At 38.5% G+C, this 144179-nt stretch overlaps 1 protein-coding gene across 4 annotated transcripts; it reads left to right on the top strand.

Annotated features, from left to right (window-relative positions):
• The first annotated feature begins 1886 nt into the window (after positions 1-1886).
• On the top strand, positions 1887-79712 carry TMEM200A (transmembrane protein 200A). Of its 4 annotated transcripts, XM_003827646.6 has the most exons (3): positions 1887-2950; positions 21601-21664; positions 76689-79712. In XM_003827646.6, the coding sequence occupies exon 3, from the start codon at positions 76705-76707 to the stop codon at positions 78178-78180; it is 1476 nt and encodes a 491-aa protein (XP_003827694.4). In that variant the 5' UTR covers positions 1887-2950; positions 21601-21664; positions 76689-76704; the 3' UTR covers positions 78181-79712. The 4 variants fall into 4 exon arrangements, with proteins under 4 accessions (XP_003827694.4, XP_003827695.4, XP_034818746.3 ...); XM_003827647.6 differs by lacking the exon at positions 21601-21664 and having other exon boundaries at positions 1929-2950; XM_034962855.3 differs by lacking the exons at positions 1887-2950; positions 21601-21664 and adding an exon at positions 57256-57687.
• Positions 79713-144179: the final 64467 nt, after the last annotated feature.

Genomic DNA, 144179 nt, shown 5'->3' on the forward strand with positions numbered 1-144179 from the left:
TGACTTGTAGGAAGAATATTATACACATCATTTCATTCAATTTTCACAACACTTTGAAATAGATACTTTGTTCCTACTTAAGGGATGGGAGAAATGAGGTACAAAGTCCCTCTGTTAGTAGGTGGTGGAGCTTGGATTACAGGACACTTGGATTACTCTCTTTCTACTATGCACTCTTATAAGATGGGCTTGTTCTAGTGGAAATTTACATATCTCATATAGACACACCAAAAAATATTATGTGTGAAGTGCAGTGCTACTTGATGGCGAGAAGTAGAAAATAGTTGACTTCTACCCATTATTTCCAAAGCAGATGTGCTGCTGAATTCAAAATCCATTACTGGCATGGTATATTCACTGTCAGATGGGAAGATATTGGCCATTAGTAAGGATAAATAATTTACCTGAGATTCCCTTGAGCACTCAAGGTCAGAGAAAATTTGTAACTAATGTGTTGAGAGTTGCTCGGACTACTGAATTGCAAATAATCCTCTATTTACAGGCCATTTTACCTGCCTCTTCTGAGACTAATAGTAATTATTTTAAAAAGAAATCTAAATAATTCCCTTTTGGTGATTTTACTTAGTCTATCTTTCTTCTTTTTTGGTAAATCACTAAAATCTGAGTTCATAGTTCATAAATGAGGAAGCATCAATATCTGTGGCCTTAAGAATGTGCTTACTCCTTTTTTCATGGCTCTCATCAGTCTCTTTTTGAGGACGGCTCAGTCACTCAATGCTTAAAATGGCTAGATGACCATTTTAAACGTTTTACCATGGGTCTTAGAGAGGATGTCACCTCAAATGATCTATGGACTATGAGCCTATTCCTATTACTCACTCCTTAGATAGTGAGGGGAACCAGGAGGTGTTTCCTCTCAGGAGCTTTACAGACAATGTGGCTTCAGGGTGTTTCTTTATAAAATGTAGAGGTAACTAGGAAGAGGGCCCAATGGAAGCACACTCCTTTGATATGGTGCTTGACAAACACATTTAAGAAAACCTAAGAGAATTGAGCAGGTGGCTGTGGGCTAGAATACTAGATGCAGGTGGGGTAAAAATAAAACCACAGATGGTTTATAAAGGTGACTCATCCTTCTCCCACCTTAACTCCTTTAGTTTTCTTTTCTTTCTTTTTATAAAACATTTTGATTGTGACATCTCCACTAAAAGTGCCCAATCTCTAAATTCTTCTAGTCAAGGCAAGAAGGTTATACCACAGGAAATCCATTTCTACAGTCTCTTCTCATTGCCATATCTGATTTTAAAGACTTTTTTTCTAATGTGGAAATTTTTGCATGGCTCTCCCCCACCCCCCAAACACAGATTTTATACCCCCCTAGAAGCAAACTTTTCTTGAAAACAAGATAAACAGATCACACGCCGAAATAAACAAATACACTGCACCAGAATATCATACTTGCCTTCTATCACTTAAAACACATCCAGGGGACACAAGCATAGCACACACCTTGTGCATGCGGCTGGCCTGCACAGGGGGTGGTTGGAATATCTGGTAATTAGTTTTACACGAAACTTTACTTACGGAATTGGCCTGCATATATACAGTCATCACCGTCTTTGCCGAATTAGAGACGACATATTTTACTCTGTGAACAGGCCAGTCTCCACTCACTGGATGTTTGGGGTCAAGGAGGAGTAACCTGAACCTCTCGTTGGCTTTGATGTTTGGAGTTGAACATCCGCACTGCTCATCGAAGACCCCCGTGCTTCAGTTCCCTCTGTCTTCCATTCCCCCCGCCCATGGTTCTCGCCCCCCCAAGCCGTTCTCCGGAACCCCTTGCCGGGCCGGCGGGAAGCGTGGACGGAGCGGGCCTTGGCCGCGTCTTTTCCGGCCAGGTTTGGTTTAGCTCGCGCAGCGCCCGCGCAGCCCGCCAGGGGGACCCCGGCCCGCCGGGCGGCATCTGAGGAGAAAGCGTCCGAGGGGCGTGGAGCCAGGGTCCTGCGGTGCCTGCTCCGGGAATACTGCGAGTCGGCTGGAGCTCCCCAGCCGCTCCGGAGAACTGGGGGAGCCAGGTCCCTGGCTCGGTAACCGGTGGTCCCGCGGTAGCTAGAGGCGGGCCCCACGGGTGGGTGTGTCCGTTTCCACACGCCAGCCTTCCAGCCCGGGAAGAGCGCCTGCAAGCGGGTACTTTGTTCCCAAAGATGGGTTTTGTCTGCGGGTGATTTGGGCTGTCGAAGTGCAACTTTGTGGCCGGGACGCGGATCGGCCGGCCTGCGCTCCTGCAGAGCAGATCCTGTCTGCGTCCTCCAGGAGGAGTGGGTGGCAGGACTGGGGTTTCCCACAGGTTTTGGGGCGGCGGCGAGATTGGCACGGTCCGGGGTCGCAGGCGCGCAGCCACGCCCCTGGAAGTCCGCCCCGGCCCCCGCCCCCAACCCGCCTCTTCGGGGCTTTATGGCGTGAGGTTTGGGGCTGGGATCCATCTGGAGCCGAGCAGAAAACTTTTCCCCTCCCGTTCCCGGTCCCTTTTGTCTTTCTTGGCCGCGGTGGCGGCGCCGCCTGAGCGGCGACTCCCTCTCCCTTGCCCGGCTTGCTGCGCCCGGTGCCCTCCGAGGGCAGGCGCGCCTGGACTCTGCGCCCGGATGGCGGCGGCCCTCTGTGAGCACCGGCAGCGGCGCGTCCCCTGCCCCGAGGCCTCCGGTGCCCCCCCGGCGCGGGCATAGGGGCGCCCCCACCCTCCGTCCGCTTGCACCCCTTGCCACCCGCCCCCTCGCCTGACTCATCCGCCCGCGGTGGCCGCCCGAGCCCTGGGATGGGGAGGGAGACCGCGGCTGCCCGCGGCGGCCGAGATTCCCGCTGACGCCCCCGACCCTGCCGCCTTCTTCGTCCGCCTCCAGAGGCGCCCGACGTCCCGACAGCTCCTGGAGTGAGACCAGGACTGAGAACCGGGAGAGGCGACCCGACACCCAGGGCCCGGTGCTCAGGACAGGTGAGGGGAAGGAAAGCGTGCTGCCGGGAGTGGGGAGGTGGGTGGGCGGCCACCGCAGCCGAAACCCGGCACTTCTTCAGCCCCCTGCCCTCCCCTCCCCTCCGCTACAGCCTCCAGAGTTAGGTAAACGCTGTCTCTCCTAAAGTTTGGGGAATAAACCAAGTCCGCCATCAGGTCCAGACTCCCCAGTCCCGGGAGCGCGAGAGAAGCCGTGCGGGGCAGCCTCCAAGAACCCGGAGTACTGGAGCGCCTGGCTGGGTTTCTCCAAGCAACACCCTCCTTTGTCTCGGTTCCTGAGAGTCAGCATTCTCTGTAATGTCCACAGCGTTAATTCATGATTGAGCAAAGTATGGTCAGGGTTTCGTAAAGCAGTATCTGGATGGGGTAGAATCTACACAGGCAAAATGGAGAGGCAAAGCAATTATTTGCAAAATTCAGCAGTACTCTTCTCCCTGTAGTCTTGTCTGTAAGAGAAAGGACTGAGGGCTTCTAAGATTTGCTTCATTAATAATTCTTTTGCTATAAATTGTTCCAGCCAACACTTCACATTGTGTAGGCGCAAGCTCTCTGTGTGTATTTACCGCTGTTTGATTTAGAAAAATGTGTGTGTGTTGTTTGTGTGTTTTTTTAAAATAACAATTCATTGTTCAGTACCAGGCATTGCTAATGTCAGAGAGAAAGGCAGATGCAGCACATACAGGTAATTGACTAATTGGAATCAGCCTTAGTCCGGTCCACCTTAGTCTGGTGTATTTAAAAACTAAATATGTTGGACTAAAGTGTCTCTTGCCTTGTCTCTTCTGAATACCTTCAGAAGTAGTTATGGACAACTGCATAGAAAACATTTCAAGAATCGATGATTATTCTTGTTTATAAGAAAGAATATTGAACTCTCGGTTTTGCAATAAAACCAAGTTTGAGGCACACTTTCTATAGTGCTGTATGCATAAATATTACCAGAGCTTGTGAAAGCTATTTACTTTGTCGTTTCTTGAATTATGGAACACTTATAAAAAGACCTTCAATTTGTTATTTGGCTACTGATACTAGAAAGCATTATCATTTTGTGAAAAGTAGACTAAATTTTGAAACTTTTTAAACCTTACTTTATTTTCCCACTGTTTACCTACACAGAAGTATGTAGTTGTAGTTTCATTCTTTATAAACACCTCAAGTGAAGAATAGAAGTCCTTCTAAACAGAAAATAATGCTTCCATTAAGTGGAAACTATAGTTAAATGCTTTGACAATTTAACAGTATGATTTTTTTACTGTAAAAAACACACACTGAGGTGTTTAGAATGATTTTTTAACCAAGTCCTACTAGATAGCTCATAATTATGAGATAATGTAACTATAATTTGTAACCCTGGTTATAATTAGCTTTGTATCTGGGCTGGGAAAGCCTTCATTAGAGTTGTATGGGAAGTCCCTGTAGGTAAATTCCAGGCAGTTAGCACAGAAAGGCTTCACCTGTTGCCTTTGAGGCAGGTCTAGGTAAATGCTGTAGTGTCTGAAGACACCCGTAATCAGAAGGGATTCTTCAGGAAAGATCGTTGTAAAGAGGGATGGCTGTACTTGTTATTTTAACTTAGTGGAATTTTTAGTGAAGCTTTTGAATACTACAAGAGTTAGATTGCTATATTTGGACTTGTGTAGCTTCAGAATTTTGACAATAGCTCATTGGCCAGAAAAGGATAACTACTGACATATAGAGGGAGCGGATCTGAACTGATTGGTTAAATGCTGTACTTCTCATGATGACTCTTAGCATAAAGGAAAGAAATTCATATTTAGCTTAGGAAGATAGATAAGAACAAAGATAAAAGCAAATGTCAACTTTTACATTTCTTAAGCAAAATTAGTAGAGGATAAAAAATAAGCCCTTGTAGTCATACACATTACTTATCAAATAGAGGGTAGAATTTATAAGAGGAAAAATAACTTGTGCAGCAACAGAAATCCAAACCTGCAATGAGATGGACCTCATTTTATTAAGGAATGTATATCTGATTTACAGTTTTATCAAGCAGATCCACTTGTTCCTGGACTTACGCTATGTTTTGTCTGCTGAGATCTGATATGTGCTCAAACACTCAGAAAACATCAGTGAGTGCTTGTTGTGGTGTCATGCTAGCTACCCTTCCAGGCCTTTTCTATGGGCTTATAGGCTGATGGAGAGGGGACTGATAAATGTACCACAGATCACCTGGCAGCTGAGGTGGTCTGAGAGCAGCAGGGGACCAGTGCAGACTGGGAAGCAGCATAGTGGGTTGCAGAGAGACCTGGATGGGGAGTTGTCATCTTGACTGAGTCACTAATTAGGTGGCTGTGGGTAAGTGGCTAAGTTCCTCCGCCTTTCTGCTCCTTGGTGCCCTTATCTGCAGAATGAGGGCTTTGGACTGACAATCTTTATGGTCTCTCTTTAAAATGCTGCAAGGCAAATTCTGGCAGAATTAAAGAGAGACAGAAGTCAGTGTGTGTGTGTAGGAGGGTGGTTTGTAGGGTTTTGGTTGAAGGAAGCCAGGCTGGAGGGTCTTGCTAGTTGTATTGAATGGGAAATGCAAAGAGAAGTAAAAGATGTCTGGCCTGGGACTTCTGACCTAACATTGATTATGTGAATTGAAAATACATAATAAAATAATAAAAATACCAGCTTTCACTTAGTACTGGGTGGTTTTCCATGAATTTTCACAAATGATGCAATAGATTTTTGTAACAACCCTCGGAAGTAATTAGAGCAGAAAGGTGATGAAGCTGGGACTAATACTGCAAAGCACATCTGCACCAGTATGTGCCACTGCCTTTCTGCAGGATTTGTAGAGATAGGAGAAGCTAAAGCTCACTTTGGAAACCCTGAGTAAACAGGGGAGAGACATAAGGTTAGGGTCAGATTTTAGGTGAGGTTGAATTTCTGCGTAAGAATTTAGGTTACATTCTGGAACACAGAAGTCTCCAATTACGAGCTCAAGACTTCCTGAAATGCCTTGAATTCTGATTATTGATGTTTAATCTGACTGCTCCTGTTCTGTGCCTACTCCTCCCCTAAGGTCCCCCTTTCCCCAGCGGGAATTCTGGGGCTTTGACTATCACAGAGTAATTGATATGATTCTTCCAAGAGCGTTTAGTGATGCTGGAAAAAGGAAATCCATGCATTTCATATAAAGGCGAGGATTCTGGGGCCATTGTATCATTAATTGATAGGATGTGTTCTGCAAGTTGTGCTTTGGAAACTTTGTCACCAGAGGTGAAATTACACAGAAGGCATAGAAATCTAGCAAGGTGTAAGATGAGTGTCTGTACGTTCCTTCCTGTAGAGCCCTAATCACTCTGCTCTGAGCATGAAGTGCACCAAGGGGGGACAAGTCTCTGCTTACCACCCAACTCTGTGTTCACCACCCCACTTTGTGTTCATGTAGAAGGGAGTTACTCAGGATTCATTTGCTTGCATGTGTGAATATTTAACTAGGTAAAGCAAAAAAGGACTTACTGGCTCATTTGACCAGAAAGTCCAAAAGTGGTCCTTGCTTCAATCACGGCTGGAACTCAGAGACTTACACAACTTTGTCGAGGTTCTTTCTCTCTCTCCCCGTTTCTCAGTCCCACTTCTCTCTGGGTCAGCTGTATTCTGAGGCACTCTTTCTGGGTATGGAGAAAGATGACTGTGGGTATTTCTAAACCTGCATTCCTGGGCTTTTCATCTATGAGAAAAAGAGGTCCTTTCTCTTCCAGGTCCCATTTTTATAAAACTCCTTGAAGGGCTCTGATTGGCCCTGCTCAGTGGTAACTGAATTGGTCTCTGTGTCTAGCAGAGAGTGCTACTCTGATTGTATTGGACTAAATCATGTGCCCAACCCTGTGTATATGTGGTTCTGGTGCTGGGATGAGGAGGAGGAGGCTGGTAGGGCACTATGATAGGCAGTTCTGTCAAGATTACATAGAGTTGTGGTTCTCCCAAGAAAATAATGCTGCCAATCAAAAACAATAGTCTATTATTGGGAATAATTCCTTCCTTTTTTGGGACAGCCCTCTGCACAATGATCTGGAGTTTGCACATGGAAGCAACTCAGGTGCCCAAGACAATGCGTATCCCAAAAGTGGGACCTTTCTCCCAAGCAAGGTATAGCCCAGTGATGAAATAATGCCCTCATGTTTAAACTTTATTAAAAGGAGGATTGTTTCCAGAACGGGAAGCCACCATTTATTCATATCTATGTACTTCTAGCAAATATCCCTGTGCCTTATTTCCAGCCCAGAGATTTTGTTTCCAAAAGCCCTGCCCATCTAGTGATGATGAGATTGGAGACCCCCTACTTTGGCCATTGTAGAGCCAGTGAAAGTTTGAACAGGGAGCTGAAGTGATTAACACAGAACTATTGTTTATGCAAATTCACTGGGTTGTTGGAAATGCACAGAGGGGAGTGGCAGGCACAGATTAGGATTTTCATTTAGGAGGCATAAGATGATAGGTTTCTAATTAGAGTAATGGCAGCAAGAATTTGTGAGCAATATTATGAAGTTCTTATGAGGTTATATGTCAGGATGAAGGAGCATCTTTGTTGACAGAAGCATTTGTGGAATGAAATAGACCAGGAGGGAGTAGACTAGGAAGACATCCTGGGCCAGTAGGTGAAATGGCTATGCGTGGTAGATAGGTTAATAGCAAATAGATTGTGTAGACAGGAGGCCTGTGGTCACCATGAGTCCTAGGGGCATGTATAGAACTGACATTTACCAAGGATCTACTTAGTATGGTAGGTTCATGTTGCATACTTTAAAGTTATTATATTAATGCTTTATATAAAGTCAGGGAGGTAAATAACTTACTGAAGGTTATGAGGCCATTAAGCAGTACAGCTGGAATTCAAACCCTGGCAGTCGGACATCAAAGCCTTGCTTTAACCACTATGCAAAACTACCTCTCAACCTCAAAGTCAAATTCACTGTATCAGGCCAAACTGAAGGACCAGCTAAAGGTTGGCCCTTCTGATAGGAAATGAGAGTGCCAGAATTCCAGGTCAAATAGAAGGCACAGAACAGTGGTTATTAGGGTGAAAGTGGATAACATTCATGCTCAGAGCCAACCTGGACAAGAATGTCAAGGTGTAAGACATTCTTGGAAAGGAAAGAATATCACATGCATCCATTCTGGGTTTAGGGTTTGGGGTATAGCAAGGAAAGGGGATGGGAAAATTATCAGGCAGTCGAACAGATGGGCAGATCAATAGAACAACTGGAGTTTGATTGTTGACCTGAGAACAGGAACTCTACCATCTGCCATGGCTTTATATATCCTTCCTGGTGTAAGTTGATAAGAATATGGAATGGGCAGCTCCTCAGAGGGAGACAGGATTTTATTAGTTGTCAGGCACTATCAGGGAAGGAGCTAACGTTTGTAAGGCCATGTGCCTTAGATACGTAAGCTCACTAAATCTTCATTATAAGTTCCAGAAGGGTAAATATTATGCCTCCCCACCATCACCACTTTTCTTGAGCCAGGAAATGGAGGCTCAGAAGGTTAAGTGACTTGCCTGAGCTCCTGGAGCCAGACTGGAAAGTGAAAGAGCTGGCATGGAACCCAGATCTGTTGGAATCCAGACCTTTTCCTGGATCTTCAGGGAGTCATCCTGGTGCTAGCAGGACAAGGTCAATATAAAGTCTGAGAGATGGAAATGGGGAAATCAGGAGGGGCATATGGTTGTGAAGGAAGACAGTAAGCTAACTTTTAGACATCTGAGTGTGAGATAAGAGCAGACCGTCTGAAGAGAATTGTCCAGCAGGATTATATCTGGCTTTGGCAGAAAACTTAATAATCTAGTAGGTTTTTTCCCCTCAGTACAGGATCTCTATCATTATGCAGGGTAGATACGTCAGCAAGTCAGATGTTTGGAAGGCTTAATTTAAGTCACTGATTTCAGTTCAAGAGAAGGGACCTCTGCCAGCTGCCATGGCCTGAATTTACCTTTATACATACAGATACTCTGCCCTGAAATGTGAAAAAATGAGAAGTAGATACATATAGAGAAGGAGAGAGGACACTCACTAGCACATGCTGAATGTAGTAGGTTCATGAAACACTCTAGTTATAAAGGTGTGTACTTGAGGATGCTCTAAATAAAATGAGTTACTAATAGAATGTGAGTGACATCATATCGTTCCCCAACAAATACAAGGCCAAATTTGTATCTGCTTAGGTGTGTGACTGGATGTGTGCGCAATTGACTGTGTATGTATGTACAACAAGAGGAAGGGGAATGAGAAGGTGTATAAAAATAGAAGTATTTATTAGAACCTTGTAGCCTATTCGGAGAGGTAAAACAACCATGTGTAAAACTTTTAGAACAACTCAATAGAATAATATGTAAACAAATGGTTACAATGCTTTGAAATAAAGCTGGTAGAGATATGCAAAGAATATTAGAGGCCTGTGACACAAAAGCAATGGTGAATAGGAGTAGGCTCTTTCTTGTAAATAGTGAGCTAATCACAGAGGTGCTGATAGATTAGCAACTGCTAGGGAGAAAAAAAAGTATTTTCCTTTTGAGAATCAACATCTTTGGGCTTAAATGCAGGATGAATCCAAAGAATCTCAGTACTGTCTCTAAGCTGAGGTTGGCATAGAAGAGACACAAATTTTGTTTCCTTTGGCAAAGTAAGTCAGATCGGCTTAGTGAACATACATGTGCAAATATTTGCAATAAAATGGAGTTAGCATTTCTGAAGAGATGTTGTTATATTTTCTAATCATAAAGGTGATACACACTCCCAATAAAAACCTTGGAAAATACATTAAGAATAAAAAGTCAGGGAGAAAATTTGCCTGTAATCCTATGTCCCAAATGCACTCATAACATTTTGGCATTTTCGTTCTCCTTATTTTTAATGATTTTTTTCCATAATGCTTAATAGTGTATTACAACCTACTCTGTTTGCTTAATCTTATGTCTTAATATTTTCCAACTTCTAGGCAAGCTTTATTAATGTCAGTATAATATTGGATTATGTGGACATATCATAATTTATTAACTATTCCCTTAAAATTGGACTTTTAGGCCATTTCCAAATATTTGATATTATAAATGGCACTTTGATGAATCTTTCTTCAAATTTCAGATTCTGTTTTTTGTGCATAAGGGTTATAAATGCATTTATATTCCATTTTAGATATGTTTATCAGATTACTTCTTTTAAAAAGATTCGTGGAACGATAATTCCTGGGTCAAAGGGTATGAAAATTTCAGGCTCTTGATACTTAATGCCAAACTGATTTTCAAATAACTGAAGTTATGACTGACAGTGCATGGAACTACCCTTCACATGCTCTCACTAGGTGATTGTTTTTATTTTTAAATTTAAAAAAGCCACCATTTTGAAAAAAAGAATAGTTTATGCTAACTGCTGATTTTGTTCCTTTGTTACCCAAATCTCCCTTTTAGAATGTAGACTATGTAAGATATTGTGATTCATTTCACTTTTAAAAATTTACTTATAAGTGTTTCTGAACATGCAGATAGGGGCCCATGATAGAAAAAAGTAGCTTGTGAATGATTTTTTGAAAGCCAGTGTTATACACATCCTGTTTGGGGACTCTTCAGACTCTACTGTGGAACAGCCCGTGAGAGAAGTTGATTGATGTAGGATGAGAGCCCCTTTTTGCAGAGCTAAACCCCTGACAGCCCCGCCTCTGTAGCCTTGGATATTAGGTCCTAGTAGTCATGGAGTGTTCTAACTGCACTTTTCACTGGGGCTGTAACCCAAGTGAGAGCAGGCCTGTAACTATTTTGTCCATGGCTATGTCCCTAGCAGATGACCTTAGACCAAGTTTTGCTGGGAGGTGGGATCTGAAAATGCCTGAGTTTTTTTTTTTTTTTTTTTTTTTCAGACGGAGTCTTGCTCTGTCAGCAGTCAGGCTGGAGTGCAGTGGCATGATCTGAGCTCACTGTAATCTCCGCCTCTCAGGTTCAAGCGATTTTCCTCCCTCAGCCTCCCGAGTAGCTGGGATTACAGGGGCACACCACCATGCCGGGCTAATTTTTTGTTGTTGTTATTTTTAGTAGAGATGGAGTTTCACCATGTTGGCCAGGCTGGTCTTGAACTCCTGACCTCAGGTAATCCACCCACCTCAGCCTCCCAAAGTGCTGGGATTACAAGCGTGAGCAACCTCACCTGGCCATGAAAATGCTTGAGATTTTTCCCCTAGAAAACTTCTATAATGTTAGTCACTGATTGCCCAGAAACAAACTTCCTGAATTTTGAAACTTCTGGTTTTACTCTCTTTTCCAAAGAAAATCCAACCACATCACAGTACCTAGTTTTATGGCAATGAACTTTGACTTATTCCAGAAGAGGAATTTGGATCTTACACATACCTCTGCAGGGTATTTTATTGTCTAAAAACACTTACTGAGAGTAAAGGGAACTATTAAACTTACAGTAGCAGTCAATTTGAGGTGGTTTTTGAGTGCCAATTTCAATTTTTCCACAACTATTATATTCCTACAAAAATAATTTACAACTAAAATAAAAAATGTTTTGGTTTTCTTCTAAAAGTTGAAGGATATTATTCTATTGTAATAACTCTATTCTCCTTTATGGATCTCAGTCAGTAATTTTGAACAAAATTATTTTCGTTCATTTGTTCAACAAATGATTATTTAGAGAGATTCATTCAGCAGGTGCTGTTAAATTATATTATGACTCATTTTGTCAAATATGAGACAGATCTTCTTACACAACAATAACGCAGAACACTGTGTAGGAATTTATGCCTATACATTTATTTACTTACTTATAAGACACATAAAATCTCTTATAACATGCGTTAAAAAGTAAACTTGGCTCAGGAGAAGGTTTATTAATTAATAAAGAATTCATTAAATATTTGTGCTGCCAGCTGGGGATCCAGTAATGACCAAAACAAAAAGTTATGGAGGAGCTTACATTGTAAATGGAGGACACAAACAGGAAACATATAAATGAGCAAGGCAATTTCAGGCATTCAAAAAGTGCTGTAAGGGAAGTCAAGAAATCTGATGTCATAGAGAGTGCATGCGCTCATTTAGATCAGATGGTCAAGGAAGACCTCTCTGCATTTGAGGCATTTAAGCTACAACCTGCGAGAGAATGAGGAGCCAGCCTCACATATTTGGGGAGGGGGCATTGGAGTAGGTTTTATACTCAGTGCACTGGAAAGCCATTAGAAGGTTGCTCTTTTGGAGCATGATGTTTGAGGTCATTTATTAAAAATGAGTGTTGAGATGAAGAATGCAAAGTATTACCTCACTGTAATGATGATATTGGTATTGGGAGCAAAAACAATGCTCACATTAGAGACTATATGTAGTTATGGTCAAGATATGTCATATATCACTATATGGCTAAAGACGTTTCATATACAGTATGTCTACCTACAAAGGGGTTTTAATATAAATATAACATGTAAATATATTTAATAAATTTATAAATATAACTAAATATAAATAGCAATTTCAAAAGAATATATAGAGCTTAGTAAGTCCACCACAGAGTTTTTGTTATGTGAAGCTTGTATTCTTTAACTGAGCCTAGCATATTGACTTGTACATTATATACATTTGATAAATGTTGTGGAATTAACCATGTGGAATATTCTACTTGTAAGAAAAAAAATTAACCTCGGATATAAAATCACATTAATTATTTTCACATTTAATTGTTATCACATTAAATAATTATCACATTCAATTAATTAATTAATTATTTTTTGAGAGAGGGTCTCACTCTGTCACCCAGGCTGGAGTGCAGTGATGTGATTTTGGCTCACTGCTACCTCTGCCTCCCGGGTTCAAGCGATTCTTGTGCTGGGACTCCACAAGTAGCCTCCCAAGTAGCTGGAACTACAAGCACACGTCACCATGCCTGGCTAATTTTTGTATTTTTAGTAGAGATGAGGTTTCACCATGTTGGCCAGGCTGGTCTCGAACTCCTGATCTCACACAATCCATCTGTCCTTGGGACTCACAAAGTGCTGGGACTACAGGTATGAGCCACTGCACCCAGCAAAATCACACAAAGAACAGCATTTTTATGAAAATACTAAGCCTTTTCTTTGAAAAACAAAGAGATAATATGTTCCTTATACTCTAAGTATTAACAGTAATTTTAAATTGTATTCAAATGCTAAAATTGAAATATTGAAAAATAAAAAATACACAAGTATAATCATCATCTTCCTCACATACATTTTTTTTTTCTCCCTGGTTAAGTAGAAATCTCTGGCAAGTCCACATTTTAGATAAAGATTTTATTAATATCACTTGGTCTTATCACACTTTACTTGACTTGTGGAAATTCCTTATTTATTTTGTGAGTCTCCCAACTCTCAAACTAACCTCTATTCAGAACTTTTCATGCATAATTGAATATAAGACAATAATAACACAAAATTAATGATGCTTGTTAATGAATATTTAGCTCAGTGTCTTCTGGGAGATCTATTCAAATATACTTATTAAGTCATCAGACATTTATTGACGCATACTGAGTGCTGGCCATTGTGTTCCATGCTAAGAGCATAACAAGCTTTTCTCAAGAAACTCAGGCTAGAGAGCCATTGGGTAATACTTTAAGTACTTAGAGCAAGGGAAAGAGTTTTGCAATAAGATGATATATGGGACTCCCTGAGTCTACGTTGGGGTGGCAGTAATGAGGAGTGAAATTGTGAATTAATTCAGGAATTCCTTAAGTCTGGTATTTGGTTAAGTGATTTGAAAAGACAGGTTACAAAAAAGAAGTCAAAGTTAAAAAGGCAGCACATACCATCCATCTCCAGGTAACAAGGCCACCTGCATCCCAATTCTTATTTCTAGAGATACCACCCTAGGGATTCCCTGTTCTCCTGCCCCAACTGCCAGAATCTCATCTGTTTATTTGGCAGGAGACCCATCTAGCAGCAGGCCTCTGGGACTCATCCCTACCTAGAGCCCCATGAACCCAGCCCTCCCTTCTTTATCCTCCTGCATGTGGGGCTGCATATTGACTCATTGACTTCAGAGTACAGTGACCAAAGCTGCTCCTCCAAGTCCTCCTGCAGTTTTGGATTGAAGAGGCCTCAATCCTGCTGCTTTCATTTCCAGTAGAGCCTCACTCATTTATACTTTTATTTATTCATTCAATAAACATTTTCTGAGTACTTACCATGTACTATTTTAGGCACTGGAAATGTAATCAGAAACAAAACAAAGTTCCTGTCTTTATGAGCCTTATATTCCAGCTGTGGAAGACAGACAATACATGTATAATTTGTTGTGACAAATAAGAAGAAAAATAAAGCAGAGCCCAGGGACTAACAGCAGTTAGGATGGGTGTAGAGTAGCATGGCCAAGGAAGGCCTCTCTGATAAGGTCTGACATTTGAGCAGAGACCTGAATGATGCCAGGGAAGAAATCATTAGAATATCCTGTGAAGGAGTGTGCCGCAGGAGGAATAGAAAGTGCAAAGGCCATAAGGAGTCAGTGTGTGGGGTGGGAGTTGGCTTGGACTGTGTGAGTAGCATTAGCATAGAGGCCAGTGTGATTAGAACAAAGCAGGGGCTCACAGAGGGTGTTGGGGTCACAAGGAAACTTTGGACTTTACTCTGAGTTGTATGGGAAGTATCTGCTAGGAGGCTAACCTTTATCAATATCACTTTCATGTGACCACATGATTTCTAAGAATATTGAATTAGAGTTCAGGCACATAAGTGGGGGTTTTATTGGGCCTAACCCTTACTTTTATTGCTAGTCTCAGAAGGAAATATGCAGTGATTAAAATCCCAGGTGTCTGTGTCAGTTATAGGCCTGCCTGATAGGGCCTGAACTCAAATTCAATGTTCTTAGAAATCACATGGTCATGTGAAAGTGATATTGATAAAGATCTTGGCCGGGCATGGTGGCTCACACCTCTAATCCCAGTACTTTGGGAGGCTGAGGTGGGCTGATCACGAGGTCAGGAGATCGAGACCATCCTGGCTAACACGGTGAAACCCCATCTCTGCTAAAAAATGCAAAAAATTAGCCGGGCATGGTGGCTCATGCCTGTAATCCCAGCTACTTGGGAGGCTGAGGCAGAGAATCACTTGAACCCGAGAGGTGGATGTTGCAGTGAGCCAAGATCGTGCCACTGCACTCCAGCCTGGGTGACAGAGTGAGCCTCCGTCTCAAAAAAAAATAAAAAAGATCTTGAGTAAGAATAGCCCAGAGAATTCCCAAGCCTAATGAGAGATATTTTACTTTGGATGGTGTATTAGTTTATTTCATGCTGCTGTAACATGAATATCACAGACAGGGTAATTCAAAAAGAAAGGAAATATATTTATCAAGTTCTGGAGGCTGGATTATTAGAGTGCTGGCAATATCAGGGTGCTGGCAACGGGTGAAGGCCTTATTGCTGCATTATCTCATGGCAGAAGGACGAGAGCATATGGGGTTGAACTCATTCTTTTTATGAAGAAACCATTCCTATAATAACTAACCCACTCCTTCCATAATGGCATTACTCCATCCATGAGGGCAGAGGCCTCGTGGCCTAATCACTTCTCAGAGGTTCCACCTCTCAACACTCTTGAATTGGGGATTAAGTTTTTAACACACGAAGTTTGGGGGACACATTCAAACCATAGGAGGTGTGAACAAAATTTTGTTGTTGATTGAGAACTGTATGGAGAATTTTTCAGACAACACTGTGTTAAATTGGAAAAAATTACAATTTAGAAAAGGAGAAGAGGAGACTTTCTTTCTCATAAAGGGTTACAGCCTGCAGGGTGGCCATTCTGACAGGCTGGGAAGCATAGCCTCCAGCCAGAAGCCAGAAACAGATACTTAGAGGGAGGGACAAAGGGAACAGGAATTCATGCTGAATGTGGTGGCCAAATAAGCATATTCAATAGGCCATAGGAGGAGTCATAAATATTAATGAAGGGAGAAATGTGCACATGCGTGATTGAGCTTCATGCCTCTCCATGGGTCCCATCTACAAAAAATGGTGGGGTTAACACGATCTGTGGGTGGACTTTTCCACCCTCCAATGTCAAACGGTGAAGCAGAGGATACAAAAGCCCTTACTGCGCATTCTGCATAGACTGGCCAGAACCAGTTGGTGTGACTAGTTAGGGCATGAGTTCAGTATGGGGCACATTAAATTTGAGATGCCTGTGAGACATCTTAGGGGAAAGAGCACAGATGGGACAGATGGGGCAGGAGCTCAGATGGACAGATGGGGCTGGTGCTCAGAAGAGAAATATGGAATGGAAACTTAAATTTAAGGATCATTAGTATGTAGTTGATAAATAAAGCTATGGAGAGAATAGAGATTGAGAAAAGGAGGCTTAGGAACAAGCTTTGGGAATTTCTACATTTCAGGGTGGATAGAGAGCATACCGAGAAGTAGCAGCCCTAGTAGTAGGAGAAAAGCTGGGGTGTGCTACTGCTGATGAAAGCTACGTGATATTAGCAATAAAGCTTTGTTTGCACATGGTCCTTACTGAAGCCCTTTTTGAATATTTGGGTTCAGTTTCTTCAATTTAATCTATAAGTGCAACTCCAATGTAGTATAACCTTCAAATTTTTGAGTGAAATGGGATTAAAAGTTACTGAAAATCTTTTTTTTGAATTTCATGTCATAGTTGTTGATACTGTCAGAACAGAATAGATATAGTCGTACCTTCACAATAAAATAGTGATAGAATAGTGCATCTGAAGGTCAATTTCATGATCATGCTGATGACTAATATAATCTTACTGTCAACTCCATTGCTGCCTTCCAGTTTAGTAGGTCTTTATACTTTTTTAAAGCATCTGCAGGCTTACTGCTAAGTGATATATTATTTTTGTTATAGGTGTTTTTAAAGCCACAAATAAAAGTTTAAGCTATTTGCCAGGACACTATAAGGAAAGTATAAAATTTAAAAAAGAAGTGATTGAATAGCTAGCAGAAGACTCTGAGGGCTACCCTGGCTTTTATTATGAATGCATTTTAGCTCATTAAAGTTGATGAGAAAAGACAACTTTTATTGGAGGTTGCATTTAGCCTTTTCATTTGGGAGCTTATCTTGGCCCATTCTGTATGTGATGGTGGACCCTGAGGGAACATCACATCCTTGTTCTTATTTTCCTACAGTGAAATACATAGCAGAGAGTCACTGGTAGTACATGAAATGAATATGAAAAAATTCAAAATCAGCCTTGTGTGAGCATTGTCCTAAGGTGATTAACTACATTTATTTTATGTTTCTCTAATCTACCAACATAATCTTTTTATTTTTTACAATTTTTACACTATTAAAATATTAAGGCTGAGTATGATGGCTCATGCCTGTAATCCTAGCACTTTGGGAGGCTGAGGCAGGAGGAATGTTTGAGCCCAGGAATTCAAGGCTGCAGAAAGCTGTGATCGTGCCACTGCACTCCAGCCTGGGAAACAGAGTGAGACCCTGTCTCTAAAAAAATAAAAATTAAGTTTCAGAAGTAATTTTTAAAATTAAGTTATCAAAGCACCTAATAATGCTTAATATATCTATAGTACTCTCTTAAGTTATGACTTAGAAGTATAAAGTGAAAACTCTCCTAGACTTTGAGTCATCTGGGAGTTAACACAGTGCCATTCAGAGTCTCCTGTTTGATAAGAAGCCTCCAGTCAGTCCTTTGGCATCTTTCTCTTCTTATTTGAATGCTTAGAAGGGGAACTTATCAGTGGTCCTATCTGTCCTGGCATCTGTGTCTGTCAGTTATGGATGACCTTCATCAGCAATGGGTCATAAGAAGCAGTGCTAGATATTGCTGGCTGTATTTGATGATCCATCCTCTTGCCTGCCCCTAACAAAAAAATATAGTTTTGTTTTTTTCAAATCTGTGCCTTTGGGTGAACCATCTCTATAGATGGCCTGTGAGGGAAGTGGCACTGTTTTCCTGATGAGAGAGGGTATTTATATTTGTGGAAGTTGACTTCCCCTTGGACACATACATCAGTTGAGAAGTTGCAGAAAAACAAGTATCAGGCTCGGATTACAGTGCCAGAGACTAATTTTCCTCCCAGTACAGCAATCAGAGAATGTCCACCATGTTTCTGTGACAACTGCAGAACATTGAGGGCGGGCTCAAAGCTGCCTTGTGCTATGCCATACAGACAGGATGATATTGTACCTGGACAATGGGAGGCTACCTCTTTGTTGTTGTTGTTGTTGTTGAGATGTACAAATTAAAAGTTTATGGAAAGACCGTGTCATTTTAAAATTCAAGTCTAGGAAGCAGAAAGGTTTATTTGGTTTTTACCCTTTAGTTCCACAGGTTATCTAGTAGAATTTGAGAAATTGCTGACTGAAGGTTAACATTTGAAAGGATGGTTAACCGACCTGTCTGCAGCTTCTCTGATCTGTGGCTTCCTCTTCCGTTCACTCCAGAACACACTGCCATCTGGCTGCCTTGCTGAAGTGGCTCTCCTTCAAAGATAGTTTTAAAGATGTATTGTGAACGTTTTATGATCTGGGCTACTTATGATTCAGTTGAGATTTTTTTTTGGAAAAAAGAATCCCATTGCCAAGGATAATTTGAAAATCACAGGAGGATTAGAGCATTACTACCTAAGAGCTATGAAACCTTGGACAAATTACTTCACCTTGCAGAGCTCCAGTTTAGTGTAGGGCAGCATGACCACCTTAGGAGGTTGGTGGGGGGCAGTATGAAAGGTCATGTAAGTGAAGATCTGGCACAGTGTTTGGCACAAAGTGGACACTGCCCAGTGTTGTTCCCTTCCCTTTCGGCTCGCACTTGCCTCTCTCCATTCCGTCTCACCTGGTTACACTTGCCCTGTGCACATGTATGCTCTACATGAAACAGCAGTTAGCTCTGCCTGGATGTGAAATCCTTGCTGGGGAGGCATTTTTCATTCTTCTAGACCCACCTTGAATTAGTGCATCTCTTTCGTGGAGTCTTCTCTGGCCTTTCTCAGGAGAGTTGGTTGCACCTTCCAGCACCTTCAGGGTGCTTTGCTCATGCCAGCAGATAAGCTTGTATGAAATGATAGTGACTGGTCTATCTTCTGTCTCTATCCTAAACCCAGGGCTATAAGTAGTAGAAGTGGACTTAATCTCCTCAGGACAACAAAGAGAGTTGAGTGGAGAGTGGAACATGAAAGATTTTTTTTTCCTTTAGTGATTTTACCACTGGCAATGTTACCAAAAATTAGAGCCCATTTCAGCTCTGTTGATGGAGAATTGAGTGCTTGATTTTTGGAGACTACTGGATGGATTCAGGGTAATGACTGCAGCCCCACTAAAAGTATCCCCCTCCCTCTGGCCTTCAAGAACTTCTTCCATCTTCTTGGGGAAGGGGCGAGGTAGTGGCACAAAGCAGGAACATTTGTGTTATGTGTGAAGTCATTTGTCTGTGGCCCGGTTCCTCGAGGCACCTGCTTTGCCTCCCTAGTGACTCTAGATCAGGAAGCAAACCATCTCACCCAAGGGGCTGTGTGAGTTCCTTGAGGCCAGGCATGATGTTACACTGTGTTTGTGACTCCTCCTCATGGCCTACATCTATTTGCTCAGGCATTATTAAATTTGTCACATTCAATTGAATTAGGACGGAACTCCATGGGATTCATTAGTTGTCCGTGGCATCGGGCAAGACAGTTACACTCAACTGAGGAACACGTCATGTCAAGCCAAGGGCATTAACTAGCTCAGAAAAGGAGCCACCCTAGCCTTGGAATTTTTCTCTTCCCAATTGCTAGGAAGTCAGCAATGCCATCCTGAAGAGAATGAGACACTGTGAGGTGAGCAGCAAGTTCCAACATGCTGGCATTCCACAACAGCCAGATGGGAAGTATTTATGACAGGGGATAATCTGCTCCCATTCTTGGCCTTATTCACTTTGATGTTTTGAAACATTCATGATGCCGTCTTAATAAAGTTGAAGTTTGAATACTTGAATGTCTGGCGATGGCAAATAATCTGGTTCCCATAGCCATCTTCACTCAGCTGTGTATCCAGACATAGCTTTCTGGATCTCTGAAAATACTGATCAATAAATTATGAGCTGTTGTGATTTAAAACGCTAGTAAGTATTTTTAGTTTCCTTTTAATTTTTAGTGTTTTAACAAATCACAGGTGGCTGGCATCAAGGTAAAAATGAATATGAAGACATGGTGAATACTGTATTCATTATGAGTATAAAAGATTATTTTTTCCTTTTTAAAATGTTTTGAATAATTCTGACAAGTACTAAAACTTTGGAGGCCATGGGACCCATAGAACCTCGTAGGAATAATTTATTCAAATTATATGAGAAAAGAAGAGGCAGGGAGCGGTGGCTCATGCCTGTAATCCCAGCACTTTGGGAGGCTGAGATGGGGAGGATTCCTTGAGGTCAGAAGTTTGAGACCAGCCTGGCCAACATGATGAAACCCCATCTTTACTAAAAATACAAAAAATTAGCCAGGTGTGGTGGTGCACACCTGTGGTCCCAACTACTTGGGTGGCTGAGGCACGAGAATCGCCTGAACCCGGGAAATGGAGGTTGCAGTAAGCTGAGATGCCAACACTGCACTCCACCCTGAGTGACAAAGTGAGACTCTGTCTAAAAAAAAAAAAAAAAAAGAGAGAAAAGAAGAAATCACTTGTTAAGTACTTTCTCAATGTTGTCAGTTGTTGTTAGTCTTTTATAAGAAATAAGCTTACCGTTTGTGAATGCTTTTTGGTAGTTTATTATAAGCATTTATCATGTTACTGAATTTTTTGTAAGCATGCCTTTGTAAAGTCTGTATAATGTTCGTTACCTGTATTTTTATTTTTGTTTTATTTATTTATTTAAAGGTTTGCCCAGGCCAGAAAGTGGTAGCATGATCATAGCTCACTGTACCCTCAAATACTTGTGCTCAAGTAATCCTCCTGTCTCAGCCTCCCGAGTAGCTGAGACTGCAAGTGTATGCCATCACACCCGGTGAATTTTTTAATGTTTTGTAGAGATGGGGTCTTGCTATGTTGCCAAGGCTGGTCTTGAACTCCTGACCTCAAGTGATCCTCCTACCTTGGCCTTCCAAAGTGCTGCAATTATAGGTGTGATCCATCTTGCCTGGCCAGAAAATTATTGTTTTAATTAATAAAAAAGGAAATGTTGATTCTTGTGACACTTCAAACTTTCCTCTGTAGTTTCCTTGATTCAGAAAGGAATAGCATGTTTCTGATATGTATCATTAGATATTTTGTATTTTCTATCAAGCTTAACCTTTGAAGTGATGATCAAATTACATTACAATGAACTGGTCAATGGGTAGGTAACTCTCCTGTAAAATTTTCTGACAGATTTTTTTTTCATTTTCTTTAGAAGTTTGAGGATGTTAGACAGTTTGGGATTGTTTTTGCTTTTCTTCTTATATACAAAAATTTACATTTGGAGTACATTTATTTATTATCTTTTTGCAAATGGATTTATCTCTATCATAGCATCTCATCTGGTGGCAGAAAGAAACACATGACCATTCAGTCATTTCTAATATATTCTTTTGGATATAAATGTGGAAGAAAGTAGTCAGATAGAAAAAAGTAGAAAGAGGATTTGATTTGTTGACATTATGCTTCATGCATGTAAATTTGCGACATTGTCAGTTATGGAGCTCACATAATAAAAATTCTTAATTTCTTAGCACACAGAGCCACTGAAAAGGACTGAAGAGAGCAAGGGATTTCCTGGGACATCTGGCTCTGGAGGTGAGTGACAGCAGGGAATGACGTCAGGGACCTGGGAGACTGATCACCTGGATGGTGACTTTTTATGATGATTTTTTGTAATGGGTTTATTCTTCCAGTGAGCTAACAGAGTTTATTAGTGGGACTTTGTCAGGCAATTCTTTCCTTAGCTTGGTTAAATAAACCAGATGTCTTATTTGGACATTTCATAGTTCCTTGCAATAAGCATTTTTAAATTAAGATAGAGATAGGTCTCTGCTCTGGTGAAACACTCACTGTAAAAATAATTGTATAGGTCATTTTATGGAGTAGGCTGTTTTAGCAAGATGGCTCCTCATTCCTCTCATTCTTTTCTCTCCATTCAAATCCCCATGAGAAAAGGCCCTTAATTAGAAGCTCATTGACTACAGAAAAAAATAATTTTCTTTGCTCTTCTGTAATTTCAAAATTACATTTGTTCTGCTTGGAATAATAGGAGGTTTATACCTTGTAACCTGTAATCTTTCATGCTGTTTTTGTTTTTGAAAACCTCTAAGAGTCTGAGCATTAACCATTTCATGATTCTATGTAATCTCACATTATTTTACATAAACTACAGAAATAATTTGCAGATGAATTTTTAGGGATCACCTTTTGCCCTTTGGCAAAAGGTGCCTTGAAATGCAAAATGAACAGTTGAGAAAATGATCCTTAAGTTGAAGAAGAAAATCCCATGTTTCTGAAATAATGTTGATATCCTGAAGAAAATTGTTTTGTATATTGGTAAGGGGACTCCTAAACTTCAATTATCTAGAATTTTTCTCTATTCTTTATTTCACTTGTGTGTATGTATCTAGGTGTGTAACTTGGTTTATAAAACAACTAACATTCAGTTTTGGGAGAAAATAATCTATTGTACTGGGAGAGCTTTTTGGCTTTCATTCTCTGAGTAATCCCAGCCCCTCTAAGATACCTCTAAGATAAATGATCTCCAATACAGTAAATCCAGGAGCTTGAACAACCTCGTTCACTGAAGCTCAGAGGAAGGGTCGGGGTATGTGGGAGTGTTTTCTGTGTGCAGCACTTGAGTGTTTCAAAGTCTTCTTTGCTAAAAGGGGTAGCCACTGAGTTTGCTTAGAACGGGGCTGAAAACTGCTGTGGACCAAAATTCTGCTTGTCAGAGCCAACTGTGATTGCTCTAAAGATGCACCTTTTATAAGCTACTCTTAGAGTCACTAAAGGAAACTATGTTATTGTCAGCCAAAGACTGGCACCTGGGAATTGAAATTGATGATCTTTTTAGACCTTTAGAGAGAACCTAGGGAAGAGATTAGGAAAGTTTACCCTCTTCATCTTAGATGTCTGGTTTTTCCTTCCACATGGATGCAAAATTGTTCCAGTCCTTACCCTTTTCAAACATCAACTTCTAGTGCAGAAAGGAAACCATAGATCTTTAAAAGATACTCTAGGTGATTAGCGTTAAGATTTTGTTTTCACCAAAAAATTCCAACAAACAAACCAAAAAACCCCCCAAGAAATTGTAAGAATGTCGTTTCAACAGATAGGAGCTTGGAGCATTTTCAAATAAAACAAATTTGCCTTGCATGAACTTACTGTTACTTTAAAACTGTGCTCAAAGGCATATTCCTTTTTCTTCGCCAGCATCATTTGGAAGCCAGATCTTTTTATAAGGCACTCCTGCATTACTCCCAGGCACTCTTTCATGGAGAACCTATTTCTAAACCTGAAACCGTCCAGTTATGGTGAAGGCAGTCACACAGTTCATTCATCAGTAATCCTTTAATGCTGTTGAAGTGAGTGGGCAGAAGGGGCCTTTAATTATCAATGCTAAGAGGACTTGATCTTTAAGATTCTTTCTAATTGTGCCATTTTGTGACAATATGTGTTTCTTATATGAAGGTGGTAGTGCAAGACACTGAGATGCCTAAAAGGAAAGGATGTTTTTTACCTGTGTTTATAGTAAAAATAATATAACAGCATTAAAGTCTATTGCAAAATCTCCCATAATTTCTTTGTAGCAGAATGGATATTTTTATTTGGATAGAGTTGTGTTTGTTTGTTTGTTTTTTGACGGACTCTCGCTCTGTCACCCAGGCTGGAGTGCAATGGCGTGATCTCGGCTGACTGCAACACCTGCCTCCCAGATTCAAGTGATTCTCCCACCTCAGCCTCCTGAGTAGCTGGGATTACAGGCACCCTCCATCATGCCCGGCTAATTCTTGAATTTTTAGTTGAGATGGGGTTTCACCATGTTGGCCAGGCTGGTCTCAAACTCCTGATCTTAGGTGATCTGCCTGCCTCGGCCTCCCAAAGTGCTGGGATTACAGGCATGAGTCACCACACCCAGCCTGGATAGAGTTCTTAAAAGGGTAAACAACTCTTTTCTTTTCTGTTTGAATGCAATCATGTGGACTTGGCCACATGGCTTCTTAAGGCTTGTTTGCATTTGCTTAAGCCAACAGAACTCAAATATGTTAAGGGAATTCTAGATTGAAATTGTGACTTAGTTTCCACACTCTTAATTATGTTTCCCCAAAACAGTTATGCATGAGGCTCTTTGGCAACTAGACTTGAGAATATTTAGGTTTAAAATTTCTTACTTGAGTGGTTTAGAGCCCTATCCAACTTCTGGTGTCTTTTCTCTTAAAAAGCTTTTAAAATCCTGTTTGCCTTTTTCAAGGTAGGAAAGAATACAAAAGTGTAAGGGTAGGTATTCCTAAGTCTTAGAGAATTGATTTACGGTTAGTTTCTGATTCTCAAGATAATTTTCGTTTCACAGGTGGAAGTTTTCATGATGGGAGTTGAAGGTAGCATAGCAAGTGCCGCTCAGGAAAGGGGAGAATAACAGTTTAAAACTTAGTAAGTTTATTATACTCTGTACTAGTGGAGATCCCTTGGAGATTCCTGCATCGGTTTTAGAAATTAACCGAAAAGAAGGAAGTGAAGGAGTTGAAGTTCTAGGCAAGCAATAAGGCTTGATTAAGAAGTTGGAAAATGTGAAAGGAACTAGGATTATTCTGGAGAAGGGAAGGCTTATAATAATGGCTTTCAGATGCTGTAGGACTCAGATATCTACTTTCCTAGTGAATAACCAGTTAAAAAGAAAATAAACTACAACATTAGGATATTAGCTGTGTAGATGTTTCCCAAAGTGATAACCCCCTGGAATGAATTATCAAGACAGGAGTTATATCTGCCCTCAATAAGGAACATGAGGCATAGCCTCAGGGTGTGACAATTCATTGCTTAGATAAGTTCTGTTTCTGTAGATGTTAAATGTGGATTCTCGCTTGTACGTGTTTTCATTCATGCATAGTATTTCACAATCTAAATTCATATATCCTTATTTTTTTCTATTTCTAATAAGATGATTGGTTCTTTTGTTGAGTGGCATAAGTAGATACTCATATTTCTTAATCTTGTCATCAGAAATGATGGCTATTTGTTTTTATATTTGTAAATATATAGTTGATGTTTACATTAAATAGTTCATTACTCAATTGTAAATACTAAAATTGGCAAGAATGAAAAAATAAAACATTAGAATATCCTTACAGAAAGTATCATTGCCCCAGTTTGTGGGAATTGCATCAACCACTGCAGATAAGTGTGTTTATAAAATCCCCTAACTCATGACATTTGGCACATCAGCAAGTAGCAATAATTTTAACACCAATTAGTATATTTAAGAGAAATTACTTACAAAACCTAAATCATGTTTTGAACAATGATTTCTTGAATAGATATGAGATAAAATAAATTTTATAGAAAATATAAAATACATATAATATGAAAGTAGCACTACAGTCTAGCTCTATTATCTTTAGATAAGTCAAAGATATTGTCTTTGACTCTCAACAAAGTAGAACTGTAAAATACAGTTTTAGATTCGAACTGTAGATTGTTAGATTTGGATAGACTAGAAGATCTTGTAATGTAGTCCCCTGATTTTACAGATGAGCAAATGAAGATTTAGTATTGATAAAAATACTAAATGTTTTTGGTGAAATGACCACAGCTTTTTACCCAGTCACACAACAAGATATAAGTGGAAGCAGAAGCAGTTATGGGCTCTCCTGATTTCCAGCCCTGGGCACTCCCTCCTGTAGTGCACTGACCAGAAGGTCAAGTGTAGATTTTGAAACGGGCAGTCTCTTTTGACACTGTGTCGCGTCTTCCCTCAACTCACAACTCTATATCCTACGTAAAGAACAATGTGAGAGAAAGAAGAGGTTATAAGCTTGAAAGTGATAAAGTTAATATGTATTCTAGGACCCTCTACCAAAATATTTTGAATAGGAGGAAAGCAATAATATAGCTTGTTAGAATTTTGAGAAATCATTAATTTTAGATACATAATATCACAGGCCAGATTTTAACACCAGCAGTGGGTTCAGAGAGATCCACAGAACTTCAGATTTTCTCAGAAATTTCAAAACTACTCAGTAAAATTTCCAGCCCAGTTGTGCTAACTAAGGGACTTGGATTGAGATTCCCTGGTTTCATTTTATTACATGGGCTTCCATTATTAAAGTTCTAGGATCCCCATCCAGTTCTTTGTTAATATATTTTACTTTATGAGAACAATTAGCCGGGTAAAAATTGCTCATACTGATAATGAGGAGTTACTAATAAAAGTTATTTTGCTTACAGGTTCATTAGGCACTTGTCGAGAATGGCCAGAAACGTGTTTTGGTTTCTTAGATGTCCTATTTAACCATGAATTGCTGTAAATGCTTATCAGTTTTCAAAAAAAGTATAAAAAATGAAATGCCCAACAACCCCCAGATTATTTTTGAATATAATTTAACTGTCTTTTCACTTACTAAATCTCAGGATCTGATAGATATGATTATAAGTCATACAGTTTTGTTTAATTAATCTTTGTGGTTTGAATGTTGGAGAAATAAGATCTCATTATACCTCTGTGTCATCTATTATAGTTTTAACCTAGAAGCATTCCGAAGTTGTAAAACCATAGCTGTAGAGCAAATTCAAATGTGCTGTGTTTTGGTGAAATGACCATGGCTTTTTACCATATCATCTGAATGTAACACACGTTGTGTATCAGAGCAGCCCTATGTGGGCTACAGTATGTCATTTAATCTCAGTGAGCTCTTTCTGACTTTACAGAGTGAAACTAGTACTGCCTACTTGATAGGACTGCTGAGGATTAAATGGTAAAGTATGTTAAAAAGCTTGACAAACCTTAGTATTCTTTATACCCTTAAAGGTACAAATCCTGTCTTTTTCATGACTATTTCTCCTCCATAGCATAGAGGGGAATGTGTTGCATATAATAGTATTTCTTACTTAATACTGATAATGGAGTGAGACTATGAAAAGCAAATACTGCATAGCAAGGAGGAGATATCTGCTAGAATCAGATATTGACATATTAGCTTGGCAAATTGCTCCTTCTAAAGTCAGCTTCCATGTTGGTGAGGCTGCTTTGAATCTCCCAGGCACCTTTGAGTTTTTGTTCACTGCTCTGCTCTCTGTCAGCTCACCTTCATCACAATAGGGTTTCTCAACCTCTACACTATTGACAGTTTGGACTGAATAACTTTTATGCATTGTAGGGTGTTTAGCTCCATCTGTAACCTCTACCTACTGTGTGCTAGTAGTGCTCTACCCCAAGTTGTAGCAAAAAATTGTCTCCAGACATTGCCTAGTGTCCTCTGCGGGACAAAAATGCCTCGGAATGAGCACCACTGCATACATACAGCAGTCACTGCTTTGTGATGTAAATATCAGTTTACCTGTGCCCCTTCTCACCAGACTGCCAGCCCCTAGAGGGTAGTGCGATGTCTTTCTCTGGTGCCACAGCTCGGACACCCATAGAAGTGCAATAAATGTGGAAAGAGAAAAAGGTTTAAGAAATACTTAAAGAAGTTATCAGTTATAATACCTATGTTGATTCATTATATGCAGTGGATTTTTATTTTGTTCTGGACCAAAAAGACAAGGACTCACCGTAACCTCAGGTTTCTTTCCTGAAACCATTAATGCCACCACCTTCTCAGATCTTTCTCTTGCCCATGCCCCATCATTGATATAATTAGACAATGTGTTCACTCAAAGAAGAGGGTAATCTGGGATAGGATACCTGAGATGTTAGGCTTTAAGGACCAGGCAGAAATTAAAGGCATCTTTCTCTCTCTCTCCCCCTCTCTCTTAAACTCTGTAGCAATTCCCATACCCAGGCTCCAACAAATAACCGGAATATCCCCAAAGATATTATCTCTAGCTTAGAACCTACCTGTTAGCTCATAGTATTACTAGAGGTCTCCTCTTGTATATTTCACAAGGTCCAGAAACAGAGACCCAGTATGCATAAAACTAAACTCACCATCTTATTTCACTTCTTTTAAACCTCCTTCAAGATTCCTTTTTTTTTTTTTTTTTTGAGACGGAGTCTTTCTCTGTCGCCCAGGCTAGAGTGCAGTGGCACGATCTCGGCTCACTGCAAGCTCCACCTCCTGGGTTAACACCATTCTCCTGCCTCAGCCTCCCGAGTAGCTGGGATTACAGGTGCCCACCACCATGCCCGGCTAATTTTTTGTATTTTTTAGTAGAGACAAGGTTTCACCGCGTTAGCCAGGATGGTCTCGATCTCCTGACCTCGTGATCCTCCTGCCTTGGCCTCCCAAAGTGCTGGGATTACAGGCGTGAGCCAGCACCCCCAGCCAAGATTCTTTATCCCAGGGAATGGTGTAGGGGTTCTGGAGTGAGAATCTTGCTTTGCTATTTAATAACCCAGTGACCTTGTACAGATTACCTACCCTCTATCTCATTTTCCTTATCTGTCAAATTGATACTGATCTTCCAGTGTTATTGTGAAGATCAAATTAGGTGATGCATGTAAGTTACTTAATGAGGTAATGCATATAAATCACCTAGAAAACAATGCATAGCCTGTTGAATAAAAGTAGATGTTATTATCTCAAAACAAGCTTTAACCAAATACTTGAGAGCCGTTTCTTACTTTTGCCCTCACTATTTGCCTGTTCCCACCCATCAAGTTTCTACATTTTCTTTATCCTGCCTCCCATTTCAGTGCAGTATGCACAGTTCATTCTTGCCCATTTCATTTCCAGTGCAATAGCTTCAGTGCAGGCCTTGATCCTTTTTTACCCAAATCATTACAGCAGTAGCCTCTTAAGCCTTTCCGCCTCCGGTTTCACTGTCAGCCTATCTGTCCATTTTCTTGATGCCTGTACAGAGATATATTTTTAAGTGTCTCCCATCGCCTAGTAACTCAAATCCCAACATGCTTCTATGCCTTTGTGTTAGCTGTTCCCTCCTCTTTTTCTTCTCTTTTCTTTGTTGAGCTAACATGTACTCATTTTTAAGATACAGCTTAAGCATTTCTTCATCTTACAAGCAACACCTAACCACCCTTCCCTGAGATCACTGCTATACTTTGTGCCTGTCTTCTTACCACAATAGCACTTTGTGCACATGTACTTTCTAGCACTTACGATGCATAACTTGTGTTTCTTGATTTATTTCCCCCACTAAATTGTGAGTTTTTGACATCTCATTCATTTTGATTCCTCATTTATTTTGGTTTTTACAGTGAGTAGCACATTTCTTGACATGTAGTAGGTGTTTAATAACTATTTGTAGTTGAATACAGCTAGGATTCCATAAGATTGAATCAGACAGTATAGACTTACAAAATCATGGGAGCAAAACTGTTTAAGAATTCATTGATGGAATTAACCAGCCAAATTGTGAATGAAGAAACCATGCAGGCATCTCTGTTGGATAGAAGCGAGAGATCAGTAGATACCCAAAGAGAAGCTAAAAGCTGGGATCTTGTCAGAGGTCCTAGCTGAGTAAGTTAATTGGCAGTAGGTAGTAGAGAGAGGAAGACCAAGGGATCTGGGTATTAAGTCATGCTGTCTTCTTTAATTGTCCCTAATTTTAAGGAATTTGATCTTGTAAGGGAGAAATACCAGAAGAGAAAAAAAATGAATTCTGACAATAGAGTGCTATTTAAAAATATATACCTAGTGTTATGGCAATAGAAATGAAGTAATTTTTCAACAAATGTTGTCACATCGTTGCCTGTGGGCCAGAAATGACCAGTTAAAATATCAGAGGTGGGTGTGCAATGGGCAGATGTGTTACATCAGTTTTAAGTCCTCCAGTGTCAACACGGCTTCACATGCGAGCCTGAGCAAAGATCATGTTCATGGGGTCCGAATGGGTTGGGATCACGTTGCTTCAGCCGCCAATGGTGATAGTGTTTTGTCATTTTCTATGTAAGCATAATTTGTAGATTAGTTTGCTGCTAAAAACAATAGTCTGAAGAGTCCTTTTTTCAAGATTATTTTCCAGGCCCATCATGTAAAACGGGAAATGGTGTACAGTTTTCTCAGCACTGTAGAGATGACCAAAACACCATTTAGTAACATCACTAACCATTTTATGCCATGATGTCTGAAAAGAAGAAATCCTGATCCAGGAAACAATTGCTGCATTGTCCAAACACATCATCTTTAAAATTACATTTGAAACATCTCTAACCATGGTTTATTTATTGGAATCTCATCCCACCCTTTGAGTAAAGAGTTTTCTTCCTGTCTTAATCCTACAGATTGAATATCACATATGCCTCTTTGATTGGAATAATGAATGAGTTTCTGTTCCCATTATTTTACACTGCTGTTGAGTTGAAATAGCAACGAATCACATCCCTAGTTGTATTTAGTGATTCAATAAACTGTACTTGGGATTTCATTGTTAGGGTTTGAAGTCAGTATTTGTCCATTTCTCCAAACCTTATACCAACATCAGAAGATTTGGATCTTGATTGTTCTATATTGAGGGAGCCAACATCCTTCTCCTGAACCCAGCCTAGAGTCTGTAAGCCTGAGACTGCTTAAAGAGAAATGCTGAACTGCTATGCAAAAAAGAACCTTTATCAAGGCTTGATGTGATTTTTGCTGTTTCACAACTGTCATATTGAAATTCCCTTCCGCACCCACAGAAGGGAATACTTACCTCTGCCAGCAGGTTTCTGTTGGGAGCTGGAATGCATCCCCGTAAATACTCAGAGTGGCAGGGGTGGCAGAGCTTTCTTCTCTCCCCACGCTGCTTCTGCTTTTGGCAGAGGCTCGAATATTGGCAGGGGCACCCGCCTCTGCACAGTCTGCTCTGGGGAGGTGGGGGATTCCTCTTACTTCCAATTACCAGTTTCTTTATATGTGGGAGGACATTTTTTGGCAAAGATTATCCTCTTCTCTTCATGTCTGGCTGACAGAACCCTTGCTAATTTATATTTTGGCATCCCTTATGCATTTGTTAAGATGTCAAAAGGTACATACAAAGCACTGAATTGAAGACTGCGTTTACATTCTGGAGCTTCCAGTAGGCATGCATGAGATGTTAGAAGCTATCTCTCTGGAATAGAAGGTATGGTGCCGGGTAAACAGAGGATAGTGGGCATGGTTTACTTGCCTTCTTGCAAAAGCCCTAAGGCCCTTTAGTGAACAGTGAATCACAGAATCCTAAACTTGTACGAGGGTAAGGATATGAAAGTTCATGTGATTATTGCCCATTTCTCCTGGAAATTGAGGCCAGGGACAGTTACATGGCTTGCTCAAGTCCAGCCAGCTGACCAATCAGGAGCCTCCTGATAGAGCCTCCATCGGTATCCTAGTCTTCTTTCTTTGTCCTGTGTAATTTTCACTGTATTGCAATGTTTTGAAAGTAGTAGACACTCAGGAAATATGTATTAGGTCTACTCAATACCTATCTTCATAGCTCCTTCCTGCATATAGGATGGGAAAATTTCCACTCCCCCTTTCCCTCAGAAACACGCACACAGAAGATTCTGACAAGCTATCCAGCCATACTGGTTGGATTGCTTATAATTCTTCTAGCTAGATTGAGTTGCCTAGAAAAGAGGTCATTTTAGTAGTTTTTCCCTTTCCCAAGTGGGATGGAACCCTTAGTTGAAGAGCCCGTGTCAAAATCAATCTGTAATTTTGGAGGCTGTGGAAAAGCAGCTCCAATCGCCTGCCCTGGACAGTCTGTTCTATTAAACTTTCTGAAACATTAATAGCAGATTTGTGAAGTCATGCTAAGAAAGAACAGATCTCAAAAATGGTCTCTTCAGAGGGAATGATTATTCGAAACAACTAATTTGAGGTAAAGTAGCCCTGAAAATGTTTCGGGTATGGTTGAGAATCTTAAGTAGTCAGCTAAGTAATTTTTTTTAAAAAGCTTTCATTAAACCTGATATTAGGAAGTGATTTAAACAAATAAATTCTTAAAGAACGAAATTTCTGTTCATAACAATTGCTTTTAGATCACAGGTCAGATGGAGAAGGTTTTATTTGTTAATGACAGAACAGGATCATCCCACACACTTTCTTGAGGGGATTGCGTTATGTATCCAAGAAGGTAATTCAAGGTGGATCAAAGTCGTTGAATTTAAAGCAAGTGTTACGCTTAACAGCAGTTTAAAATACTGCACTAATAGTACTGTGGTCATGTAAGACAATCATTTTGTGATGGCAGTTCTAAAGAGGGCTTGGCTATCCAGTTGGTCATAGTGCCTTTAGTGGCTAAAACTTAACATTTAAACAGCTCCATCTTTCTCTCTGGAGTAAATATGAAAATAGTGAAAAGGGATACTTGATGTTGGAATCATTTTCAAAGAACAGTCTTAGACATACTTTAGTTATAAACTGTATGCAAAGCCAGTATGGTTTAATTATTTTTTCTTTTTGCCTAAAAATATCAACTAAAGCTTTTACAAATTTCTCTACTCTCAGATTTTTTATCTATTACATTAGTATTTCTAATGCTTATGAACATGGGGCCAGCAGTTGTTGCCTGTAATGGGTGCTCTGAAAATGCTAGTGATGATAGAGATTTAGAAAAACTTAAGAAAAACCTTCTGCACTAGTTTTTTATTTATGTATTTTTGTTTGTTTATATTTTTATTGGAGCCTCAAAAAATGACTCAGAACTTATTTTGGATTCTGACCAGTCTGTTTTTTTTTTTTTTAACTAAGAATATTTTCAATTGGTGAGATAAAGGTCGTAAAGAATAAAATATCTCAGGAGGAAAGGAGGGAATTTGTTCTTCTTGTCGTTAGCTTGGTTTTAGGAAGATAATACTTTTCTTTCTAAAAAATCAGATAATTTGGAAAAAATATAAAGAAGTAAATGTTGGCAGTAATCTATCCATATTTTGAGCATAGCCTTTAAAAAATATCAAAACCATATACATTATATATACACACATATTGTATATATATGCACACACATTTATACTTTGTATATTTTTAAAAAGTGAAATCACTCATACTTTTTAATATGCTAAGGTTTTATATTTAATAGTGAAATATTTCAGGTATACAAAAATATACAGAGGAGAGAAGGCACCTACCCATCATCCAGGTGAAATTTAACATTTTGTCATTAGAAAATACTGTAAAAATACTTTTTAATAAATAAAATGAGAGTCCAGAAGGTACTGTTGGAGGCTTCTTCCCCCGGCATTCCATGTTTCACCCTCCTCAGAACCAGTAGGATGTTGTGCAGCCTTCACCTCTGCTTCATACTTTTACTTTCTGTTTGTACTTACAATTATTTATAGCATTGTCTTATGTACGTTTAAGTTTACTTAAATGATTTCCTAGTTCACATGCTCTTTGCACATTTTGTCATTAAATATATTTTTTGAATTTAATCAGATTAATACTTGTAGCTCTAGCTGATTATTTAAACTGCTGTGTAGATTACATGGTTATATCATCCATCCCTTATTGATGGGCAACTATTAATAATTCATTTTCAGTTTTTCCTTATTACAAACAATATTGCAGAGGACCTCATATCTCCTTACACATGTAAGATTTCCTAAGATTTATATTTTCAAGTAAAATCATAGATTAAGGGCAGCTTTAAACTTAACTAATAATTGCAAATATGAAATTTAAAGTGATTGTACCAATTTGTATCCCCATTAACAAGGATCAGTTTTTTTTGTAACTTAGTCCATTTTTGCTTTCTATATTTTAAACTCATGTTGTTGGATAAACATAGATTTAAGATTACTTTATTTTAATGGCAAATTGTTCATTTTGCCATGATGTAAAAATCCTTTTCATCCTTAATAATGTTTTTCCCCCTCTTTGGAGTCTATTTTATATGTTAATGTTGTTATACAAGCTTTATTTTGGCTAGTATTTGCCTTTTTCCATTCTTTTACTTTGTGTCATTTATGTTTTAAATTTGTGGTTTTTTTGAAATCCAATCTGAAAATTTCTGGCTTTTATCTGGTAAATTTAGTATGTGTGGTTTTATTATGATTACTGAGGCATTTGGATTTATTTCCACCATCCTATTTTGTTTGTCTTTTCACCAGGCTTTTTATATGTTTATTTATTGCATTGATTACCCTTTCATAGGTTTTCATTTTTTTCCTTCTGTTGCTTTGGAAGGTATACATTTTTATAATAATCATATCCTTTGCAATAATAATAATTTCATAATAATGATAATTTAAAAATATAGTAATATTTTTATTTTAGTGGGTATTTCTAGATTTTTACATGAATTATTTTTCTTTATAAACGTTTCTTTTTTCTCTCTCAACTTTTATTTTAGGTTCGGGGGTACATTTGTAGGTTTGTTACATGGGTAAATTCCATGTTGCTAAGGTTTGGTGTACAAATGATTCTATCACCCAGGTAGTGATATAGTACCTGATAGGTAGTTTTCCAACCCATGTTTCCCTCCCACCCTTCTCCATCAAGTAGTCCCCAGTGCCTATTGTTCCCATATTTGTGTCCATGTGTATTCAATGTTTAGCTCCTGCTTAGAAGTAGGAACATGTGGTTGGTTTTCGATTCCTGTGTAGTTCTCTCAGGTTAATGGCCTCCAGCTGCATCCATGTTATTGCAAAGGACGTTATTTAATTTTTATATGGCTGCATAGTATTCCACGGTGTATATGTACCACATTTTCTTTATCCAGTCTACCACTGATGGGCAACTAGGTTGATTCCATGTCTTTGCTATTGTGAATAGTGCTGTAATGAACATATCAGTGCATGTGGATTTTTTTGATACAATGATTTCTTTTCCTTTGGGTATACACTCAGTAGAGTATACTCAGTATACTCAGATTGCTGGGTTGAATGGTAGTTCTAAGTTATTTGAGGAATCTCCACGCTGCTTTCCACAGTGGCTGAACTAATTTACACTACCACCAGTAGTGTATAACTGTTCCCTTTATTCCACAACCTCACCAACATCTGTTGTTTTAAGACTTTTTAGTAATGGCCATTCTGACTGGTGTGAGATGGTATCTCATTGTGGTTTTGATTCGAATTTCTGTAATGATTAGTGATGATGAGCATTTTTTCATGTATATATTTGTTGACTTCATGTGTGTCTTCTTTTGAGAACTGTCACCATCTAATGATATTATAATATTTTTATAGTAAATTCTTATTGCTATTTAGTGGTTAGTTTACCATTTTCTTAGTTCCCAATTGCCTCTCATGTCTCATTTTTTTCATTGTTCAATTTCCTTCTACTAAAGTATATCCTTTAGTAGTTATTTCATAGTAGTTATTTCATTGATGATCCATGAGTGTAAACACAATCTTAGTTTGTCTGAAAATATATTTATGTTTTTCTCCGACTTCAATGATAGTTTAGCTAGTTATGCAGGTATTGTTAATGGTTCCTTTTTCTCAACACCCTGAAGTTCCCACTCCCTTTAACTTCTGACTCTACAATTTCTTATAGAAAGTCTATACTTACTCACATTATTGTTCCTTTGTATTTAACCTTTTTTTGGTTGTTTTCAAGATTTTCTGTTTTTCTTGTGTAATGTTTTACTTCATTGTAAGTAAGTATGCATTTAAAAAAATTCTTCAGAACTTAGTATATTTCTTCAACCTGCTAATTCATGTTTTCCATCAGCTGTGGAAGTTTTCAACCACTATGTCTTTGAATTGCCTGTTTCCCATCCTTTCTATTGATTCCTTCAGGAATTCTTAATAGACCAATTTGGACTTTTTGATTTTAGCTACTGTGTTTTCTAATTCTTTATTCATGGCGTTTTCCTCAGAAGCATCTTTGTACACCACTTTTATCCCTAGCAGTGACTCATGTGTAGCTCAATCCAGCCATTGAGCTTTTAATTTATTATATTTTCATTCGACAAATTTTGTTTAAAAACACCATTTCTTTTTTCATAGTATACTATTTTCTACTTATGTTTTCTATTTTTATTTCTTCTTTTATTTATTCCCTATTTATATTCAAATTTATTTATTATTATTATTATTTATTTTTCCATAAGTTATTGGTGTACAGGTGGTATTTGGTTACATAAGTAAGTTCTTTATAGTGGTGATTTGTGAGATTTTGGTGCACCCACCACCCAAGCAATATACACTGCACCATATTTGTAGTGTTTTGTCCCTCGCCCCCCTCCTACTCTTCCCCTTAAGTCCCCAGAGTCCATTGTATCATTCTTATGCCTTTGCATCTTCATAGCTTAGCTCCCACATATCAGTGAGAACATACAATGTTTGGTTTTCCATTCCTGAGTTACATCACTTAGAATAATAGTTTCCAATCTCATCCAGGTCATCGCAAATGCTGTTAATGCATTCCTTTTTATGGCTGCATAGTATTCCATCATATATATATACATACACACACATATATATGTATATGTACAGATATACATATATATATACACACACACACACACCACAGTTTCTTTATCCACTCGTTGATTGATGGGCATTTGGGTTGGTTGCACGATTTTGCAGTTGTGAATTGTGCTGCTGTAAACATGCATGTGCAAGTATATTTTTCGAATAATGACTTCTTTTCCTCTGGGTAGATACCCACTAGTGGGATTGCTGGATCAAATGATAGTTCTACTTTTAGTTCTTGAAGGAATCCCTACACTACTTTCCATAGTGGCTGTACTAGTTTACATTCCCACCAGCAGTGTAGAACTGTTCCCTGTTCACCACATCCACAGCTCTCTTTTTAGTCACTTTCCTATTTTTTTAATTATCTCCAGTTCTTGCGGTTATGAGTCCTACTGTTTGGAGAATCTCCTGACTCTGTCATAGTGACAGTTTAGCTCCTATGATTTTTTTTTTAATTGTGAGCTTATCTTTAACTGGCACTGTTTTCATATGTAAGCCCTGAGTTACGGTTGTTTCAATGGACATGTTTATTTCTGCTGGGTTTTGAGGGGTTTCATTAGTCCAAGATTAGTTTTCTTCACTATAATTTTGTGACCTAAGATTTTTGTACTTCATGGAGAGTTTAACTTGGGTTCTGCCTAGCCACACACTTGGAGCTTTAGGCAAAGATAAGCTTCCTTGTTGTTTCACTGAGCCAGTGACTGAAGTTTTCTTGCCTCTTTTTGACATAATTGACTGTCCGGGGCACAGACTCTATTCTAGGGTTCCAAGTCCAACCCCTGCTTTGTGTGTCCTTTTCATCACACCACCTGAACCCACACAGTTGTTACAGAAGCAGACAAACAAATAAATAAACAAAATTTAGTCATTAAGTGATGGACCTTACATCTAGGTCTGAAATTTCCATGAGATGCCTTGACATCAGCTGAAATTTTTCATTCTGACTTTGGGTACCTCTTCATTTCTGGAAATAAATGGGGAGTGGGGATGTCTCTTTTCTTCATCAGAGCTCAGCTATGCATTAACCTTTTTTGTTTTTATAGTTTATTCAGCAATTCTGTGTCTTTCTAGCAAGGAGGTCTATCTTACCTCAGAGTGCCACCTCACTGTATTCAGGTGTCATGTTGATTAATATCTTGCCTTTTCACTTCTTATATGGAAGGCATCTTTTCACTTCTTATATGGAAGGCATCTTTTCACAGCAGTAAATTATTATTTTTATTAGCCTCATAGTATTACATTGTTCAGCTAGACCATAAATTATTAGACTAATCCCTATTACAGATAATTTAGATCCCTTCCTTTCTTCCTTCCTCCCTCCCCCCGCTTGCTTGCTTCTTTCTTTCTTTCTTTCTTTCTTTCTTTCTTTCTTTCTTTCTTTCTCTCTCTCTCTCTTTCTTTCTTTCTCTCTTTCCTTCCTTCCTTCTTTCTTTTTCTTGCTTTCTTTTTCTCTCTCTTCCTTTCTCTCTTTCTTTTTTCTTTACTTTTTTATCTTTTGTCTTTTTCACTGTATTAAACAGTGCTGCAACCAGGTATCCTTGTACATATATTTTTGTATACCTGTCAAATAATTTTGTATATTTAATGCCTTCATTGGGTCTATGGTTATATGCATTTTTAAAAATTAAGTATTGCAAGGTTGTTTTCCTGAAAGTTTGTACCCATTGTACTTCCACTTCACACTTTTTCCATACTTTGCCATTAGTAGGTCTTTTCAGTTGTTTTAAATGTGTAAATTTAATAGGTAAAAACAGTGGTATCTCACTTACTTAGTATTTCTTTTTTAATGTTTGTGTGTGTGTGTTTGTGAGCTTTTTTCAGTTTTTCTCTTTTGTAAATTGCCTGTTTATGTCCTATTTTTCCATTTTTCCTAAACCATTGATTTCTAAGAACTCTTTATATGATAGGGACAGTGTACCTTTGTCTGACATGCAGTTTATTTCTGTTTGCTGTTTGTGCCCTAATGTTGACTATCGTGGCTTTGCCTTACAGGAGTTTAAAATTTTGTATCTTCATAGCTGCCTTTCTTAAAAAAAAAAAAAACCTTAAGGCTTTTGGCTTTATTACTATGACTACAAAACTCAAAAGAATGAATTTCTGAATTGCTTTTATGGGAGAAATATCACAATTTGCCATAAGAATAGTTCATATAATAAACAAACAGAGTATTATGGAAAAAAGACATAAAAATGATGAAATGTTGAAAACTTTAAAGTGAAACACAACAAACAATTTCCAAGAAATAAAAATTGAAACACTGTGTCTGCAGGAGAGACAACACTGTTCATGGAAAATGGGAATCAGTTGAGCAAAAAATACAAAAGGTTGACACTCAGTAGATCTAAATTAAAAACCACAATCAATTTATCTATTTTTATTACTAACTGGATAAGACCCACAAAGGAACCTTTTATTATGCTTATGAGAATTACTTGGGGTCTCCATCTCAAGATTCCATAATTTGTCTTCTCTTCCAGAACTTGACTCTATCAATTATTCCTGTCTTTCTATACCTTTGATATTTCCCTTTCCTTTTGGTTTCCATTCTTCAGCATATATCATAGCCAAGACTTTTCTTTCTTGCTATCCACCTGTGGAATATACTGCAGACACAAAAGAAGAATATAATGTGTGCAGTTTAAACAACTCATAACAAACTCAAGGAATTTCTATAAATCCTTGGTTTTCAACTTATCTACTTTTACAGAAAGTTGATATACAAAGTTTATTTAAAGTATGTATGTTAGATAAAATGAAATATCCCTAACCTCTATTAGAAGTTTTATTTATAAATATCCCTATCCTCTATTAGAAATTATATCATGAATAACTTCTTGTCATTGTAAAAATGTAGCCTCTTTATGTTATCTACATGTATGCAAGAGTCCATCTCCGTCTCTTTTCTTTATGCCCCCATATCACTTTTAACTGCAATTTTTGCATCTTGCCTCCAGTTACCACTCTCCATCCTCCAAATCCTCAGTGGCATAATTTCATATTGTTTCCATCCCTGGCTGTCCTGCTTCTTTCTTTATATCTCTAAGTGCAGAAACACCAGGTAAAACCACTTGTTTTAGCAGGGAAAAGCATTTGGATAGTAGATGGTCCCTTCCATTCTGAGGGACACCTGTCATTTGACTACATTAATAATCACTAATTACTAAATTGAACTCTTTCGATAAATGTAGCAAGATATTCATAAGAAGCCATTTTATAATTAATTTTGATTACAGTAGATCACAGATTTTCTTTTCAGATGTTCAGACAGAATCTATGACCATAGAAGATAGCACTTTCATACCAAGTAGATTTTAGATACTGTAATAATGAATTCTTCTTAATTATTGTTATTATTTCGATAAACGATATCCAGAATTAGTTCTTTTTTAACTTTGAGGTATTTTTAACCTGCTGATTCACAATGGTGATTATTTATATAATCAGAACATTATTAGAAGAGGCAAATTATATGCTAAAAATTATAGAATTTTGAATGAAAAATTTATAATATTTGATAACATGTATTTTTACAGTGAAAAAGCCTGGATCATCTATAGTTTTTGAGTAAATCCTTCTTATTTCAGAAACTTTGTTTTCATTTTGCTATTTTTTTTTCAACATGACTTACAGCATTTTTAAAACTTTTATTTTAAGTTCAGGGGTACAAGTGCAGGCTTATTACCTAGATAAACTTGTGTCATGGGGGTTTGTTGTACAGATTATTTCATCACCCAGGTATTAAGTCTAGTACCCATTAGTTATTTTTCCTGATTCTCTCCCTTCTCCCACCCTTCAACCTCAAGTAGGCCCCAATGTGTGTTGTTCCTCTCTATGTGTCCATGTGTTCTCATCATTTAGCTCACACTTATAAGTGAGAAAATGCGGTATTTGGTTTTATGCTCCTATGTTAGTTTGCTGAGGATAATGGCCTCCAGCTCCACCCATTTCCCTGCAAAGGATGTGATCCTATTCTTTCTTATGACTGCATAGTATTCCATGGTGTAAATGTACCACATTTTCTTTATTCAGTCTATCATTGATGGGCATTTAGGTTGATTCTATGTCTCTGCTATTGTGAATACTGCTGCAATGAACATAATACATGTGCAAGTGTCTTTATAATAGAATGATGTATATTCCTTTGTGTATATAACCAGTAATGGGATTGCTGAGTCCAATGGTATTTCTGCCTTTATGTCTCTGAAGAATTGCCACACTGTCTTCCACAGAGGATGAACTAATTTACATTCCCACCAACAGTGTATAAGTGTTCCTTTTTCTCCACAATCTCTCCAGCATCTGTTATTTTTTGACTTTTTAATGATAGCCATTCTGACTAGTGTGAGATGGTATCTCACTGTGGCTCTGATTTGCATTTCTCTAATGATTAGTGATCATGAGTTTTACATATGCTTGTTGGCTGCATGTATGTCTTATTTTGAAAAATAATACCCTGTTTATGTCCTTTGCACACTTTTTAATGGGGTTTTTTTCTCTTGTAAATTTAAGTTCCTTATATTTGCTGGATATAAGACCTTTGTCAGATGCATAGTTTGCAAAAATTGTCTTCCATTCTGTAGGTTGCCTGTTCACTCTGATGATAGTTTCTTCTGCTGTGTAGAAGCTCTTTGGTTAAATTAAATACCATTTGTCAATTTTTACTTTAGTTGCAATTGCTTTTGGCGTCTTTGTCATGGAATCTTTGCCCTTACCTATGTCCTGAATGGTATTGCCTAGGTTGTCTTCCAGGGTTTTTATAGTTTTGGGTTTTACATTTAAGTCTTTAATCCATCTTGAGTTAATTTTTGTATATGGTGTAAGGAAGGGGTCCATTTTCAATCTTCTGCATATGACTAGCCGGTTACCCCAGCACCATTTATTGAATAGGGAATCCTTTCCCCATTGTTTTTGTCAGGTTTGTCAAAGATCAAATAGTTATAGTTGTGCGGTTATTTCTGGGATTTCTATTCTGTTCCATTGGTCTTTGTGTCTGTTTTGGTACCAGTACCATGCTGTTTTACTGTAGCCCTGTAGTATAGTTTGAAGTCAGGTAGGGTAGCATGACGCCTCCAGCTTTGCTCTTTTTGCTTAGGATTGCCTTGGCTATTGGAGCTCTTTTTGGTTCCATACGAATTTAAAAAATTTTTTTTCTAGTTCTGTGAAGAATCTCAATGGTAGTTTCATAGGAATAGCATTGAATCTGTAAATTGCTTTGGGCAGTGTGGCCATTTTAATGATATTGATTCTTTCTGTTCATGAGCATGGAATGTTTTTCATTTGTTTGTGTCATCTCTCATTTCTATGAGCAGTGGTTTGTAGTTCTCCTTGTAGAGATCTTTCACCTCCCTAGTTAGCCGTATTCCTAGGTATTTTATTTTTTTTGTGCAACTATGAATGGAAATTCATTTTCAGAAACTTTTAAGAATTTCTCTTATCACTTAAATTCGACTACTGCAGCAGTTTCGTTTTGGTCTCTTCTTACAGTTCACTTTCCATTAGTTGACTTTGCATCATGGTAGGAGAATCATTCTAACTGAGAATGAGGAATCATGCATTTTCATATTCCTGGGAACTCTCACTTTCCTCTGGGAACTGGGTTGCTCAGTGCTCCTGGAGAAACTCGTGCAATTTAGTGGGCTGTTGTCATTACACAGTCATGGTTTCCAGCTCCTATGTGCTTTCAGCACTGCTCAGCAGCCCTCTTGTGCACACCTGGTGTGTCCTCTCCCTATCTGGTTCTCATTGCCCTCCCCAGGCTTCCTGACCCACTGCTAGCTTGCGGTAGATGGGCTGCTTCCTAATCCAGATGATAGACACTGCACATGCTTAACACTTCACTGGCAGGTTGCTTCTTCATGTCTTGAGTGGACACATATGACCCTGCCCATGTTTGACTAGGTTTTGACTTGCAAAACCAGCAATTTTATCTACTTCAGACTAATGCAAGCTTATCCTCACCCTCTATCATTCCCTGGCTTCTGGGAATAGATGACCCTCTTCTCCAAAGTTAATGCATTCTTTAGGAAGGAGCTCATACATCATTTCTCCTCTAGGATTTGTCTCCATCAGATCCTTGTCTTTTCATATATTCAATATCTAACTTTTCCTCTTGGCTCCTTTCCGTTTACATATATAGCCGAGTTTTTTTCTGTCTAATTTCTATTTGATTTTTAAAAATATATAGAATATACTACATGCACAAAGGAGAAATATAAAATATATGTGCAGCTTAAAGAGTAATACTTAGAAAAACACTATCCAGCTTAAGACTAGACCCTTTTAAATATATCTGTAGCCCTTGTGTGCTCTGATCCCTCCTCCCACATTCCCCTAAACAATATCTTGGATTTTATGTTGATTCCCCCTTGCATTTCTTTATAGTTTAGTCACGTGTATGCATCCCTTAAAAACCTTGTTTAGTCTCACATATTTTTAAATATAAATGAAATCTAAATATATATAGTCTTCTGAAACTAGCTCTTCCACTCTCCGTTGTGTTTGTGAGATTAATCTATGTTATGTTAATACATGTGACAGTAGTTTTCTCTTATCCGGTTCCCATTTTCCAGGTGCATTGCTGTAGACTCTATACCTGATAAATAATGTCCTGAATTGCAAATGAAAGAACTTTACTTCTCAGTCTTACAGCCTGGAAATAGTTTGGTTTGACTTTGTCAGCCTTGTCAGAAGCAGTTCTTCTGTCTTAAACAGAAGCCCAGTCCTCTCTCCTTAATTTGTACCCATCTCTAACTAATGCTCTCTTTTCCTTTAAGACTCAAATCTTAGCGAGAGTAGTTCATACTCACTGTCTTTATGTCTTAGCCTCCCATCTGGGCCTTGTTTGATCTCTTGATGGCTGATCTCTCCATGTTTTTTAAACTTTCTCCTTTCGTTTCCTGAACAAAGCTCATGACAGGCTATTTTTTCCTCTCTGCTAAATGTTAAATGTAAACCTTAAAGAGTTTATAATCTAGTTTTCTTGGTTTTGAGCGCATTGTACCTGATTTTAGTGTAGTTTTCCTTTTATTTTCATACGGGGAGAGTGAAGCCTCCATTACATAATGTGAAAGGCGCTTGGAATTATAATTGTATTCTGGAAGTCTTGTGGTGCTGTATTAAGCCTATGTGAATGAGGGGGTGAGGGGAGGCAGAGAAGCTTGACTCTGCATCTGAAAATGCTTAAATGTATTTTAAGTACCATCTGAAATACAGTGACAGAAGCAAAATTAATTGGATGAAATCTAACCTAATGTTTTATTTAGGGATTTGGTTCATCTTGGAATGTGGTTTGGGCATCAAGATTGTGAAATATCACACTTGCATGACAACAGGGTTAGTAGTTTCTTCTCATTTGCACAAGGAGCTTGCTACAGTAGGATTGTTAATGGTCGGGAAGTATATTTTGTCTGCATTTACAGACTTTAGCAAGGAGATGATTTAAATAACCATCTAGATAATTCAAAACCAAAACCTTTGTTGCCTCAGTTAGCACTCTTTGGAGGAATTATCTCAATAATCATTTACTCATGTACTTTTACACAGGTGTGTCCACGGAGATACTTGATTTGGTCAATATCATAAATGCTTACTATGTTTAAAACACTGACAGGTGCTGCAAGACATGTAGAGATGAGTAAGAGCCAAGAAGCTCCAAGGTGCCTCTAATGTGGAGGGGAAAAAACTAAGCAGACAAATGATTTATATTGCAAATCAGACTACAAATAACATTTTAGAAACAGAAAAGTTATATAAAGGGTCATAGGAAGGGAGCCTGACTCTCACAAACTTTGAAATTTATTCTCCTTAGAAGTAGATTTAAGAGGCTACATCTCAGACCTGATCTCTGAATTTTATGTCTGCTATCCTTTTTATTTTTATGTAACAAGTATATTGATGTATTATTTACATATCATCTATATGGTTATATTTGTAGTAAATGCCATTCATTCATCAAACCTATTTTGAGCACTTACTATGCTCCACCTGCAAAATGTGGGGCATGCAAAGGTTGGTAAAGCACGGTCAAGGAGTTTGGAGCAGTCTGGAGGCAGATATGGAAACAGTATTCCCAGGATAGTACTAAAAGTGCCCCGTAGTGCACAATACTGTAGTGGCCCAAAGGAAGGAGTTATGAAACCTGATGGATTGGGCAGAGCAGACTGTAGAGGCTTCGAAACCCAATGAGGGTCTTGAAGGATGGATAGGAATTTACCAGAGGGATCAGGAGGGAGCATTCTGGGTTTTCTGCCCAGGTAGGCACTTTCCCAGATATTTTCCTCCAACTACACTTGAGGCCAGAGAAAGTCTATGATAAACCTCTTCCCAGACCCTCTGAGTATTTGAGACACTGCTTTTGTCTCTAGCCTCCATCCTCTGACCCTGACCTGTTCCTTATCTACTTTCCAAAATCTCTGGATGGCCCCAGAGGCCTGAATGGATTTGGCATGTGTTGCATCTTAGACAGGGTTGGGGAATCAGATATAGACAAAGAAAGGAGCATTTGAAAGGTCAAGGGAACAAAGAGGACATGAGACATGTGGGGTGGGCATGAGGAAATATCTGTGGGTAGTAGGGTGCTTATGGAGAAGAGGTAGGAAATGGAGTTGACCAGAAAAGCAGGGTCCAGATTCTGAAAGACCATGTGTTTTGTGGAGGGGTTTGGGTATTATGATGTGGGTCACAGAGAAGTTTGACAGGCTTTCAAGTAGTAGAATGATATGAAAAGACCTGTGTAGTATATGCATACTGTTTTTCTAGTTTGGTTGTTTCTGCATTGACACCATTGATGAGGGTGCCACTCAGATCTCCCTTTAGGGGAGACCTGCCGTAGGAGTAGTTGGCCAACAGCCTGCAGGTGCCACATCTGATCCACTGCAGCATTCACACAGGACCACCACCCGCTCCCTGACCCTGGGATATTCCCAGACAGTGACTGAGCATGGTGAGATATGAGCGCCAGGCCAGCTCTGTCTCACATGGCACTCCTCTAATGGGCAGTCCTTGTTTGATACTTTCTCAGAGCCACATGCATCTGAATCTCCTCCTACTCATTCCTGCTTTCTTTCCTTCCTTTCGTTGCTTCCAAGGCTTCATGGTGGTCTAAGGTTTTCTCTACCTTTTCCTGCACCCTCTTTTCTTTATCTGTCACAGGTGTTTTCCCCAATAATCATTTCTAATTCTCTCGACATCTGCTTCCCATTGGACATGAACTGACCCATGATACCTCAAAGCCTATTTTTAAATTTCATTATTTATCTTTAAGTGGTTATTTATGTTTTACCCTTTGAATGAGCATGCCTCCCTTTATATGAAATAAACTTTATAAAATGAAGTCAGAAATAATCTTAAATACCTGGTCTCAGGACAGATTGGACCTCTGGGCCATGCCAGGCTGCTCTACACAAGTTTGTCTCTGCAACTATGTGGGATCTGACAGGCTTCCAGGGACCAGTGAGGAGGTGCCAGCCTTTGCTTAATTCTGCTTAGTGATCTATTTCCCACATTCTATCTGTGACAGAATTGGCTCCAATTCAAAGATTTGATGGACAGGTAATGCTTCAGATAGATAGGATTTTTTTTCCTGACTGTCATTCTTATAATACAAAGTATTTTGATATCTCATGACTAGCAGGTGGTTAGACAAAAGAAGAGGATAATTCGGTGTCTTAAAAGCCAGTGACCTAGAATTTGGGAGGCCAGCATTAATTATAGTGAATCTCAGTATGATTTTTGAGGCAGTTATTCTCTATGGAATAATATGGCCTTATGTATGAAAGGCACTTCCTTTCTGTCTCTCAGTTTTTTTTTTTTTAATGAAAACTCACTGTTTAAGTAAAAACAATGAATCATGTTCTTGAAGTATGTTGCAATCTTTAAATATCAGAAAAGTATGAGAAGTTAATTTTTAGTTTTTAGAAGATCTATGGTATTTATTGCAGTTTGTATGACTCTAACAGCAAAATTGCACACTACTCTAACAGCAACATTGCACACTACATTTCTTTAAAATAAAATGCTGGATTGAATATCATATATTTTGAAACTAAAGTGAATGTGTTTAAGTTATGGAATTGAGCCTTAACTTATCTCCTAGGTAGACTTTTGGGTGTTCCTGTGATCAGAGTTTCTTTGTGAGTTTTCTGTGAGTGGGAATTCCCTGTGTGGTCTGGCTGATTTAGGAAGGGGCTGAAGACCAACCTCATCGCTTTGGCTTCACTGCTTTGCTCTCATCTTACATATTAGAAACTCTTCAGTAAGAGACAACTAAAGGGCCGATGAAATTCAGATGGACTCAAAATCTCTGGAGTGATACAAGAGCTTTTAACATTAACTTTTTCATTTTTAAATGAAATGTCCAAATCCAGATGATTTCATGGTAATTGTCGGCATTTTCTAGACAGTTTTTATTTTAAGGGAATATATAGCAGTTGCTTAAATGGAAAAAGAACCATGTAAAGAAAAACCTCATATTTCTCTGAAATTGTCCAGTAGTGCTACAAGTCTTTTTGGTGAAAAGATTTCATATGGTATCATAATTTTGTAGTATTTAGAACCCATGTACAAAAATGAGTTATTGCTCCTGTTGAGTGTGGCAGATCCCTTGTTTCAACAAAGCTAAGTGATAATCAGAAAACATGACAAGAATTAGCACTTCAAAAGCCCAAGTGAAATGTTAATGAACTTATGTCTTAATTCTGATAAGATTGGATTTAGGGGCATGACCTTCTTTATTTAATTAAGAATAAGTTGTCAGTGTTATCATAGCTCTAGGAAAGCCACAGTAGACTCTAGACTTGGCTATTGTAGGGAGACTGCAATGCCTTTAGTAGAAGTTTTGGAAAATCAGGCCAGGTGCAGTGGCTCACGCCTATAATCCCAGCACTTTGGGATGCCGAGGCAAGTGGATCACCTGAGGTCAGGAGTTTGAGACCAGCCAGGTCAACATGGTGAAACCCTGTCTCTACTAAAAATACAAAAATTAGCCAGGCATGGTGATGCATGCCTGTAATCCCATCTACTCGGAAGGCTGGGGCAGGGGAATTGCTTGAACCTGGGAGGCAGAGGTTGCAGTGAGCCGAGATTGTGCCATTGCATTCCAGCTTGGGCGAGGAGTGAAACTCCATCTCAAAAAAAAAAAAAAAAAAAAAAAAAAATCAATATGGCATCTTACATTGATGCTTGAGGTTTGTTTTAAACCAGTAGTTGACTGTGTTGGGATGAATGTCTTAGTTTACGGGGTGCTAAGACAAATAAATCCCATTTTTAAAAGAGTTTTTAGAAAATTTTACGATTACAGAAATTTTGCAAGTACAGTACAAAAAGCTGTTTTCCTAAAACACTTGAAAGTAACTTGCTCTCACCTCCAGGTACCTTAGTGTGCATTTCTTACAAAGACATTCTTTACATAACTACAACATAACCTTCAAATTCAAAGCACTAACATTGGTATATTACTACCACAGAATTCTCAGATCCCACTTCAGTTTTGCCAGTTTTCCAGTAATGCCTTTTATAGCAGAAGGATCCAATCCAAAATCATGTGTTGAATTTAGTGGTTGTATCTCTTTACTCTGCTTCAATCTGGAATGTTTCTTTGGTATTTGCTTGACTTTCATAAACTGGAAGGGCCAGTTATCTCATAGAGTGTCTCCTAAGGTTGGTTTGTTTGGTGCTTGCTTGTTGTTAGATTCAGGTTTGGCAGGATTATCACAGAAGTCGTGCTGTCTTCTCATTGTGTTGGTTACTGCATTTCAGTTTGTCCCATGATAATGATGTTCACTTTGGTCACTTGATTAGGCATGCCTGCCACTGTAAAACTGCATATTATTTTCCATTTTTAATTACTGTTTTTTGTAAGGGGGTACATCGAATGTATGTAAATATCTTGTTCCTTATAAAAGTATCAATGTATACGTTTGTTTGTTTATATTATTATGGTCTTGTAGTTTAGTAGGTTAAAATCTGACACTATCATTATTTCTTTTGATGCTCAATTATCCCATATTTGACCAGTGGAAGCTCATTCAAGCCTTTTTGACATACCCCATCATTCTTTGAACGTTTCCTTGCCTTTTTTTTTTTTTTTTTGGCACTAATCTTTGTGAGCTCATCTTGTCCTTTTCCTGCTCTAGTTCTGAAATTAGCTACTTCTCCCAGAAGCCTGAATTTTTTTTTTTTTTTTTTTTAGTGGAAAATGGTATTTAGAAACCAAGGTCTGAATGATGGGTGTGCTTATTGCTATCTGGGTATTGCCGCCACTCACAGGCCCTCTCTGTGTAAACAGTCTGTCATCCCTGCAGCCCTTGCCTCACTCTGCCCCACAGGGACTCCTGCCTCTCACTGTCAGTGCTGATTCCCTGCGTGGCTGTGCTCTGCATTGCCACTCCTCATCCACCTTGCCCCTCCCACAGGGAGTCCCATCTCAGCTCTCTCAGATTCTAACACCTTGTGCTGGCCCACAGCCCCATATGAAGTGCTCCTCTCTTGGCTTGGGCTCTGAAACTCTGTGCCTAGACACCCCCACTCCCCTTCCTGTGGAGACACCCTCTTTACCCAGCTCAGACTTGAATACCCCACTGGGGCTACCACCCCTTTGAGTGACTATCCTTCTCATGCTAGCCAAGCCTTAGCACCCCACTTTTGGTCACCAGGAATCCTCTGCTGTGCTGTGGATTCCTGCTGTCTTCACCCCCTTCGAATGCTTTAGGGATGAACTGTTGCTCAATGCTAGTTTGGAAGGTTGACTTAGGAGTTACCTAATGGTTTGCCAAACACAAAACATCTGTGGTCATATTCTGAAACCAAGATTCTGGAACACATAATTGAAGAGAAATTATTTCTTAAATGTCCTCATATCAATTTATTTTTTAATGTGAAGATTCATATTTTAATAAGGCAAAACTTTGATGTCTGATTAATTCTGCATTCAGTGAGAAATGAATGTATATTTATAACATATCTTCTGTAAAATATGTATGTACAATAAATTACTTAGGAGTAAGTTGTCTTCAGAGGATTTTGTGTCCAAAGTAATTCATGATGGAAACTTCAGAATCAAGTACCAGCAGTTTCTCATTTACCTTGCATCATATCTGTGGTCTTTTAAACGGAACAAAAGTGTAAGGTTGCTCTCATTCTACACATGGAATCTATACTGATAATCCCAAGTTTGTATTCTAGCCCAGATCTTGCCCCTGGAACTGGCTGTGAAGCCCTCTACTTTGGATTTCTCTTTTATCTCAATTGTGTTGTGTTAAAACTTTGTCATTGAGATGCCTGTGAGATATCAAAACAGATATCAAGTAGGCATCCCCGGGCTTCATGCACCTGTAGCCAGTGTCTGTGTGACATCTGCATTTTGATGTCTCACAGTCATTTCAGACTCGCATGCCCACTCCTGAACTCATGATTCCCAATACTGACTACTCTCCTCAGGCCAAATCTTCTTCCTACGCTCAGTCTTCCCTATGTCAATAAATGGCACAGCCATCCCCCCAGCTAGAGATCTGGAAATTCCCTTGATTCTTGTCCTTTCACCCACCATGTGGTGCGTCCTGTCTTCTGTTCCTTTCAGCATCTCCTATCACAACCCTAGTCCAAGCCACCAACATCCCTCACCTGGTCTACTTCTTGCTTCCATTCTTGCCACTTCGGGAATAATTATCCTCACAGCTGCCAAAGTGATATCTGCATATCAGATTGTGTCACAATCCAGCTTAAACACACTTAACAAACCACACACTTTTTATCTAGGCTGCATGACCAGCCCCTTGTCCATCTCTGCCTCAGCCACTTTGGCCCTCTTTCTGTTCCCAGAACATATCAAACTTTTTACTGCTTTAGAGCTTTTGAACATTATGTGCTTAGAATATCATTATCTTCCCTCTTCCAAATAGGAGTTTTAAATTCTCACACTAGAATTAAAAGCTAACTGATGTATATGATTTGGGGACTAATTTCTGTTAGAGTATTATTTATTTTTTTACTTGAAGGAGAATCTCTTTGGCAATATGGAATAATTGTTAAACTTAATTTACTATTAAGAAAACAACAAAACCTGCTTCTCACTGTTCTCAAAACAAAAGTCTTAATAAAAATGAATGTAATTATGACATTAAAAAATATAAAAAGAGGCCAGCCACGGTGGCTCACACCTGTAATCCCAGCACTTTGGGAGCCTGAAGTGTGTGGATCACTTGAGGTCAGGAGTTTGAGACCAGCCTGGCCAACATGGTGAAACCCCATCTCTACTAAAAATACAAAAATTAGCTGGGTGTGGTGTTGGGCGCCTGTAATCCCAGCTACTAGGGAGGCCGAGGCAGGAGAATCACTTGAACCCAGGAGGTGGAGGTTGCAGTAAGCTGAGATCACGCTGCTGCACTCCAGCCTGGGTGACAGAGCAAGACTCCATCTCAAAAAAAAAAAAAAAAGCTGCAATATCTAGAAAATATTAGGTATATGAAACACTTTAAAACCCTGGAAGAAGAGGGAACCTAAAGTGTTGTTACCACCAAATTATTACTAGTTTAATTTTCAAATGACTCATTCTAGTAAAGATGAATTTTCATTAAGAGTGCTTGTAAATACTGTAATAATTTGTCACATATCTATAATTCAGTACAAGAATATATGCATGGTCTCTCTTGAAATTCACAACCTCGTGAGCACAGAATGACTCCTGTAACATCATTTGGCCAAGTCCAGTTCTCTGGATTCCACCTTCATTCAATAAATGTCATTTGAAGCATACTATGTGTCAGGCACTATGCTAGGAACTTGTGAACAAAAATGTTCCCTTTATAATCTAGTGGAGGAGACACATCATAAAAAAGTAAACCAGCAAATACATATGTATGGTTTGAGGGCTGTTTTTCTTTGCTCTGCACAGACTGTTTTTATGGGGCCAGCACCATACTGAACTTCCAAACCCACCTTTGGATATGAAATATAAAGGAAAGGAAGAGTCAGAGGCTCCTTAGCATATTCATTCATAGGACGTCAAGTATTTGGTTCAGCATGAAATATTTTATTGTTTTGTAGATAATCTACCCCCTAGGGACTGAAAGCTCATCCCTACCACCCTATGTGGAATGCAATTCAATGGAATGGAAGGACTTGCAGAATTATCCTCAAGGGAAGCAGAAGGAAAGGGGTTACTCTGAGGAACAGAGGGCAACCCGGGAGTTAGGGACCATTAGGGGCTGGGAAGAAGAAAGGTTTGACCTCAAAGAGAGGGTTTTTCTTTTCCTAGTGAGCACATAATAAGGTACAAAGGACTGGAGGATTTGGGAGAATGAGCAGAAGGTTCCTGTGTACCCTGTGAGACTAAAAGATAAAATTCAAACCTGGAGGGATGCATCCTTTAATATGTTCTCCTCACTTTCGTGTGCTTGACTTGCCAATAACAAGCTTCATTATTAATGAATTGCACCATTCCTTGGTGAAGAAATCAGCTCTATATAATGAAAACAAAACTATTTACCAGTACTTAGAGAAAGAGCTGAAGTCTCCGTAACATGGCAGATCCTTACATTTTGAAAGGATGTGGGGGTCTCTTTGAGCCCTACTTTCGTCGTTTACTAAATTACGAGAAATCTATCCGCCCCTCCCATGCTCACGAGATATCCTTCCTCTACCCACATGTCATGAAACCCTCCTTTTCCTGCTGCCACTAGACAGTTATTGAAGGGTGTCTGAGGTTGCGCCCAAACCTAAAAGAAAAATCTGTGATATGATGTGTAGCTGAATTATTGTGCTATGTGTATGTAAGGAAGTGTCACAGTATGCAAGCATTATTAGTGAAAATTCATTATCTGTGTTGAAACAAGTCATTTGAAAATCAAACTAGTAATAATTTGGTAACAATGATACTTTGAATTCTTTCTTCTTTCAGGGTTTCAAAGTGTTTTATATACCAAATATTTTCTAAATATTGTGGCTTTTTTTCTTTTTATCATTAAAATGATAAATGTCATAATTACATTGATTTTTATTAAGATTTTTTATTTTGGAAGCATTTGGACGCAGGCTTTTTCTTGTTGTTTTCTTAATAGTATATTGAATTTAACAATTACTTTATACTAAATGCTACCACAGTTCTTCATTATCAAATAAATGATGCTGTAAGAGAACAGAAATTAGTACTAAATTATACTCATCAGCCAGCATTTGATTCTAGTGTGAAAATTCAGAGATTGTATTTCACTAAGAAAAACATTATTATGATTCATAGTCACTAAGCCTCATGCTTATTAGTGGATTAAATTTTTAGTTTTGCTTATAGGATTGATTTCTCTCTCTCTCTCTCTCTCACTGTGTGTGTGTGTGTGTCTATACATATAGTCAATTAACAGCAAGTCTCTAGGAATGTAAGAACCAATAACACATTCAAAACTAAACTCTTTCTTCAAACAGCTTCTTTTCATTTGTTCTTATTACAGTAAAAGGTGCCATCATCCATCCAATTGCTCAAGCCAGCAACTGGGCATCATCTTGATAGCTGCTCATCTTTACTGCCCACACCCAGTGTCAAGGTCTTTGTATTCTGTCTTCTAAATAGCTGTCTGTTCTGTCTACTCTGTTCACCCTAGTGACTGCCACCCTGGTTCAAGCTGCTACCATCTCTTTCCTGAGTTACTGTAGGGGCTTCTTAAATGGCCTTCCTACATCTATTTTTTGCCCCTTTCCATACAGCAGCATGAATATTATAAAAATGCAAATCTGATCCTGTTCTATCTCTGCTAGAAGAGATCATCATGGTGTCTCCTAAGATAGAGTTCAGACTCCTTAATATGATCTATGAAATCTCAGATGGTCTTGCCCTGCTGTCTTTTCACTCACCTGCCTGCCCAAGCCACATTGTTTTTCATTCATTTCTTTGAAACCAGGTACTCCAGTATTTGAGACTTGGCACATGCTAGTCTTCCCTTCCTTCCCTGCACTATCTCAGTTTCAAGTCACTTCCTCAAACTGCCTTCTAAAACCTTCCAGACTAAGATTGCCTACCTTGATATTCACTTCCATACCATGCTACATTTTCTCTTTTTAATACATATCATATGTATAATTGTTTGTTTAATTTCTACCTTTCCACTCAAGATTTAGATCTAAGAAGGTGAGGATCAAGTCTGAGTTGTTCATCATTTTATCCCTGGGCCCCTGGCAGAGTGATTGACACATAGTAGATGCTAATTAAATATTTGTTAGATGAATGAAAATAAATAAATGCAACAAATGAGTGAGTGTATGAAAGACTGATTTGAATGTCACTCAAACACTTTTGGTGTTGAATTATTCTGACAATCTGAGTTTGAAAAAAATAAAATTATGAAAATTTGAGCACAAATGGGTGGTGCTTTTTAAAAGTTAGTTTGAAAATATCAACAGCTTTATCTACCCAGGTTGAAGTTGATTTAGCAACATGTAAGTGTGTATAGAAAGAATCTTTTAGGTGGAGAAATTTAAATATACTGGCAAGCCCTGAACAAGTGGAAAGGATTCTTTATGAATTCTTTGTATTATATGGAAGGTAAAATCTAGAACAGATTTTTCCTCTACTCAAAGGCTACAACATATCTAACAACTCTTTAACCATTTAAAGGCTATCCAGTATCATAACTTTACACTTTATGGACCTTTGCTTATTAAGGATGAAGCAAAACCAGGAAGTAGACACACACACACAAAATTTTAAAAACTCCAAAGTCATTTCTCATTCTTGATCATATGTAGATGAACTTCTTAAGGAAAGACCTTGGCTTTTCGTTTTCAGAGTATTGCACAAAACCTTGTCCTGGTTGATATTCATAATCAAACAAGTCAAATAGTTGTCATAAACTCCAACGCATATGTATACTCAAAGTCTTCACTCCAACTTCGCTTGCTCTTAATTTGCACACATCCATAAGCCTGTTTACTTTGTTATCTCATTTCCAGGGCCACAGCAAATTAAAACCCTTGGTCATGAATTGGGCAGGAAAAGACAGTTGCAATATTGGCCTAGTGTCCATCTCTTCCTCCTCCAGACTCCTGCAGACCTTCACTAGTGTGAGCACACTAACCACATTCACCTCTTGGCATGATTATGCTTTAAAAAGTCATTTCTCATTCTTGATCATATATAGATAAGCTTCTTAAGGAAAGACTGGCTTTTCACACAGCTGTCAGAGGATTGCACAAAAGCATGTCCTGGTTGATATTCATAATCAAAACACACCAAAACAACTCTGAGTCATCAAAAGAAAATCGAATGATGTTTAATATTGTTTGAGGAGACAAGAATGAAGTAGTATTATTTCCATCACAAATAATGAAAGTAAAAAGCCTTTCTTCTAAAGAGATGAATACAAAATTATTGCTTTTTTCTAGAGCCACTCACAAACCAGAGAGTGTCCCAGAGCTCAAATTTTATGATTTACTACTTCTAATTCTTAGATGTATGATTTGCAAACCTTTAAAATTCAGTCTAGTTCATAGCAACCTGTGAGGAAGGGAGGATAAACATTCCCACTTTACGAATAAAAACCTGAAGTCATTGCTTAAATTATTACCTCAAGGTTATTGCTATTAAGGGTGGAGTTGAGATGAGAACTTTTAGTTGGCTTAGAGTACATTTAGTCATGACAGCAATGTAGCATTGTGATAAAATCACAGGCTTTAGAGTCAGAAAGATCTGGGTTTGGGTCCTTCCTTTGGTCACACACTGAGTCACAGTGGCCAATATGCTTAACTTCTTTAGATAAGGGCAATTTCTTTTTATAAAATTAATATATAATATTTTACATATTTCTGGGGTACATGTGATATTTTGTTATGCATAGAATGTGTAATGATCAACTCAGAATATTTAGGGTATCCACCACCTCAAATTTTTCTCATTTGTATGTATTGGGAACATATCGAATCCTCTCTTCTAGCTATTTTGAAATGTACGATACGTTGTTGTTAACTATAGCTGCCCTACTCTGCTATTGAACATGAGAACTTATTTCTTCTATCTAACTGTATGTTTATACCCATTAACCAACACTTCTACATACCACCACTCCCCCTCAGTCTCTTCCTAGCCTCTGGAATCCACCATCCTAGTCTCTACCTCTGTGAGATCCAATTTTTTAGCTCCCACATATGAGTGATAGCATGCAATATTTGTCTTTCTGTGCCAGACTTATTTCGCTTAACATAATGACCTCCAGTCCCATTCATGTTGCTGCAGATGACATGGTTTTACTATTTTTTGTGGCCAAATAGTATTCCATTGTGTGTGTATACCATGTTTTCCTTATCCATTCATCTGTTGATGGACAGTTAGGTGGATTCCATATCTTTGCTATTGTGAATAGTGCTGCAATAAACATGGGAGTACAGGCATCTTTTTGATATACTAATTTCTTTTCCTTTGGATCAATAACCAGTAGTGGGATTGCTGGATCATATGGTATTTCTATTTTTATGTTTTTGAGAAATGTCCATACTGTTTCGCATAGTGGATGTACTAATTTACATTCTTACTGACAGTGTATAGGACTTCCCTTTTCTGTGCAGCCTCTCCAGCATTCATTATTTTTTGTCTAGATGTGGGCAATTTCTGATCAATTATTAGTCATGTGATACAAACACATATCAATGTGGCAAAGTATGAACTAGAGCTGCAAGAGGGAATCTTTGTGGAATCAAGTAATTGAATTTACTTTGGCTCCTGACACCAGAGCATCAGGAATTAAACCAAAAACATTAACTCAGTGACACCACTTGTCTTAGTCTGTTCTTGCTCCTATAACAAAATACCACAGACTAATTTATGAACAACAGAAATTTATTTTTCTTAGCTCTGGAGGCTGGGAGACTCCAAGATCAAGGCCAGCAGTTTCAGTGTCTGGTGAAAGCTGCTCTCAGCTTCCAAGATGGTGCCACACATGGTGGAAGGTGGTGCTACACATGGTGGAAGGTAGAAAGGCAAAAGGGATGAAGGCTGTATGAAGCTTCTTTTAGAAGGACATTAATCCTCTCCATGAAAGTGGAGCCCTCATGATCTAATCACCTCCTAAAGGCCTCACTTCTTAGCATTATCACATTGGTCATTAACTTTCAACATATGAATTCGAATTTTGGTGGAGGGGACACATTCAGACTATAGCACCACCTCTCTGTATTTTAGTAAGTTGTTTTAATCTCTCTTTTATTTCTTTATATATAACATTGGAATAATACTAATACCTACTTGTATCAGTCAGAATAGGTTATGTGCAGTAAAAACAACCCCTAAATATCAGTATTTAAAAACAACAAAGGTGAATTTCTCACTTACTCATGTCCATTGTGATTTGGCCAGTCCCTCTTCCACATCATCCTTACCTGAGAACTTCAGTTGATTGACCCATTGCTATCTGGAAGGTTGTTGGTCACCATGGCAAGGGGAAGGGATCATGTCATGTCACACACTAGCTCTTAAAGTTTTTCACCAGGAAGAGAGGAACATCTCTCCACTCACATTTTTCTGACCAAAGTAAGTCACCTCTCTATGCCTAACTTCATGGAGTTGGGAAATTGCAGTTAAACAATGGACCTCCGGGAATATGTGACTTCAGTTGGCACTTTCATCTTAAATATATTATTCTGGCCTGTGAGCTCCTCTGGAGTAAAGATTCTGACATTCTTCAGCCTCGGGTCCTTAGCTCCCAGCAATGTCTTCAAGTAACAGTGAGTGAAGAACAGAGTGAGTGAACAACAAAAAACGTTGTCCCATTTAAAGGAATTCTAGATATAGGGAGAGCACAAGGGGACGTTTTCTCAGTGCAGGGCCCGCTGAAATCCCATGCTTGTTGTCTTTCCCTTCCTACTCATTTCTTCTTCCATCCTTCATGGCCAGGCTGTGACCACTGGGCAAGCACCAAGGAGTCTCCCTGATCCTAGAGGACATGCTGGAGACTGCTGCCTCAAGTCATGTTTCTCTAGTAACAGCATTCCTTTCCCCACCTCCTTCCACCTTCCAAAAAGAATCTTTCTTGTTTTAGAAAGTCCCCTCCCCTTCTGTTTCATCTGAGTAGAGGCTGCATCTGTGCCAGAAATTCTTTCAGCTCAGTAGCTCTCAAACCTCAGCAGGCATCAGAATCACCTGGAGGACTTATGAAACCAGTTTGCTGGGCCCGCTTGGTCCAGCGCTTCTGATTCAGTAGGGAGAAGTGGAACCATGAATTTGCATTCCCGACAAGCTCACAGGTTATACCAGTGTTGCTGGCCCGAGGATTGTATTTTGGGCAGCATTACTCCATCTGAACTCTTCTTGTTCTCTTACCTCCTTACGTCCCAAGACTCGCGGATGTTAGTTTATTCTCAGGTACTGGTTTTACTTAGATTTTTTTTGTTTGTTTTTTAAATTGAAATTGTATGTATTTAAGGTGCATAACATGATGTTTTGATATACATATACACAGTAAACTGATTACTATAGTCAAGCTAATTAACACATCCATTCCTTCACAGTTACCTTTGTGTGTGTGTGTGTGTGTGTGTGCATGCGTACATGTTAAGAACACTTAAGATCTACTCTTAGCAAATTTTAAATATGTAACATAGTATTTTTAACTATATGTAGTCCCTTGGTGTACATTACATCTCTAGAACTTACTCATCTTAACGTAACTAAGACTTTGTACCCTTTGACCATCTCCCATTCCTCCCTTCACCCCTGGTCACCACCATTCTACTCTCTGCTTCTATGAACTTGATGTTTTTAGATTCCATGTAAGTGAGATCATACAGTATTTTTCTTTTTGTCTGGCTTATTTCACTTAACATAATGTCTTCCAGATTGACTCATGTTGCCACAAATGGGAGGCTTGCTTTCTTTTTAAAAGCTAAGTAATGTTTTATTGTGTGGGTGTGTGTATATATGTATATATACATGTTTATCACATTTTCTTTATTCATGTGTCACTGGACATTTAGGTTGATTCTATATATCTTGGCTATTGTGAATAATGCAGCAATGAAAATGGGATTGCAGATATCTCTTCAACATACTGATTTTATTTCTTCGGATAAATACACAGAAGAGAGATTGCTGGATCGTATGGTAGTCCTGTTTTTGATTGTTTGAGGAACCTTCATACTTTTTAATAATGGCTGTACTAATGTACATCCCTACAGTGTACAAGGGTTCCCTTTTCTCCATATCCTTGCCAGCACTTATCTTTTGTCTTTTTGGTAATAACCTTCCTGAAAGGTGTGAGGAGGTATCTCATTATAGTTTTTTATTTTTTTTGAGATGGAGTGTCACTCTGTTGCCCAAGCTGGAAGGTAGTGGTGCGATATCGACTCACTGCAACTTCCGCCTCCTGGGTTCAAGTGATTCTACTGCATCAGCCTCCTAAGCAGCTGGGACTAAAAATGCATGCCACCACACCCAGCTAATTTTTGTATTTTTAGTAGAGGGGGTTTCACCATGTTGGCCAGGCTGGTCTTGAACTCCCTGCCTCAAGTGATCTGCCTGCCTCGGCCTCCCAAAGTGCTAGGATTACAGGCATGAGCCACCACACACAGCCTTATTGTACTTTTTAATGTTGCTTTTGAACTGTTGAAATGATCCTAATTATTTCTCCTTGGGATATCATAATACTCGTGTCTTTTATGTGTCTTCCTGAATGTTGTTTTGACTGTTACGGACTGCAAATTCCAAAACATGGGAACTGTTTTGTACCAGAAGGCCTTAGAGAGGGTTTCCCACTCAGCATTTAATGCAAGTTGCATGTGGCCAAAATAGTGAAGGCATTTGGACCCTTTCAACCAACTATTTAAAAAACTTATATGAGTGTTCTTATTATATTTCTGGTATCTTGCTAATTAGCCAGTTGGCATTTTTGAAATCATTAAAGAGAAGTATTGTAGAAGATAAGATTAATGTATCTATAATTTTGACATGGAATTTTATCATTTAGTTGACTAAGCTAGAAATTCATAGTTGTAGCTCTCAAATTGAACTTGGCATAACAACAAAGTAATTTGACTTTTTAGAATAAAGATGTATGTGACTTTGAAGAAATGAAAGGCTGTATTTTAAGTGGCCTTCTATCTGGGGTAATACTTAATAGATGAGGAAAATTAAAATTATATTTAGTTAGACCACGGAGTGAGCTCTTTTTCGAATGGCTTATCTGGGTATTTTCTCTATGTATATCTGTTCTCCATGTGCCCCTTGTTACTACAGGGACATTTGTGTTGCTGAGTCAGCAGCTGAATATAGACAGCTGTGTATATTTTGGTATCTATTATTCCAGCCATGTGTACATGTGAAAAAGTCTCAAATAAATGAGATCGCTTACCACATTGTCTTTATGTTCACTTAACATATTTACTGAACATTTCTTCCTGTCACTAAATGATTTCTTACATTTAAATGATTACATAGAATTCCTTTATTTGAATACACCCTAATTAGTTGGAAAATCGTTGCTTTAAAATAATTGAAAGAAAAAAAGTACATGTTGCCGAATTACCCCCTCGAAAGGGAGAAAAATATGTATATACAAATGTTGCTAACAAAAAACCTTTTGTTAATATTTCCATGTGGTACTTTAGGAAGAAAATGAAATTTTAAACCTGCTTAGGTTTAAAAACATCTGTCAGTTTGGGGTGATAGGGGTCATTTTTTAGTATTCTCTTAGCTTTGGAGACAGATGATCCAATCTATAGCAATAAAGAGAAAAAACACCAGAAATTATGCCTCCAAATAATAAGATACATAAGAAACTAAATAGATTAAATGTTGCCACCGTTACATGCTGTTTGGAATGTTTGAGCTTGATTTACGCGTTAGGTGGTATGTGTTTGTTTTCGCTTCTGTTTTGAGGTATTTGAATACTTCTCACATACAGTTTTGATAATTTTTTATAGAAGTGAGTTCCTATAAAGGTTATAAGTTGAACTTATTTGGTCCTCACCAACAGTTGCAAGTTATCAAAGGCAGGGCACTGTGCTATGCAATTCAGAGACCCATTTGATTTCTTTAAATAACGTATTTTTAAAATTTTTTCTTTAGCATATTTTTTCTAACTGCATTCTAAATTCATAAAGTCTTCTTTCTTTCTCATCTGTTTTCTCCAAAAATTTTCAATTATGCTTCCTTCTCCTAATCCTTTTTCTGTTAATTTGTGGCGTTATGAAGGGGAAATCGTGTGTTCTTTAAGCTAAACGGATCTGAATTTGAAAGCTTTCCTTCTGCTTCCTAGCTGTGTGACATTGAACAAATTACAGATGTTTTCTGAGCCTCAATGAAATGGAGCAATTTTTCCTCCTGCATTTTTCTGAAACTAAATACAATAATATACATTGAGTTGCTAAAAACTAAAATCAGGACTCAATAAATGCTAGTTCTCTTCTCATTTCTAATTTTCACTCTTTCTTCTCATTTTTCATACTTTCCCCCAAAGTCTCCAGATGAATAATTTAAAACTTCTTGGCAGTTCTTTTGGGAAAGATTTAGGATAAAACTTTTTTCTTTCTTTCTTTCTGGAGTTAATCATTATTAAAAATTCACCATTTAACTAATATTTACTTTGATCTAAGTAAGGCTGTAGACCTTAGTTAACTTTATTTAATTTCAATTTGAATGAGTCCTGAGATCACCTTTTAAGCAGTAGATAGTCCCCACATTATGGGAAGAAATTGTTATCCCAGGATCACCAAGGATGGGTGGGGGAGCCATGATGGTGACTGGTGTCTTCATCAAGTAAAACCTAGAGATGTTACCAGTGAATTCTGTCTTTTGCTTGGGAGTTGCTGATAGAAGATTATGCTTCTTAAGTCTAAACCCCAGCAAATCAATTCATGCTATGCTAGTAGCTGTCTTCCCTTGATTTTCCCAGCTGGGAATTCCTCTCTGCCTCTCTGCTTTTCCTCCTCCTTTCATTGAAAACAGCTTGAAGGTCACCTTCTTTGTGAAACCTCTCTTGCTCTCTTCCTCCCTCTTACTCCATCCCCAGAGTTCTTTTTCTGGCCTTTCTCTGTGCCCCATGAATACTCCCATCCTTGTGCCCAGTAATACTTGCTCGTCTCCCTGCTTCTAGGCCCTCAGCCCAGTAAGAGCACAGACGATGTTGGATTCAGTGACAGATTCTGGTCACGAGTCATGGCAGTGCTCAGCAAGTATCTATTGAATATTTCTGCAGAAATCAATGTTAAACATCACAAGAGTTTAAGATAAAAGTCATGGTTCCCTTGGATAAAGGAGCATAGAAGTTTGAAGTTATAATTGGTCTGGATTGAAAACAATATAAGCAGAGCTAAATAAAGTTGAGTTGGAGTCTGCTTTCTAATTATACTAAACTAGAAATCTGAACCAATTATCAATCAATATCGTTCTGGAAGAATTAAGAATGCTATTTGATTTACCTAATTACTTGATTTCATTATCTTATTCAGATTTAGGAAGAAAGGAGAGTCCTCTTCATCACTCAAAAAGTAATATAAAAATAATCCAGACACCCCATAAATATATTAAAGCAAAGGATATTGAAGCCTGAGAAAGCTGAGCAATTACTTCAGTTCTCTACAGCATTTTCATTTTGAAGACACAGCCAGTTCGGAAGTAATATAGTGGCTGCAAAAATTGTATAGTCAGAACTTGAGTTGGAAGAGCTGCTAAAACAGCCACTTACATACCAATTACATATCCTCTTGGACCTTAGCTCATCTGTCTAAGGGGATGTTGATAACTACTTTTCAGGGTTGTTACGAGGATTAAGTGAGCCAGTATGTGAATAAGCCAACAAACATTCCATTAATCTCCAAAAGACTACAAATAAATCTATGGTTTTACATGAAAGTATAGCAAAGCTAAAAAATAGTGTGTTACAGTAAGTTATGTTTGTCTATGGATCTGATACCATTGAGGATCAAGAAATGTAAACAAATGCTAATTATTTATTTAGAAAGCATACACATATCAAAAACTCATAACACTATTAGTTTTGATTTTGATGAAAAAAATCAAGAAAACTGCGGTTGAAGTAACTTGAATGTAGGGGACTGCTCTCCCTTGTCATAAACTCATTTTAAATAAGCCCCAGGGATTGTAATGCTTTGAAGAAAAGTCAAATATAAATATTCCTTCTGTAGGTTGAGAGTAGACAGGGAAAAGCCACCAGTAGGGTAACCCTTGAGGGCCAGGGACAGTGGCCTCTCACTACCTCGCCCAGCTCCAGCCTTAAGGCCTTGATGAAACAGACCCTCGCCCACTGGGATGACTCATGGTCTCTGTAGAAACAGGACTGTGCAGCACACAAAAGATGAAACAGGACAAACGGAGGGAGTGGAATAGAGATTTAATTTCAAGGCATGAAAATTAAATAAATAAAATTCAGTCTCACTTCATCATCTTTATGAGGAGATGAATGTAAATTAGGTTAAGGAGAAGAATCCTTTCTGGAGCCCCCCCCTCAGTTTCCCTTCATCACAAGGCTGAAGATCTCTGTCCAGCCTCTGTGGCTGCATGCTTTATGAGAGTAATCATTCTGAAGTCGCAGGATATTCTCAGAAAGAAGCCATTTCCATCTGTGAATCAAAGTTGTAAGGTTAGAGCAAGCAAAGATCACTGATGAGTTGGCATGAAGGTAGGTAGACATAAACACAATGGGGACTGAGCTTTGGGGAAGGAAAGAAAGAAAGCCATGTCCCTTTTGGAGCCCAGGAGGAAGCTATCAATAAGTCGGGATGACCCAGGTGCAGAGAAATTTCATTGATGCTGATTAAGGCTTACTTCTCATTTGCTTTACAATGCACAGCATTAGCCTTAAACAGATTCTTGAGTATAAACTTCATAAAGGCAGATAACAGTTCTAAATTCATCCTCTATTCTACTTTACACCCAGTAGATTCAGGTGTTGTCCAAGTGGGTAGAATTGTTTTCAGTGTTTCAAGATTATAATGTGTCATAAATAAGTCTTTCTTTCCTGAACTTCTCATTTAGTCTGGTTTGTGATTTTAGCTATTTTCTAGTTGCTCCAGTCCTGCATTTTTGCCTCGAAGGCTACACTCCACCTGCTTTAAATTAGCAAGCACAGCTAATTACTCTAATATGTACCAGATTGGTTTGCCTTTTACTCTTATGTTCCAGGCTTCAACATCCTTTTTTGCTCTGTACTTAGAGTTCCAAATTGGAAATGAGATAAAAGCAGTACATGTTCCTTGCATAGGTCAATAATACAGTTACATATAAGTGAGAGTTCTGTTACGTGTCACCAACAACATTCTGTATGTTTGCCATAAACAGAATTCTAACTAACTATTTCTGTTCTAAAAACTCAGAAATATCATGTGAACATTTTTCATTTTAGTATATATTAATCCTTTTAAATATCTGTATAATATTCTATTATATGGAGGCAGCATGATTGATTTAACCAATTTTCTGTTGCTGAGCATTTAAGTTGTTTCCAAGTTGTTGCCATTACTATCGTGCTGCAGTGAATATCCTTATACATAGTTTCATGTATTCTTTGGCAAATCTTTTGAAAGGAGAATTCATAGAAGGGAAATTGGCAGTCAGCAGGCAGGGGCTGGCAAAGGGAATGGACATTTCAATTTTTGAAAGTCTTTCTCATGTTACCCTCAAGAAAAGTACCAATTTGTTCTCTCATTGACAGCTTATTAGACCTTCTTCCCTTATACCTCACCAATAATGGTCATAATCAATCTTTTTGTCTTTTTTTTTTTCATTTTTGCCAATTACTAGTGAAGTTAATATTTTTACTTTTGAGATTACCTTAGTTTGCATTTCTTTGCTCATTCTTCTTTTCATTTGTTAACAGAACATTTATGTTTTTTTCTTCTGTGAATCAACTATCAAAGTTTTCTACCCACTTTTCTCTTGGCTTGCTATCTCTAACAGGACATTGCAGAGGAAACAAACCATTATAAGGTGTAGAAGATACTTGAAGCTAAAAATATCTGAGGCATGATTCCAAATTACACTATCCTTGTAGAAAGTGGTAGGGTGTATGTATGGTGTTTTTACAAACATGGTTTTATCCTGTTATTGTTATCTTAGGCATCCCTTGAACTCATTTTTACTGCTAGGCATTCTTTCTGATTTTTGTTATATTCCTGACATCTTAGGCAATTAATCATTCTTCTCAATTTTTTCCTTTCAGCTCATATATTCGGCAGATAATTCAGCAATCTCAAAAATCCCAGGCAGAAAATTTCTGTCCTTAGATACATGTGTTTTTTCAAAGAAGAGGTTGTTTTTAACAAGTAAGGACATTTTAAAAGGTATATGGGAATTCTTATTCACGCTTTCAGATATTTAATATTGTCATTAATCCATGATTTTCTTCCCCAATACAACTTTCTCCTTCTCTTCCTATACTTTATCCTCCACCTTTTCCTTTTTTCTTTATCCTCCACCTTTTTTCTTTCTTTCTTTTGCCCTTTCTCTGCCCCTTCATTTCACTTTCTCTGTTTTACTCTCTAGTAGAGAGCTTTCTCTCTGACAGCAACTCTGAACCAATTAATTTTGTCTCCTGGAATTTAGGTGAAAACTCTTAATAAAGCAGGCACTGATTGATTGATACTTCAGTGGTGAAACAATAGGTGTGCCCATTAAATTCAGGAGCGAAGCCAGGATGTACACCTTCATCCCAGTTGTGTTTACCTTTGCTCTGGAGGCACTAAGTGATACAGTTAGAAAATGGCAATTGTAGGTTTTAAAATTAGGAAAAGGAAGGCAAACAATACTATGTCAAGATGATATAATTGTATTTCTAGAACACCTGAGAGAATGAACTGGAAACTGTTTTTCTTAAACAGCTAGCAAGTTTAATAATGTGGTTTAGTACAAAATCAATGCACAAAAATCAGTAGCCTTCCTACATTCAAACAACTACTTGAAGATAGAAATGGGAGTAAAAGAAATATACAATACCAATTGTATTGTATACCAATATACAATAGAAACTCAATGACAGAATACCCAGGAAATAAAAAGTAACAAGAAATGAGAAAGGTCTATGTTAAAAAAACTATGGCATAAAACTTCTTATTTTTAGATAAAATGCTACAGCAGTGTAACAACACCGATTTTCCATATATTTATGTATAGATTTAGCATGATTCCATAAAAATTACTAACTGGATTTAAAAAAATCAAATTATAAAGTTCATGTGCAACATAAAATGTGTAAGAACAGACTAGAAACTTTTGACAAAGAAAAATAATGAGGCCAGGAGCAGTGGCTCATGCCTGTAATCCCAGCACTTTGGAAGGCTGAGGTGGGCGGATCACCTGAGGTCAGGAATTCGAGATCAGCCTGGCCAACATGGTGAAACCCCATCTCTGCTAAAAATACAAAAATTAGCCAGGCATGGTGTCGTGCGCCTGTAATCCCAGCTACTCCAGAGACTGAGGCAGGAGAATCACAGAATGACAACTCTTAATATTGACTCAAATACATACTGGATTTGGTATATAGTACAAATATATGAAATTGATATGTAATGTAGGTAGTATTTCAAACCAAGGGAAGAGAGATTGTTTACCTGTAAACAATAGTTAGATCCCTGCCTGATTCTTACACAAAAAGAGATCCCAGATGCATCAAAAAATTTAAATGCAAGGAATTAAACCATAAAATTACTGGAAAGAAACATGGGAGAATGTTTTAAATATAATCTTAGATTGCAGAAGGTCTTTTTAATGATGACTTGAAACCATCCATGAACATACTGATAGGTTTAACCATATACAATTGAAATTTTCTGTATGCTAAAAGATACAATCAAATAAAGTAAAAATGTAAATTAAACATGCTTCTCACACATATTACAACCAGAAACCTGATTTCCTCAATACGTAAAAAAAAGTGTATAAATCAGTTCTAGAAAACCAAATGAGAAAACATTCTTCTCTGGATATAGCTATAAGAAATCCAACACCATGCTTACATTGGGGAAGGAGGACCAGAGGCTGAAGCGACTCCCTCTTCATTTTGTACTGCTGGGTTTTTACCATGAGCATGTGGAGTGTCCTACTTTGTTCTGGCTGCTGTAACAAAAATATCATAGACTGTATGGCTTATAAACAACAGAAACTTATTTATCACAGTTCTGAAAGCTGGGAAGTCCAATATGCCAGCAGATTCAGTATCTAGTGTGGACCCACTACCTGGTTTATAAATACTGTCTTCTTACTGTGTCCTCACATGGTAGAAGGGGGAAGGGAGCTCTCTAGGATTCCACTTATATTAATCCCATCATGGACTCTACCCTCAGGATCTAATCACCCCCAAAGGCTCCGTCTCCTAATACCACCACCTTGGGGGCTAGGATTTCAACATAGGAATTTTGGAGAGGCATATTCAGCCTATAGCAAGTAGTTTCCAAAGAGAAATAGATGAAAGAAAAACAGACCGAGAAATACATTTTAAAAATTGAAAATCTATGTTTTCTTGAATTCATCTTGCTGCCACTAACCTGCACAAGTAGGAGAAGAGAGGGAAAAAGATGAAAACAGAAATAGTCCAGAAATAGTCCAGAAATAGTCGCAGGCTTCTCCACCATCTTCCTTTTTTTTCTAATACATTTACCATTAAGGTTTCATCCATGGGGTTTCTCTGAAAAACCCCTGGATGTCCCTTAAATGCTAAAAGAATTTTGCATTTACAAGTGGAATAGATCATTCTTTCTGTGAGTGGTGGGAAGTTTGGTCTTGCCATCCCCAAGGAAGTCTCCCTTCACACCTGTTTCTACCTTGCTTTAAGGATGATCCTACTTAGATTTTACTTATGAAAAATATGTAAAATTCTCTAGCAGAAATTATGTAATTTGAACAATTTTCTAATGTTTGTATAGAATTTTAAGAATGCTTTACTATTAATTGAGCTACCATCAATTGGAAAACTTCTTAAGAAATTTAATGTACAGTATATCAGTCTGTGGCTTAAAAGATGGCACAACTCACTGTTCATTTAGATGGTGATTTTATCTTGGTGAGAGATGGCTCCTTATTTAGAGCAGTTAAGAATGTAAGACCTTTAGTAGCCTTAACAATACGGACACGACTGTATTACTTGCCAAAGTGTAGACTTACGTATATAAGATATTTAATAGTACATGGAACGACTAGAATTGAAATTGCTGTTGTCCTCCAGCTTTCCCCCTTGCCCTGTAGGAAAGCCAACAGTGTGTGGGATTTTACAGGTATCTAAAATCACCGGAAATGATATTAATATTTAGTAGAGTCTCACTATTCAATGGTGTCTCCAAAAACAGCCACTATCTTGTAAGTGAAGTTAGTATATGTTTTCCAGCAGTGGAGGGGTCTCTATAAAAAGTCCAATTTGTGATTTTAAATGCTTCAGTTCTTCATCCAGGAATATCTTGGCTAATTTTCCGTGTCTTAGTAAGTTGGTGACATTTTTAGTGATAGTTTCTTTACACCAGTTTCAAGTCGCCTTCCTGTCAGGAAATGCAGAGAATGGGGAGTGTGACAGTGATTGTGTAAGAGCTTGTCCAGATTTGAGGAGTTGGGATGTGGGGTGGAAAGCATATTTCTACTTTGAGGGAAATGGCCTTCTAATTTCTTCTGTTCGTGCAGAAAATATCTCCCACAGGGTCTCAGCAGGGTGTTTTCTGAGCTCATTATGGATCTGTTACTTGGCCTCCTGGAGACTTCTGTATTCTACGGGCTTCTGGCTTTTAGTCTTTGGAGAGCACTTGTTCTATGTCATTGTTACACAGCTCATAATTGGTGTGGGCCCATATTTTACAGTTTGTCAGGCTGGCAGGTTTTGAAGGCATTACTAACAGAACAGGTGTAGATTTCTAAGGGCAGTCTCGTCTCTATTCCTAGCGTTTTCTGCAGGCTCAAGATGTACTTGACCATAAAGTAATATTTTACATTTAATGACTTGAATATCATTTTGCAAATTTTCTAAACATTTTGTACTTCCTTTTAGTTCCAGCATTTAAGTGAATGTAGAACTATACTGAATATTGAGAAACAATTCTCCCCAAGGTAGACCAGCAAAGATCTTCAGAATGTGTCCATAAAATCATAGCTTAAACTTGCCACAGAATTAACATTTTGCAGATTTTCACATTATATCACTCTTATGGCATCTTCTGTATTCCCCATATGCCCAGGCACCATATTCCTCTTCATTTTCAGTTAGTTTTATGCTTGGGTGTCCCAATGGAAACAGAATAGTGCTTGCAGAATTGATCAGATTACTCATGCATTCGATCCAGTTGCATCACGAAGATAACTAAAAACATCAGATGAACGGGTTTAGGTTTTCCTACCTTGTTTTTCTTATTGCTTTTATGTTTGTCACAAGACAAGTCTCCGAATCTGAAGAAATAGAATGAATTTAAAAGAAAGGCATGATTTATTCTTTCTGTATCTCCCAACTGTCTCTCTTACATAAATTCAACTGTTCTTTTTAACTTCCAAATTGTTAATGCTTTTGCCACTAAAATATACAGATTCCATTCAGATAGTTTTTGACTCTTAAGTCTCAGAACAAACTTGCAGTCATAACTACCTCTCCATGGACAGAAAGTCATCATTAATTACTTAGTATATTTTTAATTTGCCTAGCAGAGCAGTAAAAGAATAATGTGAGCTATGACGAGTTAGTAATAGCTATTGTTTGAGAACTTCTTATAATCAACACAAAAGTAAGCATTATATACATAACTTATCTTTGAAAATTCCTTGTAGTCAGACCCAGCTGATATCACTAATATCACTCATGTAGACCTTAATTGCCAGAACTGAACTGTGCTTTGCATTTATTATCCCCTCTTCACAACAATCCTACAGGTACTGTTACTATACCCATTTTACAAATGAAGGAACTGGGGCTCCAAGAGGTTGATTCATTGTTCAAATGTGGTTATTAAGTATTAAGGGCTGTGTAGGGATTCAAGCCTGCTAGGTCTTCTGCTTCAAGTGCACCATATACTGTGTATCAAAGAAGGCTTTGCCATTTTATAGATGGAGGAACTGAGATAAGAAAAGCCACTTGCATGGCATCAAATGAGGAAGCAAAGACATGGGCCCCTGTCTCTCTGATTCCAGTGTCCACGTGAAAAACAATTATGCTACATGCTAAAAGATGATCTTTTTTTTTTTTTTTTGAGACGGAGTTTCGCTCTTGTTGCCCAGGCTGGAGTGCAGTGGCAAGATCTCGGCTCACTGCAATCTCCACCTCTCAGGTTCAAGCGATTCTCCTGCCTCAGCCTCCTGAGTAGCTGGGATTACAGATGCCCACCACCATGCCCAACTAATTTTTTGTATCTTTAGTAGAGACAGGGTTTCACCGTGTTGGCCAGGCTGGTCTTGAACTCCTGACCTCAGGTGATCTGCCTGCCTCGGCCTCCCAAAGTTTTGGGATTATAGGCGTGAGCCACCACGCCCAGCCAAAAATGATTTTTATTCTATTTTTATTTTTTAAACTTTATGTGATTGAACTCTTAGTCACCCATATGAATTTTCTTTTTTCAATTCTGGTAAAGATATAGATTAAAAATCCTATTCTAAAAGTTTGAAATGTCTCAACTGGGAAGAAAGTCCTAAAATTGTTCTAGCTTGAACAGAAAATATTTCCATCTGTCACATTTGTGGATACCACATGGGGTTTTTATATAATGTTTTTGTTTGGTACTCAAGGCATAGATTAATTTTTACTTCCTTTGGGCAGACAGCCTCACATTCTGGTGAATTTTTAAACCTCCAGATAAAGATAAAAATTCAAACATATAAATAAGACAGTATCAAATATATTTAAAATAATAGTCACACTTCAACTAGGAAGATGATGAAAAATCGGAGGGCAGGGACCCTTATGAAATAGTCAGGAACAAGGATGAATTAGAATCTATCTGCATGGCATACCCTCATTTATGTGCCAAGCCTTCGTTAACTGCCACCACTTCTTGGAAGCCTGTCCTGACTCCTTCAGATAGTATGGAAGAGCATTCTGCAATGCTCCTGTAGCTCCATCATAGCAATTCTTTTATTTTAAATGTTTATTTCGACTGTTTTCCTACTGGACTCCATACTCCTTGAAATCAGGGATGAGGTTTTATTAACTTTGTGTCCCTAGTGCCTAGAACATTTCAACCATACTCAAACCTTCATCAACTCAGTTCACAGTCAACAGATACTTACTGAGCATTTAGTATATGCCAGGCACTCTGCCAAGGCACCGGGACAGCATGAAAAAACAATAGAAAAGGGAATATATAAACAAGAGTGAACACTGGACTGGGAGTCTGAAAACTTGTATTCCAGTTCTATTCTGTCTGCTAATTCAGTGTTTGATCTTCAGTAACATTCCTGGCCTTTAGATGGCTAAAAGGAATATCTGGATCCAAAGATGTCTAAAGTCTCTCAGCTCTGGAAGTCTATGTAATTATAATTATCTCAAATATAATTGAACCATGTCTAATGTATTATAGGCTCACAGTGTGGTCAGAATAGTGTAATGTAAATATATAGGAATAAACTTCTGTGAGTGTGAGAATACTAAAAACTGGTATGGATTAGTGCCATAAGAAGCAAATACCAGAATGTGCTTAAGCTTGTAAAAAGGGTAAAGGACAGCAATAAGGCTTTTAAGATTAGTATGAGAACAAAAATAGGAGAGGTAAGCCTGAAGATTAGAACGGACGGTATGTGGTATAGTATTACACATGACTCACAAAGCAGAAATCTTCTCTTCAAGAAGAGCTTTTGTCTGCAAAGGCAAATGGTTCAAAGGGAAGTGAACCCAAGAGAGGCAAGCAGACAGTGGGCTTGAGTGCGGGCAAGAGTACATCTCTCTGTAGTGAGAAAGGTGGAAAATAAGATTTTCTACAGATGATCTCCAAGACCCACAATGAATCTCAGATTTATGTAAGATGGGAAAGGCCTGGAGATAGCCCAACAGTATCCTAGTTTGCAAAGTAAAAGAAGGTGTGTTTTGTGAATTTCAAGCTGGTAATCTTGATGTCTATTGCTTAGCAAAATTGTGGCTGGTTTGTGAGCACTGGGAATGAAAAAAAAAAAGATGATCAATATGTAGCCAAAAGTTAGCCCAAACTAATTTTGTATTTTTGGTTGTCTGCAGGTATATACATATTTGTCTTTTTTTTTTCTTCAAATTAAGAGACAAGGTCTTAATGTGTTGCCCAGGATGGTCTCGAATTCCTGGGCTTAAGCAATTCACCCGCCTTGGCCTTCCGAAGTTGCTAGGATTACAGATGTGAGCCATCGCACCCAGCCCATATTTGTCTTTTAACTTGGCCTTTGACAAAATCATGATCTCTTTTTGAAGAATATGGAAACATTAAGTGTGGCTGGCCTTCTAGTTAGATTTATTTATAACCAGTTAAATGATGTCATCAAAATGACGGTTGCTGATCAATATAGTCTCAGGCCAGGAAACGTATTTTGAGCCCAGTGTCTACTTCAATGCCAGGTGTCCATTTTTATTGCAATTACATGAATATCTAAACAAATTAACAATGTCTACCTAGAAAGAGGTCTGTAGTGGAATATCACAGAGCTTTCTTTGCTCTATACTTTCTTCAATTTCCAAACACTTGGGTGAAGCTTTGGAAGTCAGATTTATAATATTTGCAAATGAACATAAACTGAGAGGGACAACAGGATTTTGGAAGCCAGGCTTAGGATCCAAAGAGACTGATAAGCAGAAATTTTGTTCCCAAGTTAACAAAATGAAATTCAGTGTAGTAAAATCCTTCACTTGAATCTTTGAGGGAATAAGTCCCGGCCCTGCCCTGTCAGGCATGCTGGAGAGCAAAGAGGAGGATGTGGAGGTAGAAAGTGGTCTCCTTTGAGTCTGCATCTTCATACACTGAAGGGGTATGGACAGGTGCAAGAGGCCAGATACTTACCCAAGGTGAGGCCTTCAAACTTATGTACTCCCCATGGCTTTTCACAGGCAATCATTGAGATTTGGAAAATGGGAGTTGATTGGTCCACAGGCCTAGTTTTAAAGGCAGAGCAGCATTCTTTTGCATTTGGTATTATGGAAACAGGAATCAGAATAAGAAAAAAGAAAACCTCAAATGAAAGCAAATCTGGAGGCCCCTCCCCATCTCAAATGGGAGGCTCTGGGGTAACCTGCTAGCTATGTGACTCTAGGCAAGTTACCTAAGCTCTCTTAGCCTCAGTAACCTGAAAAATAGATATTACAATTATTACTCCTCCAGAATTATTGTGAGAACAAATGTTTTTGTACAAAGCACTTAGAACATTGCCTGACCATAAGCAGTATGGGCTGTTATTACTATTATTATTAAAACTTAGATTCTGAGTATGGCTTGTTACAGTGAGGAGACTAGTTAACAGGATTCTTACACTTCCCATGCCTTAGAAAAACATGCAAAACAACAACAACAAAAAAACAGTCATAAAAGTGTAGGATGGAGGACATGTAGCTTTGCAGCATTGACCAAAAAAAAAAAAAGGTAGATTTAGGCTGTTTTTGCATATACTGAACACTTTGTACCAATTGGCATTACAGTTTGAAGATGCAGAGCCTGTAGATTCACTCACTCTAGATTTTATAGTTTCATTAAGCTTCGTTTTTCTTTATCTCTCTTTTTTTTTTTTTTTTCCCAGAGAGATAGGCTCTTGCTCTATCACCCAAGCTGAAGTAGTGGCATGATCATAACTCACTGCAGCCTCCAGCTCCTGGGCTCAATTAATCCTCCTGCCTCAACCTCCTGAGTAACTGAGACTACAGGCATCTGCCACCATGCCTGGCTAACTTGCTAAAAAAATGTTTTGTAGAGATGGAGTCTTGCTATGTTGCCAGTGCTGGTCTTGAACTGCTGGCCACAAGTGACACTAAAGCCTCGGCCTCCCAAAGCGCTGGAGTTACAGGTGTGAGCCACTGCACCCAGCCTTCACTAGGCTCCTTATTGTGCAACTGCCGTTAGCATCCCCATGCCATTTTCCGGTATTGGTCCCTAATTCCTGCTTTCATCTACAAGTTCAGATTAATTTTTTCTAAAATAACAACAGCAGTATTTATGTCTTACTCCAACTCCATGGCAGATGTGTGTAAATTGCAAGCATTTAAGAATAGCATTTGCCAACTCCCAAGACTTGGCTGTCCCTATCGCTCTGGCCTTACTTACCTAACTGACCTCCTGTAGTACTGAGTTGTGTGCTGGCCAAGTTCCTATTCCTGGCCTGCTTTCTTTCCCTTGACCTTCCTTGAAATGCTGCTAACCTGACTTTTGACTGTGATCTATGTGCTATCTCCTGTGTGAAGCCTAATGAAAGGTCCTTCTCTAATGGAAACTTTCATTCTAGGAGTTACCTCATTCTGTTTTATGTGGATCTGTTAGCTCCTTCATTAGGTTTCAAGCTGTTTGAAACAGTGATTGAATTTGCTCACCTTTGCTTTCCTCTCAGGGTCTACATTGGGTCCCTGAGTGATAGAGCCTTCTGTAGTATTGAATTGCTTTAAACAGAATTAAAGGACATTGGCACCAAATGTGATTTTGCTAACCCTTGGGAGTCTTGGTGCCTCTGTCTGGGCTTGACCAGGGTAGAATGGCTGAAGAAAATGTGATTCCTCCACCCATGATATTCTTTATTTCTCAACTACTCTGGAAGTTTTTGCCTCTTTTTGTTTCTATCCATTTTCATACTTTTAAGCTACCCTTGCTTTTTCTTCCTGTCTAACCTTTCTTTACATGCTCACATGCAAGCCCAGTCATCCATCTCTCTTTTTCACCTTCCTGTCCTCATATATTTTTCTTAAAATATCTTTTCTCATCTAATCTCCTTTCCTCTGTCAGCCTCCTGAGCAGAAAATGGTAGTGCTAATGTTTTAAAAAGTGGGGGAGGACTAGAAATCTGTATGGAATGTAATTCACTTTTATTGCTTTTAAATTAAATGAAAGGTTTTTGCCCTTGTTTCCATTCTACTCAGAAGGATTTCAGACTAAATCCTTAAGCCTGCCATATGGAAATAACTGGGCTAGAGGGCTGCTATCTAATCTAAGCATTTAATTCAAACATTTGAAATGGTTTTTGCTTCAAGAAAACATAGGTTGACACTAAGCTTTATTTTAGCAAAGGTTTGGGAAAGGTTCTAATCTGCAGTATGTACACTTTGATAAATTTCATAGACTAGAGCAACAGATTACAATTTAGTTTGTTCTTCAAACATAAAACTATTTTAATCCTAGTTATAATTTCACTGAAGGCTGGATTTACTCACTGGCTTGTTAAAACTGTAGATACCAACCACAACCCTGTTATTTAAACACAATTCAGAAATCATAAATAGAAATTCAAAAGGAGAGCTCAATGCTGCAAGATGAGATTTGATGCCCTGAAGAAACTCTCTCTGAAATTTGCCAAAGACCTTGTGGAACTTAAAATATCTTCTTGTTTCCTACCAGCTAGATATGGCAGCTTGAGAACTATTTATTATGAATCAAGATAGATATTTTACCAACTCAGAAAATGTTGCTTTTTGTTTGGATATTAATCTTGTTTGTTCATATTTTTAACTAGGAAAGTTAGTACAGTAATATGGTGGTCATCCAACAGACCACAAGAAGAGAATTTGTCCCTCATTCAGCATTTTAGCAAATATTTCTTGAACACTAGCCATGTGCAAGGTATTACAGTGAATGTTTCTGCTAATAAAAATATGAATTAAATTTGATGTTTGATCATAAGAAGTAGAAGAACTGTGATACTATAATATTGTAAGTGCCATAGAAAACTTGCTATTATAAAATGCTCTAAGGAGTTAATGCTTGCATAGGGTGCAGTGGTTCAGCTAGAGAAGGCTTTATAAGGAAAGTGGAATATGAGCTTTGATGCCTAGCCAGATGTGGGTGTGTGAAGAACAGGGCAGGGCAGTGGGGAGTGGATGGATTCTGGACAGCTGAAACATTGTTAACAAAATCTCAGAAATGGTACAAAATGGAATATGAATGAGGAATACAGAACATTTGTTAGGTTTTATTTTTATGCAAATTAAAGAGTTAGAGACAAAGTTAAAGTCAATGGGTCTAGAATTTCAGCTAAAACTTTGGTAGGTAGTGGAGAATATTTTATCATTATTCTGCTCTTTAAACAACTTCAGAGATGATTGATTAATCTTGATTGTAAAGGAAGAGAAATTGTTTGGAAGACCAGTTAGGGGGTTATCATATGGTCTAGTAAAAGTTAATAAGATCTGCACAAGGCTGGGAAGAGTAGGATTAGAACAGAGGGGTGGAATTAAAGGACATCATATATTGGAAATTTCTAGGATTTAGAACCTGATTGGAAGAGGAAGAAGAAAGGGAGGAGTTAAAAATAACTGTAAAGAGCCAAATCTGAGAACTGACCCTGCTAAAAAAGTCAGACAAGTCAAGTGGTGCAGCTGGTGTGTGCTAGAAGGTAAGTTCAGCTTTACTAGCAGTACATGAATGTGTATATGTTCCCTAACGGGCAGTGGAAAGTGTGAAATTGAAACTCAGGATATGACCTGAAATACAGACTTGGGACTCATTAGCATCAAGGAAATAGTGAAGATGTAGGAACTGATATGAATGCCAAGGGAGAGTATGGAAGAGAAGATGGCCAAGAACAAGACTCTAGGGAGAAGTTCTACTTTTAGGTGAGTCTGTTGAAATAGTCAGTGAGGTCAGAGTAGAAGTAGGAGAACTTAACATCATAAAAGACTGGGGAAGAGAGAGTGTGGAGAAAGGAGGGGCAGTAATATCCATGGAAGCAGAGAGGTAAGGAAGATGAAAATTGAGGGGGAAATTAAATGTGGCAGCTAAGAATTCATTGACGACTTTCACAAGAGAGGTCTTAGAACCATGAATTGCTGGAATGTATCCTCTTTGTCAGTCTGGAGTGTTTGTTTTTGACCTATTAAGTATTCTAGATTTGTCCAATGATTTAAAATAGCACAGATAACTCTGTGTGTGTGTGTGTGTATGTGTGTGTGTGAGAGAGAGAAGAGAAAGAGTGAGCATCAGTCTTGTGGCCAGGGGACTATTTTATATTAATAAGTGATAAAATTATTTAAATATTCCTTGAGCTCACATTTCATCAATAACAGAAATGTAACTGAAAAAATAATAGAAATGTTTACTTAGCCAAAAAGGAAACTCTGGAAATTTACATTAGTCAATAAATAAAATTTGTACCCAAACTATGTCAATTAAAAAAATATTCTGCCCCATTTAATCACATGAAACTGCAACAGCAACAAAAATTCTGTGTAAACAGTTGTTTAATTGAATTGATGCTTATACCCCAGGAACATAGTTACATCATCTTTTTCCTTTTTTTTTCTTCTTCAGAGTAAAAGGCCAAGCTATGATAGCAACTGGTGGAGTGATAACTGGCCTGGCCGCCTTGAAAAGGCAAGACTCTGCCAGATCACAGCAGCATGTCAACCTCAGCCCGTCTCCTGCTACCCAAGAGAAGAAGCCCATCAGGCGCCGGCCCCGGGCAGATGTTGTGGTTGTTCGTGGCAAAATCCGGCTTTATTCCCCATCTGGTTTTTTTCTTATTTTAGGAGTGCTCATCTCCATTATAGGAATTGCCATGGCCGTTCTTGGATATTGGCCCCAAAAAGAACATTTTATTGATGCTGAAACAACACTGTCAACAAATGAAACTCAGGTCATTCGGAATGAAGGCGGTGTGGTGGTTCGCTTCTTTGAGCAGCATTTGCATTCTGATAAGATGAAAATGCTTGGCCCATTCACCATGGGGATTGGCATTTTCATTTTCATTTGTGCTAATGCCATTCTTCATGAAAACCGTGACAAAGAGACCAAAATCATACACATGAGGGATATCTATTCCACAGTCATTGACATTCACACGCTAAGAATCAAGGAGCAAAGGCAAATGAACGGCATGTACACTGGTTTGATGGGAGAAACAGAAGTAAAACAGAATGGGAGCTCCTGTGCCTCGAGATTGGCAGCAAATACAATCGCCTCTTTCTCGGGTTTTCGGAGCAGTTTTCGAATGGACAGCTCCGTGGAGGAGGATGAACTTATGTTAAATGAAAGTAAGAGTTCTGGGCATCTTATGCCCCCTTTGCTCTCTGACAGCTCTGCGTCTGTCTTTGGCCTCTATCCACCTCCTTCCAAGACAACTGATGATAAGACCAGCAGCTCTAAGAAATGTGAAACCAAGTCAATTGTGTCATCGTCCATCAGTGCTTTTACATTGCCTGTGATCAAACTTAATAACTGTGTTATTGATGAGCCCAGTATAGATAACATCACTGAAGATGCTGACAACCTCAAAAGTAGGTCAAGGAATTTGTCAATGGATTCCCTTGTGGTTCCTTTGCCCAACACCAGTGAATCCTTCCAGCCCGTCAGCACAGTGCTACCAAGGAATAATTCCATTGGGGAGTCGTTGTCGAGTCAGTACAAGTCATCTATGGCTCTCGGACCTGGGGCTGGACAGCTCTTGTCTCCTGGGGCTGCCAGAAGACAGTTTGGGTCCAATACATCCTTGCATTTGCTCTCGTCACACTCAAAGTCCTTAGACTTAGACCGGGGTCCCTCCACTCTAACTGTTCAGGCAGAACAACGGAAACATCCAAGTTGGCCTAGGTTGGATCGGAACAACAGCAAGGGATATATGAAACTAGAGAACAAAGAAGACCCGATGGATAGGTTGCTTGTGCCCCAAGTTGCCATCAAAAAGGACTTTACCAATAAGGAGAAGCTTCTTATGATTTCAAGATCTCACAATAATTTGAGTTTTGAACATGATGAGTTTTTGAGTAACAACCTAAAGCGGGGAACTTCTGAAACAAGGTTTTAATGTTAAAAGAATATATCATTTTACAAGGGTATATATTTTAAAACGATTTTCACTGGTGTTTCCTTCTTAAAGTAAAGTATTGGCTGTAAGCCTTTTTAATCAAATGGTTTGTAGTGTATTAGAATTGGCTGCTTAGTTCTGTAATGAAGATGGTTGTATGTTTGGGTTACTTGTGACTGCAGTACTCTATGTTATGACACATGATTTTATTTTTCTCTTCCTTTGAAAGCATGATCTCTTTTATTAATATGAATGCAAAATGCTTGCATCCAAATTAAAGCTTATTTTCTTTACTTTTAAGTTCTTTGATTGCCCTATTCATAAAATGAAATGTCCAGTATGGAAAACATAGGGTACCAAAGTGTGGACCAGGAGTACAAATTCAGTCCCAATACTCAATACGTATTATAGATGACTATGAGTGCAAACCTTAGGATGTGATTTTCTGAATAATTGTTCTTTGTAGGATTTGGTTAAATTATTTAAAATGAAAAAGATCTAGTTTTAGTGTGAGCTCAGTAATGTTAATTGGTTAAGTTCATTGTGAATCTTGAGTTTTAGATAAGTAGTTTTTTTTCAATATCACTTCTGTTTTTAGTGATATTATATCAAGAAACAACGTATTCAAGAGCCATGGCTGACAGTGCCAGATATACTTAGCGATAAACATCAAAATGCAATTATAGTTGCTGTAACGTTAGATATTCGGAATCAAAATGTATTTGCCAGCTGACTTGATAAACTAAATGAACCAATATAATTTGTAGAAATGCTATCCTGAAATAATTATATACATGAAGACAATGTTGACTAATGAATGAAGATACATTATATACTAGTTAATGCTAACTAGTCTCAGTACCTTTCTTTAGCCATCTGTTACCATCCAATAGCACCTCATTCCCACATTCTATTTTCCCCCGGTATTCTTTAGATCCTAGTATTTAGAAAACAATCGGCTAACCTTGACATTTCTTTTTACCTTCATATGCCACTATCTCGGTAGTTCAAAAAAATTTAGTTCTTGATAAATTGCCTTGAAGTTTACCTTGTGCTGGAGAGCCTTATGATAACTCCAAAGACTTTCTTACGGTATAATACATGTTGTTTAGGATTGTGTTTCTTAGTCACTGAAGATAATAAATATTAAAATGGATGTTTTCATCAGAAAATTTTCATGTTTTCCTTTAAGGTAACATAATTGTAAGAATTGTTTAATAAAATACTCAGGAAATTCTAAAGGTTTCTCCCAATACCTAAACATTTCTGAACATCAGTATTGCAGTTGTGGAAGAGCAGAAGGAGGATACATTTGTTTGTGTTGCTCCCCAAAATTCCACCTGGCGTTTGCATCACAAACTTCCCTCAATTGAGGCAGTTTTATTTGTTAGAACATTAAGTCTGTGTATTGTAATAGAGTGGGCTCAATATTTTACTATAAAGCATTTAATAAACTTCTGTTATTAATAGAAGTTTGTGTTCTTCACACCTTTGCTATTGCTTTTTAAATAAAATGTACATTTCTGCTTAAAGTACTGTTTTTCATACTTTCAGATATATTCTACTGAGGGCACTTGATACCCTAGTACATGTACTGAGTATCTCGGCTTTTAAATTTTGCTTCTATTCGGTTAAAAAGCTAGGTCTATCCACCTATTTAATTAGACTGTTTTTAAATTTTCTTATCTTGGGATCGTTTTCACTTAAAGTTTCATTGACTCTCAGGAAAATAACCAAATACAGCAAAAGTCAGCGGCACTCAGATTTGAAAACAGTGGCTGTCAACACCCCTGATGTGACAGATGACTGGAGCCATATAATTTGTTCAGTTCATCCCTGAAAGAGCTCTAGAAATTTGAAGAGGATTAAACAGCATGGGTCTTAGATGATCCAAATAAAGGAATTGGGGGCTTAAAATAGTGGTTCCTGCTCAATCTTCTCTTCATCAAAAAGCCTGAGTTTTTCACTTATTAAGCAAATCAACTTTGTTAAATTATAAATAATTTTCTCATTTTAAATTAATGAAAGACATCGATTACTAATTAAAGTTTCAGATTCATATGAGATAGCTGGTGTCACCACATTGGTATAATTCTACCTAAAAGCAATGAAACCTGGAATTCTAGTTAGACCATATTTTGTGCATTTCCTTTAGGCTTTTATGAATATTGAAAATTATTTTGAAAATACACCTGCCATATTAGATTAGAACTGTACTCTAGATGCCTTGTTTAATCTTAATCACCTTAATTGCCTTTTTAAATCTCCAAATATGGGTATTCTGAGGGGCAGGGGTTTGGGACTTCAGCATATGAATTTCAGGGGGACACAATTCAGCCCGTAACATGGGGTGTGGAGAGGTGAGTAAGGGTTCTTAGTCTAGACTAGGTGAGAAGAGTGCAATATGCCCTTAATGACATTGCCACACTGGCTATGTAGCCTTGAGCCAATCACTTAATGCCTCCATTTCAATTACTTTCTTAATGTCATGCCTTTGAATTCCTCACCTGTGAAGTGAGATGAGTAAGAACAGAAACTATCACCTTCTTTCTAACTCTAAAGGTCCAGGGTTCTTGATGCCCTCAGATGAAGATCTACTGCCTGTCCCTATCTCTTTGTAGCAGATTACTTCTCAAAGGATAAGGGCAGGACTTCCAGGAGAGCAGAGCAGTGGGAGGTGTGGATGGTGGAGCCAGAAAACCCGGCATCCATCAGTTGTGAAGCTTTCAGGCTTAAATACATGTTTCCATCTGTATAATCTTCGAAGAAACAATGGCAATATAAGTAAAAAGAAAAACATTGTTTAGCACAAGTTTGTATCAAAATGGGTATTATAGTAGCTCTTGACAATTTACTAAAGACAAATTTTGAGTTACTTGTTTGGCGGTTCAAATTTAGCTTTTTTTTTTTTTTTTTTTTTTTTTTGAGACAGAGTTTTGCTCTTGTCGCCCAGGCTGGAGTACAATGGTGCGATCTCAGCTCACTGCAACCTCCTCTTCCCAGATTTAAGCAATTCTTCTGCCTCAGCCTCCCGAGTAACTGGGATTACAGGAGCCCACCACCACGCCAAGCTAATTTTTTGTATTTTTAGTAGAGACATGGTTTCACCATGTTGACCAGGCTGGTCTCGAACTCCTACCTCAGGTGATCCACCCACCTCGGCCTCCCAAAGTGCTGGGATTACAGGCATGAGCCACTGTGCCCGGCTCCACATTTAGCTCTTAAATTCACCACAGATAACTAAAAGAAGTAAAATATAGCATAAAAAAGAAAAAGATCCATCAGTTTATCAATAATTTTCCTATAACGTTTTAAATATTAGAGTGGGGGCCCACCACTGACATACATCCACCTACTGTGGTGTTCAGGTTGTTCAGAGATCTTAATCACTTATTCTCTAAGTAGGAACTGTGAAAGTGGTGCTTTGGTTATCCTGTCTCTTACTTTCAGCAAATTGCTCTGTCACCCTTCCCTGACCCTATATATAATCATATGTTAGACCTTATATCAAGGTTTTAGTGTGTATAACCTTGATGTTGGATTATTGAAGGACTTTGTCTTTAATCTCCCATTTGGTGATTAAAGTCCTTTGTGAGGTGTTTTCACACTGAAGTAACTCATTGATTTCTCTCTGCATGCTGTTTTTTCCAGGATGATGGCGTAAGAGAAAAAAGGCCCACTTCATTGAAGTACCTTTTACTTAATAGTTGATGCTGTCTTAAGATAACAGGTTAGTTTTCTAGGGCTGGTATAATAAAATACCACAAACTGGGTGGCTTAAGCAATAAAATTTATTTTCTCATAGTTCTGGAGGCTGCAAGTCTAGGAACAAGGTGTTGGTTGCTTTGATTTCTCTTGAGGCTCCTCTCCTTGGCTTGCCAATGTGTTCTCACATGGTTTTGTGCATCCCTGGTGTCTGTGTATCCAAATTTCCTGTTCTTATTAGGATACCAGTAAGATTGCATTAAGGCCCATCATGACAGCCTTATTTTAACTTAATATCCTCATTAAAGGCCCTATCTCTGAATACAGTCACATTCTTAAGTACTGGGGGTTAGTTCAAATAGCAGTTGGAGGTGGGGAAACACTTCAGTTCATAACAGATAATAATTTTAAAATAATGCCTGCACAAGAACAGGGCTCATTAAAGTAACAAAATGAAGTGAATCAACCCTCATATATCAGCAGATCATTTCCTCTTCTTGAGGTACATTTTATGTAAACTAATTTACATTTATATTTCCTCTCTTACTGTCAGTGTATAAGATGAAAGAAGTAATAAAGAGGATATAAGAAACTTCTGCTGGGCACAGTGGCTCACACCTGTAATCCCAGCACTTTGGGACCCAAGGCAGGTGGATTACTTGAGGTCAGGAGTCCAAGACCAGCCTGACCAACATAGTGAAACCCGTCTCTACTAAAGATACAAAAACTAGCCGGACATCCTTGCTTGAACTCAGGAGGTGGAGGTTGCAGTGAGCCAAGATCGTGCCACTGCACTCCAGCCTGGGTGACAGAGTGAGACTCTGTCTCAAAAAAAAAAAAAAGAAAGAAAGAAACCTCTACACATAGTATCTTGCTATTCTCACATTCAAGGTGGTTTTCAGCAAACTGGGCAGAATCTTCAGCTTGGGCTATTCCCTTCTTATTGCCATCCTTTATTCTTGGTTGGTTCATTAGTTGCTTTAATACAAAAATAACAGAGAAAAATTACTTTTATTTTGGTCTTCTCCCTTATTAATTCACAATTTAAAAGTTTGAGACTTATGATAATTTTTTAGTTCTTTCTCATTACCAAATAGTATATATCCTGTCCCCAGGAGCATGTGTACTCTACAATTTAAGTGTAGAGATATATGTACATTTCAGTTGTTTGTAATGTAGACAAGGCCACAGTATTTATAGTACAAAAGATGGAATAATTTGCTAACAGAAACATAAACACCTGGAATTTTGAAGACAGTGGACATTAGAGCTGACACCCAGTGCAACACCGAAGTTAGCAGAGTCAAGAACTGAATTCGGGACTGTTGATTCCTAGTATTTCCATCAATTAGAATCAAATCAAGTTTTTAAAAACACATATGTGCAAAATCTGGTGATTAGATTTTGGGTTTCTTAGGGCTGGTAAAGAGAGACGCATCTATAATTTCTGGAGGAAAACCTAGTGTTGAAATGTCCAACACATCTCATTGGGTTGGGGTTAAGGTGGTATACTTGGGACCTATATTGCAGACAGCACCAAGCTTAGAATGGGAATTTTTAGTATTTAACTTTGATTTCCCATGTTTTAAAGTATTAACTATCTAGCACTGCTATTGAAAATTATGCCATTAAGCCCTTCCACATCATAATATTGTCTTTCAGCAAGATGTACGGAACTAAAATAAGACGTTTGTATCCATATTCAATAAACCACATGTACAAGAAGGAAGGCAAAAAGACAAGGGGGAAGGAAGGAAGGAGTGTGGTATTTGGGAGATAAGAGAGGAGGAGAGAATGCCATATGTTTTTCCTACTTATTAAAAACACATGCATAGGAAAGGCATTCCATTTATGCTTAATTTTGGAATAAAACCAAGCTTATAATTTTTAATCACTGAGGCAGTGAGAAAATATTCTTAGTTGATTTTAAAATACATTTTAGTAGGCATTAAGAGTGCTTATTATCTGGCTCATTTGAGTCAGTCACCCTAAGGGTTAGTGAATTAATCATTCATTTGAAGTCATCAGCTAATGAGTCATCAATAGCTCAAAGCTGTTAAGAAATTATTATTTTTAAAAAATAAAATCACTTTTTTCTATACTCAGATATTTTCTATGTTCATTAGGTGTGTATTTTTCCCTAAAGCATTTCCAAATTCCAAGTGTGTTACCTTGTGTTATCATTTACAATGTTAATAACCTGAAAAGTCAAATTAACTTTCCAGCCAGTTAGTTGAACAGTTAAGGAATTATCTTTCAAAGACTCTTGCATTTTATGAGTCTGTTATTAAAGTCTATTACTGTTTTAAGGCCTGAAGAGGATCAAATAAAATACATATGAGCAAAAAATATGAAGGACATTTAGAATCTGGATCAAACTGAATATAGGATATAATTATTCCTTACTCTGTAACATGCTCACTATACTTTAAGTGATAGGAAAAATTTCTCTTCTGAAGTAATGTAAGTGAAATATATTCCCTTTGGCATGTGAATACCACATTCTGTTTTATATTGGTTACCAAGATGTTTAGCAACTTAAGAAGGACATTTAATATAAGCCAGTCTTTTCTTACTCAGGTTTCTTCTGGCAATGACATACACTAAGAAATTCTGACACAAAAGTATTGGATGTTTATGAAATTCCACCAAAAGGGTCTAGTTCTAAAAATATTGCCTGCTCTCAAATATTTAAATATTTAATATTTAATCTGTGGTTCCTTCAGGCCCTTCTCTTTCAACTTTTTATTTATTTATTTACTTTTGTTAACCCAATTTTATGGCTGTGTTCTCTGGTTGGTAGGTTAAAAGAGAGGTAAAATCAAGTGTTGACCATTTTGCAATGTAATGGTGACACTGGCCATGGGCTTCCAATGGAAGAAAAGGGAGAAAATGTGAAAAAGTCCAATGGGCTGAGGAGGTATAACTAAATATATCTTTTATATGTGCTGTTTTCAGTCACCCCTTCTATTGCCATAGTCAATCAAGAGTTGGCTCATTGGTCAAAGGAGATTACTGTCAATCCAGATATGTCTCTGAATTTGTATACCAAAAAGTCCAGAAAATTCTGAAATTAATTTTAACATATCGGGGGCTTACACAGTGCTGGTACATATTGGGTTCCCAATGAATGTTAGTGGAATTAATTTACTTTTTAGTTCATTGTGGAAAATAAAAGGAATAATCAATTTTATTGTGCTATACTTAGGGGTCAGTTTGCCAAAGACTCTATGTCAGGAAAGGGAGAACATATGTGGCTGGTTATAAAATTTTATGTTTTACAGTGATATAAGGCAGTAACTGGGTTATACACCAATTGCAGGGAGTTAGAGGAGGCATGAATACAATGGTACTCTGGTTCATTTGAACCTAGAATGAATGAGGAAAGTAATTTCAGTGGCTGTGTATATGTTTTCAAAAATGTAGAAAATATAAAAGCTAATTCTGAAATGCAAAAGGAATTCAATACTTATAAAATTGGCCAAAGGCCTTTTTGACACGTTAGCTTTGTATTATCTTTTTGTCCCATGTATTTGCAGTTTAACCTTAAGACCCAACCCCTATTTGAAATAAAGGAACTATCTCTATTTTATCAATGAAACAATTACTCGGGTGTACATAACATTTCAATTTCATGATTTTATAAGTCAAAATGATCATTTTCAGTTAGTTTCATGAGAATTGCAGATTATGTTTCATTTACCAAGGTCTTATCATTGGTACAGCACATTTTTCTCATTCTCTAGTCTCCCAGAAATTCCAACATTTACCTGTGCATGCAAATTACCTTCATTTCCTAGATGTAAACCTGAAAATAGAAACCTACTCTTTATGAAATTTTACACATTTACACGTTCTGGTAACAGATACCAGAAGAGTAGGAAAATACATTTTAGATGCAAATATTCCCTCTTTCAATTGGGGTAGAAAAAATATTTTGACATTATTAATTTTATTAAACAGGTAAAGAACAGATTTTTAAAAAGACTTTCAAGTGCCTTATGCACACTCACGTGACTTCTATGTATGGCATTGGGAACCAGCTATGAGACTTGTACTATCCTTGACATCCTGAAGGAATATTAAAAAGAAAGTGATGCTGTCTGGATGGAGCAACTTGAGGTAGACCTTGAAGGATTTATATGAACCAAGGAAATATTTCAAGGACAATCTTATAGATGATAATAGCAGGCAAGGTTAAGACCTAGCATTGGGAAGAAGCAAAGCCTTATGCAGGACACATGGCCTTCCTGGAGTATTGACTTTAAATTGGAGAGGAAAAGAAGATAAGTTTGGAAAGGTACTTGGAGTTCAGATTAGTAATAACTTTAAAAGCCAGGCCAAGTAACTAGGTTTTGTGGTAGTGGTAAGACTTTCTAAGCATAAGAGAAATATATTAGGAGAGGTTCTCAAGAATATAAACTTGGTCATGATCTGAAGAGTGGTTTGGAAAATATTGGAAGGAGAGAGAAAAATAAAGTATAGTTGGGACATGGACCAAAGTAGTAGCAAGGAAAATGGGAACATTTTTGATTCTCAGATTCTCAGTCATCTCAATCTACTAGCTACCTTTCTTCACGTTTCTCTCTCTCAATCTTGATTTTCAGGACACCACATCTTCCCAGATTTTTTTTCCTACTTAGCTAATCCTTTCTTCCCAGTCTCCATCGCTGGTTTTTCCCTGTCTTCACTAGCACTTAACATTGGAGTGCTCTAGAGCTCAGTCTTTGTTTCTTTTCTGAATCTGCCCTCATTCACTGCTGATGTAATGGCTTTAAAAACTATTTAATGCCCACAACTCCCAAACTCTCCTTTATTTCAGTCTCTTGTTTTTTCTACTTGGATGTCTGATAGACAATGAAATTTATCATAGCAAAAACTGGACTCTATACCTTTCCTTCTAAATTTAGTCCATTTATAGTTTTTCTCTTCTCAGTGATGACATCACTCCATCATTCAAATTGTTTAGCTCAAAACCCTTTGCGTCATCATTGACTAAATTTTATTTCATGCCCCACACCCAATCTTTCCATTAACTGTTCCCTATCTATTTAGTCTCTCAACAATGTGTAGGTTTTTCCTCTTGATTTGACACAGGAAGCTATTCACCTTTGCTTTAAAAACTTTAATTATTATCCATATACTTAAAATTATTTGCATAATTTCTCTGGTTATGGAAATAATGTGTGGTCACTATATAAAAACACATTCAAATAAAATGGAACTGTGTGACTTAGAAAATGAAATGTCCCCCACGATCCCACCCTCAGATAGCCACTGTCACAATCGCTTTTTGAGAACCCATTATACATCAGGCATTGTGTAAGGTGTTGTGAAAACAAAGCCAAATAAGACATTACCCCATCCTTCAAGGAGCTTACAAGACTTCGATAACCAAATCATCCACTAGTACATGGATATGGCCACGTGCTATGACCTTTAGCTCACTCCCTGCGCTGGACACTAACCACTCCCTCTGGCCTGGATTATCCTCCTGCCTTGGGGCTTGTGCTGGCCTCATGGATGCAGAGAACACTCTGCTGACAGCATGAGGGATGAAGAAAAGGAAACAAAGAATTCAGAATGAAGATGCTGGATAAGGCCAGGAAGACCAAAGGCAAACAATTTTGAAAAGACTGTTTCTGAGATGATCCAGAAACTCAAAGATTATTAAGTCATGTCACCTGTAAATGAATGGCTTTGAGTATTTTCTGGAGTTTTTTGCCTTCTCAGTGAAAGATCTTCTGAGAACTAAAATCATTATTTGAAAAAAAAAAAAAAAGAAAAGAAAAGAAAGAAAAAGTCCCTTAGGCTAAAATAATCTTCTCATAACTTCAGAAGCAAGGTAGCACATATTCTTAGCTACACTTTGTAAAAGCACCCAGGTCAGGAGGTGTACTTGACCCAGCCTGGAGGAGGCCCTAGGGGAATTTTTAATATATGTGTGTTTGCTCTACAGCCTTCACTACTCTCCCTTTCCTATCTCTGTCATGAGAGTAACATCCTTCATCACCTAAGCTCCCAAGAGAAAAAGATCTAAGATGACCATTGATGCTTGTTAATGAATTGCTTCCATTTTGATTTGGAGCCTTTTATCTCTAACTGTGAAATGAATATATTTGTTCTTCAGTAGCTTTATGTTACTGATTCTTTAGTAACTTATGCTTTGCAAGCATACACAAAATCTCTTATACTTGCCAGATCTTTGAAAGTACCAATTCTTGTCTTCAGTACTATTTGTAATATTATTATATTCTACTATTAGCAAAGTCTTCGCTGTTAATGAGATTCTTTTTTTTTAAGTGAAGGTCTCACCCCACTATACACTGAATTATTTTGGAACTAATCCAAGATATTATATTTCATCTGTAAATATCTCAGTATCCCCAAAGGAGTCTCCTCTCATTGTAATTGAATCACAGTACTATTGTCCCACTAAATAATTAACATTATTTTTTATTATCAAACACTTGGTATTAAAATTTCCCCAGTAGTTTTATAAGTCTTTTTTTTTCCTGTTGGTTTCTTTATATCAGGATGCAAATAAGGTCCACACACATCATAGTTGGTTAACTGTATCTCTTTAACTTATATCTCGTTTAGTTCTTTCCTCGTCTTTAATTTTCTTTGTGATTTCTTTGTTAAAGAAACCAGGCCAATTTGTCCTGTGTCATTTTGCACATTCTGGACTTAACTGATTTAAGTGTTGTTCGACCAAGTTTCTCTGCCCCATATATTCTGCATATGGGTCATTTGAGCAGGTAGGTTTTTTTGGCAAGAATATTTTATATAGGGTATTGTGTACTTCTTATTGGATCTCCTTAGGAAGCATATGATATCTGTGGTCTCTTTCTCTGATATCAAGATGAATATTAAATTGGATATTGTTGGATTTGAGAAATACTCTTTATTGAATTAAGCCTCCAAGATTTCCATGATTTTCTGTGACAACAGCCAAGTTACTCATCATTACTAATATACCTATAATAACATTACTTTGTCAAGGAAGAAGTATCGCAAATTAAATTACAGGCATCAAAATAATCATCTTTGACATTATTCAATTTTTAATAATATTTTCATAATGGAACCCCCTTTGCCTTAAAAGCATAACTATTTTTATCATTATTTCTCCCTCTGATATGGAGATTTCTAAGAGAAGTATGAGATTGGAAGAGTATCCTTGTTAATGATTTTATTGTCTTTCAAAACCAAGACAGCCTAATCTCTACCCAGCCACACCAGATAACAAATATTTTTTAAATTGTCTCTACATTCCATTAAGAACTCTTTTGTTTAAGCAATAACAATTTCTTCGTGTCCAATAATAAACTTTTTTGATAACAGCATCATGTATTTGATGGTTTGGCAAAGGTCTCTGAAGCAAGACAATCTCTGTAAAAGCCACAAGCATTTAAAACTTTAAAGACCGTGATCTAGAGTCACAAGATTCTCAAAAGAACCAAAGAAAAGACAACAGAGAAGGGGAAGGTGCTTGTAAGTTTACAAAGTAGATTTTCATTATCAAACCTTCTCTACTGCACCCTGAAAAAGACGTTCAAGACCCTAAAATTGATCTGGTAAAAAGTTGTTTGGCAATTGAAAATCTATCCATTTAGTACGAGACTTTCTACTCACATAGAACAAATCTTGGTAATAATTCTTAAAGGGTCTGAAAAAGAGACTTTGGCTCTTATGACTTTATAAAAATGTTTGCTGTCCTTCATGTGGTCATGATTAATGCGGCCGGAAATGATGTGATTGCAACCTCCACTGTTAGCCCTACCGGTATTAATCATCTCCAAGGTGATCTCAGTTTCCGTGGCAACTCTAATATTTATTTTTGCACTATAGCACTGTCTGGTCTCTGATGGTTGGGATGACAGAGTAATGCTGCAATGTTTAGTCTCAGTCACAAATTTCTCACATCCCTGATGTTAGAAAACCATTTCACCACATTCAAGTGTTATTACTAACCCGTACTCAGACAATTGCATTACAAAGGTGTTCTGAGCCAACCCTGTTGCTTGATTTCAGGTTACCAGGCTTTAAGGTCCAAAGGATTTCCACTGACTAAAGAAGCTCTTGGTATTTGCATCCAAATTTTCATAATAACAATTTTAAACATACATAATGCATCACTATCACATTCATATGGAAATAGACTGAGCAGTTCTAGGTATAACTCCTACAAGAAAAAGAAAATATATGTTAAGTAGAGCTTTATATATTCTTCCAGCCAAAGATATCAATCAAACCCAAGAAATTAAGCTACAATTTCTGAATTTTATTACAATTAATAAAATTCAAGAGTGAATCATAAATGAGGAAAAGTCACTGATCTTTCCTGTCTTCATCAGAAATAATCAAATTATACTAGATATCAAGATTTTCCTAGAAAGAGTCTCTGGAACAAAGGAATAGAGCAGGTTGCCTCACACTTAGATGGACAGAAAGGTGACAGAAAGCTGTTTTTGAAAGATGGCTTAGGGCAAAATTCTGGATTCTTGCCCCCTTGAATTAACACTGTTTCTATTCCTGTCACTTTGCTTCAAGTTCCTTTCATCCTGCATGTCTTTTTAGATACCTGCTAAACCCCTTGGACTGATAAACCTTAATGTGCCAGCTCTCCTGGCTTTCAAAAAAAAATCATGGCATGTAGGCATCTTTCATTCTGCCTGTGCTCAAAATTGGCTCCATCTTTTTCTCTTGCCAAGGATGAGAATGGTAGCACAGAATGACATATGGCCCTGTTAGAAACCTATTCTTATAATCCCGGATACAAGAGCAGGGAAAGGTTTGAGTAGAGATAAAGAGGGGGAAGCATGAGAACACTGGGTGAAGTCACCAATGCCAGAATGGCCACTTCCTAGGGTCACACAGCTGTGGGCACTGGGACCTCTAGCCTGTCCCTCTAATGAGAGTCCCCATCCTACCCCACCTTCACCAAATTCCTAAGTGTTCATATCTGGTGCTGTCGTGGTTGTAGAGGATAAGAGCTTCAGGGAGGCTGAGCAAACAGGAGTCTTTACCTACCAGGTGCCCAGAGGATACACTGTAAGAAGTTGGAAGAAAAACCTAGCAAAGCAAAGGGCACAGCTTCAAACAAAGAGGAATCTCTCAGTTTTCACATATCCAGACTTTTGGATTTTTTCTATTACATTCCTTAATTCAGAGACAGTGAGTATCTCCAGGCATGAAAACATGCCCAAACAGAATGAATCCCATCCTGAGTCCCTGCTACTTCCCCCAAAAGTTGAAACACTATGATTAAGTTGTCCTATTTATTTCTTTTAATGCTTCCAACATAAAGGGAGTGAGGGGCAGCATTTGGACACAGAAATTAGGTCTGCTTCTCTGTCATGTTTTTATGCTCCTGTCTAGGAAAATCCCCATAGAATCTTAGGCAGATTTCAAAGTCCACTGTCATCATGATAAAAGAAATGACTTGAATAAGACATAAATATAATTAGCTTCGTTCTTTTAAAGGGAGCACTTTATCTTTGAGGTGGCTATTCAGAGAGTGGACACTCCCACGGGAAGCCTTTAAAATAGGCAAGATGATGTGATACAGAATCTGGGTTCCTGGTGGTGTCTGCTCTCTCCTTGGTGAATGGAAATATGGATTTCCTGACATGACTTTCAATTTTGTCTTCCCCCCACCCCAGAAAATGAGTCCTTTGGGGTATGTGAACCCAAAATATCTGAGAAGGTCTCAATTGATTTACAAAGTCTATTTTGTCAAGGTTAAAGATGCCCCACTGACACAGTCTCAGGAGGTCCTGACGATATGTACGCAAGGTGGTCTGGGTACAGCTTGCTTTTAGACATTTTAGGGAGACATGAGACATCAATAAATTTGTGTAAGATGAAGTGGTGGGGGTGAGTGCTTCCAGGTCATAGGTAGATAGAGACAAAATGTTGCATTCTTTTGAGTCCTTGATCGGCCTTACACTAAATACACAATTTAGCTGGGCCCAGTAAACCTGCATTTTTACATAAATAATGGAAGCCATCAGATATGCATTTGTCTCAGGTGAGAAGAGCCGTGATGACTTTCTGTCCTGCACCTGTGATGATAAGCTATCAGTTTGCATTGCCAGGGTGAAATTCAACAGAACTGTTTTAGGGTAAATATTTTGAGGCTCAAAAGCAATTTCCTTGTGTGCAAATTGTGAGGGAGGTATGTAGCTTTTTTGTCTTTATAGCTATTTTATTTAGGAATAAAATAGGAGGCAAGTTTGCCTGATAGAGTTCCCAGCTTGACTTTTCCTTGGCTTAGTAAGGTTGAGGTCCCAAGATTTATTTTCCTTTCACAGGTAGAAACAAAGGGCAGTCGGCTTCCTTTATTTCCCTTCAACTTTGAGCATTTTTCTTGTTGTGTAGTGGATATTTCTCTGCCACTAATACAGGGACAGTCACCACAAAACACTTCACAGTTGTTGAAGTGGAGTGCTTACAAAGTACAGATAGGATGGCCTTGGAATGAAAGCCTCCCTGCTGACTCTTCCCCCCCCCAGCGCGGATGCTAAGTGGCTCACTTAGAGCCAAAAATTCTACCCCAAGTATAAGTACATTAACCTGAAACAGCAAGACATCTTGAAGCAACTACATGAAAAGCCCTGAACTGCAGCATTTAGGATTTGCAGGTGTCTTACAGGATGACCTTGTCAGAAAGAAAGAAAGGAGAAGCAGCCACAGGACCCTGTCCTCTGACAGCTCTACCGGCAGCCAAGCCTTAGGCCAAGCACTGGCCCTCTTGGGGTAAGCATGCTGCTGTAGGTGCATGATACATTTTGAAGACCAGTGATTGCTTGATTTTATGTTCTGACTGACACTTTCTATGAGACTTGGAGAACTTGAATTTTGGAGACCACAAGCAGGACACCCTGTAATACAGTGTACTGGCAAGTGTAAAAGATACATTGCCGGCCAGGCACGGTGGCTCACACCTGTAATCCTGGCACTTTGGGAAGCCGGTGAAGCCGAGGCAGATGGATCACTTGAGGTCAGGAGTTCGAGACCAGCCTGGCCAACATGGTGAAACCCCATCTCTACTAAAAATACAAAAAATTAGCCGGGCATGGTGGCGGACACCTGTAATCTCAGTGACTCAGGAGGCTGAGGCAGGAGAATCACTTGAACCCAGCAGGCGGAGGTTGCAGTGAGCTGAGATCGTGCCACTGCACTCCAGCCTGAGTGACAGAGCAAGACTCTATCTCAAAAAAAAAAAAAAAGTCACATTGCCATGACTTTATGTCCCTGTCTTGGGAGGCATGGTGTTTTCCAGACCAGGTGAGCAGGGCAAGCAAAACCAAAAGAAGTGAAAGATTCAAAGATGAAAAAAATCATGAAAGCACTGACTAAACCAACACAAGTAAATTCTAATACTAATATACTTAATTGGATATTAAAATTATATGATCTGATCAGAATACAATGTCTTCTTTCTTTCTCTCTCCCTCCCTTTCTCTTTCTCCCTCTTCCTTTAAATAAAGCAAGCTTGCTGCCTCTTTTCTGAAGACACTCAGCTCTGACAGCCACCTTCCTTGCAGGCCTGACCTCTCTCTCCTTTATGGTGACTGATGGATTCCCCTAGGGTCCCTTAGGGCCCTAGAGCCTTGGCCTTCCATGAGGGGATGCAGAGCAGGAAGAATTACTTTGAATGGTCTTCCTCTTATCCTTATTATTATTATTATTATTATTATTTTGAGATGGGGTCTAGTTCTGTCACCCAGGCTGGAGTGCATTGGCGCGATCTCGGCTCACTGCAACCTCCATCTCCTGGGTTCCAGCAATTCTCCTGTCTCAGCCTCCCGAGTAGCTGGGACTACAGGTGCCTGCTACCACACCTGGCTAATTTTTGTATTTTTAGTAGAGACGGGGTTTAACCTTGTTGGTCAGGCTGGTCTCGAACTCCTGACCTCAGGTGATCCACCCACCTCGGCCTCCCAAAGTGCTGGGATTACAGGTGTGAGCCACTGTGCCCGGCTGTCCCTTTTAAGTGAATGAATTCAGATGAAAGAGAATGTCTTAGAGGGAGACAGGAAGACAGGAAGGGGAGTATGCTGCAGGAGACAGAGTGTAGAGAAAGCAATCAGGTTGCTATGAACTGGTGGAAGGGCTCCAGCCTATATTTGCACCAGATGGGATAACTGCCTCCTCCTTCCCCAATCCCTGTGGTGCCAGGCCCTTGCTCTCCTCCTGCTGGACTCCTGGAGCATGGGCCCAGTGACTCCAGCCACAGTCTTCACCCAGTCCTGAGGAGCTCCTTCTTCTCAGTCCCTACTTCCCTCAGGACTGCTCCACTTCTTCAAGACCACGGTAGGCAGATAATGAGGCTGATATAGTAGGAGCTCAAATTGTGAACTATATCAAAAGCCATTTTCATATAACAGATTAACAGCTACATCCATGGAAGCCTGTGTGAACCTTTGTCCCCTAGAGGAGGTTTTGCAAGTTGAATTATTTGGAATCTAGGCAGCCCATAGTGGTGTGGTTAAGAACATGGGTTAGAAAGAGAGACCTACATTCAGATCATAGCTTTGCCTCTAAACTTGAGTTTTCCTAACCGCAATGGCAAATAATAAGAGTGCCTTCCTCCTAGTGCTGTTGAGAGGATTAAATGAGATAATGCCCAGCAAACACATAGTAAATGTGTTAGCAATATTAGTTGTAGTCATTGAGTCAGCCTGAAGAAAAATGTTAAGGCAGGCTCTGCTAATTTTTAAAGTCGTTTTGCTCTTCTTTCAGTTCTTCTACTTCTTATTGGACAACTTTAATTCCCCAGTTCCTAGGGTTCTGTTGCCTATGTACTACAGTCCCCATAACCATCACTACCCAGCCGTCCAATAACATCTAAACCCCTTCCCCAAATTAATCAAGCACATAGTACCCATGAATCATACACTCCATTTATCAAAGAATGTTAAGACTGAAGTTTTCTCCACAGAAATATCTTGAGGTTGGCTAGTTAAAAATAACTTACTTTATATTCAAAATTCAAAAACCATCTCATCCCTCATCTAGATTTAAATGTCTATTTACGATTCTTCCATGCACTATGCTGGGACTAACCTTAAAACTAAGTGATACTAAGTTGTAAAGAGTTTTCTCTACCAGTTAATGTTTGTATAATAATGGCTTTCCTTGACCAGACTTCTATGAACATCCAATGGTGGGACTTGCAAGCTGTGCTGGCCAACTAGAGTAGAAGGGGCATTGATTGGTGCAGGAAGGAGTGTCAGTGCCACGTAGATGGCCACACTTTATTTTGGAAAATACTATATTAAGCAGCTGTACAAGGGTTACTTATGATATCAACAAGCCCTGTCTTTCAGGACACAGAAATAGATTTCATAAACAAAATCCTACATTTAAAGGAAATTCACTAAAATAGAATTTTCCTTGCAGATGTGATGAACATATATTATTGGACTATCAAAAACAAAAATCCCTGCTTCAAATAGTAGTGAAGACTATGGGTTGCAAACTTCACATATATAAGAATTTCTTCAGATGCTCATCAAAAATACAAATGCTGGGATCCCAGTGATTCTGGGATGGCCCCTAGGACTCTGCATTTTAATGAGTACACTACATGTTTCTCTTGCAGGTGGTTTAAGAATGGTGTTTTGAGAAAAACTATTGTAGACTCATTCTCTATAGCCGTAGTTCTCAACTGGGGGCGAATTTGCTACCAGGGAACGTGTGGCAATGTCTGGAGATATTTTTGGCTGTCACAGCTTGAGGGGAGAAGGATGCTGCCAGCATCTAGTGGGGAGAGGCCAAGGAGACTGATAGCCATGCAACAATGCACAGTACTATAATCACCCACAACAAAGAATTATCTGATCGAAAATGTCAGTGGTGCTGAGGTTGAGAAGACCTACCCTATAGCCACAATGACCTAGTTAGACCTCGGTCTATGACTCAGAACATTCTGCTTTTCATCTGCCATTCCCCCGTTGGTCAAGCCTGTGAATGGTGCCCAATCACCAGTTTCCCCAATCCATGCTGGCTTAGTCCCAGGGATTACTATAGAACATTCTGACAACCTTGCTTCAAAGATTTAGGTTGGAAAATGCTGTCTCATTTCTGAGCCTTTGGTGGCAATTATGCTACTGGGCTTGAAGGACCATCAGCTCCTCTGAGGCCACTCCTGAAACATCACTGCATTTGGCAGATCTGCTGATGCTGGAGAGATTTCTCTGTGGATTTCCATTCTGCGTGCAGTTCTGAAACAGTGGAGTTGGAATCAACGTAGATGATAGAAAAGCATGGTTAAACTAGAAAGCTGTGGAGGCTTTGCTGACCAATTCTGTCTGTCTCATTTCAACTCAACAATTCAACAAACTGTTCTGTGCCAGGCAAAGTGGAAGGCATGGGGAAGGATTCAATATTGGACCAGACAGTCATTTCCTCAAGGAATCCAGCGTTAGCTTCCTTCACCTGTCTTCTCTCTGCTGTGTACTTCTTCTTAACCCCCACTAACATGCCCTTCCTTGTGATTTACTTCTATTTGTTGCTTCCTTAGGATCAACAAGGCTAAAAGGACCCAAAGAGACCAATCTAGAAGTCCTAGAAAAGGTAACAAAAAAAGCCCCTCTTTATAGGAAAGTTCCACTAACTTATCATTTGCAAAGTAACAGCCTTCAATGGAGCTATTAAATACCAAATTTCCACACAGGAGAATGATCTCAGTTAATGCCTCTAATTCGGAGAATGTGCCCAGTCAAGAGGTTACTCTGCTAGTTTGAGTGTAGTCATAAGACTCTTGTTCTTTAATGCCAAAAGCATTGAATTGTAACATACAGGAGTCAGAGTAAAAACAGTGACCCCTACCAGCCCCTCCTGCACACCCTATCTATACGCCCAGGATCACCCAAGTGATCTCGCAGCACTAAGAGGCTAGGTTATGGTCAGTGTAGACAGAAACTCCATGCAGGTTTTCTTGAGGAAGAAAAATTACTCAACAAAACCCCATCCACTCTCTTCTCACCCACACCATGCACTCTCCTTTGCCTCCTTTGTAAAAGCAGCTGCGAACTTCTGGACTCTGAATTCAGGATAGGAGAAGTAGTAAACAGGAGAGAAGAGGAGAAAGGGACAAGCTGAGAGGGGCATCCAGGGAGCTTCAGCTCCCTGTTCATTTTCTTAAGGTGGGTTGTGGGTCTGTTAGTATTTGATGTGTGATAATATACTAGCCTTTAAATATATGCTACATATATTCCTTGGAAAATATAAAATATTTCATAGTAATGAAATGAAAAAAAAGTTTCCCAGGTTAATTCTTATGGTCGGCCAGATTGTACCTGAACTGTTGGTTCATTAGTCTGCTCTTTTTCCAAACCCCTATGCCCCTATTACCTATCTTCTGAACTTACACACTCTTACTCTCTCTCTCTCCCTCCCTCCCTCCCTTTCTTTCTCTCTCTCCCTCCCTTTCCCTCTCTCTCTCCCCTGTATCTCCACCTGCCACTTCCTCCCACTGCCTCCCTTTCCCTTCTGGCTGGGCGTCCCATTTCTGCAAAACCTCCTACTCTTTCCTCCCACAGCCTGGGCATCTGTGAGGAGGGAAGGGCTAGTATGAGCAGACCATCAGGTTAATTCTAGACCAAAGTTTCACTTTAAGATTGTCCACATGGTCCCTAAATCCTCAGATATTTTTATAATGATACGTCTTTAAAAGTGTCCATTACCTAACTTACTGCACCAAGTATTTGAGACTATTCACAAAGGTGCATAGAATATAGAAGGAGCAGATAACAGTTGAGAGAATCAGAATATAGTTCTCACCACTTTGCTCAGTTGTGTTTGTATTAAATTGCTCTGTTATCAACTTAAACTGGAACTATATTTCCTAGAATCCCTATCCTTGAGGTGCTGCCTTTACTTGACTAGCTCTGGGTAAGAACTGGGTTAAAAGAAACCTTGTGCAAGAATTGTGAGACTGAAGTAAGCAGCAGCCTCCTTTTCTGAAGGTCATATGGTCAGAGGTGCCAGCAGGCTCTAGCTTCAACTTACTCTCCTCTGCTTCCATTCCAGCCATTCTTCCTGACTTCTGACCCTCTGACCAGCAGCGGCCCCAAGCCTTTCCTTAGACTCTTGGCTGTGGATCCATAGATGTTTTTCCTGTAGGTTTTTCCACAATCTCCCTCTTGGCAACCCACTTAGGGGCTGGACATATTTGGCTTCTTGAAATGACTGGCTAAGGACTCTTGATCATCACTCCCCTATCAGACCATCCATCCCCCAGCACCCTCCTCCTCCCCACAATTGTGAAAGGTTTAATTCCTGTATAAATCCATTGTCTCATAATTCTTGGTAGTTCAGCTTCCTGGATTGATACCGTGATAGATAACAGTGTTCAGGACCAAAGAGAGACAGCACAAATCTGACATTCTCTTTGAAGCATTGACTGCAAGTACCGTAGAGAACATCTAATCCACCAGTTTCATTTTATAGATGATGAACCTGAAGTGCAGGGACATTCAGTTCAGATCATTATCAAGATCACCCAGCTACACTGGCAAGTATAGGAATGGGACCCAGCTTACTGACTTGAATGGTTTTAAAATTTTATTTAACAATAACTATAGCAATGTTTTAAGTTACTTTTAAATATGTTTACTTTTCAAAAAAATATGTCAAAGCAGTAATTAACACTTTGATGTTGCCTAGAGGCTTATTTTAGAAGATAGATAACTGTTATGATTATTTTGTTTAGTATCTGACAGAAAGCTGGATGGTGTATCAGACAGGTTCTAAATTTCACTATCTTTAATGAAAATCAATAATGAAGGCTATTAGAATGAAAGAAAATACGGCCATATAAGAACCTCAAAGTTGATCCTGAATCTAAAGTGACTATGGCAGCATTACTACCAAAATTGTATATATTAATTTTGTGGTTCACTAAAGATATTAGCATCTTCAGTATTTAAAATAAACATTAGATTCAAGATGTTCCTATTTATATTTTTAACAAGCAGATATGTAGACCAGGGAGTATATTTTAGCTGTCATTAAGAATAGACACACAAATGCTGAAATTTCCTCACTTCTAACTCAGAATTTTCCCCCTTACAATCACATTTGCATTTATAACAATATAAATAGGATGTGTGCTGATTGAAACAGCAGTAATTGCATGAAATTATTTTTTGGGTGTGAAAGGACAGAAAGACTGAGATTGTGCAAACTACTGTTTATGTGGTTCCTGGGCAGGGCCCTGGGTAAGATCTGAGCCTGGCTGTCCCAGTGCTGGGTCCCGGGACTGGTCCTCAGGCTGTCCTGGGTAGAGCAAAGCACTCTGAATCCCATCCCTGTGTTGTCGTTCCCTAACTGTATAACCCTGAGTCAATCATGTCACCTGTCGTTGCTTCATCTATGCAATATGAGAGTAAATCTGGGTAAGCTCTGAAGTATCCTTCTGTTCTTCAATCCCTTCTTTGTCGTAGTGTCAGGCTATATAATAATGGTATTAATGAAATTTGTTAGAGATATCATACTATATAGATGTATCCTACTTTTCCCTAACTCATTATAATTCTGACAAATTTTCAATTACTATGGCAATCACTAACAAAAAGTAACTTTTGAGGGGAACTTATAATCCAGGCATGATTCACCATCAGAGCTTTTTTTCATAAGGTAAACTGAGCCCCATCTCAGATAAGAGTGAGTTTTGTCAGCTCACGCACCCGAAGTTCTGTGTCAAGCAGTCCTGGAGCACGGTGATGTGGGTGCTATGTCACAACCACCTCTTCCTTTGTCTTCCTCTACCCTGAGAGTCCAAAATGCTAAAACACTCAGCTCCCCAGGCAGTCTCGTTTCTAGAGTGGCACTATGGCCCAGTTCTAGCCAATGGAATCTAAGCCGAAGTGACTGAGAAGGGCTTTGGGAACATGCTATGGAAGAGACAGGCGAGCTGCCATTCCTCTCCATGAGATGTGGACGTGAAGCCAAGAGGTACAGCATGCTCTTGATTGCATGAGACCAAGGCCACACACTAAGGAAGGGGCCCACCTGATGGGTTTGAGCTTTGGCCGTTCTATTCCTTGTAACCAAACACAGTTTTAACTCAGACATATGGACTCTGTAAACAGTGTTCAAACAGGGCTGTAACTCACATGGCTTAAAGTAGGGAAAGGGGACAACCATGTTTAGAACACTATGCCTCAGTGCCATTATTCACAACTACAGATTTCATAACACACATAGCAAACACAAGAACAGTTCCAAACAGAACTGCAGAATGGATGCCACTACTTTGTAGAGAAGGAACAAAGCCATGGAAAAAGGGAGTGAAACAGTGAGAAGGATCCTCCTGGGAGAGGTGGGAGAGTAAATCCCTCCTCTTCCTTCCCTTCCGTATGAACTGTACCTAAAATAGCAGAACAGTTGGAGAAACATGTGCTTTAAAAATTGTTGGTTAAAAGCAAACACAAGTTTTAAAACTTTGATCATAATAATTCCTCCCAAGCTGGCAGAGCCAAGTTATGCCCAGGGCCAACCTCAGACAATTTTTAAAGTAATAATCAGGCAGGCTTGTTTCAGAACCTTCCTTTGGCTATAGGGGACCTTACTCTCTGCAGAGGCCCAGACCTCCCTACCCTGCCTCCCTCACTCTCCCCGGTCCCAGCCTTTTCATCCTTTCACTTTTGGTACAGGGTCTCTCTCCTATTTCCTTAGTAATATGGTCTGCTTCTCATGCATCCTAGTTCATAAATGAACTCCTCAGTATAAAGTAATGTTCAAGAGTCCAGGCTTTGGAGTTAGACTGATAAGATTTGGCTAATTACTATTCATGTGGTCTTATGCAAATTAACCTTGGCAAAATAGTAAGTTTCCTCATTTGGGAAATAGGGATAATAGCAAATACCTTATAGGGATAGAACTGAGATTTAAATATTTGCAAAGTATTTAGCATAGAAACATAGTAACCTTAGTAAACATTAATAATAAGTGCTGATGACTTGGTGTTATTTCACTCAAGTCATCTGGAGTTTAAAAAGAACTCTCTCAAAATGCCACATTAACACAAATTAGTTTGGGTGATATTGGGGCCAGGAAGATCTTCCTTGGCCTATCAGATGAATTGGTCAATCTATATGCATTAGGCATCTTCAATATGCTCAGTGATGCAGTAAGCCCTGGGGCAGAGTGTGGATGTTTGTGTGTTGTATTAGTCCATTTGGCATTGCTATAAATAAATACCTAAGACTGGATAACTTATAAAGAAAACAGGTTTATTTTGGTTCACGGTTCTGTAGACTGTGCAAGAAGCATAGTGTCAGCACCTGCTTTTGATGAGGCCTCAGGGAGCTTACAATCATGGCAGAAGGTAAAGGGAGAGCAGGCAAGTCTCATCTCAAGAGAGGGAACAAGAGAGAGAAAGGAGAAGGTTCCAGGTTCTTTTTTAAACAACCAGTTATTACATGAGCAAACAGAGTGATGAGAACTCACTCATCACTGCAGGGAAGGCTCTGTCCCCATGACCCAAACACCTTCCAGGAGGCCCCACCTCCAACTTTGGGGCTCACATTTCAACAGAAGATTTGGAGGGGACAAATATCCAAACTATATCATGTATATGTGGAGAGGGGGTTGTGTGGTGTGTGTGTGTGTGTGTGTGTGTGTGTGTGTGTGTGGTGAGGGGGCACAGATGAATGAGGAGTGTTTTCTCCCCTTAGGATTTCACCTTGCCACAAGCCATCTGGGCTTCTCCCTCCAGGGTCAGCCCACCCAAATAGACCACCTAGTGCCTTGGGTGGAGTTGAGTACTTGCAGGTGTTTTGAGTAGGTTGGGAAATGATACTTTGGGCTTCTGTGAGGCTGCTGGAGGACATAACCGGCTGCATTTGGGGACTAGATGGCAGGAATGGAACAGGCTGTTCAGCACCAGTCAACTTTATTGTCTACCTACTGTTGGACCACAGAAGGATACTTCAATGCTCTTAGGTGGCCACTTCCTGCAAAAGGCGATACTTTTCTGAAGTCTAATTTGTGTTCTTAGCCTGTGATGCTCTTTCCACTATGAAAGTGATTTTCCTTTACTAAAATCCTAGATTTTAGTCCAACAAATTGAACTAGAGGATAGGGGGTAAGTTGGGGTTAGAACTAAAGACTATGAATCAAAAGTAGGACTATTTCCACTGACATCAAACAGGAGTGACAAACAGGTAATTAAGGCTAGCATGTTTCTAATTAAAACTCTAATCACGTCAAGCTTTTCTGACCCAAATAGCAAGCCACAATTCCTACTGCTTAATGAAAGCAAAATTCCTAGCAATCGATGCTCCACTCTAATGCTCATTCATTTATATAAAGGTCAATTGCCACATAATATCCACAGCTGATTGCCACCCACAGGAAAAGTGGTGGGAGGGAAAAAATGCATGTGATGATAGTTATTCTTGCCCAGCTTTCCAGCTTTTAAAAATACCTGCATCTGCGTGATGACTACACCGGGAGGCCTTGATTGCAGCCTGTTTTTATATAATGGATTCGAGGCAAGTTTGCTTTTTAACTGTTATACTATGATATTGGCCTATAGCAACAGGACAGTAAGTCCTTAGGTTTGTTGTCCTCATCATCACAGTCATACATAAAGAGTACCTAAACACGTGCAGCTCGATTTCTTTAAATGCCTCTGTTGCTCATTGGAAAAGCATTGTCAGATCCGATTCATGTTCCCACCTGACAAATATTCAGTCTTATTTTCAAACACTTGTGGAGCAAGATAAGATACCATAACCAAATCAGAAGAAAATAAAGATCTTAAAGGAGCTGGCTGCCAAATCACGAAGCAGAATGCTCTCTTCTGTATGCTTACCTAATTTTTATGCTAGAAATTGTACCTGCTCTGTTACTTAGCTGACCATGAACAGAAAAGAAATACCCCAGAACCCAGTAGAGAATAGCAAAATCTTATAGAGTATAATACAAGGAGCCAATTTCTTTTCATCAGAGAAAAACAAATTTGTTGATGAAGCAAGTTTAGCCGTAAGATCACATACTTGTATTTTGAAGCAAATTCCAAACATAAGAAGAAAATTTATTTGAAAGTGCTCTTCTGAAAAGCAGAAGGGAACCTATGTGAATAAATATATTTGTCCCTGCAAACAAGAATGAAGTCATAGTCTGGGATGGAGTGAGCTGATTCAGAGGTTTCTCTGAGATACTACAGTTGCTGATCCGATCAGACACATAAGGGCATGCCACCTGTGGATTCCTAGCCAGCAGATCGTCTGAGTGTTATACTTTCCATCTGGTTCTTTGCAGACTCTGATTTCCTTTCCTAGCCAGAGCGCATTGTCAGGGTAACCAGCTCGCACTTCGAGTCCCTGCCCTTCTCTTCCCATCCTTAACCTGTACACCGTTTCACAAAATGGAACATGTAGACCTTTCTTTAACCAAGAGTTACTTTTTCTGTTTTATTTTTCTCAGCAGATGCTCTTACACTGTTAACCTCAACAAACCCATTTTGCCTGAGGCGTTTATGGTCCTAAATGGCTTCACTGTGTTATAACACCCCACCCTTATTCCCACTACCACCAGGTTTGTATGTAAAGTTAAAAAGGAGCTTTCTCAAAATAATATCAAAATGTCACCACATCTTAAAAATAAAGCCCAGGTTATGAATTGTACTTTGAGCAAGCACTGTGCCTCTGGAGCCCCACACCTTTCTCAAGCAGGGCTGCTAGAATGACCACAAAACCCCAAAGCACCCACAGTAAACAGGAGGATTTGGTAGCTAGGATGGTCATAGCCAGTCACTGTTAATATCTTATAGCTGCAGGAGGACTGAGGTTGGGGAGCATGGAATCGAAGGGCACTAATAGCTGTGGGCTGACAAAGATTGCAAATCCCTGCTCTAATTCAGCCTCAGCCTCTTGTGGGGCACATTTGCATATGTATAAGTGAACTCAATTTTTCTTTCATGTCACTTTACGTATTGTACAAGATTTTAAAAACAGTATTATTGTTGCTCTTTGCTAAAGGCCGGAAAGGTCTTTCAAAGATGAAAATCTGATCATGTCACTAAGTGGCTCAGAACTCTTCAATGCCCTCCTGTTCTCTTTTAATCAAGGCCACAGTCTTTAAGGTAGCCTAGGAGCTTCTGTCTGGTGGGGCCTGGCCTGCCTCCCCTGACTCTGTTCTGTCTTTTTCCTCCTCCCTCCCTCTGCTCACTCTGCTATTGTGAAAACTGTAAAGAAGGCAGGTCTTGTTCAGGGCTGCTACAATAGACGTCAAAACTATCACAACAGGGGAGAGAGACGGAGCTCAATTCCAAGTACAATAAGGACAGCTGGGGATTTACAGCCAACAAGCAGAGCAAGGGGGTCAGTGGATGGAAAATTAAAGAGGAGACAGCAAGGGTAGGGAGATTCTTGCCAAAGGCAGGCCAGGGGAATCAGGTATCAAGAGTGGAGGGTACTTTCTAAACTGACTTGACAGGATTCTTCCTGAAACTGGGTTTGCCAGTCAAAAAGAGGACATGGCCAAGGTCAGAGCCTAGTAAAGAAAAGGATCCAGAAGAGCCTAAGGGTGGTCAGGGAGATATTCTTTGTCACTCTCCAGCCTCTACACCAGCCTCCTTCCAGGCCCTCTGCTCCGGTGGCCCCTCATCGGAGGGAACATTCTTCAATGCTTCTGCTCTCACTTTAAATTGTTTAACCATAATCACCAACGTATGATTTCAAGGCTTGGTTAGGAAATATGCCGTATGATTCAAAGAACCTGTTAAACCCATACAAAAGAAAACATTTCAATATTTCCAAATCAATTATCTTAAATGAGGGTTATGTAACAAAAGGACAAAGTAAGGATATCAAACACCCACTTTAACTTAGTAAGAAAATCATCCATGGTAAAATATTTATGTGCTTAGAATCATCACCCAAAACAGGACTTTTCTGAAGTTTTCAGTTACTGTTAAGAAGGCTCAGAAATCGAGCCAACCTCAGAAGGAAGACAAAGTTGGAGACTAAATGGTCATGCCTCCTCATCACTTAGATCTCAGCCCCCAGGTTCCCTCCCTTTAGAAGCCTTTCTTGACCCTGAAGACCCTAGGCTAGGTCTTCCTAGCTAAGGATCACCGGGAAACCATCAGAGTCTGTCCTCTATTAGCAGAGGACAGAAGCTCTTTATTATGAGCTCAGCTCATTTTCATGTCATCCTTCCCTGGAAGCAGTGTGGGCAGAGCATAAATACAGAAAACACATCGTGAGATTCCTGGAAGCCTTCTTGGGTATTTGTTTAAAAGGCTTAATCAAGTTAATGAAAATTATGTGTCATACTACTTTGCAATTTAAAGAAGTAAAAAATGATGTAGAGAACTCAGTTTTTTGATAAGATTCAAATCAAAGTTAATGTATTGCTTTGAACTCCTAGTTTTTTATCTAGCTCTTACCCATGCCAATATCTGCATTAGTTTAAATAGTATCTGTGGATGGTTACTATCATTTTATGATAATAAAATTAACTGTAGGAGGCAACGTCATGTTTTCTGCAGTGTTTGATAGCATTTTCATCAGCGTTTCATGATATACTGTGGTATGAGCATGCTTTTCTGATGTGATATCCTTCTAAGCTGCCTGACAAGACAATGCTCATAGTGTTTTTTAAAAACACAAGTGATGTAACTTAGTCTCCAACTTTGTCTTCTGATGTTGGCTCAACTTCTGAGCCTTCTTAGCTAATAATTGTAACTGAAAACTTCAGAAAAGTCCTGTTTTGGGTGATGATTCTAAGCACATAAATATTTTACCATAGATGATTTTTTACTAAGTTAAAGTGGGTGTTTGACATCCTTACTTTGTCCTCTTGTTACATAACCCTCATTTAAGATAATTGATTTGGAAACATTGAAATGTATTCTCTTGTGTGAGTTTAACGGTTATTTGAATCATAAGACATATTTCCTATCCAATCCCTAAAATTATACATTGGTGATTATGGTTAAACAATTTAAAGTTCTGAAATGGCTATTTACCTGATTTGCTGAACTATTGGTCAAAGTATCTTGTACATCTCTTTCTATGTGAAAACAATGCAATTCTGAACCCACAGCCATGCCCAGAAATGCCCAGTGTTCACTTAACCAGTATTTTGCTACCCACGTAGCACTAACTTACATTGTCCCCTCTTGGCCACTGTTTCATTTATTCAAGCCCATAGCCCCATGTCATAAAAAATGTGCTTTGTTACTATTGATTATCATTATCAAGAAGACATGATCTTGAATTTGTCATAAAGCTAAAATTGTATAATTTAACGGATCAGCCAGTTGTGAATATTGCAACCAACAGTTGACAGTCCTGCTGTTGAGGAGCTAATCACAATCATAAAAACAGCTAAAATGTATTGAGCACCTGCCATGTGCCAAGTACTGTGCTAAGCATTTTATATACATTTTCAGCATCATCAGTTAGGGTTTTAATTACCAGCTGATAAGGAGATTCTCAGTAATCACTACAGTCTTAAAAAGCATAATTAATTCTATACTTTGATTTATTACCCTTAATATTTCTTTTGAAATCCCAAAATGTTACGAGAGTGTTGGATTTTTTTTCCCAAAAAAAAAGGAGCAGGGATGAAGAGGTTTGAGAAACATTGAGTGAATAAAATAAATACACAAATAATTATAATAAAAAGCAGAAAAAGATAAATGCCACAAAAGATATATGAGTAGAAGTTCTCATCTGGCTCAAGAAGGGGAGAAAGGTGGTCAAAAAAATACTCATGAAAGAGGTCACAGTGGAGAAAAGCTTTGTATGGCCAGTGGCATTTTGTTTGTTTGTTTGTTTGTTTTACAGACAACATTTGGCACACCTCAAGAAGGTAGAACAACTGATGTAGCAGAAGCAGCACAATTATGGGGGCAAGAAATGAATGGGGGTTTCAATGAACATGAAGATCTAGTCTGGTTGACAGCTAGAGGAAAGGTAAAGGAGAACAGAGGAAAAATTCTGGAAGAGGAGGCTGGGCCGGTGCTTCGAAGGGCCCTCAAAGCAGCAGACCAGGAGCTGGGGTTGAGCTTGATAAGTAGGGGGGTACTTGAAAGCTTCCAAGCAGGGACATGACGGCATCACCCCAGCACTTAAGGAAAATGAACCCTGCAGGGATATTTCGAAGGCGCAGGTTCAGAAGGGGACTGACTTGGAGGAAATCAGCTAGAAGCCTATTAAGATGGCTCAGGTGAGAGATAATGAGGGCCTGGGCCAGGGCGGTGGTGGTGATAATGAGAAGTAGGGAAAGAACCAGCGGCATGAGGCTGAAACCCTGATCTCTGCAGCACGTCAGCAGCCCTTCAATTAATGGGTAAACGACATGGAATGCCCTCCCAAGCTGGGAAAACACCTCATGATTTCATGTTTAATTCAGCAGATCACTTCCCATTTTCAGTGCAGGGTAAAGCTTTTCTTTGTTGTTTACTTTTAATGGAAGCAATAGGAAATTTTCCAAGAGTAACTTTAAAAATAGAAATCGGAATTTGAAAAAAAGACCCCCAATTTTTTAGTTTGTCTCTGAGGATTAACAAGAGAATGAGCCAAGTGTATGGAGTCCAAGGTTAAATGAATGCTGTGGGCAAAAAAGCCTGTTTTACAATGTGTATGTGTGACTGTGTGTGGCCTATATAATAGAGAGTTGTGCTATATTTAACTTTCTGAGAAAAGCATAGTTAAGAGGAGACAATTCTTACAAGACTGTCCTTTTGTTCAACATCACAACTGATTTTGAGTTGTCAAAATGCACAAAGAAAGAAAATTGAAGTTTCTGACCATGCCTATAACAGAAGGAAAGGCCAGTACCTGCAACATGATTAATTCATATTATAATTATGTTTTTAATTAAGTTACACTCAGTTTCTATTCTGATTCTTAAATATGTATTAAATATGTCATGCTTTATAGGCCCAGTGATCAACATTGATAACCTCTGGTTTGGAAAAGGTTGAATTCGACCATTGCCATTAATTCCTTAGTTCAGAGGAACTCTCTGATGGGTAATAGCAGCAGAATTTTACAGTTGCTTTTAAATTTTCTAATTCTCTTACAAATGGCTCATACTGTGTAGCTTGTCGCTAAATCTTATCGCCCAGTTTCCATTTTTCTTTATAAGTGACATCCTGGATACCAGAAAACAAAAAATGAGGATCATAAAACTGGGGTGATTGTGTGGTATAGGAAGGAGAATGCCTCCATGTTTTTATATATCAACTTCCTTTTTTCTCTCCTTTAACCTCCATTACCCATATACTTAAGTTGTGAGCAGGTGGACATTATCTGTGAGCAGCAGAAGGCTGAACACAGCAGAACAGAGTTTAATATTATAATCAGATGAAATTTGCATTGAAAAATTTCTGAAACTTCTGATTAAGCATAATTGATCACTAAGCGTTAGCTAGTAATCTGTATGAGATTTATATAAACTAATTTGACAAGATATTTTGTTGTTGTTGTTTGTATGTTTATTTTCAAATAGCTATAGTTTTTCAGTGGTATAATGAATCTGCTCCTTTGCTCTTTCTAAACTGTTACCCTACCACCATGTAAAAAAAGAAAAGAAAAAAAAACCACCACACACATATACACACAGGGAGAGAGGTATTTTCCTCATAATGTCAAGTGAAGCTCTTTGTCCAAAATAGAAACTCTCATTTCCTCCCCACCCTCTCCAAGATCTGCCTGCTTCCCTGAGTCTCATGTCTTCGTACCACCAGCACACTCTTTGCTTCCTTCAGCCAGAAACTTAGAAATTCTCTCTCAGAACACTTTTTCTCCTTTACCCTCAGCATCCAAGTCCCAGAAATTTTACTGTCTAGATACCTCTGGAATTCATAGATTTTTGTTAGTTTCTACCATCACTCTCATAGCTCAGGCTCATCTTATCCTTGACCTATGGTAAGACTCCAGCCTTCTTTGCAGCCAGAAATTCAACTAAATCACAAACCTGAACTCCCTACTGGAACCTACTTGATTACTTATAAATTAAAGGCACTCTTCCATAGCATGGCATATGAATCTGCCTATGACCTGGTCCTGCTCTTTCTCTCTGCAGTCTCTAATACCTTAAGCTTTAAAATTACCAAATAGGAGTGGGCTTCATGGTAGATGAATTCTAAATATGTTCCCCCAAGATTCCCATCACCTGGTTATTCAGTCAAATACTAATCTAGATATTGCTGTGGTGGTAGACCCTGCAGATGTAATTAAGGTTACTAATCAGCTGTCCTGAAGATACAGAGAGTAGCCTGGGTTATTCAGGTGGGCCCAGTGTAATCACACAAGGCCTCAAAAGCACAGAACTTTCTTCAGCTGGAGGAAGGCCAGATGAGGTATACAGATTTGAAGACTAAGAAAGACTCAACCTACAGTTGCTGGCTTTGAAGATAAATGGGGCCATTAACCAGGGAATGCAGACTGAGAACTGCCTCATCCAATAGTCCAGAAGGAACCAGGGACCACAGGCAGAACTGAATTCTACCAACAACCCAAAGGAGAGCTAGAAGCAATGTCTCCTCCAGAGCCTCCAGATAAGAGCCCAGGCTGCCTGATAACTTCATTTCAGCCTTGTGAGGCCTGGAGCACAGAAACCAGCCAAGCCCATCAGACTTCTGACTTGAAGAGCTGCAGGATAATAAATTTGTATTAAGATGTTGAGTATGTTCATACAAACCATCTTTTTAATTCTATTCAATGTTCTAAGTTCAACATACATGTTTGAGTCCCTATAACTTGCTGAGTGTTATGCTAAATGCTGCTGTGTGTGTGTATGTGTGTGTGTGTGTGCATACACACTTAGGCATCACTTAATGACAGGGATATATTCTGAGAAATGCATCATTAGGTGATTTCATCATTGTGCAAACATCAAAGAGCATACTTATATGAACCTAGATGGTATGGCCTCCTACACACCTGGGCTGTATGCTATAATGTATTGCCGCTAGGCTGCAAATCTGTACAGCATGTTACTATACTATTATAGGGTATCATAACACGATGATAAATATTTGTGTGTCTAAACATATCTAACATAGAAAAAATAAAGATACAGCATAAAAGATAAAAAAAAAATGGTATACCTGTGTAGGGTAGCTCCATTGTAATCTCATGGGGCCACCATTGTATATGCAGTTTGTCATTGACAGAAATGTCATTATGTGGCACATGGCTGTATATATGACCACTAGGTGTGTGTGATCTCATGGTCATATATACATTTGACCTTACACAATTATGACAGCTGGTTAAACAGTCTAGGTAAAGATCTTGCATCTGTGCTGAAGCTTGAAGTCAGTAGGGCAAGCAACTGGGAGGAGAAAAATAACGTGTGAAGTGACAGGAACAGAGAAGGCCAACTGGAACCCAGAAGCACAAACTGGAACTCATGACACACTGGAACCCACAGTGATTACTCACCACCCTCAGGCCTCCTAGAGGATGATGAGGTGTTTTTTTATGGCAAAACTAAACACATATCTGGCTGAGAAGTCCGAGAAGCTGAAGGAGGATCTGGTGGAAGCCGGAGCAGCTCCATGCCCATTGTTGCCCGATGCTAACAAGGTGAGCTAGCAGCTGGATAAACAGCAACACCAACGTGGATAAGCTGCAGCAGCACCTGGTGCCTCTGCACCTACTTTCTGAGCATTAAAAGAATATCATTGCCTCTTCTGCCTTCCAGATCTTGCCCAAAATGTCTCTTGTGACCCATGTTAACATGAAACTATGGAGGGAATGAAATTTTGGGAGATGTAGTTTCGGCTTAGCTAAGTTGACACAGTATAAATTCTCTATATTCCACTGTCAACTTGCCATTGATATCTACCTCCTTTTACCATGTTTAACTTACAAATATGACAAGATCATGCTTCTGCCTAACTGAAAACATAGTGACCCTCTATCCCAACAATACTGAGTATATTTACCCATCTTTAGGTGATGTGCATTCCTCTTCTAGCTGACAACTGAGATACGGGGTTAACTACTATTAACACATGTCACGTGGTAGAAGAATAGGACAGAGGAAGAAAAGACATTTTTTACATCAAAATAAGAAATAATCGAGCTATTACAGTCTTTGTTTCTATAACTCACTATGTGGTCATAGCTGTAAATGAAACTACCACCTTCCACTACCCATTTCCTATTCCCTTTGCCCTCAGCAAGCACTTCAGATAGTCATGGTTCCTTGCCTGAGGGAGTCACCTTAGCCTTCATTCCTGAAGAGTCTGGGCCATTAGCAGTCCTGCCTAAATTAGGTTGATACAGTTTTTTGATTGACTTAGTCCAGAACATAGGAAAAATGAAGAAAAGCCCTATGAGGTCTCCTGCCTTCCAGACATGTTCCTCCTTACCTCATTAAGTAACAGCCCCATTTCCTCTTGATAATCAGGATCGATCTTCCCAGCCACCACTGTAGCTCCCTTCTTTGCCTGACAATTTGCTGGCATGAGTTGTATAAAGAGGCAGGTGGCAGCCTCAACTTTCAGTTTTGTGAACCCACTGCTGTGTCTCCTGGTGGAAGCATTCCTCACTTGGAATGTAATATATCTAAGATGATCAGAGTCATAAGTCATGAGTACAAGAAGCAAAAATTTCACTAGTTGATTGCTAATGAGAAGCGCTACTCCATTTCTAGCCCTTTGAGTCCTAGGTGTGTGAATTCTAGCTATAGGAGAAATAGCCACTACTTATTGGTCCCTGATATAAAGCATATACCATATTCTGGAGGACATTACTCCAGCCCTCGTGTTGCTATCCATAATCGAGTCTTCAAAAAGCCATTGTTGCATTCCATCAGGCAAGCTGCTTCACAATGATAAAGAATATAATCAGAATTGGTGGAGCCAAGATGACAGGATAGGAACAGCTCTGGTCTACAGCTCCCAGCGTAAGCGACACAGAAGACGGGAGATTTCTGCATTTCCATCTGAGGTACCGGGTTCATCTCACTAGGGAGTGCCAGACAGTGGGCACAGGACAGTGGGTGCAGCGCATCGTGTGCAAGCCGAAGCAGGGTGAGGCATTGCCTCACTTGGGAAGTGCAAGGGATCAGGGAGTTCTCTTCCCTAGTCAAAGAAAGGGGTGACAGATGGCACCTGGAAAATCGGGTCACTCCCACCCCAATACTGTGCGTTTCCAATGGGCTTAAAAAACAGTGCACCAGGAGATTATATCCCACACCTGGCTTGGAGGGTCCCACGCCCACAGAGTCTCACTGATTGCTAGCACAGCAGCCTGAGATCAAACTGCAAGGTGGCAGCGAGGCTGGGGGAGGGGTGCCCACCATTGCCAGGCTTGCTTAGGAAAACAAAGCAGCCCAGAAGCTCGAACTGGGTGGAGCCCACCACAGCTCAAGGAGGCCTGCCTGTCTCTGTAGGCTCCACCTCTGGGGGCAGGGCACAGACAAACAAAAAGACAGCAGTAACCTCTGCAGACTTAAATGTCCCTGTCTGACAGCTTTGAAGAGAGCAGTGGTTCTCCCAGCATGCAGCTAGAGATCTGAGAACGGGCAGACTGCCTCCTCAAGTAGGTCCCTGACCCCTGACCCCCGAGCAGCCTAACTGGGAGGCACCCCCCAGTAGGGGCAGACTGACACCTCACACGGCCGGGTACTCCTCTGAGACAAAACTTCCAGAGGAACGATCAGACAGCAGCATTTGCGGTTCATGAAAATCCACTGTTCCGCAGCCACTGCTGCTGGTACCCAGGCAAACAGGGTCGGGAGTGGACCTCTAGCAAACTCCACAGACCTGCAGTTGAGGGTCCTGTCTGTTGGAAGGAAAACTAACAAACAGAAAGGACATCCACACCAAAAACCCATCTGTACATCACCATCATCAAAGACCAAAAGTAGATAAAACCACAAAGATGGGGAAAAAACAGAGCAGAAAAATTGGAAACTCTAAAAAGCAGAGCGCCTCTCCTCCTCCAAAGGAACGCAGCTCACCAGCAATGGAACAAAGCTGGACAGAGAATGACTTTGACGAGTTGAGAGAAGAAGGCTTCAGATGATCAAGCTACTCCGAGCTACAGGAGGAAATTCAAACCAAGGCAAAGAAGTTGAAAACTTTGAAAAAAATTTAGATGAATGTATAACTAGAATAACCAATACAGAGAAGTGCTTAAAGGAGCTGATGGACCTGAGAGCCAAGGTTCGAGAACTATGTGAAGAATGCAGAAGCCTCAGGAGCCGATGCAATCAACTGGAAGAAAGGGTATCAGTGATGGAAGATCAAATGAATGAAATGAGGCGAGAAGGGAAGTTTAGAGAAAAAAGAATAAAAAGAAATGAACAAAGCCTCCAAGAAATATGGGACTATGTGAAAAGACCAAATCCATGTCTGATTGGTGTACCTGAAAGTGACGGGGAGAATGGAACCAAGTTGGAACACACTCTGCAGGATATTATCCAGGAGAACTTCCCCAATCTAGCAAGGCAGGCCAACATTCAGATTCAGGAAATACAGAGAACGCCACAAAGATACTCCTCGAGAAGAGCAACTCCAAGACACATAATTGTCAGATTCACCAAAGTTGAAATGAAGGAAAAAATATTAAGGGCAGCCAGAGAGAAAGCTCGGGTTACCCACAAAGGGCAGCCCATCAGACTAACAGCTGATCTCTCAGCAGAAACTCTACAAGCCAGAAGACAGTGGGGGCCAATATTCAACATTCTTAAAGAAACGAATTTTCAACCCAGAATTTCCTATCCAGCCAAACTAAGCTTCATAAGTGAAGGAGAAATAAAATACTTTACAGGCAAGCAAATGCTGAGAGATTTTGACACCACCAGGCCTGCCCTAAAAGAGCTCCTGAAGGAAGCACTAAACATGGAAAGGAACAACCGGTACCAGCCACTGCAAAAACATGCCAAATTGTAAAGACTGTCAAGGCTAGGAAGAAACTGCATCAACTAACAAGCAAAATAACCAGCTAACATCATAATGACAGGATCAAATTCGCACATAACAATACTAACCTTAAATGTAAATGGGCTAAATGCTCCAATTAAAAGGCACAGACAGGCAAATTGGATAAAGAGTCAAGACCCATCAGTGTGCTGTATTCAGGAAACCCATATCGCATGCAGAGACACATATAGGCTCAAAATAAAGGGATGGAGGAAGATCTACCAAGCAAATGGAAAACAAAAAAAGGCAGGGGTTGCAATCCTAGTCTCGGATAAAACAGATTTTAAACCAACAAAGATCAAAAGAGACAAAGAAGGCCATTACATAATGGTAACGGGATCAATTCAACAAGAAGAACTAACTATCCTAAATATATATGCACCCAATATGGGAGCACCCAGATTCATAAAGCAAGTCCTTAGTGTTGTACAGAGAGACTTAGACTCCCACACAATAATAATGGGAGACTTTAACACCCCACTGTCAACATTAGACAAATCAACGAGACAGAAAGTTAACAAGGATATCCAGGAATTGAACTCAGCTCTGCACCAAGCGGACCTAATAGACATCTACAGAACTCTCCACCCCAAATCAACAGAATATACATTCTTTTCAGCACCACACCACACCTATTCCAAAATTGACCACATAGTTGGAAGTAAAGCACTCCTCAGCAAATGTAAAAGAACAGAAATTATAACAAACTGTCTCTCAGACCACAGTGCAATCAAACTAGAACTCAGGTTTAAGAAACTCACTCAAAACCACTCAACTACATGGAAACTGAACAACCTGCTCCTGAATGACTACTGGGTACATAACGAAATGAAGGCAGAAATAAAGATGTTCTTTGAAACCAACGAGAACAAAGACACAATATACCAGAATCTCTGGGACACATGCAAAGCAGTGTGTAGAGGGAAATTTATAGCACTAAATGCCCACAAGAGAAAGCAGGAAACATCTAAAATGGACACCCTAACATCACAATTAAAAGAACTAGAGAAGCAAGAGGAAACACATTCAAAAGCCAGCAGAAGGCAAGAAATAACTAAGATCAGAGCAGAACTGAAGGAATTAAAGACACAAAAAACCCTTCAAAAAATCGATGAATCCAGGGGCTGGTTTTTTGAAAAGATCAACAAAATTGATAGACCACTAGCAAGACTAATAAAGAAGAAAGGAGAGAAGAATCAAATAGACGCAATCAAAAATGACAAAGGGGATATCACCATCGATCCCACAGAAATACAAACTACCATCAGAGAATACTATAAACACCTCTATGCAAATAAACTAGAAAATCTCGAAGAAATGGATAAATTCCTTGACACATACACCCTCCCAAGACTAAACCAGGAAGAAGTTGAATCTCTGAATAGACTAATAACAGGCTCTGAAATTGTGGCAATAATCCATAGCTTACCAACCAAAAAGAGTCCAGGACCAGATGGATTCACAGCCGAATTCCACCAGAGGTACAAGGAGGAACTGGTACCATTCCTTCTGAAACTATTCCAATCAATAGAAAAAGAGGGAATCCTCCCTAACTCATGTTATGAGGCCAGCATCATCCTGATACCAAAGCCGGGCAGAGACACAACCAAAAAAGAGAATTTTAGACCAATATCCTTGATGAACATTGATGCAAAAATCCTCAATAAAATACTGGCAAACCGAATCCAGCAGCACATCAAAAAGCTTATCCACCATGATCAAGTGGGCTTCATCCCTGGGATGAAAGGCTGGTTCAACATATGCAAATCAATAAATGTAATCCAGCATATAAACAGAACCAAAGACCAAAACCACATGATTATCTCAATAGATGCAGAAAAGGCCTTTGACAAAATTCAACAACCCTTCATGCTAAAAACTCTCAGTAAATTAGGTATTGATGGGACATATCTCAAAATATAAGAGCTATCTATGACAAACCCACAGCCAATATCATACTGAATGGACAAAAACTGGAAGCATTCCCTTTGAAAACTGGCACAAGACAGGGATGCCCTCTCTCACCACTCCTATTCAACATAGTGTTGGAAGTTCTGGGCAGGGCCATCAGGCAGGAGAAGGAAATAAAGGGCATTCAATTAGGAAAAGAGAAAGTCAAATTGTCCCTGTTTGCAGATGACATGATTGTATATCTAGAAAACCCCATCGTCTCAGCCCAAAATCTCCTTAAGCTGATAAGCAACTTCAGCAAAGTCTCAGGATACAAAATCAATGTGCAAAAATCACAAGCATTCTTATACACCAATAACAGACAAACAGAGAGCCAAATCATGAGTGAACTCCCATTCACAATTGCTTCAAAGAGAATAAAATACCTAGGAATCCAACTTACAAGGGATGTGAAGGACCTCTTCAAGGAGAACTACAAACCACTGCTCAATGAAATAAAAGAGGATACAAACAAATGGAAGAGCATTCCATGCTCATAGGTAGGAAGAATCAATATGGTGAAAATGGCCATACTGCCCAAGGTAATTTATAGATTCAATGCCATCCCCATCAAGCTACCAATGACTTTCTTCACAGAATTGGAAAAAACTACTTTAAAGTGCATATGGAACCAAAAAAGAGCCCGCATCGCCAAGTCAATCCTGAGCCAAAAGAACAAAGCCAGAGGCATCTCGCTACCTGACTTCAAACTATACTACAAGGCTACAGTAACCAAAACAGCATAGTACTGGTACCAAAACAGAGATATAGACCAATGGAACAGAAGAGAGCCCTCAGAAATAATGCCGCATATCTACAACTATCTGATCTTTGACAAACCTGACAAAAACAAGCAATGGGGAAAGGATTCCCTATTTAATAAATGGTGCTGGGAAAACTGGCTGGCCATATGTAGAAAGCTGAAACTGGATCCCTTCCTTACACCTTACACAAAAATTAATTCAAGATGGATTAAAGACTTACATGTTAGACCTAAAACCATAAAAACCCTAGAAGAAAACCTAGGCATTACCATTCAGGACATAGGCATGGGCAAGGACTTCATGTCTAAAACACCAAAAGCAATGGCAACGAAAGCCAAAATTGACAAATGGGATCTAATTAAACTAAAGAGCTTCTGCACAGCAAAAGAAACTACCATCAGAGTGAACAGACAACCTACAGAATGGGAGAAAATTTTCGCAACCTACTCATCTGACAAAGGGCTAATATCCAGAATCTACGATGAACTCAAACAAATTTACAAGAAAAAAACAACCCCATCAAAAAGTGGGTGAAGGATATGAACAGACACTTCTCAAAAGAAGACATTTATGCAGCCAGCAGACACGTGAAAAAATGCTCATCATCACTGGCCATCAGAGAAATGCAAATCAAAACCACAATGAGATACCATCTCACAGCAGTTAGAATGGCGATCATTAAAAAGTCAGGAAACGACAGGTGCTGGAGAGGATGTGGAGAAATAGGAACACTTTTACACTGTTGGTGGGACTGTAAACTAGTTCAACCATTGTGGAAGTCGGTGTGGCGATTCCTCGGGGATCTAGAACTAGAAATACCATTTGACCCACCCATCCCATTACTGGGTATATACCCAAAGGACTTTAAATCATGCTGCTATAAAGACACATGCACACGTATGTTTATTGTGGCACTATTCACAATAGCAAAGACTTGGAACCAACCCAAATGTCCATCAATGATAAACTGGATTAAGAAAATGTGGCACACATACACCATGGAATACTATGTGCCATAAAAAACGATAAGTTCATGTCCTTTGTAGGGACATGGATGAAGCTGGAAACCATCATTCTCAGCAAACTATCACAAGGACAAAAAACCAAACTCCGCATGTTCTCACTCATAGGTGGGAGTTGAACAATGAGAACACATGGACACAGGAAGGGGAACATCACACACCAGGGACAGTTGTGGGGTGGGGGGAAGGGGGAGGGATAGCATTAGGAGATATACCTAATGCTAAATGACGAGTTAATGGGTGCAGCACACCAGCATGGCACATGTATACATATGTAACTAACCTGCACGTTGTGCACATGTACCCTAAAACTTAAATAATAAAATAAAATAAAATAAAATAAAATAAAATAAAATAAAATAAAATAAAAAGAAGAAGAAGAACTGACCAGGCGCAGTGGCTCACGATTGTAATCCCAGCACTTTGGGAGGCCAACGCAGGCAGATCACAAGGACAGGAGATAGAGACCACCCTGGCCAACATGAAGAAACCCTGTCTCTACTAAAAATACGAAAATTAGCTCGGCGTGTTGGTGCGTGCCTGTAACCCCATCTACTCGGGAGGCTGAGGCAGGAGAATCACTTGAACCAGTGAGTCAGAGGTGGCAATGAGTCAAGATCGGACCACTGCACTCCAGGCTGGTGACAGACTGAGACTCTGTCTCAAAAATAAATAAATAAAATAAAAAAATAAAAAATTTAAAAAAACAACTTGAAACAGAATTACCATTCAACCTAGCAATCCCAATATTGGGTATATGCCCAAAGGAATATAAATCATTCTACCATAAAGACACATGCATGAGTATATTCATTGCAACACTATTTACAATAGTAAAGACATGAATTCAACCTAAATGCCTATCAATGGTAGACTGGATAATGAAAACGTGGTACATATACACCATGGAATACTATATGGCCATAAAAAGAACAAGATCATGTCCTTTGCAGCAATATGGGTGGAGCTGGAGGCCATTATCCTAAGCAAACTAATGCAGGAACAGAAAACCAAATACCATGTATTCTTACTTATAACTGGGAGCTAAACAATGAGAACACATGGACACACAGAGAAGAATAATAGGCACTGGGGCATATTGATGGTGGAGGATGGGAGGAGGGAGAGGATCAGAGAAAAATACCTATTGGATACTATGCTTACTACTAAGGTGACAAAATAATTGATTACTATGCTCATTACCTGGATGAAAAAATACAGCTGTTTGGTGTAATCTTTACACCAACCCCCTGCAACATGCAGTTTACTTATATAACAAACCTGCACATGTACCCTTGAACCTAAAATAAAAGTTAAAAAAATTCTGTTGAAGAAAAAAAAATAATATATCAGTGAATTCCATGAGTTTGAACTCATCACCATAATTCATTAGCTGTTATCACCAGGAACAAGGTTATTAATGACTCAATCCAGTCACATTGGAGAATCCGTTTTGATAACACAAAACCATTTCCAAGAATCTACTCTTAAAATCCTGTTGTGAAACCACTTCCAGTATCAAAACCACTTCCTGTAGCAGTCAGGGTTCAATCAGAGAAACAGAACCACTGGGATTTATTAAAAGAATTTGACTTTACATATTTGTGGGAACTTCTTAAACAATCTATGTAGCATTATTATCTTTATATCCAGGGTGGGGATTTGAGGCCACTGGAAAGGGAAATTGAATGTGAAGATGGGAGAGAGAGGAAAACCTGAAACCCACAAGGATGGGCTAGAAACCATGTTGTTCTCTCCTTGGCTCCAAGCCTCCAATTTTGATGACCTGGGTGTCCTATATAAGGTACAGATGCATTTGGCCCAGAAGTCAGACAAGCTGATGGAGCATCTGGTAGGAGCTAGAGTAGCTGCGTGCACAGCACTGCCTGCTACATACCAACGAGGTGAGCCAGCACATAAGCGATAATATGTGAGACCTGCATCAGTGCTTCGTTCACCAACTACCATGTGTAAAAGGATATGGCTCCTGCTTCTGCCTTCCAAATGTCATGCAAAATATCTCTTGTGGCCCATGCTACAGGGAACTATCCAGAGAAGGGGATAGTGGGAAATATAGTTCATCATCACTGAGTTGGAATAATACAAATCCACCAGAATATGTAACCTTTGAGGGAATATGATGAACTGAAACAGATCTCACTAATGAGATAGCAGTCTTTCAGATTAGTTTCAGATAGCCGTGGTGTGCCAGTTTCAACTTTTTCTGTCGTAAGTGTTGTGAACACTTTTTCTGTCTTATAGATATTCAGTGAAGTATACCAGCTATCCTGATTATTTTTAGAATTGTTGTTGCTAGCAGTCAAAACCCACATTAAATAACCCAATCTCTGCAGTTTATAGTATATTATGTTGAATAGACAGAGAGAGTATGCTGTTTTGAACAGAACATGGAGGTATAATTGGACTGTGGCCAGATGGCTTTCTATCTAAATATAGTTCAATGCAGATAAGATCTGTTTCTTGTTAAAAGTATTTACATCTGCTCTCTAAACAGACTTTTTTTTCTCTGTTTTCAAAGGGAATTTGTTTGTGTATTTACCTTTCCAGATACACTTTTCCATTGTGAAGATCGAGCATCAGTAAAGGGGTAAAAGTGATGCCTACTTGAGGACAATGTTGATTCCTATGTTATAGATATTGCTAGAAGTTGAGGCGGGATACTGGGGCATGAAGAAACATCCTTATTCCTTCCCAGATTCTAACAAAATAGAGAACAGGCCCACAAACTATCAGCTTCATTAGTTGTTAATCACCCCTGGACTTAGAGGCTTCTGTAAACTATGGTGGTCATATAGCTTAGACTAAGCCAATGGGACCTTCTTCCCCCTGATTCTTGGGGATTGGCTGTGAACACCAAATATACAGTGCAGCTATCACTGTATCACTTGTCTATTCTAACCTCCTGCAAGATGAGCATGCTGGCCTCATGTACCCACTCATTGTTGAAAACCATAATGTTCTGAGTCAGGGTCCCTATTTTGTCAGAGAACTCATGGTTGACCTGGCCAAGCTCCTCATTAAGGGTGGTGGCACGAGCCTGTGCTGGTATGTTCTTTGCTTCATAAAACATCTTCCAGGACAGGGAGAGAGTGACCAAGAATAGGCCTATCCATGATGGGGGAACAGATGGGCTTCTGGTAAGAGAGTAGCAGGAAGTTAAAATGAGGGCTTGAATGAATAACCATGCCCCTCATCTGATTTCATGGAGGTTCATGGGGGCAAAAGGGCCTGCCACGCATGAACCATGTACACTACCCACCAAAAACCTGGGACATTCTGCTTCCTGGGGGCAGGAAGTATAAGAGGTCAGAATAGGTCTCCCTGATCTTCACCCCTTGTGGATAGAGGAACAGAAGTCTTTAGTTATGCGAATGTTAGATGGAAGGAAAAATAACTAACAGATACTGATTAGTATAGATCTAAGTTACAAACTGCTTTCATATAAATATCTAGTCAATCCTTGCAATCATTTTGTGAAGAAAACTGTTTTTCCTATGAAAACAGCAAATACATTTTATTCTCCTTTACTAAAAAGAAAGCCAAGGTCCAAGGAGGCTACATGGCTAGCCCAAGGTCACCACAGTATCATTGTTATTATAAAACCAGGACATAAACTAGGCCTTCAAACTGCAATTCACTCTCTTTGTACCAAGAGTGTTTTCAGGAAGAAATCTTGGAGATCATCCTGCCCAAGCTCCAGAAGACAAACCTCAGGCAATGGTGAATCTTCTGTGATTTTTATTAGGGCCTGCAATCCCAGGGAAAAGGGAAGTTGGACAGGAGAGGAGTGAGAACCAAAGTGCATGTGACTGAGTCAGCCACTGCTTTGTAGCAAGCTAAGACAGCATTTGAGGGTATACTCTTTGTCAAGCACTGTTATAGGATTTTACATGTAATAACTCTTAACCCTTGCAACAACCCTATAAGCTATGTAATTATTCTCATTTTATACAAATAAGGAACCAAGGTGCAGAGAGGTTACACACCTTGCTCATGATCACTCTGCTAGCAAGTGCCAAGCTGGAGCTTAAAGACTGCTGTATGATGCTAGACACTGTACACTTAACCCCTCTGCTCCCCTGGCTCTCTAGTACTGGAGCTTTCACACAGATGGTAAGCAGAAGAGGCAGGGGTTGGCCCATCCTCCCATGGCAAATCTGAAGCATTGATTAGTATGTATATACATTATATACCACCCAACCCTGAATGAAAGCTGCTTTAGGGCAGAAAATGTTCCATTCAAATCTACCATATGAAATCTACCTAATCACTAGTAGAAGCATACTTAGATACAATAGAATACATACTTTAATATGTACTTTAATAATTTAATGGAATACTTCTATTGTATTACAGATTGTTTTAAAGTTTTATTTGGGCAGAAGTTGAGGAGCAGAGAGCAAGGGCTGCTTTCATATTTAGGATATATTCTTTTGCAAGTGGCATTCTGATCAAAATTCTTAGATAATCAAAAGAATATTGATTTTCAGGCATCAGACCACTTATTTCTCCTGGTATAAGTAACAAAATCCTAGAATAAAAAGTAAACAAGACAGAATCAGGGCCATGGAGTCCTCTTAGTGATGAGAGGATAACAGTGCCACACAAAACCCCAAGATCACCTGGTATTAATTTATAGACATGTCTATGAAGTAATTCAGTTGAGTAGGTATATTTTCATTGACATTAATCACTGTAAAGTCTGTTGTGAAAGGCGTAATCACAAAAGCTAGTTGACAACCAATCCCTAGTCTCCGAGGAACACACAGCACTCAAAATAGATGACATTTGTTGTACAGGTGTAACAAAGGCTACAGTGTCTTGCTTACAAGTCTTCTTCAGAGATTTAGTGAATCTTCTAAGAATTTAATGTCTTCTAAGAGGAGCTTCAGGGACATTCAGAAATGTCACAAGATAAAAATTGTCTAAGAACTACTAGTTTTTACAGGAAGCATTCTTAGTGTTCAACCATTGATTTACCTTATGTAGGTGACTCCAGAGACGACAGCATGCTTTCCAGAGACTTTTGAAGTATGGGATTTGTGGAGAATAGCATTATATAAAATCCATTTATAAAAACAACTCTGTTGGCATCTCTAAAGCTGTAACTAAGTCAACGTTTTAATTTCCTTGGTTTTGACATTTTAAAAACACTCACTCCATTAAAAGCAGGGACTTTAAATATTTAGTGTATTCCCAGTGCAAAGAACAGTCAGGCCAGTAGAAATGTACAATATATATAACTGGCTCAAGTCTGGCTGCTCACCACTCAGAGGCAGAAAATAGGAGAAGGGAGGTGTGGTGAAAGGAAAGCAACTTTATTCAAATGCCAGCAGTTGAGGAGTGGCCCAGCTTATGCACTTTAAAAACCATTCCAAATCTTAGGCCGAGGGAAGGGGCTTTCAAAAGGGAGGCGTGGCACGGGAAATATGCCGGAGTAATGCTGGATGCAGGTCTGCGTGTCTTGCTTCAAGGGCTACCTTGAACTATTGTCTACTTGCAGTGCTGGCTGCTGCCATCTCAGTTGCAACCAGGTTGTAGATTACTCGTCTTGAGGGTAAACTCCAAGGTGGGGAGAATTGCACAGCTGGGCCTCCTTACCTGACTTGTTATAAAATTAGCCCCTGGAGAGAAGGGCGTGAACCTGGAAGGCGGAGCTTGCAGTGAGCCGAGATCGCGCCACTGCACTCCAGCCTGGGGGACAGTGCGAGAGACTCCGTCTCACAAACAAACAAAACAAAACAAAAAAAGGCCAAGCGTGGTGGCTCACGCCTGTAATCCCAGCACTTTGGGAGGCCGAGGCGGGAGGATCACAAGGTCAGGAGATCGAGACCATCCTGGCCAACACAGGGAAACCCTGTCTCTACTAAAAATACAAAAAATTAGCCGGGCGTGGTGGTGGGCGCCTGTAGTCCCAGCTACTCAGGAGGCTGAGGCAGGAGAATGGCGTGAACCCGGGAGGCGGAGCTTGCAGTGAGCTGAAATCTCGCCACTGCACTCCAGGCTGGGCAACAGAGCAAGACTCCGTCTCAGAACAAAAACCAAAAAAATTAGCCCCTGGAATTTCTCAACAAGCATGCAGTTAGATAAGTATGTATGGTGCAAGGGAATGTCTGGTGGGAAAGGGAAAGAAGCAGAGTTGAAAATTACTTTTTAAGGCTGCGTTTTAAGACTAAGAAAAAAGTGTCTACTCACTTCTCAAAAGAAGACATTTATGCAGCCAAAAAACACGTGAAAAAATGCTCATCATCACTGGCCATCAGAGAAATGCAAATCAAAACCACAATGAGATGCCATCTCACAGCAGTTAGAATGGCGATCACTAAAGAGTCAGGAAACAACAGGTGCTGGAGAGGATGTGGAGAAATAGGAACACTTTTACACTGTTGGTGGGACTGTAAAGTAGTTCAACCATTGTGGAAGTCAGTGTAGCCATTCCTCAGGGATCTAGAACTAGAAATACCATTTGACCCAGCCATCCCATTACTGGGTATATACCCAAAGGATTATAAATCATGCTGCTATAAAGACACATGCACACATATGTTTATTGTGGCACTATTCACAATAGCAAAGACTTGGAACCAACCCAAATGTCCAACAACGATAGACTGGATTAAGAAAATGTGGCACATATACACCATGGAATACTATGCAGCCATAAAAATTGAAGAGTTCATGTCCTTTGTAGGGACGTGGATGAAACTGGAAACCATCATTCTCAGCAAACTATTGCAAGGACAAAAAACCAAACACCACATATTCTCACTCATAGGTGGGAATTGAACAATGAGAACACATGGACACAGGAAGGGGAACATCACACACCGGGGACGGTTGTGGGGTGGGGGGAGGGATAGCATTTGGAGATATACCTAATGCTAAATGACGAGTTAATGGGTGCAGCACACCAACATGGCACATGTATACATATGTAACTTGTGCACATGTACCCTAAAACTTAAAGTATAATAATAATAAAATTAAATTAAATTATATTAAAAAAAGAAAAAAGTGTCTACAGTCTGTTTCATGGTTACTTTTTTTTTGGTGAAATGATCTTTAATAATATATTTTATATAACACAGTGTATCCAAAATGCTATCATTTCAACATGTAATCAATATACAAATATTAATAATGTATTTTATATTTTTTTATTATACTTTAAGTTCTGGGTTACATGTGCAGAACGTGCAGTTTTGTTACATATGTATACACGTGCCATGGTGGTTTGCTGCATCCACCAACCCATCGTCTACATTAGGTGTTTCTCCTAATGCTATCCCTCCCCTAGCCCCCCACCCCCATACAGGCCCCAGTGTGTGATGTTCCCCTCCCTGTGTCCATGTGTTCTCATTGTTCAACTCCCACTTATGAGTGTTTGGGTTTCTGATCTTGTGATAGTTTTCTGAGAATGATGGTTTCTAGCTTCATCCATGTCCCTGCAAAGGACATGAACTCATTCAAGGTTACATCTTAAGACTAGAGAGAAAGGAGGGGGAAAAAGGTTTTAAAATGCATTTTGAAGCTAAAGCTACTCAGTTACATAATGAATGAAAGAATGTGGATAATTCTGAAAGAGAAGCATTTTCATGTGCAGTATGGTGATGCTAGTTGCATTATAAGTAATGGCCAAAACGGTAATTCTTTTTGCATCACCCTAATACTTAGCACTGTCCTTGGAAAGTGAGCTCTGGACCCAGGAACATCACCAGTAGCAACCTATTCACAAGTGAGGAAGACAGCCTCAATCTCTCTTAATGGAGGCACTTTATACTATAGATCACTCCAGTTCCTTTTGTTTCTGATTTATACTGACCAAGCAATATTTTGAATAGAATTTAGCTTTCTGGGTAACTCTTGAATTTAGTAAGAGACTGTGCTAAATTATTGATTCAAGCGCTCTAGTCTTTGTCAGTTTTATTTCTCATTGTATATTTATAAATTATAACTCTTTTAATGAATCAGTCTCCTGTGAATTTGATGAGCATGAATCTCGTATCCATAAATGTCTTACCAATTTTTGATGTACTGAGAAAAATGACCTTTTAGCCTTGCAAAGTTGTAGGAAAAAAACATCGTTTTTGGAGGGAGACAGATCTGAGTTTAATTCTTAACGCTAATGACTGAACGTGTGAGCTTAAGGAGGTGGCAATTTTTCTGAGCTTCGGTTTCATGATTTCCTATTTCAAAAATGTGGGCAATAAGTGGGGATAAGATGAGATATCACAAGCAAAGTGCCTATAGAGGGTTTGTTGTAAATGCAGTGCATTTTCCTTTTCTCTTTCTCCAAAAAGATAAAAGAACAGATACACTAGTACTTGCTCACCCAGAAATGCTGCTGCCTGCCAGCATGTGAACAGAAGAGCCTGCAGGTATTCCAGATAACATTGGTTCTCTGTCTTCAAGCTGGGATAGCCTAGATGTCATAGCAGAGTTCATATGACTTCAGATGTAAGCTCCTGCTTGATCTCATTGATCTTATTAGATATTGAAAAGTCCCTCACAACCTACGGTCAATCCTGTCTGGCTTCTGTCAGTTCTATTCCTACCAGCAGGTGAATCTGGAAATACTCTTTGCCCTAAGCCTATTTTAGACCCTAGGATGCTTAATGCTTACCAAGCTGCACTATCCAAGTTTACCATTGTTTTGAAGCCTGGCCCTTGGGTGGCACCTGCTTAGTCATGACCCTCATCCTACCCACTTCTCACTGATTACTTTTGTCCATGAGGTCTCAGACCACCTTAAATGTGGTCCCATAAGAATATTTCTGACTATGTGACTATATTTCACTTTAATTTTTGATATATTTAGTGGGCCAAAAAGTCTTTTTATGATACAGCAACTTTGCTTTTTAAGATTTGAGTAGGAGAGAAAACAGATGGTTTGTATATACTGAGACATACAAATATAAAGATTAGCTTTATGTGTTTATTTATTTTTACCCTTTAGCCATGGATATTTATTTCTGTGAACTTATTTACATATAATTAAAATACCTACAGTTTTTAAGGGCAGAATACATTCTTATTCCAAACTATAGAAATATAATGTTGCAGGCTTTTCAGGTAATAAGGAAGGATAAAATGGGAGAAAAGTATCAGAGTTCAATTTTTTAAAAATAATTTACCAATATTTTCAACGCTTTCAAATAGATTTTTTTCTCCCAATTTTTAAGTTCAGGGGTACATATACAGGATGTGCAGGTGTATTAGATAGGTAAAGGTGTGCCATGGTGGTTTGCTATATGGAACATCCCATCACCTAGGTATTAAGCCCAGCATCCATTAGCTATTCTTCCTGATGCTCTCCTTCCTTCCACCCCCTACCCTCTGACAGGCCCCAGTGTATGTTGTTCCTTGCCATGTGTCTATGTGTTCTCATCCTTCAGCTCCCACTTATAAGTGAGAACATGCAGTGTTTCGTTTTCTGTTCCTGTGCTAGTTTGCTGAGGATAATGGCCTCCAGCTCCATCCATGTCCCTGCAAAAGACATGATCTTGTTTCTTCTTATGACTGCGTAGTATTCCATGTGTATACGTACCACATTTTCTTTATCCAGTCTATCATTGATGAGCATTTAATTTGATTCTATGTCTTTGTTTTTGTGAATAGTGCTGCAATGAACATATGCATGCATGTATCTTTATAGTAGAATGATTTATATCCTTTTGGTATATAGCCAGTAATGGGATTGCGGGGTCAAACGGTTATTCTGCTTCTGGGTCTCTGTGGAATCACCACATTGTCTTCTACAATGATTAAACTAATTTACACTCCCACTAACAAGGTGAAAGTGTTCTTTTTTCTCCTCATCCTCTCCTGCATCTGTTTTGTTTTTTGTTTTCTTTTGTTTCTTACTTTCTAATAATAGCCATTGTAACTGGAGTGAGATGGTGTCTTATTGTGGTTTTGATTTGCATTTCTCTAATGATCAGTGATGTTGAGCTTTTTTTCATATGTTTTTTGACTGAATGTATGTCTTCTTTTGAGAAGTGTCTGTTCATGTCCTTTGCCCACTTTTCAATGGGGTTATTTTTGTCTTGTAAATTTGTTTAAGTTCCTTGTAGATGCTGGATATTAGACCTTTGTCAGATAGATAAATTACAAAACATTTCTCTCATCCTGTAGGTTGTCTGTTCACTCTGATAGTTTCTTTTGCTGTGCAGAAGAGCTTTAGTTCAATTAGATACCATTTGTCAATTTTTGCTTTTGTTGCAATTGCTTTTGGCATTTTTGTCATGAAATCTTTGCCCATGCCTATGTCATAAATAATGTTGCCTAGATTTTCTTCTAGGGTTTTCGTAGTTTTAGGTTTTACATTTAAGTCACTAGTCCATCTTGAGTTGATTTTTTTATATGGTGTAAGGAAGGGGTCCAGTTTAAATTTTCTGCACCAGTTTTTCCAGAACCACTTATTGAAAAGGAAATCCCTTCTCTATTGCTTGTTTTTGCCAGGTTTGTCAAAGATCAAATGGTTGTAGATGTGTGGTCTTATTTCTGCGTTCTCTATTCTGTTCTCTTTGTCTATGTGTCTGTTCTTGTACCAGTATCATGCTGTTTTGTTTACTGTAGCCTTGTAGTATAGTTTGAAGTCAGGTAGTGCGATGCCTCCAACTTTGTTCTTTTTGCCTAGGATTGCCTTGGCTATTGGAGCCCTTTTTGATTCCATATGAATTTTGAAACAGTTTTTTCTAGTTCTGTGAAGGATGTCAATGGTAGTTTGATGGAAATAGCATTGAATCAATACATTGCTTTGGGCAGTATGGCCATTTTCACGATATTGATTCTTCCTATCATTGAGCATGGAATGTTTTTTCATTTGTTTGTGTTATCTCTGATTTCTTTGAGCAGTGTTTTGTAGTTCTCCTTGAAGAGGTCCTTCACTTGCCTTGTTAGCTGTGTTCCTAGGTATTTTACTCTTTTTGTGGCAATCGTGAATGGGAGTTCATTCATGATTTGGCGCTCTGCTTGCCTGTTGTTGGTGTATAGAAATGCTAGTGATTTTTGCACATTGATTTTGTATCCTGAGACTTTGCTGAAGTTGCTTATCAGCTTAAGAAGCTTTGGGGCTGAGATGATGGGGTTTTCTAGATATATGATCATATCATCTGCAAACAAGGATAGTTTGACTTCCTCTCTTCCTATTTGAATACTCTTTATTTCCTTCTCTTACCTGATTATCCTGGCTAGAATTTCCAATACTATGTTGAATAGGAGTAGTGACAGAGGACACCCTTGTCTTGTGCCAGTTTTCAAGGGAAATGCTTCCAGTTTTTGCCCATTCACTATGATATTGACTGGGGGTATGTCATATACGGCTCTTATTATTTTGAGGTATGTTCCTTCAATACCTAGTTTATTGAGAGTTTGTAATATGAAGGGATGTTGAATTTTATTGAAGGCCTTTTTTGCATTTCCAAATAGATTTTTAAATTTATTTTTGTTTTAATTTTAATTTTAATTTTTTTAAATTTTAGATTCAGGATGTACATGTCCAGGTTTGTTATGTGGGTATACTGTATGACGTTAAGGTTTGGGCTTCTAATGATCCTGTTGCTCATGTATTGAACATAGTACCTAATGGGTAGTTTTTCAGCTCTTTTTCTCCTCCAAACCTCCCCCATTTTGGAATCTCTAGTGTTTATTTTTCTCATCTTTGTGTCTCTGTGCACCCAATGTCTAGCTACCACTTATAAGTGAGAATACTCAGTATTTGGCTGTTTCTGTGCTAATTCACTTAGAATAATGGCTTCTAGCCACATCCATGTTGCTGCAAAGGATATGATTTTGTTTTCTTTTTATGGCTGCATAAAGTTTGACTTTAAAAACTCTAATATTACTGAGTATTTGTCAACTGACAAAATTATAAAGGATTTAGGACAATGAAGTCTTTAAATTCAGCCTGGATACAGGTAAAATCCTCTAATTGGTACAAATTACCTACCCTAGGAAGAGGATATATCATGAATCATTATTCTACTAAAAGGAAGCTTCATCTTAGAACTATTTTAGGTCCCTATTTGCTGTACTGATTTTTTGTTTGTTTGTTTATTTGAGATGGAGTCTTACTCTGTTGCCCAGGCTGGAGTACAGTGGTGTGATCTCGGCTCACTGCAACTTCCACCTCCCAGGTTCAAGTGATTCTCCTGCCTCAGCCTCCCAAGTAGCTGGGATTACAGGCGACTGCCACCACACCTGGCTAATTTTTGTATTTTTAGTAGAGATGGGGTTTCACCATGTTGACTAGGCTGGTCTCGAACTCCTGACCGCAAGTGATCCACCTGCCTCGGTCTCCCAAAGTGCTGAGATTACAGGCGTGATCCATCCCGCCTGGCCTGTACTGATCTTAAACATAACTATATATACTCTCTCTCAACTCTAGTTAGTTATGTCCAAGATACACAAAACTAATATGGACACACATTAGATCGGAAAAACCATGCCAAACAAATATGCAAGTGAATGATAAATTGTTTTAATTGTATATGATTAAAGGGCAGGTACATTTCTGATCTGTAAATTAATGAACCATTTAGCCCACCAACTCACAATATAAGCATAATTTATATTCAAAAGAATGCACATATTTTAAGTGTATAGTACCATGAGGTTTGCAAATGTATGTAGTTGTGAACCCACCATCACAATCATTTTTTTTTTCTTTTTTTTTTTTTTTTTTTTTTTTTGAGACGGAGTCTCGCTCTGTCGCCCAGGCTGGAGTGCAGTGGCACAATCTCAGCTCACTGCAACCTCCGCCTCCCGAGTTCAAGCAATTCTCCCTGCCTCAGCCTCTCCAGTAGCTGGGATTACAGGTGCCTGCCACCATGACTATCTAATTTTTGTTTTTTGTTTTTTGTTTTTTTTTTAGTAAAGATGGGATTTTGCCATGTTGACCAGGCTGGTCTTGAACTTCTGACCTCAGGTGATCCACCCACCTCGGCCTCCCAAAGTGCTGGGAATACAGGCATCAGCCACTGTGCCTGGCCACAATCTTATAGAAAATTTCCACCCTCCAAATTTCCCTCATGCCTTCTTGCAGTAAAGCTCCCTCACCCTCCCATCTTTTTAGGATCAAGCAACCACTTTTTTGACTTCTGTTACGCTAAATTAGATTTGTCTTTTCTAGATTTTCATACAAATGGAATTATACGATGTGTACCTTTTGATGCCTGCCTTTCTTCACTTAGCATAATGTTTTGGGAACTCTTCATGCTGTTGCATATGTCAGTAATTTCTTTTCATTGCTCAGTAGTATACCATCATCTGGATATAACACAGTTTACATTTTTGAATTTATCCTGTTTCCCCTGTTGAATAGACATTTGGGTTGTTTAGAGTTTGGGGCTATTATGTATAAAACTGCTGTTTGTATACGTGTACATGCCTTTTTGTAGAAATACTTTTATTTCTTTTGAGTAAAATACCTAGGAATACAATTGCTGGGTCATATGGTAAATGTATGTTTAACTTTTTAAGAAACTGTTAAACTAGTTTTCAAAGTGTTTATGTCATTTTAAATTCCATCTTGCATAAAGAGAGTTCCAGCAGTTCTGTATCCCCAATAACATGTAATTTCAGACATTCTATAGGGTGTATAGTGGTATGTCATTGTGGTGTTATTTCATTTTTCTCTGATGACCAGGATGTTGCACATCTTTTCCTATGTTTATGGCCATTGACCTAAATTCTTTTGAAAAATGTCTGCTCACATTTTTTGTCTACTTTTTTTTTGTCAGAAATAGGAACTGGAAATATTTTCTCCCAGTCTGTGCATTGCATTTTTGTTTTCTTAATGCTGGCTTTAAAATAACAGCAGTTTTTAATTGTAGTGAAGTCTAGTTGATCGCTTTTATTATTTTATGTTTTGTGATTTTTGAGTCCTATTTAAAAACTGGTTGTCTAATCCAAGGTGGTTAAGATTTTCCCCTATATTTTCTTCTAGAGTTTTTATAATTTTTCTTTATTTGTTTAGGTCTGTGATCCATTTGAAGCAATTTTTGCACATGATTTATAATTTATTTCCATATACATTCATATCAAATGACATTGGCACCATTTGCTGAAAAACTATCTTTTCCCCATTGAGTTACCTTGGCACTTTTGTGCAAAATCAATTACTATATATGTGTGGCTTTTTTCTAGTTGCAGTTTTCCATTCAACTGATCTGTCTTTCCAACAATACCACATTGTCTCAATTATCACAGCTTACAGTATATCTTGAAATCAGAGAGTGTGAGTCCCACAACTTTGTTCTTCATTTCCAAAATGGCTTTGGCTATTCTATGTCTTTGGCTTATTCGTAAAAATTTTTAAATTGCTTTGTAGTTTCTACCAAAAAAAGCTATTCATTTTGGTTGAGATTTTGTTGAATATATAGATCTCTTTGAAGAGAATTGACATCTTAGCTATACTGAATTATTTAATCCATGAACATGATATATCTCAATTAATTTAGGTCTTACCTAATTTTTATTATCAATATGTTATCATTTTTATTGTACAAGTCTTACACATATTTTATTAAATTTATTTCTAATTATTTCATTTTTAATGCTATTCAAAGGCATTTTTAAATTTTAAATTTTCTTTTGTTGTTAGTACACAGAAATGCAGATGTTTTGTATATTTACCATGTGCCCTGTGACCTTGTTGAACACACTCTTGAGTTGAACACACTTTATATTTTTAAAGTAAAAATAAAACTGTCTAGGACATTTACCCACATATTTACTGTTTATGTTGCTCTTCATTGTGTAGATCTTAGTTTCCATCTGGATCATTTTTTTTCTACCTGAAGAACTTCCTTTAACATTTCTTGTAGGCCAGGCATGATGGCTCACGCCTGTAATCCCAGAATGTTGGGAGGCTGAGGTGGATGCATTGCTTGAACCCAGGAGTTTGAGATCAGCCTGGGCAATGTGGTGAAACCTATCTCTACAAAAAACACAAAAATTAGCTGGGCATGATGGCACACACCTGTAGTCTCAGCTACGTGGGAGGCTGAGGTTGGAGGATCACTTGAGCCCAGGAGGTCAAGGCTGCAGTGAGCCATGATTGCACCACTGCACTCTAGCCTGGGTGACCGAGCAAGACCTTGTCTCAAAAAAAAAAAAAAAAAAAAATCACTCATAATCCCATTCTAATCAATACAAAAATAAAATTAAAATAGTATTTCCTATAGTGCAGGTCTTCTGCCAGATACCTAAGCCCATGGCTTCACACAGCAAAACTGTTTCCAATCCCTCACTTATATATCTCAACTATAGAAATATAATTTAAATTTATACATAGATTTATATATATATTTTAAAAGATTTACATTTATAAAAATCATCAATTTTAAAATATTTATATGAAACTCTGGCTCCCTTTACTGGCAGAAATGAGACATCTAGACACCACTGCTTGCTTCTGGTACCAGATCTTAGAATACCAGTGGCTTCAGCCCTATGTTCATTTTGGTGTAGTTTTTGTTCATGAAGATGTTTTATCTTATTTTTTGAGCCTGGACATATATTTTTGGATTTCAATTTTTCTATTTTTTCTGTCATTGCTATCAGTTCGAAGCCTAAGCTAAATGTATAACTCAACTATGTTACCTTGACTGGGAAGCACAACAATAGACATTTCCTTTTCACCTGCGTTTGTATTTAATACCATAAAATAAGGAGATTTCCTTTTTATTCCTATGTATTTCAACTATGCTATCTTGACCAGAAGCATTGGCAACAGTAGGCATTTCCTTTCACCTGCATTTGAATTTATATTTCACCTGCATTTGTATTTAATGCAGGCAAAAAGAAAATGTCGACTGTTGCCCTTCCCAGTAAGATAGCATAGTTGAGTTATGTATTTAGCTCAGGCTAAATGGGAATTGGTGAATGGATCTTACTAAACAGAAGAAAAACACCTACCAAATAAAAGAGAGGACAATCCATCTTGTATCATAACTTGCTAAAAATAGTATGTCCAATTTTTAAATTTAATTTTTAATTAACTATAATATACTTAAAATACTAATACGTAAAATATACTTTCTGATTATAATATAGTTATTATAACTTTCTATGTAACTGGGTTTTCTAACACTTATGGGTATTATCTAGGGGCACTCCTTTTTAAAATACTAAAATATGTTGTAAAGTATAAAATATCCATGCAATTAATGTGTCATCAAAATTATTTATAACTATCTGCCAAGCTTACAAGATATTTCATTTATCCTACCCACAACTAATACATTACTATTAACTGATGTTGATAAACATTTAGAAAAAAATGAAAGCAACCATGAAAAGAAGCCCATCCTTGACCATGTCAACAAGGCATCAAAGGCAGTCAGGTGCAGCAGCAGAAAGACGCTGTACCTATGACCTCCTCACGTATTTCATGCCTGTTCCATATTTTAAAAGGAATTGTGCTGAAACTGTGAAGGAGAAGAATTTGAGAAAATGAACTGCAAATTTTGCAGAATATCTTCTATAAGCACACAAAAACGATAAATGGAGTATTCTGTCACGTTTCTCTCTTCATTTTTAGTTTTCTTATTTGAAGTTACACTCTTAGCTAAGAACGATAACACCCCTAGTCAATGATCTCTCCTGTTTATACCCTAATATACTGTGTCCTCTGCTACTGTTCATGTCAATGTGCTGCATGGAGAGATCTGGCTCTCTTTCACTTCCCATAATAAGAGTGGACAGTCAACCCAGATAATTCAGGACAAATGTTCCACTGGGGCCCTGAAGCATCTTGTTTGTTATTCATATTAATCACATTAACTACATAATGGCCAAATCCCATTTTGTCCTGTATGGTATTGAGGCAATCTTAATGTTTTATTATTATTCTATGCAAATTCATTTTTACCTGATTAGTTTGACTGCCACGACACAAGATAAGCATCATTCACTTAAAGAATTGGCAGGGTCAGAAACTGAACCTATTTTTCTAGGATATGGGTTCTACATCTTAGGGATTAATAAAAAAGTAAAACAGATTTGCTAAGCAGCAATCGTATTTCCCCTATTGGTTTTATCCCTATGACAAATCAATAAAAACAAGAGAATCAAGACAAATTGTACATATTCCCAGTTTTTAGAAAATACGTCTTCAATTCAGGGTTTCTCAATCATAGCACTATTGGCATTTTAAGCCAGATAATACTTTGTTTTGGTGATTGTAGAATGGTTAGCAGCATCCCTGGCCTCTGCCTACTAGATGCCAGTAGCACCCCGTCTCCTCCCAAGGTAGGACAATCAAAAATGCCTCTGGACATTGCCATATATTCTCTGGAAAGAGGGTTAAAATCACCTCCTATGAGAAACATGGCTTGGATTTTGTATTATTTCAGGAGGATATTAGTGTTTTTCACCTTCCAATCCCTTCAATTTACTATTAGAGATGTGACCTAAGACTATGTCTATGCAGACCCAGCCCCCATAACACTCCGTTTTTTTCTATTCTATACACACATAATAAATGTTATGAATTTGCAATCTGAGATATTAACCAGCTATTCTGGTCTGTTTAGTCACCCCACCGCCAACCATCCTTGGACAACAATGTGAGAGGTGCCATTTACCAAGAGACTGAGAGGGGAATCTTTAACACTCAGCAAAGATACCGAAATCTAGGCTCCTTTGACTTCAAAGCTATCCGTGGAGGTTCAAAAACCAAGTTTAGATTGGCACTTAAATCCCCTTAATGACTAAAACTTTATTGCTATTGTATTTGAAATAAGCAAGATAAATTTTGCCATCAGTTTGACATTTACATTTCATGAGACGCTTGATGTATATAAAATCTCAGTGTTGCCAGACTTGCATAGCAATTCATATAAAACTCTATGCTAACTCTTTATAAATTGAACATAATACAGATAATTTACATGAAATGAATAATTCAAACACATAATGGTTTTCTTGACGCTTTAATAGAAATTGACTTAGTTTCTAAAAGCAGGTTGATTGCTGTGGCTTTCTCATAAACCCAAATGCTACTCTTGTGTATCTATTTTTTAGACTTCTTTTTGAAAATCCTGATATGTGACTTAATTTAATATAATTTGCATATCGATATCCTTAGATTGTCTCTCCAGCTCTTGACTCAGTTCTTTGAGGTATTTTCTAATGTTTATAGGAATAGTCCATAAGCACAGTCTATAAGCAGCCACTCTGTGTGAATAATGAAGTGAACGAGAAACACCAACAAAGAGTGAAATATAAGTCCAAAGGAATATGCACCTGTTGGATAGCGTTCATACTACAAATATGACAAGATAATTTTATAAGATTCTCTAAAGAAACAGACCTGATAAAAGAATAACCATTTAGTACTCTATGTAAAAAATAGTCATGTCTTTTTTCTTAGGTGCAGATACATAAAAGCATGAGGTTAGAAATCGATGAACTTAAAACAAATGCATGAAGAGTTATACTTATTTATTAATTATGTCTTTTCCATTATTTTTCTTGGATTTGATAAGAAAGACAAGTAAGCAGAGGACAGAGGTAATTCACAAATTAAGAAATATAATTAGAAACAAATTTTGAAACATATACAACCTAGCTGGCAATCGGGTATATGAAAATTAAACCAAGCTGCCATTTTTGTGACTATTAAATTAGAAAGAATATATTCAGCTTGTAATATCAAACATTGATGACAGTTTCTCCCTAACTTGCATACATTTTTAAGGCATTATTAATTATTTCTTTTGAAAAACAGATTGAGAATTGTTTAGAGAGCAATATATAACACGCATTCCATTTTCAAATGTACACATAATTTAATCTGACAGTTTTACAGTACTAAAATTCATCTTAGAGAATATGTTATGATTTCTGGGTCAGAGGCATGTTTTGTCTTAATCCTTAAAATACAGTAGCAGCTTATTTATCAAGAACCAAACCTAGAAATCTATATTAAGGAAATAAAATCTGAGATACAAGAAAGCTATATAAATAATAATGTAATCACTGTTTATTTAAAAAATTTGAAAAGGCCAGGTTTACTACCATAGGGAAATGTTTAAGTAAATTACACAGAACATCCACCGTATGGAATACAGCTATTAAAATATACTTGGAAATTATATATGTCAAATGCATATGATATATGAAATACAAAATTGTAATTAAAGAATAAAAGAAGAATATTTAGAAGAAAGAGAAATAGAAGTAGCAGTGGTTTTTTTTTTTTTTTTTTTTTTTTGAGACGGAATCTCGCACTGTCACCTGGGCTGGAGTGCAATGGCATGATCTTGGCTCACTGCAATCTCCGCCTCCTGGGTTCAAGCAATTCTCCTGCCTCAGCCTCCCAAGTAGCTGGGATTACAGGTGCCTGCTACCACGCCCAGCTAATTTTTTGTATTTTTAGTAGAGGCAGGGTTTCACTAGCCAAACTGGTTTCAAACTCCTGACCTCGTGATCCGCCTGCCTCGGCCTCCTAAAGTGCTAGGATTATAGGCATGAGCCACCGTGCCCAGCCATAGCAGTGCTATTACAGCAAAAATGTATGCCTTCCCAGTCCAGACCACAGATTTGAAGTGCATGCAAAATGAAACACAGGAGGGATTTCAAGTATTTGCCATCTGAAAGACTCAGTCTGGTATTAATAAAAACAGACTGATAGATTTTTACTTGCTTTGCTGAGAATTTCAAGACTGAGGAAGGAACAAGAGGAATGACTCACTCCTCAGCAGGATATAATATAATGCATTAAGTGCTTCACATTTTGCAAAGCAAGCTCCTTCACATTCAATGTTTCATCTCAATTTTGACCAATCTCATTAGTGAAGAACTGTTTCAGGTTATGCAAGTGACAGTGATCTTGGGAGTAGTTGACTATGCCATCTTAGGGGTCATAATAGTTAAGGAAGGGAGTCTGGGTATAAAATCATGTATTTTGCCAGACTTTGTAAAGTAGATTTCAAAAAGCTCAATATAACTAGAAGGTGAGAGAGAAAAAGAGAAGATGGCTCAAGAGGTTTATGGGGCAAGGGTGGGGGTGTCTTCAAAGCTATATTCTGATGATGCAACTATCACAATGAGGAAGAATATGTGAGGGCATTTAAAGAGTCATTGTGGACTGGGAGCAGTGGCTCATGCCTGTAATCTCAACACTCTGGGAGGCTGAGGCGGGTGGATCGCTTGAGGTCAGGACTTCGAGATCAGCCTGGCCAACATGACAAAACCCTGTCTCTACTAAAAATACAAAAATTAGCTGGGCATGGTGGTTGGTGCCTGTAATCCCAGCTACTCAGGAGGCTGAGGCAGAAGAATCACTTGAACCTGGGAGATGGAGGTTGCAGTGAGCTGAGGTTACGCCACTGCTCTCCAGCCTGGGCGACAGCATGAGACTCTGTCTCAAAAAAAAAAAAAAAAAACGTTATTTGACTGCTCACTGTGGCTGATGCACCCAGAATTTTTAAGTATACTGATGAATGGCAAAAGGAGGGACAAAGACAGGATAAGAACAAAAGAAGGACAAATGAGAATTACGTTAGTAAGATTCAATCCCAAAATGTGCTGAGGTCTACTCATACTAAGGATTAAAAAGTATTTCAAACCATGGAAAGGAAAGGAGAAGGTCACTTTTTTGGGGTTTTGTGGTATAATTTTAACATATAGCAATCAGTGGCATTTCTCAGCGTTTTCTTTTTCTTTTTTTTCTTAGGTCTTCTCTATCAAGAAGAAAATTTTCAAACTGTAAAAAATAAGATAAACATAGGCAGGAAGGAAGTGGAGCCCAAGATTTAATAAGAAAGTAGTGGAGCACCTGAATACGTTTCTGTATCTGGAGACCATGCCACAGGCCCATAGCCTGGAAGTTTTTAGAAACACAGAATTCCAGGGCCCACCCTAGACTCCTGAATTAGGATCTGCAGTTTAACAAGCTCCCCAGGTAATTCATATTTTAAAAGCATTGGACTCAACAATGGAAGTCTTCAGACTGGTGAAATGAAACAACTAATAGCTATAATTCCTTGAATGTTGTCAAATCTTTTAAGAACACAGCAGAGAGGCCTAAAGATGGGTAAATATCCCTACTTACCAAGAAATGTACATTCTAAAAAATGCAGGGTAATGATATTTTATACACTCATAGAAAGGAACATTTGTAGGGGTTTAAAATAATATGACCTTTCTGAAAAGTAATTTGGCAATAGATACAATACCAGCAATCCATTTCTAGGAATCTGCATTAAGGAAATAATGTGAATTGAAAAACAAACTAAGAAAATGCTGTAGGTTCAAAGATACTCATTTCACATTGTTTAAAATAATGAAAATTTGGAAGAATCTAAACATTTAGCAATAGAGAAGTTATTAAGTATAGCAGATGCCAATGTGATACTGAAAGAATTTTCTTCTTAATGTACAAAAGCACTTGAATACTTGAATGCACATACTACAATGTCAAGTTAATAAATAAAAGCAGGAATAAAACTTTAAGGACCAAAATAAGAATGATTTTTTCTTTATACTTTATAGTATTTTCTACAAAGAGCACATCTATCATAATCAGAGAAAAATAAACATCATTTTAACATATATATAACACATGTATAAAAGCCTGAAAATATAGCAAAATATTACCAGTTTCTGTTCACCCTCTATGTAGTGGGATAATCAAGTTTCTACACATTTCTCTATATTTTGCACATATTTATAGTACAAATACTAATAATTAATATTCATATTTATAATCAGAAAATATCTTTTTTCAAAGGGAAGCCACAATATTTTGCATAAATTACCCCCAATACTTAACAACTGTGTAAGAATTTTGAGATTGGCATTTGAGGGAACTCATTACTTAGAAAGTGCTTTCATTTTGGCACAGTCTCTGGCTCAACAAATACTTACACAGCAATGAATATTTAATTAAGGCTATTATAATCACAGAAGTGCATAAAGCAAAGGAATTTTTAGAGAATTAAAAGAACTTGTCCAAAAAATATTGATAAATGGACTCATGTCAAACTGAAAGGAGGTTTCTGATGTTATGCCAAGTGGTTTTGCCTTGTGAAGTATTTTACTTGGATGATGACAGAGGCATGTTTAGCTCATATGACTGTGATGCAACCCTAGGAAAGCTAGCAAGAGGCTCTGTGACAGAATCAAAATTAAACATCTCAAATCAATTGAATATGATAAATACAATGGAAAAAATTTAAATAGTAAAATAAAATAGATGGTTTAAAACATTTATAACTACAAATTATCCTTGTTTGCAGATGATATGATGTTATATTTGGAAAACCCTAAAGACTCCACCAAAAATCTATAAGAACCAAAAAACAAATTCAGTGAAGTTGCAGGATACAAAATCAACATACAGAAATCTAGCATTTCTATATGCCAAGAGTGAAAAATCTGAAAAAGAACTTGAGAAAATAATCCCATTTATAATAGCCACAAATACAGTTAAATACTGAGGAATTAACCAAAGAAGTAAAAGATCTCTACAATGAAAACTATAAAACACTGATGAAAGACTTTGAGGAGGACACCAAAAAACAGAAAGATATTTCATGTTTATGGATTGGAAGAATCAATATTGTTAACATGTCCAACTACCCAAAGCAATCTATAGATTCAGTACAATCTCTATCAAAATAGCAATGATATTCTCCACAAAAATAGAAAAAAATCCTAAAATTTATATGAAATCACAAAAGACCCAGAATAGCCAAAATTTTTCTGAGCAGAAGAACAAAACTGGAGGAATCAGATTACTTGACTTCAAAGTATAGTACAGAGCTATAGTAACCAAAATAGCATGAGACTGGCATAAAAACAGACACACTGACCAATGCAACAGGATAGAGAACCCAGAAACAAATCCACACATCTACCGAACTCATTTTTGACAAGGATGTCCAGGACTGAGGAAAAGAAACTCTCTTCGGTAAATGATGCTGGGAAAACTGGATATCCATATGCAGAAGAATGAAACTAGACTCCTATCTCTTGCCATATACAAAAATCAAATCAAAATGGGTAAAGACTTAAATCTAAGACTTCAAACTATGAAACTACTTCAAGAACACATTGGGGAAATGCTCCAGGACATTGAACTGGGCAAAGATTTATTGAGTAATACCCCACAGGCAAAGGCAACCAAAGCAAATATGGACAAATGGGATCATATCAAGTTAAAAACTTCAGCACAGCAAAGGAAACAATCAACAAAGAGACAACCCACAGAAGGGGAGAAAATATTTGCAAACTACCCGTCTGACAAGGGATTAATAACCAGAATATATATATAAGAAGCTCAAACAACTCTACAGGAAAAAAATCTAACAATCTGATTTTTTAAATGGGCAAAAGATCCAAATAGATATTTCTTAAAAGAAGATATACAAATGGCAGACAGACATATGAAAAGGTGCTCAACATCATTGATCATCAGAGAAATGGAAATCAAAACTACAATGAGATATCACCTCACCCCAGTTAAAATGGCTTTTATCCAAAAGATAGGCAATAACAAATTCTGGCGACGACGTGGAGGAAAGGGAACCCTTGTTAGTGGGTTGTAGTGGTGTGAATGTACAACCACTATGGAGAACAGCAGGGAGGTTCCTCAAAAAACTAAACATAGAGCTACCATAGATCCAGCAATCCCACTGTGAGGTACATAACCAAAATAAAAGAAATTAGAATAAATTGAAGAGATACCTGCACTCCCGTGTTTGTTGCAGCACTGTTCACAATAGGCAAGATTTGGAAACAACCTAAGTGTCCATCAACAGACAAACGGATAAAGAAAATGTGGTATATATACACAGTGGAGTAATATTCAGCCATAAAAAAATGAGATCCTTTCATTTACAACATGGATGGAACAGCAGGTCATTATGTTAAGTGAAATAAGCCAGGCACAGAAAGACAAACTTCTCATGTTCTCACTTATCTGTGGGAGCTAAAAATTAAAACAATTGAACTCATGAGATAGAGAGTAGACGGATGGTTACCAGAGTCTGTGAAGGATAGTAGGGAGGAGGGCTGGGGTGGGGGGTAGGTGGGAGTAGAGATGGTTAATTTTTCTAACCAAAGGTATAAAGAATGAATAAGATCTAGTATTTGATAGCACAACAGGGTGACTATAGTCAATAATAATTTAATTGTACATTTTAAAATAACTAAAAGAGTACAATTGGATTGTTTGTAATACAAAGAATAAATGCTTATAGTGATTGATATCCCATTAAAATAAAGATAAAAAATAAAAATTTATAACATTCACAAAGAGAACATCAATACATTTATCTATTTAGAACTAAACAACTTCAATGTCAAAAACTATCACAAACCAAAAAGGCAAAAACAAGTGTGTGGGAGGAGTGAGAATGTGCTACAAAATGACGTGGGCTAATATCGTTATTATACAAGGAGTTCCAAGATAAACACTAAGATCCCAACTAGAAAATAACCCAAGGATACAAACAGGCAATTTACATAAGTAAGAATGACTAAGAAAAACATTCAAACCCACTAAAAATTTTTAAAAATGCAAACAAAAATTGATAACCATGATTTTTCCACACTGATAAAAAAAGGCAAGTATAAAAATGCGATCAGTTCTTCATTTGGGGAAAGGTAGGGTCAGACAAGCTACCGATGACAGCATAAATGCCTCGTGAAATTTGGCCATGAAAATTGATGGGGGTCCAATCTTTCTGAGAAAGTATCATACTTAAAAATGATCATCATTTTTGGCCCAGTAATTCACTTACAGGAATTTTTCCTAAGGAAATAAGCAGAGATCCAAGAAATACACAAAGATGTTAGCACTGCAACATCTTTGTGCAACATCTTTGCAGGTGGCTGTCTGCAAACCAGGAAGTTTCCTCATGGAATCAGATTGGCCAGCTCCTTGATTTTAGATGTTTAGCTTCCAGAATTATGAGAAATAAATGTCTGTTGTTTAAGCCACCTAACTGATGGTATTTTGTTACAGTGGTGCAAACCAAGACGGGGGCGGGGGGTGCGGGGAGAAATAGAGACAGAGAGACAGAGAGAGACAGAGACAGAGATGGAGGGAAGCAGGTTTTCCTGAATTATGGGGTTTTGTTTTCTTTTTCAGAAATTTCTATATTTTTACAATGAGAATATCTTCAACAGATATTTTCAACAATGAGAAAAAACAGGCTAGTCAAACACAGATAATAATAAAAATGGCAACTAATATTTATTTAGCATTTACTATGTTCTAGAGATTGTGTTGCCTTTGGTGAATTTCATTTTACCTTCACAACTATCTCAAGTAGTTACTATTATAATCCCCATTTTACAGTCTCCTAACCACTCTGAAAACAAAAACAAAGACAAAAACAAAAAAAAACCTTTTTTTACATTTTAATCTAGGTTTTCTATTTATTTTTTTAAATTTTACTTTAAGTTCTGGGATACATCTGCAGAACATGCAGGTTTGTTACATAGGTATACATGTGCCATGGTGATTTGCTGTACCTATCAACCCATCATCTAGGTTTTAAGCCCTGCATGCATTAGGTATTTGTCCTAATGGTCTCCCTCCCCTTGCCTCCCATCCCCTGACAGGCCCCGGTGTGTGATGTTCCCCTCCCTGTGTCCATGTGTTCTCATTGTTCAACTCCCACTTATGAGTGAGAACATGTGGTATTTGTTTTTCTGTTCCTGTGTTAGTTTGCTGAGCATGATGGCTTCCAGCTTCATCAAAAAACAAAATTGACTCTTGAAATACCTGCTTTATTGCTAAGACTTGGAATAATACTTAATAAAAGTATGTTGAATGAATATGTCTTAATCAACCATATTGAATTCAGTAAAGTTACATATCACACCCTTGGCTTAGGTAAAGAAAAAAACAACAAAGACAGAGCAAGGAAGACCTGGCTTAGCATTGCTTTATGTTCTCAGTCAGCCTTGGGTGTCTGCGAAGGAATGGGGCTCCTTATACTTCATCAGATTCTTCAATCACCTGACAGAAATGCTGAGGAGATGAATTTTCCTTGGAGTTAAAAATACGATTACTTTTCCTCTGTGGTTCCTTCTACCTTTGAAATCGCTTTACAAACTGAAAAACTGGAATCGAGATCTCATTTATTATCTGTGGTTTCACATTGCAAAATCACTGTGAACTTCAGAGCCAAATGCTTTTTTTATTTTCCTTTGAATTTCCATTAAAGGAAGATTTTCTCAGAAGCAGATTGAGAACTTTTAATTCTTTGCCAGGGATGAGAGAGACAAAAGACACTCACTGGCTGAATTTCACATCTAGTCCTGAAGCTTTGTCTGTCAAGAGAAGAGGCGATGCTTTTCTCTTAGTATCAAAAAGTAAGGAAATTTCTTCAGTATTCCCTGCCACCCAGAGAGGAGACACGACAGTGGCAGTTGTAAGTCTCAAGAGCAGGCACACAAGAAATGTGACTTCCTCCATTTTCCATAAATCAACTTCATATAGGATTCTGAAGCCCCATATTTCAGGCTGGCAGAATGTGGATTTTTAAATTTTATGGATTTTAAAATTTTCTTAAACTTTGGTTTATTCATTGTGAGGCATTTTTGTAGTTTTCTACCTCCCTTTTCCTCTAACCTATGTGCGTG

Source organism: Pan paniscus, chromosome 5, assembly GCF_029289425.2.
Source record: "Pan paniscus chromosome 5, NHGRI_mPanPan1-v2.0_pri, whole genome shotgun sequence".
In the NCBI taxonomy this organism is placed as follows: Eukaryota; Metazoa; Chordata; class Mammalia; order Primates; family Hominidae; genus Pan; species Pan paniscus.

What these genes read in the sequence shown, in the direction of transcription:
- TMEM200A (XM_003827646.6), top strand. Translation starts at nt 76,705, where the DNA reads ATGATAGCAACTGGTGGAGTGATAACTGGCCTGGCCGCCTTGAAAAGG.